The sequence below is a fragment of the Tiliqua scincoides genome, chromosome 2 (genome assembly GCF_035046505.1).
Source record: "Tiliqua scincoides isolate rTilSci1 chromosome 2, rTilSci1.hap2, whole genome shotgun sequence".
Lineage (NCBI taxonomy): Eukaryota > Metazoa > Chordata > Lepidosauria > Squamata > Scincidae > Tiliqua > Tiliqua scincoides.
In genome coordinates, this window is record NC_089822.1 from 171,244,160 (window position 1) to 171,388,338 (window position 144,179).

The window sequence follows — 144,179 nt, forward strand, 5'->3', positions numbered from 1 at the left end:
TCTTAAAAATATTTAAAACAAATGTTTCAGTAATCTTTTCACTGGCTTCCTTTTCACATTCTTTACTTGTATCTATAATTGCAAAATCTCAATTTCCCTTTGACTGCCAGGGTAATTTATGTTCATGTTGTAATAGGAACAAAATGATCTGTCTTGGAGGCAAGTCAATTTTTTCTAATAAGATTGTAAAAAGAAAATAAGATATCACATTTTATCAACTCCATGGGTTCTGATGGTTGATTGCTAAACAAAACACAAAAAATAAATTTACAAATAAATGGAACAAAAATCAATAATGATTATAAACTGCATGAGAAAAGTGACTTCTTTTAATGTTCAAGGACAAATTCTCTCGTAAATCTACAGTGCATGAAATAATTTAATCTGATGATGAAAAATTGGCAAGAGTTACCTGGATTCTTTAGTGTACCCCACATATTCAAAAAATATTTGATTACTGAGAGCCCAATCCTGAGCTTGGCGCTCCATCTTTCTGCCAGAGCACACTGTCGCAAACGTGCCACAAGGCATGTCTGTGAGGCTTACTGCCGGGTCAGCACCTGTGCTAGCCCAGCACCGGCCAGCACTGGGCTAGTGCTGGGTGGGCGCCCATCCTCCGCTGCTTGGCAGTCTCACAGACCACTGAGCCACGTGGGGCGTGGGGAGGGTGGAGAGAGGGTGGGCCGGAGGCGTGATGGGGAGGCAGGGGGTGAAGAGAGGGTGGGCGGGAGGCGTGCCAGGGGGTGGGAGGCAGGTCCTGTGGAACTCCACTTCACCGGATCCAAGGCGTTCGTGTGGGGCTCGGCGCCCTACACAAATGCCTTTACTTTACCACCGAGTAAAGTGAGTAGCCCCATTGTGGGGCTGCTTCCCTTACTAAGGAGAAGGGGATGAAAGTTCCCTTCTTCCGAGGCACCGCCCACGGCAGGATGCAGTGGGGGTGGTTCTCGGCACCGCTGCAGCCGTCTGCCCTGGGCAGCTCAAGATTGGGCTGTTACTCAGTGGTAACACTATTCGCTTGAAGTTGGCTTATATGATTATTTTAAAGTAATAAGTTGCAGTCATCATTATCTAGTGGTGATGCATATGAAAGCAGGTCATGACAACGGTGCAGTTTCAGTTTGGTGACCCCCAATGTTCAGCATGAGGGCCGCATCGTATATCTGACATAGTGCTGAGGGTTGGAAAATTAATAAATTAAAATAATAAATTCATTAGAGATGGAAATGAGAGGAATGGATTTTGAAAAAGGATTTGGGAGAGCAGAAGGCAAAATTGATTTGTACAAGAGGAGGAGGGAATTGAATTTGAGAAGGAAAATTAATTTTATGAGAATTAATTTTTGAAAGGGATATGGTAGAGATCAATATTTTGGGGAAGAAATTTGACAGGGAAATTGTTTGGAGGGGTTGGGGAAAGAATTCATGTATTGGAGGGATAAAGAGTTTGGGAACAATTGAGTAATAAGTAAAGTTGGGAGAAATCTGAGAAATTAATTTGTGAAGAGAAAACGTGCTTTCAGTATGTATTGAATAGAAAGGACTGATTGGCCAGCAGACTGATCAGGGTATTGAATGTATCTGGAACTCATTCTTTCAGGTTTCAAGAGGGTGTGTTATAAACTTCGGAGTGGAGAATCAGGTAGAAGTTATTCTTATGCTTGCCCCCCATCCATCTCTCTCTCTCTCTTTCTGCCTTTTAGGGTAATCTTAAAGGAAGCCTCTTCAGCAGAAGCATCTCTCTGCACAAGGCTCTGTGTTCCTGGCCCATCAGCAGGTAGCTATGAACCAGAACAGTCAAGCTTCCCTACCACATGCCCTGGGTGGGCATCAAATCCTCCCACAAGCCTGATTTGGCCCCCAGGCCAGGGTTTAGAGAACTATGTGCTATGCCAAACTAATGCTGGCACATTTTAGTATGAACTAGAGTCTTGACGTAGATCCTTTGGTAGCATTAGGGAGAACTTGGTACCTGATGAGTGAAATTGACCTTACCAAAAATAACCACAGATAAGGGACATATGGTCAGGGGAGACAGAAGAGACAGAACCTCACATTTCTCCAATTAAAATAGCCTCACATACAGGGAGAGACCAGAGCTTGCGACAATGACAATTTTCTCTGGGATTGCACAGGCACTGGGGTAGCCCCTTGAATGCTTTGTGTGATAAGATGATGTCACACCATACTTCTGGGTCTGTGTTCCTAGGCTTGGATCTCACCACACATCACTGCTACAGGTCAGTGGCTCTGGTGTCCGTGTGAAGTGTCACATAGAGATAGGGTTTCCTGTTATGAGGGAAAATTATGCATGTATGATGAAAAACTTCCTTTGCACATAAAAGCATGAAGCATTTCCTTTTGTGGAAGATAACTGGAAACCATAGATGGGGATTTGGGGTACATAGACCAGATGCTATGTTGCTGGAAGTAATAACCTGTACACACACAATACTTACTGGCTGCATCTAGTCTGGTCCAACAAGAAGCTGACGGAACATACCAAGATCCAGGTCTACAGAGCTTGCGTCCTGAGTACACTTCTGTACTGCAGCAAGTCATGGACTCTTCGCTCACAACAGGAGAGGAAACTGAACGCATTCCACATGCGCTGCCTCCAACACATCCTCGGCATCACCTGGCAGGACAAAGTTCCAAACAACACAGTCCTGGAACTTGCTGGAATCCCTAGAATGTATGCACTGCTGAAACAGAGACGCCTGCGTTGGCTCGGTCATGTCGTGAGAATGGATGATGGCCGGATCCCAAAGGATCTCCTCTATGGAGATCTCGTGCAAGGAAAGCGCCCTACAGGTAGACCACAGCTGCGATACAAGGACATCTGCAAGAGGGATCTGAAGGCCTTAGGAGTGGACCTCAACAGGTGGGAAACCCTGGCCTCTGAGCAGCCTGCTTGGAGGCAGGCTGTGCAACATGGCCTTTCCCAGTTTGAAGAGACACTTGGCCAACAGACTGAGGCAAAGAGGCAAAGAAGGAAGGCCCACAGCCAGGGAGACAGACCAGGGACAGACCGCACTTGCTCCCGGTGTGGAAGGGATTGTCACTCCCGAATCGGCCTTTTCAGCCACAGTAGACACTGTTCCAGAACCACCATCCAGAGCACAATACCATAGTCTTCCAAGACTGAAGGTTGCCAACTCAATGCAGGGGCTTCTGGGGGATGCTCCCATTAATAATAATAATAATAATAATAATAATAATAATAATAATAATAATAATAATAATAATAATAATAATAAAGGTATTTACATACCGCCTTTCTTGGTCATCAGATTTCTCCTCAGACTTTATTCAAGGCGGTTTACAAAGGCAGGCTGTTCTAAATCCCCGTAGGGATTTTTACAATTGAAGAAAGGTTCTATATTTCAAGAACCACAACATTTCAAATGGATCTTTCTGACCTGGTATCACATTCTGGCCTCCAGTTTCCTCCAATGCAAGCTGACAAGCAGCTCCTTCATCTCTCACATGGAGGGCAGCCAACACGCTTGGCTTCTTCGCTCACACCAAAGAGCAGGTGGAATAACTCGGCTCAGCTTGTCAGCTGCTTCAAGGTCTCACCATTCACAGTGCCAGTGGCCTCGAACTGGCGACCTGCAGATGTTATCTTCAGGCAAACAGAGGCTCAACCCTCTAGACCAGACCTCTTGCCCAGTAGTAGTAGGTGGGATGCCAGGTATAAAGGTGCCATACTTGTCTCAACTAACTTATGCCATGGCTGCCATCAGCAATTGGGGATTCAGGGAGTTGGTGCAGTCGCTAGGTTCTCTGATATGCACAGGTCAGTAGTCACCTGGCCAAGCTCTGATGATGACTGTATACATTGAGCTATACCACAACTTTAAAGTCAAACTTTAAAACTTTGTGATTTTAAAAACATCTTTGAACCCAAGTTTTCCCAGTCTGAGTCCAACACTATCTCTTTGGGTGCACTACAGTATACATGTATTATGGTGTCTACTTTTAGAATAACAATCTGAAGAACTAATTATATTTCATAGCATGATTTTCCCCTCCCCGGTAACTGTATCAAGGTATAAAATAGGAATGGCCTAGAGAAATATATAAAATTTGTATGCATCAGTGACCTTGTCAAATCAATTATTTTGCTCTCCATATTCAAAAATTGATGCAACCAATCCATTGCTGTAGAATTCCTAATTGCTCCCGGTGACAGAACAGAAAAATGTATCAATCACATATTGGCTTTATTGCAATTACATGAGGGAAGGGGAGGGGAACAGATAGAAAGATTGCATCTTTATTGACACATTTAACTAATCAGCAAAGATATAGTTAAGACACAAAACTATTTTACAGGTTCTAGCTTCCTGTGCTATACTTGGTCCAGGCGCGTGCAACTAAAAGTTACTGCCGAAATGCCACAATCCAGGACCAAATTAGGCAGCAATCCTGTGCACACTTACCTGAGAGTAAGTTGCACCAAACACAATGAGATTTACTTCTGAGTAACTATGTACATGCCATGCACTTAAACACACTACGCACTGCTCTGGATTGTGGCCACAAGAAATAGTATTACCATGCATTCCCCAATAAATACAGCCGACAACAGGTATGGGATTAAATGGGCCACTTTATTAACTTACAACAAGCGCAACAAGGCAAAATAGGAAACAATACCCAAACTAAGTGCGGGGTTCTAAATGGGGGAAACGGCCTAGCCGTCTACGTCCCCCAGTCTCATAGGGTGCCCACCCAACTCCAGGCGTAGCTCAATTGTTATTAAGCCCGCCTTTCACTGTCGCCCAAAGAGGGTAAGCCAGCCAAACTACTCTGCCTTCAGGTCACCCCTGCAAGGCCCCAAAGTTCAGACCAGGGGCTAGCCAGCCTGCCTCCCCAAGCCGGTCAAGCATCCAAAGAGCGGTTCTGGTTCACCCCTGCCCTTGCTGGCTTAGATTGGATGCCGGAGAAGGTCTTCTGTCTACCCACCCCGCACTTCTACTGCCACAAGGGGAGGTCAGCCTAGCACTTGGCCTTCCCTGCACCCAAAAAGAGGTTCAAGCCTTGTTGCAACTCTGAAAGAAAGCACCCGTAACCCATAGGAGAAAGGTGAACTCCATCGCCACAATAAAGAGCAGGCTCCTCAAAACTAATACTGGGATGATGGATAGCCGCTCCACCAAGCTCCATGACGACCCTGCCCAGGTAAGCGTTGACCCTTTTGTGTGCTACCTCTATTCTTTTAACACAACTCGCCCACCGCCAAACTCGCCTAGGCAGCATGTCAGACCACAGGATAGTGATCCCGGGAAACTGACGGACTAACGAGTTAAAATCCTTGCGGGCCTGGAGCCTCAAGGACATGGACGTCCTCTGACCCAGGTCATTTTCACCCAAGTGTACCACGATTACCTGCGACAGGGGGTTGACAGCAATGTACTCCAAAAAGGCCGGGAAAAATTGGCCCCAGCGCACATACCCCTCTTGGCCAACCAGTCAATGTGCGCAACATCACCCAGCGCCAGCTGAGAGCCAAAACTGGATGACATGGCATGCTTCCGAGCCCAAAAAACTATGGAGAGTCCGCAGATCAAGACCCTCGCTGGGCAGCTCCTTCGCGGACCTGTGGGAAAAAGAAGCACATCGTGAGATAAGCTCACTGGACAGGCCAAGAGAAAGGAGGAATCCTTCCTCCGCTCTAATGCTCACCCCCATGTCCAGTCACGGTCAGTGACCTGGTCCGCCTTACCTAATCTTACAGGACACCCCACCTACCCATTGCGCCAACACTGGCGCGGCACACGCCCACTAAGCACTGCCAACAGAGCCTACGCGGCTCTGACACATCTTGCCAACACTGGCGTGGCACATGCCCACTGAGCGCTGCCAACAGAGCCTACATGGCTCTGACACATCGTGCCAACCTGGCACTGCACACATTGTGCCCACTGGCGTTGCACACGGAGCCCTGGTGGCACCTTAACACGTAGTATTTAAAGGCACCAGAGCGCCATCTACCGATGCGCCTGATGCCCTGGGGGGAGAAACCAATGCTGGCCGCAATGGATGCTGCCCAATCCTAAACGAATGCAGCCCAAACAATTCAGGCCTCAGGCCTAATTGAGACAGCGCTCTTTTAAAAATGGCCCGAAACTGGTAAAGTGAAAAAGGGGGGGGGGAAATGATCCTTGTGGCGGAATAACGGGTCCACTCCTGCAGGAGCCATTAAGCAGCACTGTTCCCTGACAGATACTGGACAAAGACACCGGCTCGGAGCCTGTTTCAACTGAATCCACTGCCCACGCCCTAACTGGTCCGATATGGAGGGATAAACTCACAGACCGTGACACACAGTCCCCCCACTGAAGGACTCTGTCAGTGGGGACAAACCGTGACCTAACCAAAAGCAGCCGTGGGGGCATGGGATCTGGATCCAGCCTGGCCCCAAATAAACGACGCACAAAGGCCCTGCCGGGGGCAATGACCTTACATGCAAAGTTAAGATGCCCCACCAGACTTTGTAGTTCCCAAAATTTTTAACTTGCTGGACTCTAGGGCGCTAGTCAACATCCCTATCAGATTATCTAATTTGTCCCTTGGCAGGCGGTTGGTCTGTGTAACCGAGTCCAACTCGATACCTAAAAGGTGAGCTTGCCAAGGGGGGCCCTCTGTCTTCTCGTGTGCCAGGGGGACCCCCAGCTGCTCACACAGCGCTGTAAAGTCACCCAGGAGCCGAGCACAGGTGCCAGACCCAGATGGTCCCATAAAAAGTAGTGGGCAGTGGATCGTAACCCAGTTCCGAAACGCACAGTCCATTCCAAAAATGTACTGAACGCCTCAGAAACCGAACAGGAAATTGAACACCCCATTGGCAACACCCTATTGACTGGCAGAAATCCTGGGGGTGCACTGGAAGCAATCTAAAGGCAGACTGAATATCTGCCTTGGCCATCAAGGCCCCAGGGCCACACTTCTTGAGGCGGGCAACCGCCTCGTCTAAAGAAGTGTATCTGACTGAACACAGGTGGGCCTCCAGAAAGTACAGGTGGTGAATCAGTCTAAATTGGCCCTGTTTTTTTTTTGGTTTTTTGTTTTTTTTGTTTGTTTGTTTTTGGCACGACACCCAGGGGGGAAACCAAACTGAAAACCCTCAAACAACAATCTGGCTGCAGAACAATCCGTATAAAATTGCAGCCAGTAAACCAAGGAGGAATCTCAATTGGCGTTGGGCCCATTGCCAACACCAGTTGAGGGTCCACCACCAGGCTTTTTCCCACGGAAGGGGCGGAAACCTTGCCGTGGTCCACTGATCCGTGGACATTTTGCAACGGGATGCCCAGCCCCAGACATGGGGCAGCCATGGGAAAATGAACATCCTGGCCTGTTGCATTTGCCCATGGCATTAAATTGAAAGCATGCGCGAGGGGTTTGAACCCACTGCACACCCTCAGGTGCCGTAGGCTGCTCGGGTCTGGAACGAGCAATCAAATGCCCGCTATCCGCCCTATCCCCCAACGTTGCCCTAGCCGGCAGGACTAACTGCACCCAGAGTTCCCACTGGAGTATAGTCCAGTCCAAAGATGGGTCCTGCGCGGCTCTGATGCGAAATTGACGGTCATAAGCCATCCAAGCCGCACCAGCATGATCGTGCAGAGCGCAATGAATAATGCCCAGGTATTTGAATAGTTTCCCTGCCTTTTTGGGGTGCAACTGGACAGTGACCCCAGCATAGACAATGAACCCATTCAGCCAATTGGTCCAATTCTTATCTATCTTCCTCTGCCTGACGGTTTCCTCGTCACGCACAGGGTCTCCCACTTTGGGGGTAGGCTCAGGCTCGATGTGAAGGAGACTGAACATGTCCACAAAGTCACCCCACCATATCTTCTCCTTGACCGACATGGCGAGGTGAGAGCCCAGAGGGATGGCGATGATGCCATACGAAACCGTAGGCTTCTCCCTCTCCACCACCAATCCCAATGACTCATCCCCCCAGTGCCAGTGTCGGCCGTGGCAGGATAATGACCACACTGGGGGGGTGCCCTGCTGGCCCTGGGACCAGATTTGGGACAGAGATATGTCCAACCCAGGGCCCAGGGGTACTGTGGGTAATTGGGCCCCTGCCAAAAGGAAGGAGGCCCCCAAGGAGACCAGGGCTGATCTGGTGCAGCCCGGCTAGGTGCCCAAGGAATGCCTTCCTTGTCTTCCCACACAGACTCTGCATTGTGAGCAAAGCCCGCCCACGGCTCACCTTGCCCACCTTGCTCACCTTGCCCACTATAAGCCTGTGGCCGAGGCCTTTTAACAGGATGGACCACCTCCTCCTCTACTTCTAGGATGTTGCTGTCCTGCGCTTCGCCCTCCTCGACAGTAACGTGCTTATCCTCCAGAACATGAACCTGCCGGGGAGGGAGAGAGGCCCCTTTACTCATCCTACCTGATCTGCGAGGTACGGGGACTGCCCTGGAGCTGGAGCCCCCATCACCCTGCCCCGCCTTGCGAAGGGCCTTCTCTTGTTTTCACGCGTCATAGCGAGCCATTACAGCCTGCAACTCTGCCATTTGATCCTCCTCATCCGACGATGAGGGAGGGGAGGGGAGAGGCCAAGCTGGAACTGCCTTTTTGGCCACCTTGCCACCCGACTTCTGGGCTTTCTTCCTCATGCCCACCCCCCTGTGAAGAAATATTCCAGTAGGGGCCCACCACCCCCTGTGTTCTAATTTTTTACTGGATACGATACAAAAGGGAACAATCCGGAAAGAGGACGGTCGTGGCAGCACCGCCGCAGCAGCAGTTTCGTGCTCCTCACGAGGCGACTGGAGCCAGCTGACTGGAAGTCCCCCAACTCTGTAAGGCAAAAACCCTAGGGCAGTTGAAGCCCTCAAAATGGCCACTGGTCAATTTTTTTTTTTAAGTTTCAAAATGGCGGCCAGCCACGAGGCGCCCCCCAATGGCTGCCAAAATGAGGCCCGAACAACCTCCCCCCAGGCAGGGAGGCACCCGCAGCCCCTATTATCGGGGTGCTCTAGAGCCCTGCGTCCTGCGGCGCAGCAGGCAGAGCACGCAGCAGGCAGCTCTTTGAAGTTGCCACTCAGTCAGAGCGCGCAATGGGCCACCCTAACTGCTGCTCGCCTGCAGAGCGCACAGCGGGTCGTCGCCTGGGCGGCCCTTTGTTGTTGCCGCTCGGTCAGAGCGCGCAATGGCCCCCCCGATGACGGTCACTATGCAGAGCGCGCAGCGGGCCACCCCCCTCGATGGCACTCTGCAGAGCGCGCAGCGGGTCACCCCCGACACAGTCCGCAGAGCACACAGCGGGACGCCCTCCTCACTATCGCTCACAGGGCTGCTTGTCCCTGTGCCCCAGAGCGAAAATGCAGAGTGTGCAGCTCACTCCTGAGAGGCTGCCCTCTGCCACAGTGACGGGAGCCTGCAAGCACGGATCTCCGCGCCTCAAGCCCCGTCATGGGGCAGCCTCTCTCCACTCCTGGAAAAGCGACCTGCTTGGTCGCTTCCAGGAACGGAACTGAGCCGGGTCTAGCGCCTTCGCGCCAGATCAGGCTCAGTTGTCCCGCCCCCCAAGGCCAGCCAGCCAATCAGCTGGCAGCAAAGCCCTGCTGCCGGCTGATAGGGGGATCAGCCTGGCAATCATTGCTAGCATGCCCATACAGGCACACTAGCTGCCTTTATGACTAGGCCAAAAGAGCTAATAGATGTATTTTGAAGAATTATCAAGCTGGCTATTTTAATTTTACATAGTGATAGACATCAAAAGGTTAACACGAATCATCCTGGATCTGTCTTTCAGTGAATTCGTTCATCAATACTACTGTGAAGGCTTCGCACTGGGCAAGAAAAGGTTGGATTCTAAGTTGCCATTTGATGACCAGAGAATGGAAGATCTGTGCTGAATCCTTCAGTGAGTGCAACTGCTCTTCATGAGTGGAAGGAGTTCTGATCACAGAGTAGTAAGTCTCGTTGGCAACCTTCAGTCTCGAAAGACTATGGTATCGCGCTCTGAATGGTGGTTCTGGAACAGCATCTAGTGTGGCTGAAAAGGCCGATTCGGGAGTGACAATCCCTTCCACACTGGGAGCAAGTGCAGTCTGTCCCTGGTCTGTCTCCCTGGCTATGGGCCTTCCTTCTTTGCCTCTTTGCCTCAGACTGTTGGCCAAGTGTCTCTTCAAACTGGGAAAGGCCATGCTGCACAGCCTGCCTCCAAGCGGGCTGCTCAGAGGCCAGAGTTTCCCCACTTGTTGAGGTCCACTCCTAAGGCCTTCAGATCCCTCTTGCAGATGTCCTTGTATCGCAGCTGTGGTCTACCTGTAGGGCGCTTTCCTTGCACGAGTTCTCCATAGAGGAGATCCTTTGGGATCCGGCCATCATCCATTCTCACGACATGACCAAGCCAACGCAGGCATCTCTGTTTCAGAAGTTCATACATGATAGGGATTCCAGCAAGTTCCAGGACTGTATTGTTTGGAACTTTGTCCTGCCAGGTGATGCCAAGGATGCGTCGGAGGCAGCGCATGTGGAAAGCATTCAGTTTCCTCTCCTGTTGTGAGTGAAGAGTCCATGACTTGCTGCAGTACAGAAGTGTACTCAGGATGCAAGCTCTGTAGACCTGGATCTTGGTATGTTCCGTCAGCTTCTTCTTTCTGAAACCTTTATTGGCATATCAAACGATTAAGAATTGTACTTTACAATTGACATGACAATTTGCATAACACTCAACAATTTAAACAAGATACTAGAATTATTTAAATTCTAACAGCGTTACTTTAAGGATCTCGGATAAATAACCAGCAACAGCTGCAGTTAGGGAATCACAAACATCACTCATAAACTTGGAGAGAATAATATCAGAGGGTATAAGTTCAGAAGGGATCCAAGAATCAAGGTAATGATTCCGAATATCAAAGTGTGCTGGGCAAAGAAAGAGTATATGAAACAAAAAATCAGGAGTCTCATGACAAAAGAGACAGAGCCTTTTCTCCCGTGGAATGTTAAAAAAACGGCCAGAATGAACTGCCGACGGGAAAATATTGAGGCGAGCTAACATAAAGGCTCGTCTATGTAACGGATTGGTTAATGTATAAAAATAATTAGATGCATGATTAAAGGATGGGGCCAAACCAAGGGAAAGAGGGGAACAAACAGAATTGAGACTATTACTTAGATAATTGAATTCAAATGCTAACAGCTTGTCTTTTATCAATGAATATGCTCTTGGAAGACTCATATCTGCCAGGGATTCTAATGAGAGGTCGAGAGAAGCAAGTTTATTTTCTATCAACCGAAACCAAGAAGAAAAATAAGAATCTCTTAACAAATCATATAATAAGGAACTGGAATGAGAATTTAAAAACAGCTTAAGCCAATATTTAAAAGTAAGTAACCAGGCTGTAGTTGTTGGAAGATGGATACCTAATTCTAGGATAATTGTGGAAACTCGAATTAAATTTGGAATCCCTAGAATTCTACGAAAAAAAGATGCTGCGATCTGATCAATATCCTTATTAATTACTTTAATCCAAATTGGGGCACTATAAAACAAATGAGAAAGAATTTTGGACTGAAAGATCTGGATAGCAGCAGGAACATACTGGTTACCTTCATTATAAAAATTTTTTAAAATTGCTTTAAGTTGGGGAGAAAGAGATGAAGTGATAGCTTTCTTATGAAGAGACCAAGAAAGTTTATAATGAAATATAAGACCCAAATATTTATAAGACTGGACTTGCTTATGTTATAGGGCAGGGGTGTCCAAAGTTTTTGGCAGGAGGGCCACATCAGCTCTCTGACACTGTGTCGGGGGCCTGGGAAAAAAAAGAATTAATTTACATTTAAAATTTGAATAAATTTGCATAAGTTTACATAAATGAATATATTAAAGATGAACTTATATGAATGAATGAGGGTCTTGCAATAGCTTAATGCCTATAAAAGGCCTTGTACAAAGCAAGGCCGGCCTTTCTTTTGCTGCCTCTGCTTCATCACAGATGTGAAACAACAAGCACTGGAGGGAGCCCTCATCCCACAGCTCACACGAGAGGTCAAACAGTCGCCCTCACGCCCAAGTTGCGTTGGGCCAGTGTGGGCTTCAACAAATCTCTGGCGGGCCAGAGGCTCATTGGAGACTGGGGGCTCCCTGAGGGCCACATTGAGAGGCCTCGAGGGCCGCAAGTGGCCCCCGGGCCGGGGTTTGGGCACCCCTGTTATAGGGGACTAAGAGCGGGAAAACACCATAATTTGAGTTTTGTTTGAATTGATTGTTAGGTCATTTAGTGTACAGTACTCCTGAAATTTAGCCAAGATGCAGCGAAGTCCAGATTTAGTTAGAGATAATAGTACTGCATCATCTGCATACAAGAGAGTAAAGACAGGGACCCCGTTTAGAACCGGAGTAGAATGAGTAGAAGAAGAAAGAAAAGAAGGTAAATCAGATAGAAATAAATTGAATAATAAGGGACCAAGGATACAACCCTGGCAGACACCATTGTGAATAGGAAATCTGTCAGTGAGAATATTAGAATTTGGGATCCGAACCTGACAAAAATTTTGAGAGTGTAATTGACATAGCAGGAATAATAAACGTAAGTCTATTCCCCATTTAAGTAGTTTGGACCATAAAAGGTCTCTATTCACAGAATCAAAAGCACCTTGGAGATCAACAAATGCAGCAAAAAGGTTAGCTTTATTATAAATAAAATACTTCTCTGCTAAATAAGTCAACGTAAAAATATGATCAAGGGTAGAAGCTCCTGCCCGAAAACCAATCTGTTCCTTTCCGGGGAGGTTTTTAGAAATTGCCCAGGAAGAGAGTTTTGTTAAAAGATACTTTGAATACAATTTTCCAATGTTAGATAATAAACTTATTGGGTGATAATTTGAAGGTGATGAAGGGTCACCTTTTTTGTAGACTGGAATGAGAGTAGATGTCAACCAGGCATCAGGAAAACGACCTGTGGAATTAACCAAGGTAAAAAAGGATGCAAGTGGTTCTGCCCACCAATTGGGATTATTAGACAAAGTCTCATTCAAAATGTTATCGGGCCCAGGAGCTTTACCAGGTTTTAAAGAAAGAATTAACTCATGTATTTCATTAGGGGAAACTGGAGGCCATTCCAAGAGATCCTGTAGAGTACTGCTGGGAAGTTGAATTGGGGACAAAAATGAGAATTTTTTTGAAAAAAAAGTCAACACAGGTAACTGCAGAGATAGATGGAAGCAAATTTGAAATTGAACAGGTTGATCTGGAAACTAAAGTCCAAAAGGCCTTTTGATTATGGGAAATAATTGCAGAATGTAATTGGTCCCACTTACGCAGAGCATACTGATGTCTTTTCTCATCAAATAATTCATAGCATGTTCTGCGTAAATAAAAATAGTCTCTTAAAAAAGATGGGATTGGATGAGAACGAATGAAAAAAAAAAAAGAGAGCGTATTTGTTTCTTTAATTGCCAACAATCAGCATCAAACCAAGAATTAAGGTTAAAAGGAACCCTGGATGGTTGTGAGGAACTAGAGAAGCTAAGAAAATTAACTAGAGAATCAATTAAAGAATCGTAATCTCTTATAGCTGAGGATGGGGAAGAAAAAGAAAGAAGGTTACGAATGAGAACAATAGTCTCCGGATACTAGTCCACTGGGAAAAAGCTTGTTGTGAAGTAAAGGACCATTTATAAGATCGACTGGAGTTAGAAGGAAATGAAGAAGAGTGGGGCACATCATGGGGAAAAGAAAATGTTAATAAAAGTGGAAGGTGATCTCCCTCAGAACGATGGCCCACTGAGAAATCAGAGAGGAAAGGTAAGAGATCAGGGGAAACAAGGGCATAATCAATAACACTCGGGCCTCTCACTGAAAAATGAGTAAACTCTCCTGGGGAATCATTACCTCTAGAGCCATTTAATATAACTACATTAGCAGAGGCACATAAATCGACAAAGGAAGCAGCATAACTATTAAAGAATAAATCTTTGGAAACCCTTGGAAGATGAAGCCAAGGAGGGATTTGGTCATCCATAAACCAGTTCATATGTTGGACTAGCGCAGAATTACTGGGGCCAATTCTAGTATTAAGGTCCCCTATTATTATCAGCAAAGCAGAAGGAAAAGCTTTTAAATTTTCTTCTATAAGTTTTTCAAGAGATTCCCATAGATTGGAGGGAGTAATAGCAGCAGGGGGGATATACACATTAAACAGCAAAATCTTAAAAAAATTTATCTGTAAAAGAAAAATTTGACAATACAAAAATTGAATTGGTATATGAGAAAAGGAAAAAGGTGATGATAACTTTACAAGACAACAAAGTCCAACACGTGGACATCCCAAATTATTATTTTTGAAAGTGGGTAAATGGTAGGGAGTATAACCAGGAATGGACGGGGAAGACAAAGACCATGTCTCCTGAAATAAAATTACATCAAAAGTTTTCAGAAAATTGATGAAATCTTTATCTGAAGCTTTTCTGGACCACCCCGAAATGTTCCATGAAATTATAGTAATAGTCATAACGTTATGCAAGGAAGGAGAACAACAATCAGTTAGTCAACGGGGAGAGGGGAAAGCAGAATGACTTTTAGGGAAAGCTTGAGGATCGTGTGAAACCTCTAGCTGAGTTATAATTGAGTTAGGAGGGGTGATCTGAGTATCTAAAGGAGGGCCAGATGTAAATTTATTAATCTCATTGTTTTTTAACGTACTGGAACCAATAAAATCAAAATTTAAAGGCGGGGGATATTGAGAGGAAGCATCAATTAAACCAAGAGAGTCAGATAAAGAACTTTTCTTAATAATACAAGTAGGAAAAAGGGATGTATGTGAAAGGGGCATCGGATTCGGGTTAGAGGGAACAACTGGAAGAGATAGAACATCATTTGGAATCAAAGCATCAGTAGAGATTTCTAAATTCGACATAATAGGCATTGGAGAAGGCTGACTAAAACAAGGATCATCCAGTCCTACAGAAGAATTAGGCAACAGGTTTGTTTTGGAAAATGCAATTTCTGGTTTATCAGCCTCCAAAGGGCAAGGAAAGGGAAATAATTTGGAAGCAGACAAAGAGCAATCCAAAAGGGGTATAGTAGAGGAACCATTCTTTGCCGAACAGGGAGACTGTGCTGACGCAGGAACATCCATTTTTCCTCCTTGGAGAGAAATTTTAGATGGAGCCAGTTTGGTTATGGAGGAATCACGAAAATAACAATGGACAAATATACCTACTTCCTGGAGAAATCTGGAGGTGGCAAATAAGAGTCTCGGAATATATGAGGAACGAAATTCCAGGAGGAGACGAAGAGGGCGATGAACAGAAGGTAGATGGACTGAATTCCGTAAATCCACCTTAGAAACAGGAACATTCAGCAAGGAGGCTAGATGTCTTCTGGCCAAATGGATTGTAGACCAGGCTGGGTGTCTCCTGGGTGCCAGTTGATCAAATGATAGCACAGCTGCAGAAGCTTGATAAACCAGTTGGCTTGAACGTTCCAGCGAAGTTGCAGAGACAAACTTAGAGTGAGATGTTGAGGCTAAAGTAGAATGTCTCATCTCCAATGCAGACTGAGAAAAATTTTTAACAAAAAAGTTTGATAGCTTAAAAATCATTTGGTGTTGCTCCTTTAAAAGGCTCAATATATGGGAGATCTGAGAAAATATAGAAGATACCGTCTGGGCCGTCAATTGAGAATATTCCTTAAGCGTCGTAGATAATTCACAAGGATTTCTATTAATCATTTGTGCACTCCCCTCCAACTGAGAAGACTGCTGAGTTTCCAGCAGAGGTTGTTCTTTCGAAAGGGGAGACACAGGCTGGAAAAACTCTTCCAGAGACGGCTGACTCATAGAGAGTTCTTTGGAATTAGAGTTGTAGGAGGGCATAAACTTCTCTAATTTAGTTTGTTTCAAAGAAGGTAATGATGGCTCAAGGTCAAGACTAGACGGAGACAAAGCTCTTTTACGCCTCATTTGGAAAGACTGATTAGCCATAGTTTTACAAACAATTGAGCTCTGCACAAGGAAATGGCGGCCAAATAACAACAGGCTGACGATAAACTCAAGGGCAAGGCATATCAAACTCAAGCACTTGAAGTCTGTAAAAGCAAAAACATGTTGGGAAGAAGTTCCTTAGTTCACGAGCAAGCAAAAATAAGACAAAAAACTCTCCAAATTGGCAGGGAAAATTAAAACAAAGTACAGTTACCGGAGCTCTGAATTCCAACGTCCTGTGGCTTGAACTCTCCCACATGACCCCCCTGCTAAGGAGTCTGCAAAGCAACAATGAGCAGTGTGGAACAAGTAAGTCAGTACTCCCACAAAAAAACAGCTGGGATCACACGGTCACTGATGCCAAGCATGCTGTGGGCATGGGGGCAGGTGGTCTCGTCTAGAGGATAGAGCCTCCGTTAGCCCGACCTGTCAGCTTCTTGTTGGACCAGACTCTCTTTGTGAGTCTGGAAAACATGGTAGCTGCTTTACCGATGCGTTTGTTTAGCTCGGTATCAAGAGAAAGAGTGTTGGAGATCGTTGAGCCAAGGTACACACAGTCATGGGCAACCTCCAGTTCATGTGCTGAGATTGTAATGCAGGGAGGTGAGTCCACCTCCTGAACCATGACCTGTTTTCTTCAGGCTGATCATCAGTCCAAAATCTTGGCAGGCCTTGCTAAAACGATCCATGAGCTGCTGGAGATCTTTGGCAGAGTGGGTAGTGACAGCTGCATCGTTGGCAAAGTGGAAGTCACGGAGACATTTTAGCTGCTCAACATATTTCTAAACAATAGAAAATTAGGAACACAAATCTAAAATGTTTGTAAGAAGTTCAGCTTTGCAAACATGAAAATATATTCATTGCAATGCCATGCCAATGAATGTAGCTGAATTGCAACTCAATCCTATGCAAGTCTACTCAGAAGTAAGTCTCATTGTGTTCAATGAGGCTTAAGGCACAATCCTATCTTGCTCTGGAACAGACAAGCCAAGAGCCTTGTGCTGTATCCAGCGCAGAATAGGTACCCAAAGTGGCCCAGCCAGAGGTAAGGAGAAACTCTTCTCCTTATCTCCGGGTAAGCCACTGCAGCCCCTATGGGTCTCCTCAGACTTGTGCCTGAGGTGGCACAAGTTTGAGGAGAACAGAGTGGCTTGAAGCTGCCCCATGCTGCTCGGGGAAAGGGGTTGGGATCCAGCATAACTGCCAGGTCCCAGCCCCACCTCCCGCTCCCTGCTTGCCTGCCCCCAGGGTCGCCCACAACCCGCCTACCCTCTGCCCCAGAATGCCTTCCTCCTGCCTCCTCTCTGCCCATCCCAGAGTCTTGCACTGGCTGAGCTCGGCTGATGCAAGCCTTGGTGCCTCCATCGGCGCAAAGGCTTAAGTTAGCCCCCGGCCTAGCCAACTTACAAGGAGGTGCACTCTCCTGGGCCAGCGCAAGGGAGCTGAGATGAGAGAAGGCTTGATCCAGTCAAACTAAAGTTCTCTTGATTTTAAGTGGTAGATTTACCACAAATGGTTGATGAAGTCACTGAAATTGATGAAGCCTAAAAATGACTAGAATATGTTCAGTATGTTTTGGTATTTGGCCCAGTGTGTGTGTGAGAGAGAGACCGACCATATTGGACAGGGAGGGGGACCTTGTATCTATCTTGTTCCCCCTGTCCTGTTTAGCATCTATCTGAAACTGCTGGGAGAGGTTGTTCAGAGATTTGGAGTTGATGTTAGTCTGCATTAATAGGCTGAATCAGGTTCCCAAACTGTAACTTAATCCAGGCAAAGCACGAGATCAGTAAGACTAACCTGGCAACAAGCACTCAAACTGTTTTGGATGGGATATTCCCAGAATCAAGTTTATAACTTGCAATTCCTCCTTTACTTAGCCTTGTTCCAGGATGTTCAAGTAGCAACTCTAGCCAGGATTTCTTCTTGCCTAGCTGGATCACATCTGGCCATGGTTACATGAGCTTTATTTACATCAAGTTTGGATTATTATCACGTGCTTTACTTGTAACAGGCCTTTGAAAAGTGTTTGTCTGGCATGAAACGTCACAACAAGGCTGCAGAGCCATTCACCTGGGGCTGGTTCATTTTGGGACCCAATTCAAAGGAATGATTATTATCTTTAGAGTTCTAGAACCAGGGAACTTGAAGCACCACCACCAACCATATGAATCATCCTGTTGCCTGTGCTACCCTCAACTACTGAGGCACATTTGGCAGGAATATGGGGCATAGTTTCTTCTTGCCATGCCCCAATTTTGGAATGCCCTTTCCAATTAGCCTTTTCCCTGTTGGCATTAGGCCTCTTTCCATTGGCATTCAAGAGCAAAGCCTTAGCTCACTATGCCATGCCACGCTAGGCTTGCTGGCTGTTCATCAACTGCTTGTCCTTGTCCTGGACAGTAACAAGAATTTCTTAAAATTTCTATTTGTGACACTCTGGTGCAACCTTGTAGATCTGGTCAACTATTTGTTTCTCAAGGGCCAGGATGGTGTAGTCGTCCTGGACCTAGACCTGGAAGATCCAAGTTCAAGTCCCCGTTCAGCCATGAGGCTTCCAGAGTGCCCTTGGGCCAGTCACTATCTCTCAGCCTTGCCTTCCTCACAGGGCTGTTGTGAGGACAAAAGGAGGGAAGGAACCATGTACGCCACCCTGAGTTCCTTGGAGGAAGGGGTTGGAAAAATGTGAAAAATAAATAAAATTACTCATTTAACCTCCACTTCCTTCAATTTCTCAGTCTCATTTTCAAATGAAACCAGGGCAGTGCAATATAACCCAACACATGGTAAGCAAATAAAGACTGGGGCAGCAATGCTGGAAAGTGTTCCTTAACAAAGAACAGGCAGAAAGTTTAAGAGGAAATCTGACTGACACTGTTGCGGAGACAAGGCTGTCATTACATCCTTGCTATCCATCTGGCACCAGGTAGAAGCCTAGCAAGGCAGCATTTTGTACCAGCTGCATTCTCTAATTGTGTGTGCTGGGAGCGCAGCAGAATGGGTGTTATTATAGCCAGCGTGGAAGAAAACAAAGCCACAAACATCTGGACTTCTGCATCGACAAGACAAACAGTCAAAGGCATATTGGCATTTTTTTTTCCTCCTAAAGAGACAGGTGGTACATTTCCCCACCGTAAACATGTGTTATTCAAGTGTAAAAGCGGAAACTGAAGTGGACTCCATTGTGTGCAGCCGTGTGTGATAAGGTCTCAGTGCAAACCTCTGCCTTGACTACAGGTTGCAAAAGCAGGAGATGGTTATTCAGCCAGAGTCACTGCATAGGCTTTGACGTGGAAGAGGACGGAAGGAACACCTGTGACACTGGTATGCTTTGCGGCATTATCTCTGTAGTACAGGCCTGCACAGCTTGTGCCCCACCATTCAGAATGGCGTGCACAAGCAGTGTATCGCAACCCATCTGGAACATGATAAACTGACTGTTTTGGCTGCTGGTTTGGCACTGTGAAACAGGCTGTCAAGCCCCTGGCAGGACACAATACAAGACTGGTGAGAAGCAAGTACCTTGCCTTTGTCAGCTGACAAAACAACAACATCAGCCCAGTGTGTTTGGTTTTGTTGGGCAAGAAAAGAAAGGGGCATGCTCATTTTTTCCCCTCCTTCACCCAATTTTTTTTAATTAGAAGCCTTCTGAATAGACAGTTTTTGTGTCAGAAGCTGCCAAATACTGGCATCCACATCTGGCTCTGACACTCAGACCTCACTAGGACTCTGCCTTGATACCAGAATCCTTTGTTTCAAGAGTTGGCACTCCTGGTTGACTTGGTGTGCAACCAGTTGCTCAAGCCAGTTCTACAATTCATTTAAAGGAGACCACAGCAATGGAGTTGAGTAAATCACTGGATATTTCTGCAGTTCTCTGTTGATCAGCATGGGATGCCCTTTATACTGGTGTGAGGTGTTGTATCTTTACCCAAGACAAAAAGATGCTTCCATGCCTGCACAGGCATATGGACGGCTTCTTTGTGTTTCCACTTATGGGTGTCAGACAGATCACCACAAAAGCTAGACATGACTCCATTTGAAGATGTATCAATGAAGTGACCAGAGTGCCAGGGGTTGCAGAAGTAGGGTGGGAATCTTTGCCATATGCTGTAAGCCTCTGTGACCTTTGCAACTCCATTAAATGGAAGAAACCAGCAGACAAAAAACCTTCTTGATCAGTGTAAGTCCATGGTGGGACCCTACCTTCCCCCTGAGTGCTGTTGGTGGCAGGCCTGTGGTGCAGCTGCCTTACCCCACCTTGGGAGAGACCATTGGCTGTCTTGACAGAAGTGGCTTATTCGAGTCAAGGTTTTGACATTCATCAGGCCCCTGTTACTTCATAAAGTCCTTGTGCTAACACAAATGCCAACGATGCTGGATGCACCTCTGGTATGTCTGGCACTGTTGTGGGGTTGCTTTTCATGGTGGGCTGTTGGACTGGGCAGTTGTTGCTCCACAGGTAGGACCTGGGCCAACCCCAGCACCTGGTCTCTCAGGGTCTTGCTTGCCCCTTCTGTAGTGATTCACTTGGAGGGTGTCCTCTTCCCTTGGGCAGCTCAGGGACTGGTGATCTTGCTCCCCATCTAATATGCTGCTCCAGGCTTGGCAAGTCTCAGTCCCAGGGTCTTTCCACCTTGTCCTTAGTTGCCCTCTCCCCCTTGCCAGGGGCTGGGTGGCCTCCTTGGACTGAAGAGTGATTCCCACCCCTCCAAGGCTAAGGCAAGGGGTCCACTGTTACAATCCCCAGCCACCAGGAGTCTGAGCCTCAAGAAGAGTGACCTCTCCCTCTGGCTGCTGGGCTCCTTATGAACCCAGCAGCCAGCCCAATCAGCCCCACCCCTTCCAGCTATGTGATGGCCTCAGATCTCCTGAGATCTCAGGCCCTACTCCCAGGGAGACCCCCTGCCTGAGGACTGGATCAGGTCAGTACTCATTCAGTTCCCTTGCTCCTGCGGAGGCCGCATTAATTGACAATACAATCAAGAGGGCCCAGGAACTATTAAGAAACTTCTGGCAGCCCCTCCTCCACCCCTGTCCTCCCAGACTTTTCTATTGCATATGCTAAAATGCCAAACCAATTATCTTGATTGCCCTGCCCTGTGCCTTGATTGATTCTTTTATTAAATACCCACTCTTAGGGTCTGTGTCTTTGCTTGCCAGTGGCGTACTGTGTGGGGGATGAAGGTGAGGTAGTGATGCACTGCTGGAGTTCTTTGAAAAGTACAGCCATTGTTACTGAAGTATGTGCTCTGAGTGTGTGGGTTGTAAATGCTTGTGTGTTCACAGCCACCACAATGGTGATAGCAACACTTTTCAAAGAACTCGCTGCCTCACTTTCTGCCCCCACACCACAAGCCACTGGTGCTTGACTGTTGGATTAAAGTGTGCCCTCCTATACTCTATCTATCAGGATTCATCTTCCCCAGTCTTTGGGACCTCTGCAAGGACCCATGGCTTCCTTAGCCAAAGCGTGCATCTCTCTTGCATCTTCCATGAGCTGGCATTCATCTTCTGCTGTCCCCAAGTTGAATTGCTCTGGGCTGATTTGGAGCTGAAATCACTAAGGCTGCAATCCTATCCTAATTTTCCTGGGAGTAAGTACCATTGAACTCAATAGGACTTACTTCTGAGTAGACCTGCATAGGATTGTGCCCTTAGCTACCAGAGCCAGGCATTGAATCTTGCATTTGACCAGTTTATTGGACCCTGGAACTCCTTGCAGGAAGACCACTATATATTCACGTGTATCCTTTCCTATCACTTGAATTTCTTCCCTGAGTGCCCACTTGGACTGAAGTTCAGGCAACCCTTTAGATCTCCTCTTGGTTGCTGAGCATTCCTGGGAATTTGGCCTTTGTGCCTAGAGTTCACTGACTCTCCATCTGGAGTCTGCTGCCTGGTTTGACTTGAAACCTCTTCAAAAGATCAGGACAGATTCATCCCATCTTGATCTGCATGCAGATCATTTGCTGATGTAACCTGCCTTCCTTCCCCTCTGCCTTTCTTCCTGAACCCTGTGGGCTTTAGATGCACCCACTGTTCTCTTGTTCTATCCTTGAACGAAACCAGGGCAGGATCCCAGAGATCCTCTACCAAAGTCTTCAATTTGATCAACTGATCCAGCAAGGATCCTGAGGTTCATCAACATACAATATACTGGTACTTCAAGCCCCTCTTGAACGCTCATGATAGTTGTCATGAAAACTGGTTGGTAGGAAACAAACTCCCCAATCGTGTCTGAAACATAGCATCTCTTGCTCTAGTGAGCCAACTACATTCATCCCCATTGTATTGTACCACACAGCTACTGTGACAAAATCTCTCAACTGTGGTCCTGGCCACCCAGTGGTCTTGTATCTGCCCCTCCACAATTTTTCCCCTTATCCCCCTTGCTCCCTTTGAACGTTACCACTCATGCTCCTGGGAGATTCTGCACCATACATTCATGGGAGACTCCTCTCCAAGAGTCTCCTTGCCAATCCCCTGAAGACACAATTCCTCATTCTCTCTGGTATTCCCCAAGAGGTACCAGTTCCCTGGTCAGCTACAGTTATTGGCAGCTGCACTGTCTTACATGCTCCCCCCCATTCCCTGTTTATTTATTGTAACTAATCTGGTCAATAAATGGATCATTATTGTTTTGTACCAGTTTGGGCTCATGTTTCCTTCTTTTCACTCAGCCCTTTCCCAGCAATATCAATCTGCAGGGTTCATGCACCATGACCAATGGTCAAAGGACCCTAGTCATGTGTTGTGGGTGCACTTGTATAAGCTTGTAATGTACATGAGTTCCCAGAGTGTTGGTGGTAACTTGGTATTCCAATTCTATCTTGATGCCCTGTTTTCTGTTTCCTCTTTGTACCACATTAGTTTTTTCACTCATCCACTGGACAGAAGTAAGTCAGACAAAACACATCTATACAAATGGCAAATAGCCAGTTTAAATCAAACCTCAAACCATGTGACTGAGCAGTCAGGAACTAGGCCTTATGTGCTCTCATCTTACCATCTCACCCTTCTGCCCTTATATATGGTGATTCAATGTCTCCTATATGTGGACTTGAGGCAAAGCATGGAGGGAAGCCAAGGTTTCTGTTACTGGGTTGTTGTTTTTTATCCTTTCCAAGTCCTTGCTTTTCCTGTATATAAAAGGGGAAGAAAATACAGGAACAACCTCTTTCAGGATGCTTGTAAATAACCCTATGGGCACAGTTCAATAGAAATTTCTAAGCAAATCCCAAGGAAATTGTTTTTGGAGTTTTCTCACCATTTCCATTGTTTGTAAACGACTTTGCAGTAAAGTGCGGCTCGTTAAAATGCATAAAGTATTCCTGAAGAAGAGGAAATTGTCCTTCTCCAAAAAGAAGCTCTGAAAGTGACTGTAGTCTAAATAGGACACATTTGAAGTAGAAATACTAGACAGGCTTGGCTGTTTTGATGATTCCTTCCCTTGAAACTGAATTATTTATTATTTCTTAATGAAACAAAAAATAAACTATTTCCCCCCCACAAGGTCTCCCTGGTGATATGCATGAAATACCTGATGCAGAGGGACATCCATGAATATTAGCATATTCTCAGTGTTGTGATGTGATTTCTGTGAACCACCACTGGGAAGAAAAGTCTGACACACTTTTCCAACTGAAGTGTAAACCTCACCACTAGCTTTACTTGCATGTTTCCACACATTCTTTTTCTCTCCTCCCCCACATCTCCTTTAAAGATGCAATGACAATGTATCTTGTCTGTATTTCAGATTAGTTATTATCTGCATTGATTGAGCATGACAAGTAATCACAAATCCACAACAAACAAATATCTTATTCTACATGAAATTTGACTTGATTTGAAAGGCACCTTCCCACTCATGGGGAACTCCTGCTGACAAAAGGGATTGTTTTTGCGTAGTGAAATAGTGTTGCACGAGGGAAGTGACCCCTCGGTCCATGCAGTTATGGTCCACTCACTGGTATCGCTAGGGGGGTGCGGGCCGTACGAGGTGATGTGCCGGGGGGGATGACGCACCCTGGGGGAGGACACACCAACTTCATGGCTTTCAGAGCTACCCCATCGTGCCATACACCATTGGATGCGGAATGTCCAGCGGAGTGCAATGCAAAAAAGGAAATTGAAATAGCTCCTTTCCTTCAAAAGTTATGGCCCAAAAACCGGAAAGAAAAAATGCATGGAGCCCTATGGAAAGTGAAAGTGAGCTGTAGGTAGGCATAATTGCCATAGTCCATTGGAAAGGGCAGGCTGAGAGGATTCCAATGACACCACAATGGTCCTGATCCAATGAATGCAGCCCCCAGAAACACGAGAAGGAGGTCCCTGCTTCCCTCCCAGCTGCATTTATTGAGCCCGAAATGAAGCCACGTGGCCGCGTTTACTCGCGGATAGGTGAACTTGCCTTAGTCCAGGCAAGAACTGAGAGGACTCAAGGCAGGATGAGAGGACTCCAAGGATGTCAGAATGGTCCTGATCCAATGAATGCAGCCCCAAAAACACAAAGGGAGAAGGAGGTCTCTCCCTCCCATCCCTATGGAAAGTGAAGCAGCCTCACGGTCACGTTTACTTGCGAGTAGGCAGACAAGCCTTGGCTGGTGGTCAGGCCAGGCAAAGGGGAATGTGAGGACACCAGAATGGTCCCGATCTGATGGAACTGAAGCTCAACATATGTTCCAGAAGGCAGCCTCTTCCCCCCCCCACCCCCACTAAAAAGGACAAAAAAAGAGGCTTGAATGGTAAGGGGAAAGTTTTCTATTTTGCACTTGCAAAGTCAAGTGGGACTTTATCTTGATATGCCTGAAATAGAAGAACTTGAAACTGGGCACTGGGGAGGGCTGGAAATCTCACTGATTCTTTTTTTTTTTTTTGGGGGGGGGGTGTTATTGCAGGCAGACTACAGAGTAAGCCCCATTGACAACTATGGGACTTACTTCAGAGTAGACATGCATAGGATTGGGCTCAGAGGCTACAATCCTACCCACACTTTCCTGAGAGTAAGCCCCATTGACCACAATGGGACTTACTTCAGAGCAGATTCACTTGGTAGAACAGGACTGGCTCCCCCTTATTTAATTATTTCTTTTATTTTAATTTAAATATTTATAATTATTTATTTTAATTTGCTTGATGATGTCACTTCTGGCCATGACATCACTTCCAATGAGTCCTGTACAGATTGTCATTCTAAAAAGTGGGTCCCAGTGCTAAAAGTTTAAGAACTGCTGCAATAAGGTGTTAGTAAGTTGACACAGGTGTGTGTGTGTGAGAGAGAGACTCTAAGTTTTCAAAATCACTAAAATCAGAGTTTGGAGGAATAAGACCACCATGTTATATATCAATCAATGTATAATTTCATGCAGAATACAGTGAAGCAAACCACATTGAAATATCTGTGTTCTAACAAAAGGTACAGCCAAAAAACCAGTGGGGGCATGGCGATGGCACATCACCACGCCCACCACCTGGGGCGTTGCCCCGCCCACTGCATGGGGTGACGTGCAGGCCTCCCGCACCGGGTGACGCGAATCCTAGTGACACCACTGGGTCCACTAGAGTTTATACACAACAGTCTGTATCATTCATCATCTTTCTTGCAGTCTAACACGACTCTTGATACATTAGGACTCTGAGAGAAGTTTTCCACTCAAACCTGAGCGCAAATTCACAGAACAGTACTAATAGTTCATTCCTAATGAAGGCCTGCACTGGTGGAATACTGCTGGCACATACTGTTGCAAAAGTGCCATAAAGCGCTTTGCAACAGCGCATGGCCCAAGTGCATCAGCAGGAAGAAAGGAGCCATCCCACTGGCACCAGTGCTCACTTGGAGTCCTGCTGGAGCTGGTAAATTCAGCATAGGGGCTGGGGGATGGTGAGAAATTGAACAGGGCAGGGGGAGGGCAGACTAGGGTGGCAATGAGAGCAGGGGCTGGGATAACTGGGCCCATGGGGCAGGATTGGCAACACCGGTGCATGCGGTATCCAAACTCCCTTTCAGGGCCTGATCTGCCTGCATGGATCAATGTGGCTATCGCTGTAATGCTGCTGTGGCAAGTCCGAGTTGACCCACTGCGGCTGCTGGGAGGGCAAGGGGACAAATTTCCCCTTACCCTGAGGAGACCTCCAGCAGTCAAAAAATTCTCCGCAGGATGCAGTGCAGCCCTCACCAGCACCACTGCATTGCTGCAAGGGGATTGACATTGGATTGGGCTGTAAGTCATTTTATACTTCGGCTTCCTACTTTTTGGATCCGAGGGCCTCAGTCTTTTTGGCAGAAACATTCTTGTTAATCTCTGGCAAATATGAAATGCTAATACGTGCTGTGACTTGTTATTCAAAAATCAGCAATCAGTATTCATTGTCATCCATTGTTCTCCCTGCTTCAAAAGTAACTCTAATTTCTGATGGAATAGATTCTTCTGTGTCTTTAACATCTGGGACATTGACTAGGGGCTCACTCAGTGGCTGTCCTACCTCTGCCTCATAATTATTTCTGCCCAATCTTTGTTGACCTCTGTACAAATCATACTGGTAATGCCATTGCCTAGCTCCTGTAAAATATTCTTCTAGTCTTTTTTCGAAATTAAACATCAAGAAGCATTATGGTACAGCAGCTAGAGTGCTGAGTTTGGATATGACAAGGCTAAGCGCACAGCCTTCTTTAGCTATAGATCTACTCGACTTTGAGCAAGACCCGATCTCCCAGTCTTCAGTGTCTTTCAGGTTTGGGTGGGGGCTAAAACACTGTTACAAGCTAGTGCAATTTCAGAAAAGGCCTTTAATATGTTGTCTGTTTACTTATCTTTGCATGACACACTTGAGGTGATTAACAGCCCAGTCCTAAACTGCCCAGTGCCCAGAGGAGCAGCGGTGCCAAAATGCCTATTGCTGCACCCTAAGTGCACTGGGCAGCCACCAGCATCTCCTTGGGAGAAAGGGACAATTGTCTCCTTCCCCTGAGTAAGGGCACATACCCCACAAAAGGGCAACTCAAGTCTGTGGCAGCTATTTTGCTGGCCCAGAGTTGAGGGTCCCTGTGTTGGGCCTGAAGGCCCAATAAGATATGGGTTCAGGAAATGGCAAAGCAGAGCTCCACTGATCCCGCCCCTTCCTGCCACGGTTCCTCCACTCTCTCTGCCCTCCCCCTTTCCCATGCCCCGGAACACTTCCCCCACCCTGTCTGACCTCTCTGCCATCCGGAGCTCTTCCCTTGCTCCTGGTGGTGTGCGGTGGGTTTCCAGCTGGCACCAATGCTGACCTGGTGCTGAATGTCACAGGTGTGCCTTACCTCATGTTTGAAACACTCAGTGCCAATGTACGGCCAGCACTAAGAGTTCAGGATTGGGCTCTAATAGAGTTAGATTGGAACACTTAATGGACAAGGGCCTTTGTATTGGCAGGCTGCAGGAGACCTACATATTTTGAAGAGTTTGCGGTCTACACAGTTCTTCCCAATGGTCAGTCTGTTCTGTCATGATTGGGTTAATCTTTCTAATATTGCTGAGTCATGCTTAGTTAGCTTTCACACTTATTAGTAATGATGTCTCCCTTGCCATTATCAAATCTGGAGATGTTCTGGGCATCAAGCCAAGGTTACGCACCTGAATTCCAGGTGATTGCATTCCAGGGATTGCATCAAACTCTTTTATTCCCTGAACTTGTGTAAAAGGGGTTTGGAAATGTGGTTAGTTATGCATCTGGCACTGATGTGGACAGCTACAGATGTGCCACACACAAACTTACCCACAAGAGGTATGCGTTGAGAGAAGGAGGTGCCACTTCTGTTTGGAGGGACAGAAGAACACTGCATTTCACTCTGTTTGGGAGATTGTTGCTTGTGCAAAGCTAATAAATCCTGGTTTCTCTATTTCTTTCACTTGTCTGTTTCACTAGTCTGTCTGATATCTGAAAAGAATCTTGCCCTTCTGGCAGTACAGCCTCTCTGGAATCTGAATCAATACAAATGTTTATTACTTGGCTAAATTCTACATCATTCATATGAAAGAAAAAGAACACCTTTTGGTCATAGAGTTTCTAGATATTAATCACCATGTAAAGATGAATGCTGTCTTTCAAACAGGTCCTTTACACATGCAAAGGCTTCAACTTCACATGCGCTAGAACTTCTCACTTCCTTTCTCACGGACACCAGCAGATTCTTATGCTGCATAAGAAGAATGCCTGCAAATTCTCATGCATTTTGTGAGCAGCTTACAGCTATTATTTAAGGCCAAAGGCAGAAGGAGAGGACTTAGAAGCCCCATTCTACACATAAAGTTTTATACTTGGTCCTTTGGCTTGGAACCACAGTTCAAGATTACTAAGTATTCATATGTGCCTGCTCATGTTTGTACAGTGATACATACAAGCAGGTGGGAGAAAACAGCATGTGCACTCAGAACTTCATTCTCTTTTTGTCGTGCTGCAGTTTGCTTTACCAAGAGACAAGCTGCTGTTTGGTTACCAAAATGGCTTGCCTCTTTGGCTGCAGAAGCTACTAAAAAACAAGAAGCAAAGTTCTAGCTGTGCCTCCAGTTCTTGCTCCTGCACCTCAATGCCCTTTTCTTGGATCTCAACCATACACCATTATTACTATGTATAAGCATACTGTACATTTAAACATATCTGTGATATGTGACTTCCATTTTTTAAAATGGTTTACTCTTGAACTACATAAGAAGAGCCATGCATTTTTTTTTATCTTGTTTTCCTACAGCAAAGAAAATAAAGTATGAAAGGAGGAGGAATAGGGGGAGGGACAGAAACATGTACTTAAATGAAAGAATATTGGAATTCAGATGATGTTCAACAGTATACAATAAAATATATGCTGAAGAGGCAAAGTGAATGAAAATGAGATTCATAGAGAGTAATAATAAAACACCATTTGGGGAAAAACATGAAGAGGCATAAAATAGAACTGTGTCTGCCGATCTTTTTCTTTGTGAATGTACAAAGGCTTTTGCATAAAGACATAGCCACTGATTATAATTAGTTGAAGACTTTTTTCCCCCAATCTTTTAAATGCAAATTAATGGATTCTATGACAAAAAAGTCCTTGACACCTCTTGAAGGAAGACTCATGTTAAATGAATTATTTGCTATGAGGAGCAGCCAAAAGCTATCAAGGAAAGAGAGAACCTCATCTCAGATAAAGTGGACCATCACTGTTCAAAGAGAAACATAATTTCCAAGTAGATTCTTTAACATAAGGTGGTTTTTGCTGAACAAGATTAAGGCTACAATCCTATGCACATTTTCTCAGGAGTGAGCCACAATGAGACTTACTTCTGAGGAGACATACATAGGACTGTGCTGTAAGTCTCTGTGAATACATACCCTTCCACCAAACTAGGAAGTCATAATTTAAACAAATTTGGATATAACCCTGTACACACTTACCTGGGAGTAAGTCCTGCTATATTCAATGAATAGGCCTGCATAAGATTGCACTGTAGGTCTTCCAATGTGTTTTCTAATGTGTTTTAAGGTTATACAGCATTTTATTTTTAAGCAGTCACCCAGGAACTGAAGCTCAAAATGTAGACTTTTTGAATGAAAAATCAACTTTGGATAAGAAAAGATGTACACAGGCAAACACCAAAATTCATTCCTGGCTGCAAAAAAAGTCACCAGGATAAAAATCCAAAGATAAACTTCATAAATACCGGAGGTCCCCTTTATAAGTCAGGATATGCAGAGGAATTTTTCCCCATATGAAATAATGTAAATAGGGGTTAAAAGGGATTGTATTTATGCCCATGCCCTACATCAGGGAATTTTCTTTCACAAGAAACAATGGAATAAGGGAGGGAGGGACTGCAAAGAGTGGCATGCAATCCTGAACATGTAATAAACCAGTACACCTTCTGCATCCATTCATTACAACCCAGAACATCTACACCCATTTTGAATACATAATTTTTTCAATGGCCCTCACACAGAATTTTACACCAGTATAAGGATTTTTCCAAATACTTTCGTATAAAATAAATTACCCTATACAATATTACTACTATTAATTCTAAATCACAGTTTGCTGAAAGGCATCCTGCACATGCCCAGGGCACTTCCCATACATCAATGTTCTTATTTGAGCTCCACCCCAAATAAAATAAAAAAAAAACCTCTTCCCTAATACTTACTGTAAAGTTAATTAAGCCTTGTCTCCAAAGTAACGGAACCCAGCAGAGTTTTTCAACTATTTTCAACTACTGTGCTTCAAACACCTGCAGTACACCTGTGGACCTTTTGTGACACACCAATGTCCTGTGGCACGCTGGTTGAAAACTGCTACAGTTGATCTTAATAGGCACAGGGGAGGCCTGCAGAGGAGGTCACTGGCTCCCCGGGCTCTCTGGAGAGCCATAGTGACCCCCCCCCAGGTATGTCTTTTAAAAAATCCTTTAGCCCCTGGCGGTGGCACTATCATGATGATTGTTTTGCCACTGTCACCAAACCCCTTAAAGGGGCAGCAACACAGGGTTCGCTGGTTGGGCTGTCACAACTACTCAATTTGGGAACTTCTGCCTTAAGGTAATGTAATTCAGAGTGGGCAAGCTCTTGCTATCAGTGGACCAAATCCACTGCAAATATCTTAGGCCAAAAGGGAGATGGAGTGTGATTTACTGCTATGTTAATATACTGTTTCCAACACACTTCTCAGTGTTACCAATGAAATATTAAACATAGAGTCTCAGGACTCATCTCTAATGAATTGATCGCCTCTCTCCACCTTGAAAGTTTTCTTGTTACCACAACCCTTTGTCTTTGTCCTTTTCACCAGTTTTGCCCTTCTTGCTGAAATCACATTGATATCCATCTCTTCAAATTTCAATAACATCCTGTGTAGCTCTGCATCAACTACATCAACTGTACAAACAGATTAGATCAGACACCTGTGCATTTCTTTTCTGGTCTACTGTCATTTTTTATTCTCCTTTACCTACAAAAATAGATGAAGTTTGGCTTGCTTGCATTATTCTGCTTCATCTTTGGCCCAATCCTGTCCCTGCAGAACTGCTTATCCAGCAAATAGATCCTTCTTTCTTCCACCCTTTTATCCTTCATCCAAAGAAAATCCCGTCATGTTTTGAATAGTTTCCTGTTTGTGTCTACAGCCTACAGAGGAGCAACTGCCTAGTAGGCTGTAGATGGCCTGAGTCCCAGTCATAGATAAAGTGCAGAGGATGGCGGACAGGTAGGAGACAATGGTGACAGACAAACAGTAATAGGACTATTGCTAATCCTCTTATGGTTATACTCTTATGGTGGTCTGAAAGGATCTCATCCTGGTCCTTCCTGATGGAGATAGTAGAGCACCTTCGGCCTTAGAGTTTGCTGTAGGGCATGAAGGGCTTGTTTTATCCCTGGCCTTAATGTGCACCTATCATCAAGTAGCTCTTCAGGGAGTGCCTCACCTCCAGGGATGCTCAAGGCACTTCTGTGCATTTGTGTGTGCCTACTGGAAAGAGATTCTGCTCTTCTAGTCCTAGTGGCCAGACTGAAATAAACAAAGCATATCAGTGCTTTACCAGTATGAATTCCCACTGAGTATGTGTCAACCTACTTGTGATGTTAAATGTATCATAGATTGGAGGTTCCAGTCTAATCATGAGTAGCAGTCACATAATGTGACTTTGGTATCCTCGGGGCATTTGGGCTGGCCTTGGGTTGGGACTCCTTGTTTCAGCAGTCTTGTCCAAGCCTGGCTTGATCCCTGGAGGGTTATGTCCCTGGGTGCTCCAAGGGCCGGTTCCCGGTACCCAGGGACAGGGCCTAAGGGACCCCTTCCAGGCTGGGGACAGGTAGAGGAAGGGTTAGGTATCCACCTCATGTGGTCCCTCTCCCTGCTTTGTATCGCAAGGACAGGAAAAGCTATCCCCACGACTACAAGCTTCATTATGAACCAGGTGGCCCTGCTCCTTCTGGTTTCAGAGGCTGACCTCAGATCTTGTGGGATCTCAAGCCAGTACCCTAAATGACTGGGTTCCTTATCGGGTGGCTGCCTTCAGGTGCTCACCATGCCAAGCACCTTGGGGGCAGAGCCTCTTGTAAGGCCCCATGAGGCCTCCGACACATCCGTTGCCCAGCTGACAGGCATGGCAGGAGGCCACGCCCCAGTCAGCATGCACTTTGCTGACTGTTTACCATGCCTAGAGGATGCGTCCCTCAGCTGTTGGCTGTGGTCGGCAGCCCAGCCTCCCAGCAGGTGGGCGAGTATCTGCCCCATGGAGGCTCAGGGTTGCTTCACCTCCCCTGGAGGATCTGGGGAAGCCCCCATGCCCATGCCTCCCAGCCCCAAGATAGGGGCATTTAATCTTTTACCGTTGCAACTTTTTCCTGCTGAAAATTCCCCAGAAGCAGCTATTGAACTCTAAAAATACCATTGCAGCAAATGGTTTTTCAGGGTGAAATAGCATCTTCTGGGTAGGAGAGAAGGAAGGCAGTTTCCAGCTGCTAATAATTATAATGAATAAACTGGAACCTGCAGTGACATGATGATGAGTTATTTGCAGTCATATGTAGCTTTGCCCCAATACACTAGAGAAATACACAATTGCTTTGATATTATTGGACCACATGACCCACCCTACATAATGACCCAAGTGCTTCCTGGAAAAGAATAGACAGCTTGTAGTTGCGGACCTACCAGGTCTGAAGGGGCAAATGCCCCAGGTGGGAGCCTCGAGGACCCTACAGAAGCCTCTCCAAGGCTCCTGACAGGCTTGGAAACTGTGCTTCCAGTTTTCCAGAAGCACAGTTTATAGCATCGGGGAATCTCAGAGAGGCTTCCCTGATGTGGGCTCAGGTCGCGTGAGGTTCTGTGAGCCTCAGATGAGTAGGGGAGGTGGATTTTCATGCAGGGGGATGGTGACAGCCTGCGGGGGGGGGACACCAACGCGGAGCTTTGCCCTGGGCACGGGGCTGGGGAGGTCTGCCACTGACAGCTTGTCCAGAAGTAGTTGAGCAAAACAATGGATATTTACTCCAAGGTAATGGCTGAAGCATTACATTGGGGATGGAAACATGCAAGCACATCTTCAAGTGGAAATGCAGGCACATGCAAGCACATCTTCAGGTAGCACAAATGGAAGCCATGTCTGAATATGTGTTGTATCATATTGTACATGTGCATCAGGATTCAATCATACATCCAGCTTATTTGTAGCATTCCAGTTTGGTAAGGGAGTCCATGCACCAGTACTGTAGCTGGCAAAAAAAGTAAGTACTGAAGGTGCCACAATGTTCTGTCTAAGTGACCCCTCCAATTCTGATGGTCGGAACCATTCTGGGCAGTAACAGCAAAGAGCAAGTGCTTGCCAAACCTAACAGTATCTCCTGCATGTTGCCATTGCTGCACGGCATGGCTCTGACAGCAAGTGGGAGGGGCACATTGTCATGCCTGCGGTACTTACCATTTTGCACCTCCCCAGCTATGCTACTGCCATGCACAGAAAATTGCTTCTGCATAGCTCATTTGTAAGCTGAGGTCCCTGAAGCGATCTCTTGCCCCCATACATACTGGGTAGAAAAGAGAATGATAGCGATGATGCGGGGGGAAAAAAATCCTACAGCATCCAGTCTAACATTTGCTTTCCATTCCACACCTAACACTGGGGATTCAAAAATCAACCCAAAAACCCCACCTTCCTCAGTGTTGTAGCACCACAAAATTGGCTGTAATGCAGGCCTTTTATGTGCAATTTGACTATCGCTCAATAGGTAAGTAGACATGTTTGATTTAGTTGTGCCATTTTTAAATGGTGTTATCTGACAAATTGAGTACAGAATGTATAATTAGATCATGCTACTGCATTTATGATAATGAATGCTGCATTTGCAATACTTGAAGCTTCACGGTAGGCAGGTATTTAATTTTTTATGGCTTTTTCTGACATGTTACATTTTTTATCCTGCACATAAATTTGTATAGGATGACTATTTGTACACAAGGTTCACACTTGGATTTTTAACTTGAGGGTTTGGGAGCATGTTTTATGTAAGCACATTCCCATCTGAAAAATCCCTTGCATTTCTAATTAACCTTCTTTTATTAAAAAAAAAAAATAAAAGAACAAGAGTTAAGCAAGACTACAGCTATGTAATGTTATTTTTCTTGTAAACTGAATGGTTTTGTAGGTTCTGAGGTAAAAAAATAAAATCATTTTTTAAAAATACGTATTTAGGCTGAGTGCATCAGGAAGGAGTGAAAACAAAAGTACGCCAGTTAAGCACAAAGGTTTGGGGCTGATTCACAAGTTACTTCCTGAGGAGGGAAGGTATATAATCAAGCCCTACTCTTCCAGAATATGGCCCAGACTCTCTGCCCTTGTTCTCACCCCCAGAAGATTTATTATTTACATTGGCAGGCTGCTCATATACTCAATTTGTTCTCTAAAGAATTCATAGAACCTTCAGTTTCTCCAGATGTCTCCCTTTCAATGTGTGGTCAACATCCTGCCTGCACTCTTACACCTTCGGTGCCTGCAACTGCAGATCACACCTTTTATCTGTCTCTTGTCAGTTGACTCCACCACATTCCACACTCCGTCAGCAACTACCAATCTCCCATCCAAAGCCAAGCCTGATTCTGCTTAGCATCTTCAGGTAAGGCAACAGTTCAACCTCCAGACCACAGTTCCTGCTGTGGTGGTAGCGTCAGTGTTCCCTTCCCCTTGCCTTGTCTGCGTGCTTCCAGAAACCATCACTGCCTCATTGACATCAAGTTGCCTTCTCCATGAATATCTTACTTGCACTGACAATGGCTGCTCTTGAACGAATGTCTTGATGACACTCTTATCAGAAGACAACAAGAGAAACACCAGTGTTGGAAGAACAAGAAGAGGCCACCATTCACTGAATTCAGAGTAACCAGTGCCAGAAAAAAATAAAACATCTGAGAAGGCTCCTTGGTAGAGTGAGTGAATAGTGGTAGTACTTTCCAGGAAGTTCTTTCTGGGAACACAAGAATGGAAAGGAAAAGCACTTGGATCTATTTTCCAGACAACAACACCTACCTACTCCTGCTTTTATCTTTCAAAGTCAGATGGGGGCTTGATTACAAGTGATTCCCCATTAAGACAGGAACACATGAATTGGCTTTCACATATAGGGTACAATCCTAACCAAGTTTTCAGCCCCAATGTAAAGGCAGTACAAATGTCCCCTTACCTTGAGAAGGCCTTCATGACTGCAGGATGCAGCATATGCACCATTGACACAGTTGCAGAAAAGTTATTTAGGATTTGGGCTGTAAGTTGTCACAGGGATACTTGAAATATTAACACCAGTTTGATACTTGTGGTTATTGATGCAACAGCTCTTAAAGACGGCATTTAGCTTGTTGCCTTGAAGAGAAATAGCTGAAGGGTTCCCTATGTTCGATTCTGAGCTGAAGATACTCAAAATCCTGTTTGGTAAAGAGGAATCCCTCAACTGAGAAACTTGTTGGGACTGCATAAGGAGTGCAGTTTAAAAGACTTTAAAGTCATAAAGTCCAAATTAATGTCTTATGGCTTGATCCAACCCAGGGGAAGTGCCAGTTTTGTATGCACTATGTGGGTAATGGCCATCACAAAAGTGCCATAAGGCACTTTGCAGTAACTGGAAGGGGGGAGGCTTCAGTTTGGGGACCAGTGCTGGTCAGAGAAGCCCTGGGAGCTGTCAGCCACTGAGCAGTGCAGAGGCATTCTGGGGCAGAGGGAGGATGGGGAAAAACTGAATGTGGGAAGATGTGGGTGCAGGGGAGGGTGGGAGAGCAGGGAGGAAAGCAGCTCAGATTCTATCCCCCTTCCTGGGCCTGAAAGCCCTACACAGGTCTACTCAGTTATGCAATTCAGGGCAAAATCCTACTCAACTTTCCAGCCCTGGTACAGCTGTGCCAATGGGGCATGTGCTACATCTTGTGGTGGGAGGGCAGTGACAGAGGTTCCCTCAAGGAAAGGGAACGTTTGTTCCCATGCCTTGGAGCTACACTAAAGTTGCACCAGCACAGAAAAGTTGGATAGGATTGGGCCCTTAGCTGGCACAGATCCAAGTTGAACTATAGGGGCTATTGGAGACTGACACAAGGTAAGGGAACCCAGTTGCAGCAAAGCAGAGAAGGGAATTACAGGGATGAAAGCTATAGCTGTGGCTAGATGGCTGCAACTTTCTGAACAATGTGGGCTTTGGTTCTACAAGATCAGCCTGGACCAAAGAGACAGGAAATCTGACAGACTCAGTCAGAAAGAACAAAGGAAGGAAGGACACTTTCAAGAGAAAGAACTGGAGAGGAATAGCTGTAGCTCTGATAAATAGCATTTGATGGTGAAGAAGCCCCAGGTGATGTCCATACTCAGAGAACACAATCAGTGATTGCAGCCGTCAGTGAATGGGGATGTGTGCACCTTTGTGCATACACATGTGTTTATACCTGGCAGAAATGCCATTGTAGGAAACTCCTGTGTGAATGAGCTCATGCTCAGGAAAAGTTGTGACTCAGCAAGTTTAATTTGTTCCTCTTTGGGTAGCCCAACTCTACCCTTGGACGATGGTCTCCTGTGGCACATGGCTCAGTAATACTCATATGGTGGTAATCTTTCAAACACAAAAGCTTAATGGCTGTGGACCTAACCAGGCCAACCCAAAAGTCCACACATAATTAGAAAATCTCACGATCCCTACGTAACGATGGTCATCAATTATTTGGGTGGTTAGTTCAATCCACATAATTTACTAGCAATTAGGCTTTTTCTCCTGATTTTCTGGCTTATTAAGCCCCCGTATCTGTCTGCAGGATGCCCGAAGGAGTAAACTTCCATCACTTAGCAGAGATGTGTGAAGCCGTCTCTGTTACCAGCCCCTTCCCTGCTTCATTTCTTTTCCAGCAGTGATTCAGAAATCATCAACAGGCAGGCAGGACTAAGCTGTGTCCATGCGGATCTGTTTGTTCAACACTCACACTAACTGCAGGGATGAGGGCATAATGCTCCTGCAGGAAGTCAGCTGGTGGCCCCCAGCCCCAGCCCCTGCACTGGGACTTGTAGTGGCTGCAGAGCTTCAAATTCAGGCTTGTGCTCTAAATCCTCTTTATTATAAATGAAAGCTGTTTAAAACAGTCGCTTATAAAAAACAATTATAGCATTATCTTCTTGGGGCTTTTACTGCAGCCACTGTAATCCCCGTGACTGGATGCAGAATTTACTGCCCTTATAATAGGTTGCATGAATATTTTATTTGACGTACTTTGGTCAAAGCTTGTAGCTCACAGTGTGGTGGAATTTACAGGATGTGCTTTTCCCAATGGGTTTATGTCTTTCGATGCTTCTGAGAAAAGTTGGTGTCTCTTACATGTACTTAAAAGTCAAGCAAATGTATTTCAGCCATTATTTTCACTACATAGTATATCACTAACACCAGATATTTTTACAGCCCAATCCTAACCTGCACTGGCACAGCCAGGCTGCATGGCCTGCACTACTATATCCAGCACAGGTTAGGAGGCAGCTGGAGGTCTCCTCAGGATGATACTCCATGTCAAGCCCCACCAGCCCTATGGGGCTTCTTGGATCTGATGCAAATTCGGGAAGTCCAGTGTAATGCTGGGACAGGAGGGAGATTAGGATACAGCGGTGGAGGCCTCCACTAAACCCACCCCCTCCCGGGCCTGACCCACCCCGTTCTGCCCTCCCCCTACCAGGAACATTCCCTCCCCACTTCCTCACCACTCTCCTCATACCCTTGCACCAGTTGGCGCTAGCCTATCTGTTCCGCCCGCACTGCTTCTGGATACAGTGCCAGCAGGCTGGCACAGGCCTTTGAGCCAGTGCTGCCAGCTCATGGGTAGTCACAAACATACTTTACGACATGTTTGTGACACTCTGAGCTGGCACAGGGAGGGCTGCACTGGCTCACAGTTTGGATTGCGCTGTTAGAGCCCAATCCTGAGCTCAGTGCTCTGGCTTTCTGCTGGAGCGTACTGTCACAAACATGTCGTAAGGCACATCTGTGAGGCTTACCGCTGGGCCAGCACCCATGCTGGGCCAGCACTGGCTGGCGCTGGGCTAGCGCTGGGCGGGCACCCATCCTCCGCTGCTCAGCAGTCTCATGGACCACCGAGCTGCAGCATGGTAAGTGGAGGGGGGAGGGGGGCAGGGAGGGGGTGGGGAGGAGGCATTCTGGGGAGGGGGGAGGCAGGCGGAGGGCAGAGAGAGGGCAGGAAGGAGGCATGATGGTGAGGCGGGAGGCAGAGAAAGGGCAGGTGGGAGGCGTGCCGGGGGGAGGGAGGGAGGCGGGTCCCATGAAGCTCCACTCCTCCAGGTCCAAGGCATTCATGTGGGGCTCGGCGCCCTACATGAATGCCTTTACCTTACCGCTGACCTTTTGGTCGGCAGTAAAGTGAGTAGCCCCATTGCGAGGCTGCTTCCCTTACCTGGGAAAAGGGGATGAAAGTCTCCTTCTCCCGAGGTCGTGCCCGCAGCAGGCTGAGGTGCGCAGAATGCTGCTGCAGTCACGCACCCCGGGCAGCTCAGGATTGGGCTGCCAGTCAATTAACATCTACTGCATCCTACAGTGTCATTTTTGAGGTTAACTTGTGTTTTTTAAATTTTTATATATTCTAAAAATGGACATCAAATTCCCAAGGATAAATGTGTGTCCTGTTGCTTGCACTGAAAGTACACTACAAGCTTGAAGACGTAACTCTAGAACCTGATTTTACTTCAGGTTTTTCCTGTGCAACCTATGCTTGGTTAAAAATGAACAATGACTTCCACTCCAGGCATGATGAAGCCTGATGTATGCAGTGCACTGGAGCAAGATATCCTGGCAAACCAACAGAGCTACAGAACACACAGTTATTTCTTGTGGGAAAAACTGTGAGTGGAAAAGGATCACAAGGAGATCATATTTCACAATCCGAATTATGAATACAATTACAGAAACGATACCACTGACTTAGATTATGTCACTGAAGAGAGTGTTTCTACCCATATTTATATCTGATGAGTTGGGATAGGATACGGTTGCCCAGATGCCAACTTGTGCAGTAGGGGGGGAAAACAACAACAACCATGAACTGACATTAGACCTGGTGTAGAGCCTGGAGCAATAAGTTGGGAACACAGTTAGCAAAGCTGCCTGAGAAGAAACTGAAAGAGCAACAGAATATCAGCTATTAATGTAAATCCCTTTCTTGCTGCTGAATTAATCATCTTATCCATACAATGCTTTTTTTTGTCCCACTTGGCTCACTGCCTCCCTGGCTTTCATCCCAAACCCAATGGCTAGTGGGACTGCTTTCGCATAACCACAGAGCTTCTCCATCACATAGGGTTGTTATGAGCAGACACCCCTCTCCTAAGAAAACTCTTCCCCCCCCTAAATAATAGCTTTCTGGTGTACACTGAGGCTGATCTAGGAGCAGCCTGTCGTGTTGCCCATTCTGGTCAGAGATCTAGGTCATGTCATGTACTACAAAGAGACTTTCTTTTTCAATTGTAAATTGGAGTCACACAACTGGCTGGTTTCACCAGAGGACAGTAGCCTTTACCAACACCTAGCTCACACCCTAGCTCATACACCTAGCTTTCCCCTGAGGGCTGGGGATAAGAATAGGTCCTCAGTTTGGCTGTACTTGTTGTAAGAGGTGACTGAACAGCCACCGGGTAGATGGGACTCGTCAGCCTGGGAAGGCAGCTCATCTGAGAGAAGGAAAACTCTGATCCCAAACCTCCACTGCTTTGTGGCTACATCCAGTTATGGAAAAGGCTTCAGGAGTCAACCTCGAGGCAAAATCCGGAGCCGGAGTCCCTGAGGCAGTTCATGGCTGAACACAGTCACGTTCTGGCAACTCCTGTGACGCCGCTGGAACCAACCGTATTGGCTTCTGCCTTTCCATTGGACCATTTCAGCGACGTGGAGAGGGGGGATTTGCTGCATGGGTAACAGTCTATCCTCCATATCTACTTTACCCAGGCTTTGCGCACTGGAGAGGACACTCTGTTCCAGAACACTATTCAGAGCACAATACCATAGTCTTCCGAGACTGAAGGATGCCAACAAGAAGCTCACACCCGGTCACTGGCCTAGTTGCTCACCTGATGTGCTTTTGTGGTGAGTGAAATCTGAATGCCTGTTAATTTCAAACTAGCTTTTCAGAGCTTGGGAGGCTAAGCTCTTCTATGCAGACTTACCTGGGAATTTAATGGGCCTTACGTATGAGTAGACATGCATAGGATTGCATAGGGGCTGTTATGGGATGGTGGTGGTGACTTGGCGGTGACGGCACTTCTAGGTTTGTGCCGATGACTAAGTAAAAAAAGGGTTTTTGGGACTTACCCATCTGTGGTGGCACAGAACCAAGATTTGCCACATCTCCAGCCATCTCCAGGTGAGTCCCCAACCTTTTTTCCCCCCCACTTAGCCAGCAGCAGCAATGGTGTAAACCTGGAAGTGCCATTGTTGCCAAGCATTTTCTTTTTAGAAAGGCACTATACAACATCCTCACTTACCAAGACTGCCCTGTCTATTATTTTCAGTTTGGCTCTTAAGTTTTAGTGGTTAATATTATCTCTGGGCTATTGGCTTATTTAATTTTTATTCTATTTTTGAGCATATTGCATTCACTTCACCCTTATGTGGCATCGGAGGTGAAAGTTTTAGAAAGGCGGGAAGGAACAGGGAGACATACCTCTAAGCTCTACACTCCTGTAGTGAGGTTAAGTCATCTATGGAATCACCCAAGACACCCAGCAGAGACAATTAGAGTGTATACACTTCAAAATACCCTCTAGCGAGCCACTGGAACTAGCTAATTAGAAACACATATACAGCCCACAGAGATGGCGATGGTGCACATCTTTTTCCTCCACAAGAAAAAAAGAAAGTTAAATCAGAAAATGCACGGATACTTACAGTGGCAGGAAAACTAACAGGAACTCATTTGTCAGGGTCAAGGGTACTGGAAAGATTTGGGCTGTTTCTCAGTTTAGAAGGCAACCCTGCTGACAGTCATCAGTAAATAAGTCTTATTGACTTCAGTGGGATTTCACATGCAGGAAACAATGAGCAGAACCATGGCCTTATCTATGCTGAATCAGCCTGATCGCCTGAGTGATCTGAGTCACAAAAATGCAGAGAGAGAGAGAGAGAGAGAGAGAGAGAGAGAGAGAGAGAGCCAAGCACAGTTGCAGTAGACATGTGGAGTTGCCGGCTTCTGTCTTCCGTCTTTTTACTTATTTTGCCACATCCTGCAGCTATTTGTGAGACCCCACCCTACATACTGTCAAACACAAACCTTTTCATCAGGATGAGCTCTGTGGAGAGAACAGGAGTCAGGGGTTCAGTACCAGTATACCACTAACCTTGTCGAGTTTCCTTCCATGAATAGGAGAGTTGTAAACCCCCCCCCCTTCAATTTGTGCTGGTGTGGAAGAGAGCACTCCACTGACTCATGGACCTCCACCTCCCACGGCCTGTTGAATGGCCTTGCTCAAACTAGCCATGAAATTCAGCACTGGCTCTGGGACGAAAGGGATCTCCAATCTCTGTGGCCTGTCCACCCCTTAACCATATCAGACTGCTGGATGTTAGCTTTCTCACTCTAGCTACCTTCACAGTCCAGTCTTCTGTAAACCATGGGGAAGGGAACTCAGTGACTGCTGCTTTATTATAGGGTTGCTCATGCATCAAACAGATTCTGCTTTCTAAACCAAGCTTAAGTTTTATTCCACTGAAGGCTTACAGAGGCTCCTTAGCTGGTGGTCTCTCCCCTTCTAGGTCAGAGGAAGTGGGTGTTCACTTTTAAATAGATCCTGGCTCCAGCTGAATCAGATCAGACTGCCTCTAGTGGCTTTTCCTCATAATGTTGCACCATCCCTAGCATTTGTCACACTTTAAAAGGCTTTTAAATCCCCCTCTATGCTTGTTACACTTTGCCCAATTTTAAACATTAACCAATCCTCATTATTTTCCTGTTCTCCAATTGCATTATCGCTTTTGGATGACTCCTGCATTCAAATTGTCTTCACCCTGACTTGATCATTTATGTCCCATGAATTTCCAGCAGGGGGGAAAAAATCCATCAGTGAGGAATCTGACTGTGCATAAATTAACGTTTCAACAAATGCAAAAACTCTGGCATCCAAATAGGAGAAATCAGTAATGGCAAAGAGATTCTGTATTGCATTAAAAAAAAATCCATTAAAATGACCAACCTCTTCATGCTGGAAAAGTGGCTGTATTTAAGCAAGTCATAAAGTAGGTTTTATTGTTGCCTAATGAAACTCACAGCCATCAAACTATTAGAAGCCTGTTATTCATCTCTACTATTAATAGGCATTTAGATTTTGGGCTTCTTGCCATTAAAAAGCTGCAATCTATCTAGCTTCCTTCAGTCTTTAAGCTTGAGCTCCTTCTGATTTAGCAAATGTAAATTAGGATTCCCTCTGGGGCAAATAGTGGCTGAATTTTAACTCTTGTCATAATCCCTCCCCCTCCCGGTTTGCCTGCAAAGCGCTGTGGTGGATGTGTCCGTATTCCTTCTTTCCTGTTGGTGACTACATGAAAGAAACACAGCAGCCTCCCAATTGTTGTGCCCTCCACAGCTAGAACAATTGCACATCTTACTGGCTTATAAATGAAATATGAAAATAATTCCTGCTCATTTGCATGCCCCCAAGGGGGTTGACTTCTTAGTAAGGCAATGGATTGAGTTTCCGGGATGCCTTTTTTGCTTAAGCCTGTAGTTCAAGATAAATCTTGGAATGTGTTTCTAGGAACACATTCGGCTTGTTTTGCACACAGAACAGAACAATTCACCCTTATTAAAAAAAAAAAAAAGGAAGAGCCACTTTCTCTCCCTTCCTCCCTCTTCATCTGGGAAGGAATGCTCCTTGGAAGGCTGAAGTTGTCAGCCATTGGATGTCACTGTTGCTCTGCACAACGCATGTGAAATTTCTGTAGTAAAAAGCGGTGCTTCTTAGAGCAGTTGGAATACTGATTCATCAGCTGTTATGCTGTTGTTTTTCATTCTGAATCCACCAGGAAAGAACAAATCCTGTTCACTCCTCTTATCAATCTAATGAAGCCCCCCACTGTGCTGTTGTTCAAAATAGTTTGAATTTGGATGGAGTATTCTCTGGACACTGGAAAGGAGATCAGAATATTCCTCAGCTTGGGGAAGGGAGTAACCCTCTTCAAAAGAGAAAGGGCATAAGGAGAAGCACTAGGTAGAAGGGTGGATTTTTGGCATTCCTTCCGTCATAGATGCATTACAATTCTTGTGCTGCTTCTCAAAAAAGAATATTAAAGAATACCTTCTTTTTAAAACTTCTTTTGCACTTCTCAATTTGCAAGCATGGATTTGATGCTACCTTCTTAAAAAAAACAAAACAGTGGCATGCTGCATTTCACTTGTATACCTGAAGATCTCACCCAGACTGGCTGGCTTCTTGAGTTGCTTCCACATCAGCCATCTTGTCTGCTCAGCTATCCTTCATTACTGAGAATCCCAAGTGAAATTGCTACCAAATCTTTTCCTTCCAAGGTTTTCCATTGAAAGACTTGATTAGTGGCATTTTTCTCTTCCTTGAAAACACAATTGCAGAACCAGACTGCAATATATTCAATCCACGAAAGCACAATTGTGACAGGAAATGCCAAATTCAAGGGTTGATTCCAGTAACGTCATGGCTGAAACAAGAAATGACTAAATAAGAGGCTGGTTTCAAACTGAAAGGAATATATATATATTTTTCCAGAAGGTTGCCATTTTCCTGATTCTCAGTAGAGTGGAGTAGAGAGTTAATTCCCAATATACGTAGAATTGATGCGACCTAACTAGACATACTTAGGATCTTGCAAGTGGGTATTGTGGGATTTTTTAAATGTGGAATATAATACTCTATTAAGTGCTGCATGGAATCACAGTTTTAATTTAATTTCCGGCTGGTTGCAAAAGTCCGTGGATGGAAAGGAGGCTGGTTAGCACAGCAGAGGGCCAAACAGCATGCTTACTCCATTGTGTTTTGAAGAGATATGCTTAATAACCATGGAAGTCATTCTGCTTTAAAGCTACTGGTGGTGGCAATCCAGATCAGGATCATAGCATGCAGAAATGAGGGACTACATCTTTTCCCTAGCACTGTTTTCCACCCCGCCATCCCAAGTTGCTGCTTGCTCCTTAAGTTGTTGTTTAACTCACACAAACTGAAAGTAAGTGTAGCACAGTGATTCCGAGACTGAATTGCGAATTAGGAAGTCCTCTGTTCAAATTTCATTTCTGCCATGAAGTCACTAGGGAGCTTAAGCAAGTCATTTCCTCCCAGCCACAGCTGCAATATGGGGCGAATACTTGATCACCTTGCCAGGTAAGGATTACAATAAGGCAGCACTATAAAAATGCTTGTTGTTAAACTTCAAGAAAACCAAACACTGAGGACCAAACTTTTGATTGAACATAATGTAGAATTTGGATCTCTGTAAAGCCAGAAGTGGCCCACTGGGATATGAATTTCTAGCCTTTGTACTGAAATAACAGATAAGATCAGCCTTCCACTTCCTCCCTCCCTCCCTCCCTCTCTTTCTAGAAACAAAGCCTTCTCTGGGAGATGAGCATGCCCTACTGATGAGTGGCAGGCTGGAGAGGACCATCTGTCAGTTTGCAATCAGCTCCTGCTCAACCACAAGGTGAGAGCTGCCTGGAAGAGTTCAGTGAACACAACTGGTTCCCCCTCACTCTGCTCTGGGGCATTTTCAGGCTTGGGGGAATGACAATCCCTGAGTCCAAGCAAAGCATTTGCTTTGGGGAAGACCAGAAACATAGCTAGAGGGGGTACAAAATAGTAAGTACTGTGGACACCACAATGCACTGTGTAAGCCACCCCTCCCACTCACCACTGGAGCCATTCCGGGCAGTGACAGAAACTTGCTGGCACTTACAAACCAAATGGCATCTCCTGTGAGTTGCTGTCGCTGCCTGGATTGGCTCTGACAGCGAATGGGAGGGGCCACTTACATGGCGCGTTGTGGAGCCTGCAGTACTTAACTGTTTTGTACCCCCTGTAGCCACACTACTGGAAGCAACATTTCTGAAGTCCTCCGGCCCTGTTTTCCAAGCAGCAGCAGAACTCTGTGTCCTTCCTAAGCAGTATGAACAGTTCTGCTTCTCAGCCTATGTGGACTAATTCTGATTAACAGTGTTACCAAAGGATAACTTATCATAGGATTCTTTTTCAAATGACATTTTTAACTAAGTGTGCCATTTTGCACATGATAACGGATGATTCTGCTATAGTAATTAGGGCCTCTGAAAGCAGCCGACGGGAATTCAGTCTAATATCTCCCAGTTGTTTCTAAAGCCCCAAGCACAATATGAGTTGCTTTGCTTTGTCATCTGCAACCTTGGGCCTAATGACAATTGATGAGCTATGGGTCCTCACTATTCTGATACTGTCATTCCAGATCTCACCTGAAATGTCTCAGAAATATCTTTTCAGGTTAAAAAAAGAGTTGTGTTTTTTTTTTTGTCCCAAGTTTTGACATGAGGAACAATACCTGACACAAGAAATTAGGCAAAGCCAGAACAATCTTGCAGTAACTCTTACATATGTTTCCTTTTTACAGATGTTCTTGATGCCGTGTGGGACCAGACCACATGGAAAGTATTCTCATGCTTCATCGGGAACTTGAAGGGGTTGGGTCGTTTAGTCTAACCCTCCCCTCCTCAATGCAGGCAATTGCAGCATCCTTGACAGATGGCCATCCAGACTGTGCTAGAAAAATCTCCTGTGAAAGAGACAGAGCCCATGATTGCATGAGGTAAATTGTGCCAGTACCAGACAGCTCTGACAATTAGGAAATTCTTCCTCATGACTAGCCTAAATCTACTTCCCGGTAGTTTTAACCCATCAGTTCTAATCCTGCCCTCAGGATCTAAAGAAAACAAGCCCTCCTTCTACATGAAGCCTTTCAAGTACTTGAGATGGCTATCCTATCTCCCCTCAGTCTTCTCCAAGCTAAACATACCAAGAACACAATTCAAAGCACTATTTGAACCAGTATAAGTCTCTTGTGCCAGCCCAGGACTGTCGCAAATGTGCCATAAGGCACATTTGCACCTCTTCAGGAGTCGGCTGGGCTGATGTAAGGATGCACGCCAGCCCACAGAGGCCAAATCCAACTTTTGCAGGGAAGGCACATTTGTGCTAGCCTGGAGAGGCCGGTGCAGGGGTTTGGGGAGGGCAGGGGGAGGGCAGAACAGAAGTTTTGGGGTGGATGACGGGCAGGCCAATGGGTGGACAAGGCCCAGGAGGGGTGTGGGACCAGACTCTGGCACTTAGAGGCCATATCCTAACCCGCCTCTTGAGCAGCCCAGTGTTACACCAGGCTGCTCAGATCTTTGCTTGCGATTTAGCTGGCACAGATCCACATAGCCCCATTGAGGTGTCTGGGGCGTTACTCTGGGTAAGGGGACATGTCCCCTTATTCTGAGTTGTGCCACAGCCACCTCCTAACCTGTACTGGATATGGCACAGGTCGGTTGGCCTGCCTATGTATGCCAGTACAGATTAGGGTTGAACTGCAAGCTATTTTAGTTGTTCCTCACAGGATTTGGTTTCCCAACTCCTCACCACAAGAACATAAGAACAAAAGAAGAACCCTGCTGGATCAGGCCAAAGGCCCATCTAGTCCAGCTTCCTGTATCTCGCAGTTGCCCCCCAAATGTCCCAAATCTAAGCTGCCAAATGCCCCAAATCTTAGCTGCCCTCCTCTGAACCCACTTCAGTTTCTCGATGTCCATCTTAAAATGCAGTACCTAAACTGGACGCAGTATTCCAAGTGAGGTCTGAAAATGACTTCTTCTTATGATCTGAACTCTCTGCCTCTGCTACTACAGTCCAATGATATGTTCTCTTTTGTGAGTAACTGCAACACGTGGCTAGCTTTTGTGCAGCTGTGGTTCACTGAAACCCCTAGGTCTTTTTTATACATGCTGCTACCAAGAGAAAGGCCACAGTGGTACACAGCATGGACAAAGTCGCAGGTTCAGTTCCTATTATCTCCAAGTAGGGCAGAGGAAGACTTATGTAGGAAACTCTGTAGAATCAATGCCAGACATCAGTATAAATATAACTGAGCTGTATAGACCAATGGTCTGACTTAGTACAAGGCAGCATCCTATGTTTTCTGACATTTAGACATTCTTACTCTTTTTTTCCCCCAAAGGATTTTTTTTCCCATTTCTACCCACCAACACATAATGTGTGTTGCTATTGAGGGCTCTCTTTTTTTGTCTCTACTGCTACTAGCATAATTGCCCTTAAAAGTGTCAAATAACCCGTTGCTGGGTCTAAGTATGTATGTATTTGTGAGCAACAGGGAATCTGCACATTATGGAATACATGCTGGGTGTGTAATGATCAGGAACATTTGGTTGGCTCAGTAAGAGTAGCAGAGGAGTACTCTGAAAGATTAATGTGTGGAAGCCATTTTACTTATGAATTATGGTTGCAACAGAATCAGAAATAGTGTCTTGGACAGATTTCCCCCCCCCCTCCAGTGGCAACATCTTGCATGTAACAAATATGACAATGCTACTACTGTTAAGAGAAGATTTTAAATGCTGATTTCCTTAAATGGCTGTAACTATTGTTTGTATTGTCCACCTGGGAATCTGTTGTCTGTAGCACAGCTACTTCAGCAGTTTACCTGCTGTGGACGACAACCAGCATGAAACCATACAATATTGTCTCCATATCAGATCAAGTGTAGCACACAAAGGCTGTTTGGCACCTTGGGGGCAGATGTTAATGTCTCCCTTCAAAGTGAATGATGAGGATGCAGAACATCTGGCCTGGATGCCTTTAAAAGGGGATTGGACAAGTTTCTGGAGGAAAAATCCATTATGGGTTACAAGCCATGATGCATGTGCAACCTCCTGATTTTAGAACTGGGCTATGTCAGATGCCAGATGCAAGGGAGGGCACCAGGATGCAGGTCTCTTGTTATCTGGTGTGCTCCCTGGGGCATTTGGTGGGCCACTGTGAAATACAGGAAGCTGGACTAGATGGGCCTATGGCCTGATCCAGTGGGGCTGTTCTTATGTTCTCCATTCCTGAACTTTATGTTACAGCTCACTGAATATTTCAGCCAACAGTTGAGGATCTGTGTGGCACAGATAATCCCACATTAGCACAGTTGCCAAGTTGGCTCTGTGATGGAGAACCTTCATTGAGTTTTGTCACTCCAGCTGTGCATACATTAAGAAACTTTCATTAGAGCAGGCTGATGAATCATCTTCCAGAAAAGTGACCAAAGAGCGGCATCATAACCATGTCTTGCTCTGCTGCCCCCCCAGTCAGTGGCATAGCTAACGCATCTATCTGCCACCTGGGGTCAAAGAACATTTGTAGCCCCCCAACAAAATCAAATTTAATAAATTAAATAAATAAAAAGTGTGCCCCTGGGTGAAGAGGGATGGTTATTCTCCCCCTGCTAAATATAAGAGGGGCACCACTTGAAAAAGTGCCTTTTTACCCAGTTTAGCAGGGGTAACTGTATTATGATACATGGAAATGAGAGCTGGTTCATATTAACTCCTTATTGGTTTCATGCTGTATCATGATAATATGTCAATAACATGTGAGTAACATAATAACATGTCACTGGCTCTCAGAATAATCAGTCTCATAGGTTAGTTTTTGAGTTAAGAAAATCCACTTTGTTATGTTTTCATTTTCTGGTTAATTTGCCATAACTTTTGATAGAATACAGATATTCTAGTGCAGTTTGTTTCATTGCATTCAGCATTAAATTAACTTTCCAATGATGTATAACATGATGGTATTATTCTTACATACCAAGATTTTCACAATTTTGGTCACTAGTGTCAAGTTCAGCTTGTTGCCCCCCTAAAGCTTGATGCCTGGTGCAACTGCTACCCCCTGCACCCTCTTAGCTATGCCACTGGCTGTATTTCAAAATCATTTTTTTTTAAAACCTATGTTTTTCATAGGAGAAGAAGATGAGTCAGAAATAGTCCATACAGTGGAATATCTATCAACCATGGTTTTAATTCAGATGAGAGTATAGGGAGGCTTATAGAGCCCAATCCTAACCCCCCTCTCTGCTGCTAAAACTAGTATTCCAATGGTGGGGAGCACTTTATGGCTGTTGTGAACAGTCTGCCAGCAGTATATGGAGCTGGCAGACTGTTCAAATTGCTGGCAGCAGTTTGAAAATGCTACCAGCCCAATGGCGGCAAGGCTAGAGCAACTTCATGCATGGTGATGGACTGCCAAAGGACCAAGCGATGGTGGTACATTGGCAGGGGAGGTAGGATGTGGCAGAGGAGGACAGGATAGGATGGGGCGAGGAGAGGGCGGATTGGGTCTGGGAAGGGGGCATGTTCTGCAGCAATGACAACCACTGAATCGAATCCCCTTCTTAGACCCCTCTGCACTGGGGACGTTTACTCCCCAATAAGGGAACAAATGTTCTCTTACCCAAGGGAGACCTCTGGGACTGCCCAGGATGCAGTATGAGGGTGTGCCCTCATTGGTGGCAATGGGAAGCATAGGATTAGGTGTCTAGTAAACCATTGTAGTACTGAATCAGCAAATCTATTTCAGAGCCTGAGTAATTAGAATCATATTCATCTTTTGTTTTATTTCTAAATTGTCTATGTCCATATATACAATACATTTTATTTCTCTGTTTAGATAGCCAATACATTATTTGGCTTAATCCATTTCTGCCCAATTTTACATATACACAACAGGGATCGAATGTGTACACCTGTAGGCTGGGCAGAAATGGGTTAAATAGGCTAAGCTGATGTGGTTCTGTATGCTCAATAATAACTCCACATGCCTGCATGCCCAAATATTGTTGTTGGCCTACAGAAAAATAAGCACTGATGAGTCTGGAAAGGCACAATACACCCTGAATGTGGGTCATAGGCCTGCAACTAGGAGATGCTTCTGAAGTCATTTCTCTAGAGGTCACCCCTGCTTTGAAGGAGAATTAGATGGCTAGAGAGCTGGTGGAAGAGAAATTGCTCTGTGGTAAATCCTGGAGGGTGAGTTTTTCATCCGAATCTGAAATACACGGTGCAAAACTGAATGACCAAACTGCCTCAGGGGAGCAGGTTTGTCATATCATCCTGTTCTAATAATCAAAAGGCAGAATTGTTTAAACTTTCCAGCAGTGCCTCTCCTGAAATGATGTCGGACAAGTGTAGAAAACTGATCACAAGAAAAATGGCATGGATTATTCTGCTGATGACAATAAATTGAAGCCAGATGCCCATGTACCACAATTCAGCATTGCCAAGGATAAGATCTGCTCACATCGCCTGCAGAGCCAGTTTGGGGGAGAACAGAAATAATAGCTTTTCATGTAAACTGTGTTGCTTCATCAACAATACATATTATAAAGCTGCTGTAGCTATGGGAAAATTCTGGCTGGAGGCCACATTTGCCTAAGTACATTTTGATGACCAGCTAACACAGCAATTTTCAACTTTCTCATCTCACGGCACACTGACAAGGCACAAAAATTGTCAAGGCACACCATCAGTTTTTTGACAATTGGCAAGGTCCACCATGCTACCTGTGGGGGGCTCATATTCCCCAACGGCCCTACTAATAACTGACCTACCCCTCTAACACCTGTGGACCATTGCAGCACATGAATGCGCCATAGCACATTGGTTGTAAACTGCTGTGGTGACAACACAAGTCTAGCCCAGGGCTGGCCTGAGACAGCATGCCATATGCTTCCCCTATTACCCAATGACTTGTCAGTCTCTGCTCCTCCCATTCATCAATGTTACAGTTCAACACTCTCTTCCCATCTACATCCTCTTCCTCTCTGTCTCCCTCTTCCTTTACACTCCATGGAGTGTAAGAAGAAGGGGAAGCAGTGGAAGCAAGTAGGCAGGCAGGGATGGGACTCCTCATCCCACCAACCTGCTGCCTGAAGTGACCACTTCAGTTGTGCTCATGAATGGGCCAGACTTGGTCAAACCCCATAACTGGAAATGTCTGAAAACGGTGTTATTTATTTTGCTTAGAATTAAGCCCACTGTGTTCAGTAAGATGGGCAGCCCAATCCTATCCCCAGTAGCTCCGCCTGTGCAGCGGTGCCAAAATGGCTATTGCTGCATCTAGCAGCACTGCCAGGGCTTCCGGAAGCCTCCTAGGGGGAAGAGGACAATAGTTCCCTTTCCCCGAGTATGGGCACAGGGGCTGCAATGGGTCTCCTCCCTGCTCCAGCTATTTTGCCAGTGCAAACTGGAGGAGCTCTGTGTTGGGCTTTAAAGCCCGACATGGAGCATAGGATCTGGTGGAGCAGGGCTCTGTCGATCCCTCCTGCCCCAGTTCCTACTGCACCCCACCCGCCCCCGCCCTGGAACACCTCCCCTGACCCCAAGGCCCTTACCACTGCCCAGAGCTCCTATCATGCTCTGGGTGGTGTCCATCTGGTGCTGAGCTTCATGCTGACTGGCACTGGGCCAGCACTGACTCCTCTCAGGATGGTGTAGACATGCCTTATGGCACATTTGCAACACCCAGTGCCAGCACTAGAGCTGGAACTTGTGCTGGAACAGGCAAACTAGGAGGCTTGTACTGTATCCAGTGCAGGATTGTGGCCAGTAGCGGCTTAGCCAGAGGCAAGGGGAAACTTTTTAGATTGTGAGCCCTTTTGGGGACAGGGAGCCATTTAGTTATTTGATTTTTCTCTGTAAACCGCTTTGTGAACATTTAGTTGAAGAGCGGTATATAAATAATAATAATAATAATAATAATAATAATAATAATAATAATAATAATAATAATAATAATAAAAAATTTTCCCCTTACCCCTGGGTAAAGTCTGCTGGCACCCATGGGTCTCCTCGGGCTTGTGGCACTTCCTGAGCTTGACACAAGTCCAAGGAGAATGGAGCAGCTTCAAGCTCCCCACCCACCCGCCCCCGGGGCTGCCCATTGCCCTCCCTCCCCCGCCCCAAAACACCTCCCCCTCTCCTCCCCCCGTGCCTAACATTCCTCCTTGCGTCGGCTCATCTGAGCCGACACAAGGAGCTGGGGGGAAGCTGGTACAGAGGCTTCCATCAGCCTCCGCAAGCTGCGCTTCTCAGAGCACTGGCCTGGCTTTCTCCCGAGGAGGCGCAAACGTGCTTTACAGCACGTTTGCGACTCTCCCAGGATGGCCCAAGGGACTGGCATAGGGCGCAGTTAGGATTGCACCCTAAGGCTGTAATCCTATCTTATTCACCAGAAACTCACCAAAAACAAACATCTCTACGCATAACTCCTGCTGCTACATTATTATTGTTATTGTTCTCTACTGACGCGTCAGTCGGTAGCATGATAGCATCCACAATTTCCCTTCTTCTGGAGCCAGTAGTCTTCCAATGTAGCAAAGTCTCTTCCTGTAGAACAGGGGTGTCCAAAGTTTTTGGCAGGAGGGCCACATCATCTCTCTGACACTGTGTCGTGGGCCAGAGAAAAAAAGAATTAATTTGCATTTCAAATTTGAATAAATTTACATAAGTTTACATAAATGAATATATTAAAGATGAACTTATATGAATGAATGAAGGTCTTGCAATAGCTCAAGGCCTATAAAAGCCTTTGCACAAAGCAAGGCTGGCCTTTCCTCTGCTGCCGCTGCTGCATCACAGATGTGAAACAGCAAGCAGTGGAGGGAGCTGTCATCCCACAGGTCATGTGAGAGGTCAAACAGTCACCCTCATGCTGAAAGCTGTTGCGGCGGGCCAGTGTGGACTCCAACAAGTCTCTGGAGGGCCAGAGGCTCATTGGAGAGTGGGGGCTCCCTGAGGGCTACATTGGGAGTCCTCAAGGGCTGCAAGTGGCCCCAGGGCCAGGGTTTGGGCATCCCTGCTCTAGAACAAGGAAACTATCAGTGCTGTCTAGTATTCTTCTTGTTGGCCGCAGCAGAAAACAATGTTTACTAATCATCAATTATCAGAAAACAGATACATAGGCATAACCTACCTTTGCAACAGAATGGCCACACAGAGTTCTTTTCAGAAGCCGGTTTTTTCAATCTAGTTTTGCCAGCTGCCACATCAGAATTGCACTACCAGCCAAGGCAAATGTGCCACCTGACAGACTACACCAGATGCAGCATTGTACTGAGACAAGCATGCAACTCGGTATGCTAACAGATCCACCTGTGGCAAGTTTTAGATAGAATATTTTTTAACCGTTTGGATTTTTTTAAAAAACACAAAAACTTGGTGTTTAACAGCTATATATTTGCAATGTTAAAAAAAGGCAGTACAAATGAATACATAAAAAATTTGCTGGGTGCCGCACCAGAATTGCAGTACCTGCCAGTGGAAACAGGAGGCCTGATTTATATCAAAGACATGATGCAGAACCTTTCTAAGAGTCTGAAACTTTTTTTCCCCGTTAAAAAGAATAAATTGCCCCATTCCTGTTGATAATAAAATGAAATTCATTCCTTTACCTCCCAATAAATCCTAAGAGCATTATGCAAATTGAAGAATGCACCCTTGTCACAACGCTGTCAGATTGGACCTCTCACTTTGGAGGACTATTTGTACGCACAGGAAAACATTGAGAAAGTGGTAATAAATTGCTATGGCGCGCACTTCTGGCAGCCGTTAATAAATCAATATGAAGGGGAGTTCTGAAGGGCAAAATGTTGCTGTCGGTGGGTGTCCGATTTAATTTTGCTCAAAATTAATATTTCGGATATGATAAGTGAGCTGGCAGGAACAGATTTCATGATTAATTCTACAGAATAGAAAATGCTTTGATGGCACCTTAATAGCAGTTCCAATCATCCCAAAGTCCCAGAAACGAACCCGTGCACCTCGCTTTCCACAGCATGCGACAATGACATTTTTGGTTCTTTCAAATCATAAATGAAGGCTGTTTAATTTGAAACATGGGATGCAATTTTCAGGGGTTCAGGGCCAGTGGAGGCACTTTGGGTGGACCCAAATGCTGCTGCAATCTACAGAGCTCAGATTCTTACAGCCCGGTATTATCCACATTGAGTCTGAGCGAGGTCCCCATTGTTTTCAGTGGGGGTTGTTGCCAAGTAACCTTGAGCTAAATTGCAGCCCCAGAATAGTTTCTGAGAATCTGCATAGATCTCACAGCATCGAGGGCTCTTTCCAGATTTGAGTCCAATGACTTGTGAACTACAGACAATAGCTGCAATTCTAATGAACACACTTGCTTGGAAAAACAACCCATTGAAATCAATGGGGCTTGCTTCCAGGTAAATATGCTCAAAATCCATAAAACATTGATTTGCATTTTGCCATTGATTTCTGCAGGGGTAGGAATGAATGCACCTTAAGAGAACAACATCTCTTATGGTGACCTTCAAAACAGTTATCCTGCTTGATTCATCATCTTTCTCTTAGGCAGACATTGCTCACCACAGCAACTGAAGAACTGATTTCACTAGCATTAGGGGACTGTGCCGGTTACACAATGTTGCGTGCATGCAAAATGCCTTATAGTCAATACATTGGTGTTTTGTTTTTGCTTAACAGGTTTCTCACCATTATTATCATTTAAGGCGCAACCCTAACCCACTTTCCAGTACCGACATAAGAGCAATGAAGCTCCGAGGCAAGAAAACAAACATTCCCTTATTTTGAGGAGGCTTCTGTGAGTGCCACCCAACTGCAGGATGCAGCACATGTCCCATTGGCACAGCTATGCCAGTGCTGGAAAGGTGTATTAGGGCCTTAGTGCATTAGGGCCTAGTGTATTAGGGCTGAAAGTCACCATGCCGAAGGTAAAGTTGCCTAACAGTCCAGTCGTATCCTGTGATACGCACCATCGCATGCAGCCACACCAATGATTTACTTACCCCTGTGTAGGCCTATGCGTCACTTCAGACCCATGCCTGCTATGGAGCTGGTGTAAGTCCAAAGAGAGCCAGGGGGCATTCAGGGGCAGTATTATAGGCATAGGATCTGCCATGCCACCATCTCCCTCCCCCAACATGCCCCCGGTTCCTTCTCCAAAATTCCCCTGGTCCATGCCCACAGCCCAACCCCACTGCTAACTTATTAGCGCTGATGGAGCATCCAGCCACATCTGGCATGTGCACAAAGCCACTGGCTGTTTCCATCAGCGAATCACACAATCTGCTGACACAGAAGGCCTATAGGATTGGGCTGCAGTTGGAGTCGCATTGAAATAGGTCCTACAACATACTTGTGCCTGATCTGTGCAATCTTTTACTCCCAGTGTTGAGGGTCAATGATTAATGGCGAGGGGATTCAAGGTGTAAAGTTTCACAATCATTCTGTGGCTCTTGGAATTCAGCCGTCATTTTGGTGATGGAGAAGAGGCTTGAAAAGTGTGGAGATGCTCATGAGGAGATTTTGAGAATTTATTTTCATCTAGGCTTTCATAAATTGGAATGTGGGCAGTCCAGCTTTGTCTGCCTTTGCTCACATAAACATTTAGCCAAATCAGATTTAGTTAAGTGAACCTGTGATATTATCAAATTTATTATGTAAACCTCATTGACTAGAATCATGCCATGAAACCGCTGAATGAGAAGCAGCATCAACAGCCCCTGAAGGTCCCAGCACTGGATGTACCCCTCCCACTGAATGCATATGGACACTGGTCAATCAGACTTACTTCAATGTGATGCCCCCTGAGTTAGCACAGGGACCACTGCTTGGGAGCAAGCCAGGGTGGCTGCCTACATACCAGTTGGCCAATAAACTGAATGGGCAAGTACAAGGAAGGAAAAGCTAGGGGAAAGCTATATGAGTGGCACCACTCATTAAAAAACAACACACATATATGGGAGGTCCCTTTGAGGGATGATGCTCCAGTGCACCTGGTGTGACCCTGAAGTTTAAAAACAATGCAACTCATCCGGAAAAAAAATAGCTTTGAACAAGCACAAACATTCATGAAACAGTGAAGGTTGGGAGCTTTTCATAAACTATTTTGCATTATTTGAAACAGTAATGTTTGCATCAAAAATTGAACATTATGAGCACTTGGCACAATATAGATTGGGCCTGTGTGGTGTATTTTATCCCAATAGAAATACTTTTTTATCCTAGCCTGTTACATTCATCACAAGCTCAGCATCAGTACATGGCCCTTTCGAGCAAACACTGAAGGCCCACAGTCCCAGGGAGAATTCTAGGTCCCTGCTTTCCTTCCTCTTTAAATTTTCCCCAGCAGTGAACACCAGAGGCTGCAGAACACAGGTCATTGTCTGGCCCCAACACAGCATCTCTCCAGAGCAACTCTATTTTGGGGGGGGGGGCCCACTGGAAGAATTAAAATGGAAACACTCTTCACTTTTGTCTCTGCCACACTTCCTTCGTCTCCACCTGATGCCTCCATGCACACTCCTGCCATCTTCCACAACAGCGATATTGTTGCGAAAGTGAAGAAGAATGCATGCTGCCGCCGCCACTTAAGTCCCTGCAATGTTCAACCCTGGCATATGCATGTGGGGGTACACCAAAGAAGCATGATGAAAGCCACTCATGGCATTTTGTTGGGCTGATGCCAAGGAAACATCAGGTCTACAGGCCTTTGGGAAAACAAGCAAGCCACATCCTGGGACCAGCCTGCTAGACTAGCTAAGACAGCACTGCCCTGAAAGTGAGTTTTTCAGGGAAAGGGAGATCTGGATATGAGAAAACTTTCAAACATGTGATTCACCTCCTCTGCAGCCTTTGAAGTAGTGTTGACCATGTGATTGATCTGAATGTATGGGTCATCTTTACATCAATATGAGCTGTTGTCACACTAATCACTCTGAAATAGCTGCACTAGCCTAAGCAATTTTTCAGGAGGGCCATCTGTGAAAAAGATTCTGTTAAGTTTTTTTTTTTTTTTTGTGGACTAGGAACCGAAATAAAGGGAGACAAGTTTGGTCCCTGATATAAATGATGACCAAGTCGGACAGAAAATAGGATCAAGCGGAAGAACAGTGTATCTTGCACTGATCTCAAAAGCTGCAGGTCTGCATAATGAAGGCAATTTAAATGACATGGTGAATGAAGAAGTATACAGAAGAAAAGACAATGAAAAGCAGTTAGCAAGAAGAATAATTCCTCCCCACCCCAGGATGTTATCTACTTGACTGTTCAGAATGAGTTTTCCTTTCTACATCTGGCAGATCGGTACATGTGTTCCTCAAACCTAAGAGCATTACCTATGGACCTTTAAGAGGTAACAGGAAAAATGAAAATGTGTCCTTAATATAAATATATTATAAACAAAATTATAAATCTATGTGTGCACTTGTGGAATACAAGTTAAAGTAGACACCCATCTTCAATGTAAATTACTCTCTTTTGCTTATGCATTTCTTTCCATTTAGAATATTCATAAGGAGGTCTGGAAATAAGACATCTTGCTGGCTATATTTCAGTGAAATCAAAGCTCATTCTCGTTAACTCCCTGGAAGCAGTAGAGATCTTTCTATGTGCCTGTTTATGCACAGGCTAGTAAATACAGTCTGCATTTGCAAGCTCAGATGTATTATCCTGCTATAGGATATCCCTGCCCCCCACCCAAACTCACAGATTGTTAAAGCAGGTGAAAGAGGCTGTTTGTTGAGCGCAGCCTTGGGCCCCACAGAGTGAATAGAACTGGGTCACAGTAGTTAACTCATTCCAATAGCAATAGGGATGATGTCAATACCAGGTACTGTTGATCTGCAAGTGGCATCACAACCTAATCCTATGCTTCCCTGTGCCCGCTGGAGCAACCGTGCCAAAATGGCTACCGCTGTATCAAGCAGGTGCCAGGAACCCTCCAGGAATCTCCTTAGGGGAAGGGGATTTTCGTCCCCATCCTCCAAGGAAAATTCCGGCCCCAGCAATGGGTCTCCTTGTGTCTGCCCTGGCAATTTTGCCGGCCCAACATGGAGTTCAGGATCCAGCGGAGCAGGGCTCTGCAGATCTCACCCCCTCTTGCCCCAGTTTCTCCCCCTGCCTTAACCTTGTTCCACCCTCCCTCCGTTCCCAAAGGCCACACCATTGTCTGGTGGTCTCCCTTATACCCGGCAGTGGCTCGTCCTCCTCCTGCCCATGCTGGACCTGGCGCCTGACTGGCACAGGCGCAGCATTGGTGCTCCCTACCCTCTCTAGGTGCCGTAAACGTGCTTTACGGTATGTTTACCACACCCAGTGCCAGTACTAGAGCTCCGCACCAGCGTTAGGCCAGTTTAGGATTGGGCCCTAAGGGCCTAAAGTGGGCCTATACGTTATGGAAGTCGATACTTGGCTAGCTCACCTGTGAGCGAGTTACATCCGTCTCGAAATACATTGATGCATTGAGAATCCATTGCACACAATAGATTTCATAATGTTTCTTCTGAAAGCTATCCTGCCAATGATTCTAAAGATCAAGTCAATTCTAAAGTTTCTGCATTAAATGCCGAGTTCATTGATTGCAGCCTTGACGATAAGAAGACGTTTTGAGTATAACTCTCCTCCAGTCACACAATATGTCCTCTTCTCAAAGGAAAATGTGGTACTGATAAAAAGGATTGGTGTTTCATGCAAAGCCTTTCTCATTTTCCATACAAAGTGGATATTCCCTTCCTGTGCCTTCGGGGCCCTTAGTTCAGATACTTAACTGTACACAATAAATACGATTTGTATGATCATGTGTGATGATCAGGGCAATAGTGCATTTCCTCCCTGTTTTCAAAATGGCCACTTGAGGGACAAGAAACAACTGGTCCCTGAAAATAAAGATAGTAGCAATTCAATAGTTCTGAATTACAGTCCTACAGGCAATTTCTCAGTGTTTCTTTTTTAAAAATCATAAATCTATTAAGGTAACAACAATACAAAACAAGCCGCTGTATTGTTCACATTCAGCATCTAACATTTGGCTGTCAGTTGTGGAAAATACATGTTGCGTTCTGAGTGGTCTCTTTTTTCTGGCTCTCTGAATGAATGGAAGGATGCTGAGGAGGAAATAAAAAATAAATTCTCTTACACAAATTGGCCATTCTAATGATAAACTAGTAATCATTTTCCCCATGTTGCCACAGAAACACTGAAAGATCTAGTGTTCCTACGGATGCAGTTCCCTGACTCATTCCTTGAAATTAATGCAATCTTTTTATTTGAGAGGGTGGATTTGGTGTGGGGGGGGCGGATCTTCGGAAGCAACACTTTGATGTCTTTCTGTTACCAAGGAAAAACCTTTAATTAGGTCACCTAAACTTCATTTTCTTTCAAACTGTTCACTTTTACGATTCCTTTTTCTTCTGTTCCCTTTGATGTTTCAAAATATATGCCAGTGATATTTAAGTTTATTTATTATGCACAGGCATTAAACTTCTGCTATTAACATTTATTCATGCCCTTGAAAATTGATTAGTTAATTAAGTGCAGAAGGCCTCTTATGGAAAGCTATTCATTCATGTTTCATTTAATAATCTACATGTACTATGTACAGTACATACATTTTTTTCCAGCAATAACAGCTCTTACTTCTGTGATATAGCTTTTACAACCTCCAATGGGGTGGCATTTTAATTGAACTTTCCTGGGTGCTATTACCAAACCCACTCTGAACCTTGACATAAATTTTATCTAATTCTGTAGCAATGACTTGCTTTGCTCCTAAAAAAAAAGGCAACTTGAACTGAGGACTAGGCCACCTTAGAACCTAGATTCTGGTGGTGGCGGTGACTTAAGTAATGCTCCTCTTATAATTTAGCAGGGGATATCAATTGCCAACCTTCATCCTAGCACAGGGGTGTCCAAAGTTTTTGGCTGGAGGGCCACATCATCTCTCTGACACTGTGCCAGGGGCCAGGGGAAAAAACCAATTAATTTACATTTAAAATTTGAATAAATTTGTATAAGTTTACATAAATGAATATATTAAAGATGAACTTATATGAATGAATGAAGGTCTTTCAATAGCTCAAGGCCTATAAAAGGCCTTGCACAAAGCAAGGCTGGCCTTTCCTTTGCTGCCACTTGGCTGCATCACAGACATGAAACAGCAAGCAGTGGAGGGAGCCCTCACCCCACAGCTCACGCGAGAGGTCAAACAGTCTCCCTCATGCTGAGAGCAGTTGAGTCGGGCCAGTGCAGGCTCCAGCAAATCTCCAGAGGGCCAGAGGCTCATTGGAGACTGGGGGCTCCCTGAGGGCCGCATTGAGAAGCTTTGAGGGCCGTATGTGGCCCCCGGGCTAGGGTTTGGGCACCCCTGTCCTAGCATGACATCTTTTCCAGTGGCTGCTGGCATATCTTTTGCAACTTTTTAAAGCTTGTGAACCCTTTAGGGATGGGGAAAAATTATTGATTTAGTTTGCTATGTAAACTGCTTTGTGAATTACTTTTTGTTGAGAGGTAGTATATAAATATTCTTCATAATAATCCTTATCATCAAGCATGGTTAATAGCTCAGTCTGCTGGCACATAGCATGCAGTGCAGATGCTAGAGCAAATGCTGCATGCTATGGGGGGGGAGGGGAGAGAACCAGACCACCATGAAAAGGTAGTAAACTCCAATAGTCTCATTGCACCTATGCCAGCTATTTTGGCATAAATCTGAGCTCAGGGGATACTTCAGCATATGGAAAGAGGGATAGGATCTTGGTGTGCCCTGCTGCCACTGAGATCATGCACCAGAACTGACCCCTGCTCAGCCTGCTTGCTGCATCTTACTGCCTCTGAACCCCCCACCCCACAACTGACCTGGTGGGGCATCTGGGAGCTGCTGTCACATGCTTGGCTTTTGGCCATTTTCACCACTGGTTCCATAGTGTATGTTAGTAGTCTGGCTTTCATGTCAGCATCCCAGGCTCTAAAGTGGCAGATCGCAAGATCTGCAACCATTAAGGCCCCCATGGGATCGGGCCATAAAAGTGCTATAGTTCCATTTGGTTTGGGTTCAATATGTGATCTAATAGATCTTTTTGAATATTTCTCTGATTCAGTGTAAAGAAAAATCCAGTTGAATCTCTGCACTGACCACTGATGAGGCCAAGTCATGTTGCCTCTTCCCAGTGATTAACTGCTGCCATCGAAGTATCAATGCACATCCTCAAAAGTGAGGAGCTTCCATCAAACCCATGGCTTCTCTGAGCTGGCAACACTTTAGCTGTGAAATTGTAGAAACATATAGCTCCTACTAAGTGGCAACTACATTTTCAGGTGCTATTGATCTGCACATGTGAACTAAGGACAAAGCCATTATGGGAGATTGACATGTTGTGGAGAGGTTTCCTGGCTTTTGGGGCTGACTAGCACTGAACACTATGGCAAACAGAGATAAGGAAAGGCAGAGATCACACAAAGTCTGATAATTGAGATGACTTATGAGATGAGAGGGAGAGAGAGATGGAGAGAAGCCTTTAGCAGAAATGGCTGCTGCTTGACACACCAGTCTGGAGCTGTTACACTGTGATCACTTCTGGGGCTTGGGAGAAGAGAAAGGAAAAGAGGGCATTTGTGTTAACCCATGTTTGTGGTCTTTCCAGAACATGAGCTGGAGCAAAATGTTCAAGCTTCTTCACCTGGTAATCCTTTCCTGCACTCCTCTGGAGACCTTTGACATTGCAGGAATAGAGGGTTGACAGAGAAACGTAATATCTGCGGAAATAAGCTGCCTGTTGCGATTAAAAAGTGGCCCACTCTCCATCAAGACTCATCCTACTTAACCACAAAGAAAGACTTTTAATTAGACTTTAGAATTCTATTATAAAAAACAAATACCACTACTTAACTGCTCATATATGACATGATGAAAATTACTGACATAATTAGATTTTTAATAGTGTTAATGAGTCTTGTATCTTATTAATAAGAATTAAGGCTAATGCTTGCTGTATGATGAAAGATTGCTACTGCCTGCTCTCCTACAGTTACATCTAATCACAATAATGCATATTTCCACAGCAGAAAAAAAAATTCTGTTTTAATTTGGTCTCTTGCATGGTGTCGTATATCGCTGCGGCATTTAATACTCTTTCATCTTCACAGATATTAAAGTTAAATATTTTCAGCCAGTTCCAGTCAGCAGGTAGTTGCTGGGGCAGAGCAAGTTGCTTTTTGAAATGTAGCCAGGTTCCTCTGAAATGTCTGTAAGGCAAAATACAGTGATGCTAACAATGAGATATTCTATACTTCTTACGACAGGCAATTATTCTTGCTGGGGATGCTCAAAGGAATACAGTATTAATGCAGGTAGAACTCATGCAGAATTAACTTGCATTCAGCTAGGCTAGGCTAACCTAAGCTATCTATGAAACTGTTTTCAGCTCTGTGGTTCTACATCTACATTCGCACATGCGTGTTGAACCCTACAGCTCAAAGGGGACATTTACTTGTGGAAATGAGCCATCACAGGTCCAGTACTATAGAGGAAGCTTTAATATTATCATCAAACACAATATCTCTGAGTGGAGTGAGATCACATTCTACTGCAAGACACCAAGGTTTGGTTCACACTTGCAAGCTAATCACTAGATCAGGGGGCTTTTCAGCCCCAGGGCCACATCATATATCTTAACGTGGTGTCGAGGGCCAGGTGTAGCCCACGGGCCAGGTTTTGGAGATGATGGCAACACAGGCCCTGCACTAGATGATGGCAACATTGTGCGTTGGCAAACTTCAGACCCGAAAGACTATGGTATCGCGCTCTGAATGGTGGTTCTGGAACAGCGTCTAGTGTGGCTGAAAAGGCTGATTCGGGAGTAACAATCCTTTCCACACCGGGAGCAAGTGCAGTCTGTCCCTGGTCTGTCTCCCTGGCCGTGGGCCTTCCTTCTTTGCCTCTTTGCCTCGGACTGTTGACCAAGTGTCTCTTCAAACTGGGAAAGGCCATGCTGCACAGCCTGCCTCCAAGCGGGCTGCTCAGAGGCCAGGGTTTCCCACTTATTGAGGTCCATTCCTAAGGCCTTCAGATCCCTCTTGCAGATGTCCTTGTATCGCAGCTGTGGTCTACCTGTAGGGCGCTTTCCTTGCACGAGTTCTCCATAGAGGAGATCCTTTGGGATCCCGCCATCATCCATTCTCACGACATGACCGAGCCAATGCAGGCGTCTCTGTTTCAGCAGTGCATACATGCTAGGGATTCCAGCATGTTCCAGGACTGTGTTGTTTGGAACTTTGTCCTGCCAGGTGATGCCGAGAATGCGTCGGAGGCAGCGCATGTGGAAAGCATTCAGTTTCCTCTCCTGTTGTGAGAGAAGAGTCCATGACTTGCTGCAGTACAGAAGTGTACTCAGGACGCAAGCTCTATAGACCTGGATCTTGGTATGTTGCGTCAGCTTCTTGTTGGACCAGACTCTCTTTGTGAGTCTGGAAAACGTGGTAGCTGCTTTACCAATGCGTTTGTTTAGCTCGTTATCGAGAGAAAGAGTGTCGGAGATCGTTGAGCCAAGGTACACAAAGTCATGGACAACCTCCAGTTCATGCGCAGAGATTGTAATGCAGGGAGGTGAGTTCACATCCTGAACCATGACCTTTGTTTTCTTAAGGCTGATCGTCAGTCCAAAATCTTGGCAGGCCTTGCTAAAACGATCCATGAGCTGCTGGAGATCTTTGGCAGAATGGGTAGTGACAGCTGCATCGTCGGCAAAGAGGAAGTCATGCAGACATTTCAGCTGGACTTTGGACTTTGCTCTCATTCTGGAGAGGTTGAAGAGCTTACCGTCTGATCTGGTCCAGAGATAGATGCCTTCTGTTGCAGTTCCAAAGGCCTGCTTCAGCAGGACAGTGAAGAAAATCCCAAACAAGGTTGGTGCAAGAACACAGCCCTGCTTCACGCCGCTTCGGATGTCAAAGGGGTCTGATGTGGAGCCATCGAAGACAACAGTGCCCTTCATGTCCTTGTGGAAGGATCTGATGATGCTGAGGAGCCTGGGTGGACATCCGATCTTGGGGAGGATCTTGAAGAGGCCGTCCCTGCTGACCAGGTCGAAAGCCTTTGTGAGATCTATGAAGGCTATAAAGAGTGGCTGTTGTTGTTCCCTGCATATCTCCTGCAGTTGTCTAACCATCAGTGGTGGACCTGTTGGCTCGGAATCTGCACTGTGATTCTGGATAAACGCTCTCTGCAAGTACCTGGAGCCTCTTTAGTGCAACTCGGGCAAACAACTTTCCTACAACACTAAGGATCTGATCCGGATGGCATCTGATCCTAAGGAGAGAGATGCCACGGTAGTTGTTGCAGTCACCCCTGTTGCCTTTGTTCTTGTACAGCGTGATGATGTTTGTATCCCTCATGTCTTGATCCCTCAACATCTTGGCATGTCTTGGCAACATCAGGTTATGACTTTCATGTGTGAATGGGTCATCACAGATCTAACCACAAACAGAACTTTGATATTACATCATCTCTAACAATCAATGTACTATGCATGCATTTGATTGACTTGCACATGTAAGCAATTATTCCTATATCATGTTTGAAGCATGTACAGCACAATCTGTACTGTACATTAGTGGGGCCCAGTCTCTTGTTTCTCTTGTAAAATGAATGCACTCAGTCATTCCCACAAAAACAGGTACATGCATAAAGACATACATTTGTGTGTCCAATGCAATGTGTGAACAGGCCTCCAATGTACAGTAATTGCATACAGAGAAATCAAGTGATGTACATGAATGTGTGAATTCAACCCAAATGGTTGGTTGGCAACCTTCAGTCTCGAAAGACTATGGTATAAGCCTACAGCACCCAGTATTCCCAAGCGGTCTCCCATCCAAGTACTAACCAGGCCCGACCCTGCTTAGCTTCCAAGATCAAGATCAGGCATGTGCAGGGTAACAGCTGCAAGTGTTGAGTGATCAAATTATGCTTTATCAAATTATTATCAAATGTTCATGTGCATGTGTAAACTGCCCTAAGAACAAAACGTTCATGGTTGAAAATATTTCCAAAGCAGAGATAAGAGGTAGTGATCATCATTGTTCTAAGACACTTGGAACGTTCAGCTTCATGTTATATTTTTCCTCCTGTGCAATTTTATCACCTGCACAAGGTCATGTATGAATCAGACTCTTGCATTCACTGACAGATTCATATTCTGATTGCCTTGAGGTGTTGTTCTCATGCGTTGTTCCCATGTGCTGCCTTGTTGTTGGCAAGTGAAAGAACAATTAGTATTCTTATTCTTAGCTCCTGTGCGCTGCCCTGTTTTTGGCAGGTGATAGAACAATAACAATGACAATATATACAAAACACTTTACTAGATGTGGCAAATATAATTCCTCTCTGGTTAGTCTGAATAGCAAACCAAGGGCATTTGGGGAAAATTATATAATTATAGTGGACTTTATCCAAAATCTGGGATAGTAAATTCTTTCCCTGGCATCAGTGGATCATTGGATACAACTTTATGGGCACAATCATTCAAGAACTACACAGCAAATTTATTGTCCTCCAGTTGGAATGTGTGCTAGGCACACTATTATATTTTTTTTCTTGTCTTCTGACAGCAAAACAGAGAAACAACCCAAATGACCATTGGGCACATTTTGTGCAGCCAATCTTTGCATACCACAATTCGGTGATGCTCGAATGATTTCATTGTAGAAGGTAAGAAGCAGACACCGCTTCACAGATAGCCAGAAATTGGTTTCTCTGCAGTCAGGGTTTTTCTCTCCCCTTTCCAACCTAGCATATCTAGTTTTAGCACCTGTCATCAGTTCTAGTATATTTTCTTTGTGGAGAAACACTGCATGCTGGCCCGAGGCTGCCTTTTATTCTGGCATTCAATAATAATGGACAGTGTGTAAAGATCTGTAATCAAAAGGTAAACGCTCCAGTATTGTGTACAAATAACTCCTGAGATATTTATCCGGAGAAACAGCAAGGTTAACATTACTGTGTAGGAGACACTGGGGAAAACCTACCTGATAAGTGAGAGAGTGCCTTTGTCTTTGTCTATAAATTGTTTGCCAAGCATGTTCAAGTTCGCAAGCTCTAAACATGAAATCTTGGCAGTAGTGAGGCCAGAAAAGAAATACATGGGCCTTAGCAGCTATAATGAATGGATCCACATGATCAGGTTTGGAATGCTGGGTGAGAGCATCTTGGTCCAGCCCACAATCTAGACTATGAGTGCTTCCACTGCTTTAACCACGCCATAGTGTCTGTGGGCTCTTTCCCATAGAGTTAGGTCATGTTCCTGAAAGAAGCAGGAACACAAGACGGGAAGAAGTAAAGCCTGTCAGTCATGAGCTACAGGATCGGAAGTCTCCATCAGTTTGATAGAAGGAAATGTGGCTTGGAGATTGGGATGGAGGGGGCTGTCTGATGTCAACATTTGCTTTACAGTTGCTTTCAAACCAAGCCAACCACCTTGAATCAAGCTGAGGGCAAAAGGCAAAGCTGGAATGTAAAAGGGGATCACTTTTGATGGACATTTTCAGCAGCATCCTGGGCAGAATCTCTTAAAGTGACACTGATACATTCCAGATTGGATTTGTTGGTCCCCAGTGATGTCTGATTTACTGATAATGTGCTATGGATGATTGTCACCCCCAGTGGTGTAGCCAGAGGGGGGTGGCGCAGTAAGTACGGCAGGCACCGCAACACATTGTGACAGCACCCCCTTCCCCTCGCTAACATAGCCATTCAAGGCAGCGATGGCAATGCACAGGTACTAACTAACCAACTGAAAGAGGAATGGCTCCGATGGCAAGGAGGAAGGACCACTTACATGGCGCATTGCAGTGCCTGCCATACTTACTGCGCTGCCTCCCTCTGGCTATGTTTCTGCTCACCCCAGTCATTATAGTCATCCCCAATGAGCTCATCTCAGCCCTAAAAGCCAAATAACTACAAGAAGATTTTCAGGGGGGGGGGTGGAATTTTCTTTGAAAACTTGATTTTCAAAGTCTCTATTTGGAAATTGGGAAACCTACTCATTTTACCTTATCATTGTCTTTTCTTTTGTGTACTTTCTAGTACACTTTCTAGTGGCAGGTGTGATAAGTCAGTTAAAAAATAAGTGGTTCTCAGTGCCTTGGGAAAGAGCAGTGGCTGCCTTCTCCTCTTATTAAGGAGCCCCTTTGCACTGCAACTTTAAAGGCTCTTCACAGCAAATGGGTCCTTCCACTGCTGCTTCTCTGTTTCAAACCCTACCTCCCTGACCTGCTTTCCCCTGAAACATTCCAAACAGAGTGGATTTGGAACCCAGTGTGAGGGAAACTGCTGGGATAATGGGAGAAAGAAGCAGAGGGCAAGAAAAGGGTGAAGCACACCCTCTCTCCTAGCTCTTTCAGCTTGCCCTTTCCTTGAGCAGCCTTTTCCTGGGAAAAGAGGCCATGGGTCTGTCATTACACGCATTTGTATGCAATATTTAGATAAGCTCTAAGAAAAGCAGCAACGAAGCAGTGCTCATTATCCTCCCCTACCAATAAAAAAGCCAATAATTATTCCAGAGTATAATGTTTAATTTGCATATCTCCTACTAAGATGTTTAAGGGTAAAATAACGTACTTGGATTTTTTTTTTCCTCCTGTGTGAAGCTCTGCCATTAATACCCATCTTAAGTATAACCTTACTGCATGAATATATTAAGAAAGTATCCATATTTGTAGGTGTATCTATTTCTAAGGTCATAAACCAGCTCCTTAGGGGACATTTGGGCTCCTGGAAGTTCACTGATTTTTTGTTCTACTACTTGAATGCTCACTCTCAAAAACCGCTTTCGGACCATCTTTCCTCACAGAAAATTATGAGTGTATTAGACATTTCTCACAGACCATGTTCAGGGATGGCTTTGGTACTTGGCTGATTATTTTTGTTACTTGGAAGTCACAACTGATGTTGATTTAGTTTCCTGACAAATGAACATGTGATGAAACATTACATGCATGCATCACATGTGACCAAGTGACACAGAATTCATGCAATTCCTTGTATGTAAATTACTTAATGTGGAAAACTTTATATGGTGTGCATGTGCGTGAGAGAGAGCGAGAGATTCTTAAAATTAGTGGGAACTTTACTTTCTCCCCAATACTTTCCTTGCTATCACCCCTACTTTTTTTTTATAAGTACAGAACATGTTCAATTTAGAACTACTGTTCACCCTTGTGAGAGGAAAGGGAGGCTGAATGTATTCCATTTATTCATAGAATTATATCTCACCCACCTTCTCCTCACAGATAGACCCAAAGTGGCTAACATTAAAACTCTTTAAAAACCAATTAAAAAAAACAAGACAACCCCCCCCCCCCAAATAAAATCAGGCAACATCAGCAGGAACAAAACCAAGAAGAGAGAACTTAAACCAATCAAATGCTTCCCAGAATAAAAAGAAAATCACATCCTTATGGAACACTGACAGAGTGGGAGCAGATCGAACATCACGTGGCAGGAAGTTCTAAGGCTGGGCACTATAACAGAAAAAGGTCCACTCATGCATTACAACAAAAGGAACCTCCAGTGGTGATAGAACACACAACAGGGTTCCATTGATGAAGAATCCTATGGAAAGATGTAGTCCTTCATATGCTTAGGTCCTCACATGTAGATAATGACCAGCAGTTGGAATTGTGCCTGGAGATGAACTGACAGCCAACGAGATACAACAAGCATGTGACATGTTGTGACTGTTGGTATCCATCAACAACATTGGCAGACACACTCAGTGACTTGAAGATTCTGTACAGTCTTGTTGGGAAGCACCACTTACAACACATTGCAGTAATCAAATTTCAATGTTATCAATGCATAGCTAACCATGGATGGCCAGATCCGACTAATTCAGTATTGGACCTAGCTGGCACACCAGCTGAAGCTAGGCAAAAGCACTCCTGGCCACAGTCAGCATCTGACAGCTGAGGACCAATGCCAGATTCAATAATACCTCTAAATTACCAAGCTGATTGTTCAAGGAGAGTGTCACTGCAGCCAGGTTAATGCTCCATCAGTAGGTCAATACATCTTCTTACAACTTGCACCTCTGTATCAGTTTGTTTGCCCCTATTCAACCCATTACTGACTCCAGATAACAGTTGAGAACCTCCCCAGCCTTTCCAAGATGACAAGAGAGACAGAGTTAAGTGCTATCTACATCCTGGTAGCAACCAGAATGGAATCCTAAGATTCTTCTTGTTTTTCCCTCCTTCCTTTCCCCTTTGGCAAACCTGCATGCTGCTAACAGAGCTGCAGTCCCTTCAAAGCTAACAGGATCTGCTCTTTTTGTTTTGCTTTCTCTAAGAAAACCACTGAGAAGAAAACCTTTTAATTCATGTGGCAAGGCAACCTGTTGGTGACAGCAGAGTTACACATAAGCAAAATGGTCTTGAACACACACACAGCTTTCAGCTCCAAACATTCTCACAGAGGGATGGACACAGCTTAATGCATTTTCATTAAATTGCTTAATTACTTTGATATGAAAAGCACCTGGATTCTTCTATTTATAAAGTAATGGTCTGACCTACTAAGATGAGAAAAGCAAAAGAAGGGCAAAGAGGAAATTACTGGTGCTTGGGAGGGATCTGGATTTCTTTGAGATGAGTTGAAAAATCCCACATTGGAAGCTGATAGAGAGGTGGTTAAAAGGAAAGGAAAAAAATACACACTTTTAAAAACCCTTTGCTAATTATTCCTGTGAGGTTGAACCAATCAGAAGCACTCAGGTACTGTCGCTTACCTGCTACAAGGATATTGAAGTTGTGTTTCAACAATTAATAGGCCACTGAGGTGTTTAATGCAAGTAAGCTGGTGCAGTGGGAGGGTAGGAAGTGGGTGTAATGGGGCAGGAAAGGGGAGGTATGGGGCAAGAATTGGACTGGAAGGAGGGATGCCAGTGGCAGGCAAGGGGTAGTTAGCAGCAATGGTGCCTCTAATATGCTATGTCCCTGCCTTTGCATGCCCCCCTTGGTGCAGGTCCAAGAAGACTCGTATAGCAGCAGGACTTACTTGGGTGTAAGAGAACAAAAGTGCCCTTACCCTAAGGAGGCCTCCTGATAGATGCAGAGTGTGTACCTCCATAGAATAGCTGCAATAGTGCTGGTGGCAGGGCATAGGATAAGACTGTGACACATGAAAGGAATTGTGGTTCTAGGTGAGACCATACGAAATGTGACCTCAAACTAAATGGGTGCCTTCGTTTTCTAAATAATGTTTCTACTGTCAAATCTAGTTAAGACTTCTACCTTTATTCTGGGTTTACAAACATTGTTATGGGGCATTTTTAGTTAGCTATTTTATTACATATCCTGAAAGATTGTGGTAGGATATTTGATCTGAGCAGGTATGATCAACCTGTCAGTTGAACATTTAGAAGCAACGCATGATTTATTTAACTCATTCAGGGCGCAATCCGAACCAGCACATAGGCCGGCATAAGTCCCCTGGGAGGTTTGCATATGTGCCGTAAAGCATGTTTGTGCCTCTGTAGGAGGAAGCCGCATCGGTGCATCCAGATGCGCTGAAGCGCAGAGGCCAGCAGAAGCCTCCATGGTGGCTTCCACACCAACACATGCGGCAACGGTAGATGTGGGGGGCAGGGAGGAGGCGGGAAGGGGCGTTTCTGGGTGGGGGAGGGCGGGCGATGGGCAGCCCCAGGGGCGGGTGCGCAGGAGGCAGGACTGGGACCCAGCAGTTATGCCAGATCCCAACCCCGTCTACCTGGAGAACGGAGTGACTTCAAGCCACTCCGCTGTCCTCGGACTTGCGCCACCTCCAGAGGTGGCAGGTTTGGTTTGTGCCCTCAGAGCGCAGGTTTGGTTTGTGCCCTCAGTTGTCATTGCTTTGAGCCACTTCATTTAGTGCAACTGATTCTGGCTACATCCCTCTTTTTATGTTCGTGGATTTAAAAAGCAGAAGAGTCCATACTACATTTTACACAGGCTCATGGCCCGATCCTTACCCCTATAGGCAAGTAACATGCAGCAGCACAGTTTGCTGGCTCTGCTATATGCTATGGGTCTTCTGTGACCTTGATGTGACAGAGAGGTCTTTATTTACCTACTCTGCTATGCCATGGTCCTTAATGGATCTACTCCAGCTCTTTGTTGGGTGCAGGTCCAAGTGAACCCAAAAGGGCATGTTGAGGCTGGACAGGGAGAACAGGATATCAGTGGCTCTGTTGCCACCAATACTGCCCCCTTCCCCACCCAACATATCTCCCAGAGACCCTGATCCCTGCCTTGATCCTTCCCCTCCCTGCCCGCAGCCCACCCCCTGTTCTAACTTGCTTCCTCCCCTAGCAATGGCTAGGCACTCCAGTAGAGAGCATTTGAGAAAATTGTACTTGCAGAATGTCAAATGAGCAAATGCAAAAACCCTAATGAAGTTGGTGCCTTCCATGTGGGACAATCCATGTTGCCCATCATCATCTGGTGTCATCTACTATTTCTTAAATTATGCTGCTCAGACGAACATCATGTTTTACAGAGTGCACATATTTATAAGAGCATTTTAATAAGCCATGGAATTTGCTCCTTGTTGTCTTGTTTGTTAAGATATGACAAGAGATCACCATACAAATTTGCTGGAGATGTGCTGTTCAGCTTGCTAATAATCAAGATTCTTCATTTTAAAGTATCTTCTCCCTTCCCCCATATTGTGGTCAAGTGCCCAGATTTCTGCCAGATTATTGCATTAAAAGGGACACATTTTGTGCAGTGAACATGGTTTCCCAAAAGGAAAATTAATAGCAATCCCCCTAAGCTATTTTCCAGACTTAGCAAGCAGCTATTTCTCTGCCAGTCAGGTTGTTTTATTTCATATGTGTTGAAACATCTGAGTCCCCCATTTCCTTCAAGAAATTTTTGCCCTCAGTTTTAATACTGCCATGTGTTTGCCACACATACAATTCATCTTAGTTTTGCTATTCTGATAAATTGAATTCAACCCAATGTATACTTTGTAATAAACAAAGACTTTTCTGTTTCTTTGATACTATTGCTAGGTAAAGCTGAGTCCCTATAACAGTCTGGTTATGATTCCACCAGTATACAATTGAACTGCCACTTTCTTTATTACATTTAATTGGCAAAAACCTGATAGGTAAAGTATGAAAATACTGCTGAATAATTTGCAGATTTTACTGAGAAATATAATGATTCATGGGTGGACTTTCTAATACAAAGTACAGGCATAACTTGGCAAAATTTAAGCTTTTAGGGCTAGCACTGTGTTTTTAGGGTTGGGACTTTGAATGACACCACACAAAGTGGATATCAAAGCAAATTTCAGGGCTCCTCCCAAGAAAAATGACAGAGAATTTTCTTGGGAAGCCAAATGAGTTTATAAAGCAACAGGAATTTCTCAGAAAGGTTTCTACCCATTAAAGGGAACCAAAATATCCTTAACTTTGGCTGGATCATACAATGATAACCAATTTTCTACTTCGTTGGCAACCTTCAGTCTCAAAAGACTATGGTATCGTGCTCTGAAAGGTGGTTCTGGAATAACGTCTAGTTCTCTACTTAGCGTCTAATTTTCTACTTAGAAATCAGCGTCTAGTTTTCTACTTAGGTCTCTTTATTTTATACTCCTATTTAAGAATGTGTTTTATGTGTTCCAAATATTGAAATGTTTCATGAAACTACTATTGAGATCCTTCTGAGTGTTTCATTTCATTTTGATATTTATCACTACCATTTTTTTTTACAATAATGATACCTAGTAACTTTCATTTGATAAAATAGTTTGGAAGTAAGAGTGGTGCAGAATATTCTTAAAATGAAGATGACGTAAAGCACAATCCTATACATGTTTACTAGGACGTAAGTGCCACTATGGATATTGGATTGCAGCCAATATATGCCACCTTAGACTGACAGCAGAAGAGAGGACATAACGTCTTCTCATACATACATCCATGAAGGCTTGAGGCAGAAATGCTAGGGCCCAGTTCTATTCAACTTTCCAGCACTGATGCATCAGTGCCAACAGATTGTGTGTGGCATTCTGCAGTGGGTGGGGGGTCCTCAAGGAGGTCTCCTCAAGGTAAGGGAACATGTGTTCCCTGATCTTGAACTGCATTGTGACTGCATCAGGCTGGAATGTTGAGCCCTAAGTGATATACAAGGCTATCCTATGTAATCGTTGCAGTGAATATTTTCGCGTCTTCAGAACAATATCAGTTATGTCAATGGAAGGAAAAATGCTAGAAACCCCATCTTCCTCCCCTCCAAACTTGTGAGGAGGTTTTATTCCTTCTCAGGTTTTGTGACACTGACTGAAAAACAGACAGGAAACCAAAACGCTTTATTTTCTCTTTTGTCTAAACATGCCTGCACTTCAACCCACGCAGACTCTGTTTGTGCCGATAGTCGTCTTATTTTTCAAAATCAAATTTCACTTTCCCCTTCCACTCATTTGACTTTTTTCTTATATACTTTCTGTACTTGGAAATCACTCCCTTTGTTTGTTTCTGCACGTGTTCTTTCATCCTTTCCCTCCCTTGACTCACCTTTATCTATTCCCTCAGAAATGCTTATAATTAGCCATGTCGGACTTGAAATGCTGGTGACGTCTCCCTAATTTCTCTTTGCTCAAAACACTTGGAAGATGAAAATGAAATCCCACCGATCGCAGAGGGAATCAGGTTCTCATGAATGTTGGCATTTTTCCTTTTCTTTCATTTGAGTATATTTTACTTTCTCCTAATTAACTCTCCTTACATTTCCTCACATTTTGTTCATATATCTGAAACGGAACATTTATAATATGAATGAGGACAGGATAGAAGTTTGACATTTATCTTACATTTTCTCATTTGTTATTTATATCTGCATTCTCTGACATTGCTATTTCTCTCTCTCTCTCTCTCTCTCTCTCTCTCTCTCTCAGGGTTTCTTAAGGCTTAAATGGTGCTTCATGCATCTCTAGGAAGAATAATGCCTAACCTCTCTAATTTTTTGATAATAGATATTTTGCCTTCGCCTTCTCCCTCCATTTTTCAAGCTCTCTTCTCTTTGTCTGGAATTATGTATGCCCTTATGCTTTGCTAAGCTTTGTCATGTTTTTGTGCCATGGTTGTCTTTGTAACTCCCATATTTTTAGTTTTGTTCCTGATCTCTGCAATCATCCTTCCACATGGCATTCCACATTTTGTCTCATGCTGCTTTTGCTTCACAAGAACTTGAAAAGCAAACAAACAAATTAAAAAAAGGAAACAAAAGGATTTTGCTCCTTTCTTGAAGTAATGGCACTTGCATCAATAGCCTGCGTGATAGAGGATGCTGCCATGCTCAACTACCATCTTGGGTCAGCTGCTGAAGAGAAGCATGCAGGAGCATACTATCTGTTTTGACGGGGTGGAACCATACCTGTACACCTGTATGTAAGTGCATCTGCTCCTTTGGGGACAGGTCAGTTTGTCTGATGAAGACGGTTCCTCAGATACTCTGATCTGGAGCTATATGGGCTTTAAAGGTCAAAAGCCGCAGCTTGACTTGTGCCCAAAAACAGATCAGCAGGCACTGTCCCCATATTGCAGATATGTTGTAGAACTCAGGTTGAGTGAGTAATTGATACTTGGGGCATTGGTAATGATTGATGCAAAACTTAAGGCAGATATTTCCTGGCTCACAACTCTACTATTCACAATGGTATGCGAGAAGGCCTTGGTTCATTCAGTTTGCTACCAAGACTTAAACTACACCAAATGCTCAATTACACCATTTCGTCCCTTCTGCCAATGGCTTCTTTAAATGCACATCAGCTTCAGACGCATCAACTGAGGGCAGGAAGAGCAGTGGGAGGTGGGGAAGACTGCTCAACTGTTTCCCTTCATGCTATTTGCCTGTTCAAAACCTCTCCCTTCAGCTGCTTTCCTATAGGTGAGTGAATAGATACTGGGATATCATAGCTTTTCCCGTGCAAGTGGGAAAACCATTTGATTGGGGAACTTTTGAGTAGAAAAATAGCAGAGAATCAAATGGGGAGGCAGCCACCCTCTACCACCCCATAACTTTCCTTCCCTCAATGTACCCTATGACCATTAGGGCAAGATTTAGATCAGTGGTTCACAAGAGGTCATGACAAATTTTTGGTGGTTTGCAATACTGACAGGGCAGATTACACTGTGTGTATCGAAGGTAAGACATGCTGCTACTTTGGCAGGGGGAAAGCACAGCTGCCCAATCACCATTACAGCCATACCACTTGGCATTTATATACCAGGCAACAGCCTCTAGAGCATCTAAAATTTTGAGAACTGCTGAATGAGATGATTGGGGAAGAATTAGATGATTGCCACTAGGTAAGAAGTGTAGTTTGAGCCTCTAATTACAATAATAACCATTTTTTGCAGCTAACTTTGGACTGCTAAATAATTATTAGCAACTCACCTAGTTCCCCATCACTGATTTAGTATGGGCTCAGGAATATGCTGCCTGCTTATTTGGGTGCACTAGTTATGGGTACTTACATACAACACATATGATTAACTGGTTTTTTGTTTTTTTTTATCCCAAGTGTGTTTAATATAATCTCTTTGCTTAATATTGGAACAACTGCAGATATTACTAATCCCTTTTGAAACCCTGAAGTCATATTGCTCCATTTCTTTCACTCAGTGTTTAGAGCATTATTAAATGAACAGGATTTCCATGCAGCCAAAGGGAAAACTGGGTTACAATCTCTGCGCATGAACTGGAGGTTGTCCATGACTTTGTGTACCTTGGCTCAACGATCTCCGACACTCTTTCTCTCGATACCGAGCTAAACAAACGCATCGGTGAAGCAGCTACCACGTTTTCCAGACTCACAAAGAGAGTCTGGTCCAACAAGAAGCTGACGGAACATACCAAGATCCAGGTCTACAGAGCTTGCGTCCTGAGTACACTTCTGTACTGCAGCAAGTCATGGACTCTTCACTCACAACAGGAGAGGAAACTGAATGCTTTCCACATGCGCTGCCTCCGACGTATTCTTGGCATCACCTGGCAGGACAAAGTTCCTAACAACACAGTCCTGGAACGTGCTGGAATCCCTAGCATGTATGCACTACTGAAACAGAGATGCCTGCTTTGGCTCGGTCATGTCGTGAGAATGGATGATGGCCGGATCCCAAAGGATCTCCTCTATGGAGAACTCGTGCAAGGAAAGCACCCTACAGGTAGACCACAGCTGCGATACAAGGACATCTGCAAGAGGGATCTGAAGGCCTTAGGAGTGGACCTCAACAAGTGGGAAACCCTGGCCTCTGAGCGGCCCGCTTGGAGGCAGGCTGTGCAACATGGCCTTTCCCAGTTTGAAGAGACACTTGGCCAACAGTCTGAGGCTAAGAGGCAAAGAAGGAAGGCCCATAGCCAGGGAGACAGGCCAGGGACAGACTGCACTTGCTCCCAGTGTGGAAGGGATTGTCACTCCCGAATCGGCCTTTTCAGCCACACTAGACGCTGTTTCAGAACCACCTTTCAGAGCACGATACCATAGTCTTTCGAGACTGAAGGTTGCCAACTAACTACAGAGAGCACCATCACAACTGGGTGGGATTCAGGGGCTTCATGTTTGGCATTCTTTGAGACAGTGCCCAGTATTTAAATTTTACCTTCAACAGTCAAAATAAGGTCCCTGGGCTCATATCACTTATGGTGCCCAAAGCAGTTGAAGAAATCCACTCAGAAGTCAGGGGAACAGAGATGTCAGGATGTTGTAAGACTTAGGGATCTCACATAATCCAGACCTGTTATGAAATCAGGTGGTATTATGGGATTGGAAGTAATGTGAGGGTGGAGTCAAGGCCTAATTAGGGCCTCCATAAGATTCAGGTTGACAGCAATAGACTGCAAATGAAGAATGCTCTAAACCCAACATTAAAGGTCAGTCATGAAGGATTCCATCTGGAATTGAAGGGTTCATGGAGTGTTTGTAGAACAATCATTGTAAAAACTCATTTGAAATAAAGATGAGTTTAGTATAGTCTGCCTGTGTGAACTGCCTTGAGTCTGTACGACTCACAATGTGTTGTGAGAGTCAGTGAGAATGGCAGTATACAAATGCTATTGTTATTAAACAGCAGCCCACCTATGAGGGGTGTGAATGCAGTCCAAGGGACTGGGTGGAGGAAAACGGTTCCACTGTACAATTTCTTTTTCACCATATTCCAGGCCTACTGACCATAAAGACTGTGTTTCTGTTCCCCTGAAAAACAAAATCAAAATCCAGTTCTATTCTAATCCCATCTATTTAAATAGCCAAGTTGCTGGCAATTTGTTGAGAACTCTTGTTCCCAGATGTGTACTGTCTTATAGTAAAGTTTATTTCAGTTGTTTTCTACAACAAACTATCATTCTGCTACATGCTCCCTCAACATTGTGGAATTCTCTGTTTTCTGTGTGTTTGTAGAGTTCTGTGTGTGTGAGAGAGAAGCTGTTGAATTTCATCATATGAATCATTTTCCAGTGTATGCCAGTTTAATAACCCAAAACAAGGTCATGAATGATGTGATTGTTTCATCTTATCAAATCCACAAATTTCTCCTCTCCAAACCAGTCTGCAGAAACCAAGTCTTTACAAGGATAAAATTTGCAAGCTTAACAGGCCATACCCCTGTATAGAACATTCTACTGGCAGCAAAATTCTGTTGATGGCTTAAGCAAGACTTCTGCTTTATTTCATATCTCTGCTTTACATATTTATGGGGGGGAAAAAGGTGTTTTTTTTTAGAGCTGCAGGAAGATTCAGGTCCCACAACCTTGAAATCTTTGATTTTCATATACATGTTTCTTCTGACTTAAGAATGGGAACGATTTAATTCAAATGAGCGCAGCACATCTTGCAGCTAGGTAGAGCGTGAATGTGCAAGATAGGGCAAAATCAAATGTAGCCTTGTAATGCCATTATCAGTGCCTTTAATGCACTTTTTTGTTCTGCAAGCTTAGTTCTTATGGTATGTAGACCATGTATGACTTTTTAAAGAGATGTTAAATGCCATGTTATTATGATTCAGAACTCTGAAGTGCCTATCTGTTATGAATGTCGGGGAGACAGACATTAAAGAGGAGATATATATGTAAAGCAAAGCGTTTCTTAGTTGGCATTACACTCTGACTTCCAGAGCATTAAAATGTGGACATGAGAGAATAGGATAAGTCGTGAAGTTTGGCCCTTCATGTCTTCATCATTGGAAATAGCAATGACACTAGGCAATCAGCGGGTTGAGATTGAGGGTGAGCTGTACACCCTCACAAATGGAGAAGAGAAGATGTTTTTGTCCTCCTGGAGGAAAGAACTCGATGTAATCCTCCAATTGACAGTGGTGTGAATAGTTTACCAAGAGGTAAGCAGCAAGTGATGACCCATATGGAACTGGCATGCGATTGCAAAGCAACACTTGGGGCTATACAAGATGTGCACTTAAAATAATGGCATGGCCTAATGGGTGGAAAGTTTTCTTTATGAACTCACTTTCTTTTCTCACAAAGTTTCTTTGTGAACTTTTAGTTGAAAAGCGGTATATAAATACTGTTGATAAATACTGTTGATTTATCAGTAGCATGTGTGGGAGGTAGTGAAACCTGATGAAACTGTTGGAGGTTTCCCCCCAGAACCAGGGGACATCCACTAAAATTGAGTGTTGGGAGAGTTAGGACAAGAGAAAATATTTCTTTACTCAGCGTGTGGTTGGTCTGTGGAACTCCTTGCCACAGGATGTGGTGACGGCATCTGGCCTGGACACCTTTAAAAGGGGATTGGACAAGTTTCTGGAGGAAAAATCCATTACGGGGTACAAGCCATGATGTGTATGCGCAACCTCCTGATTTTAGAAATGGGCTATGTCAGAATGCCAGTGCAAGGGAGGGCACCAGGATGAGGTCTCTTGTTATCTGGTGTGCTCCCTGGGGCATTTGGTGGGCCGCTGTGAGATACAGGAAGCTGGACTAGATGGGCCTATGGCCTGATCCAGTGGGGCTGTTCTTATGTTCTTAGGTGGGAAAGGAGGCTCCAAAACTTTGCCCCACTGTGGCACTGGACTTTGATCCCAATCATCGCTTCCGCCATGCACATTTTTACGTGAATGTACTTTTTTACCAATGCACTGCAACTCACTGGGCAGCGGTGCTGTGGTGGCAACATAGTGCCTGCTACATAGTGTAGGGGAGTTTCAGCCACCAAAGTTCTCTTCAGGATAAGGGAACATTGGTTCCCTTACCCTGGGGTAAGCCCCTGCTGGCTCAGCAGATCCACTTGGACTGAAGCCAGTGATATTGTTGGCACAAGTCTGTGTGGAGCCGGGTCAGGGGATTGAAGAGGGGAAGGGGATTAGATTTTGGTTTGTGTACTACTGTCCTGGTAACTGCCCTGGTTCCAATCCACCCTCCTCCCTACCCTCATCACTGCATCATTCTGCCCACCGCACACCCCTTGAATGAACTTACCAGTGCTGGTGGGCATTTGTTGTCTGCTGGAGCATGGAGCCAGCCACTCACTGCTTGTGTTGGCAGTCAGACTGCACGCTCTTCCATGTCACCTTTTACATTAGCAAGAACTTCCGTTACGCCACCAGAATGCTTGTTCCATCAGCATAAGATTCTAATAGGATTGGACCACAATTATAAAAACAGAACACACCATCAATTGAAAGCTAATGAAAAAATTTTTTTGCATTAAAACCATGACTGGGGCAAGATACTATAGCTCCCTACAGCAACCATGTTTTTGCCAGGTTCTGCTGCCCCTTCTATACTCTGTTAATAGACAACTTGTCTTCCATTGGGCCACACTGTGCATTGAAGTGCAAATCTAAGGATGCCTACAGAAGGGTTTCCTTATCCTTCCAATCCTTAATATAGCAACTATATGCTAAATATCCTTCAATTAGGAGCATTATTAAAACATATTGTGGGACACTGTTAACTGATCCTTTGTAGTTTATGGCACATGTAAAAAAAATGGAAACAATTTGTTCACCCTCTGATTAGAACAATGGTAGGGACGTTGGGATCCATTATCACCTTGTTGCATGTGGGCTAATTCAGGCCAATTTTTATGGGGCATGGACTCCAATTAATTCCTAGGAACAGAACAGCTTCATTTCTGAGATTGTAGCAGAAATTAGCTACAATCCTGTCCACACTTTCCTGAGAGTAAGCTCTACTGAATATAATAGGACTTACTTCTGAGTAGACATGCATAGGATTGGGCTCATAGTCAGCTATAAATTCAGCTATAGTCACTTTCCCTGTTGTGCAAGGAGCTATTTAACTCAAGGCATGGGCACCTGGTTGTGAATGGGTAGGCTCCAGCAGACCAAGGTCCAACTAGAACAGGGGTATCAAACTCGTTTCATACCAAGGGCCGAACAGCATTCATGGTGCTTGCTGAGGGCCAGAAGTGATGTCATTACGCAGAAAGTGATGTCATTATTCAAGATATGGGAGAGCCAATTTTCATGTGGGCTGTCCCTATAGCAGTAACACCTCAGCACTGCTCAGTCGCTGAGACCCTGAGGGCCAGATAAAAAGCTTCCACGGGCCGCATCCAGCCCCCAGGCCTTATGTTTGACACCCCTGAACTAGAAGGAGGAACAGGAACAAGACTAACAAAAGCCAGGATGGTGTAGTGGTTGTGGTGTTGGACCTGGAAGATCCATGTAGTGTAGTGGTTGTGGTGTTGGACCTGGAAGATCCATGTTCAAATCCCCACTCAGCCAGCAAACTTCCTGGGTGACCTGACAGTCACTGTCTCTCAGCCTCACTTACAATCACAGGGTTGTTGTGAGAACAAAATGAAGAAGAACTATGTAAACCACCCTGAGCCCTTGGAGGAAGGACAGTGTAAAAAGGTGAAAACTAAATGGAACTGCATTCTAATGCAAAAAATTGCCAGAGATTGTTGTATGGCACTGGGCAAGATAGAGCCCTGTGGAAACCTGTAAGTCAGAGGCTCCTGGCAAGAACAACAGTATCCCAATACCACATTCTGGAACCTATGCTCCAGAAATGACCAGCATCACTGCAAGAAAGAATCACCAAGGCCTGGCCTTTCAAGGCAAACCAAAAGGATACCATGGTTGATGGTGGCATCCAATACTTCTAAACTAATCAGCCTATCAGCATTCAGGTGAGCAAGTCTGTCTCTGTCCCAGAATTTAGCCAGAAACAAGATAGAAAGAGGTCTCAGCAAGAAGCACCATCCAGGAATCTTGGGAGTTGAGTCATTGCATTAAAGGCTGGGAAAGAGAAACTTCCCTCACAGTGCACTTGCAGCAGCGGAAGATGGTGCTGTCTGCGGCTCTATAGTAGCTAATTCTTTTGCAATGTTCTTCCAGTCTGCTGCTGCTGAGCACCCCTTGCAAGGACATCAGTGCAACTTTGGTATTAGAGTATTCAAGGATAGCTTTGGGTAGTGTTATTTTTTTACATGAAATTTCACAATGCTGCCTCGGCAGGCTCCGAAGAACCATATCTTGTGTTACCAGAGTTGCAGGCAGCAGTATACAGAAGGGATTATTAGCAACTGGAATGGAAGTCCTTTGCATTTTCTGCTTACTGAATTAATCCTATTTAATGCGTGCTGTCAGACAACATTATTATAATTTGTTTGCATAAACTGAGGGCTTTATTTCATGTTAGTGTAACCTTGCAGAGGATGGAATGTTAGCAAGGAACTCTGTCCTTCAGTGCCTCTAATCAGATGAAACATGGAACTGCTTGATGGTCCTGTTCTGGTTGCTAGTTTCAGAACCTGATGGAAATCCTGTAGTAATAACACTGAAATTTGGGGAGGGGGATCTATCTCCAGTAGTATGTGCAAGTGTACCTGAAGTCAAAATGGAACAAAACAATACGGTATTAAAATGACTAGAGTGTAAGAGTGGATATATGACAACTTTCACATTCATGCTGTTACTGTATTGCATCAATTTTTATTTCTGGAAGTTTAGTCCTGAAATTGGGCAAACACACACATAAATTATGCATCTTCACATACACTGGTGTATCTCTGCTTATGCTGGAGGAATGACAGCCCCATCAATGTACTGGTCTGCCTGTCAACAGACAGGACGTGGACACCACCACAACTTTGGAAAAATGCCAGGCTGTTGTATCTCTGATGTAGTGCAACTCCACCAGTGGAGAGGCCAAACTGGGGAGGAAATTGAGACATAATGAGTGAGGGACATGGATGAGACAAGGACTGAAGGAAATAATCAGGGGAATACCGGACCTTACCCTTTTGCTTACCCGGAACTTACCCGGACCTTACCCTTTTGTGTACATGACAGGACTAGCAAGCACACTCACCCCCCCCTCCCCGGAGCTGAGCGCTCTCTCCCTGAAGCTTGCCAGCCTGCCTTGCTCCCATCTTGAACCCTGAAAATGTGACTCCGAGTCGTCATTGCTTCAAAGGAGTGAATGCATGCCACATCTTAACCCTTCTTCAGAAGATGGACATGCCTCAGATACTGGGGAAAAAAACTATGCTGGCAGAGCTGTTTGGATAGGTGCAGTAGCAGACCTGTGTCCCATGCCAGACAGGTCCAGATGCTAGAAGAGCCTCCCATCCAGGTGTGCCTGTTTGTGATGATGCAAGATGCTTAATGCCCCAGGGGTGCTCTTTGTTTGTCTCCTGCTGTAGCTGGATGGTTAGAGAGCAGCTTTGTGGTTTCAAGACCTGGCCGCTTCTTCTTTTCCCTTGCCTTAGGAGTTTCTGACCAGTCATGCTAAAGATTAATTCCTTGCTGTTTAGGGCATGTCCCTAGGCTGGCTCAGTTCCATCTTACCTGGGTCCCAGCATGTGTCTTTGTAAAATGAACTATCAGTAGCCTGTTTTACTTGAGACTCCACTTGTCACTCATGCATCTCTGTCCCTTCCCTGGCAACACGGCTCCTTCCAATTGGTGAATGCTCGGGAAGACCTGTATTCTTGTTCTGCCCTCTTCAAGATGTCCTTGTGTAATGTTACCTGTAAGTATGTTTGTTTGTGCTGTCCTTGGGGTATCTCCCCATGGTTGGTGGAGGTGCCTGTCACTGAAGATAGTGAGTAGTGACCCAGCATGCCCTGCCCCTGCTCCCATTCTCTGTTCAGTTCTCCCTGGTCTTGCTTCTCTGGCCATTGGCATTGAGGCTGGGTGGATGCAGTCTGGTCACTCTGCAGTCAAGTGCTGGACTACTTGCCCAGCCACGAGGCAAGGTTAAAAAAAACTTGCACCTGATTGGTGTGCTCCACTTGGACGGTGGACCTTTGGCAGCGATTTTACTGCAGAAGCGCTGACTTTGGCAATTGGAGCTACACTGTCTTCATACTCCAGGCCAAACATCCTTTGAATAGTCTGAGAATAGCTGGTCACCCTTTTGAGGGCAGGAAATAATTTTTTGCATCTCTCCTGATTGGCCATTGGAGAGAGGTTTTGTTGCTTACCCCAGACTGTGGCATTGTGGTGTGGTGCTTGCTGAGCCAGGTTGACCACTTCTAGCATGTATAAAATAGGCCTAGGGGTAAGAGTAGGGATGCAGTGTGCGCACTAAGTAAGTGTCAGAGGGGTTTGCATGGTGTACATGCAAATATATTTGGGTTTCCCAAATACTTAGCTGGATTCTCCACATGCACGTACACTGATTTTTAAAGATGAATGAAAGATGAATTAAAAATGGACTCCCAACTTCACAGGTATAGCAGTGGTTCTCAAACTGTGAGCTGTGGCTCTACAGGGAGCCATGGAAACCCGCCAGGACAGCTGCAGAATCCTTGCAAAAAATCCACTGCCCTATGCACTGTATAGGATTGTAGCCCTAACGGGGAGCTGCGGCCAAAGGTCCAGTAGGTCAAGGGAGCTACCAGTCAAAAAAGTTTGGGAAGCACTGGGTTATAGGTTCCTTACAGGAATCATGGGTGTCATACCTGTATCTCCCACAGCAATTGTAATGTTTGGCATTGCTCTGTATCAGTGTTCAGACTGGAACTTGAAAAAATGACTACCGATTGAGTTGTGACAGCTTGTGATAACAATTCCAAAATAATCTGAATCCCATTACGATGTTCAGCAAGCAAGGCCTGAGCCCTAATGATGGGAAAGGACTTGGTGCTGACTGAGTGCTTTGTTGATGAGAATGGAGCATGCATAATGTCAAAGTAAGCGTTTGAAGCATTGCACACTAAAGCATATGCCAGTGGTGTCTTTAAATTTTCTGGAAAGAAATGCAAATCGAATCATTCCTGTGGGAAAGTGAAAAACTAACTGAAGGTTTAAAAATTAAGACAGCCATAACTACTGAGTGTAATGATGCAAAAAGCTAACCAGGAAAGGGGCATCGACTGTCGTTTTTCAAGACCTGTGCAGGAAGGCAGATTCTGTAAACCAGCTCAGTGCCTCCTCCTTACTGCTTGAATCTTGAGTGGCAATAATTTCTATATGGCCTTCAGTTGTGAGAAATATACAGGTTATCAGGTTTACAAATTTGCTTCTCCTAAGTAACTTGTCACAAAAGATTAATGAAGTTCTCCTCCCTCTACAGTGTGATTGGGTGCTTGGTTTATCAGTGTTTGGAAAGCCAAGGGAACAATGCACTCCACTGAGATTTTAGATTTCCTTTTTATGTTTCATTTCCCTGCCTTTTCAATTTCACTTTCTAACTGTCTGAGTTAATTCTCATTACTTCTCTTTGTCTCTTCTGGTTAAAGTCTCAATTTTATATCTGTCTTCCATCTGAAAGCCTCCAGCATGCTACTTAACAACAAGGTTAGGAGAATAGCTTTAATGTATCACCACTTGGCGCAGGGGGGAAAAAAGACACACTGGAAGCTGATTCAGAGAAATTTCGCCAGGATTAAGATTGCATGCTATGGCCTCTATTCAGAGGCAGTCAACTAGCATCTCCTACACCAGTAATTTTCTTATGCATCAGGGGGCATGGACTTATTCAGGAAAGTTCTCCTGTCTGTGCACAAAAATGCTGGGAGAAATAGTCACCCTAGCATGAGCTGTTCGACTCTGTGCCTATGGTGTCTATATTGGCATGTTCTCAGATAAATGGCACCTGTTTTTTAATCAGAAATGCTTGCCACACCAAATCAGGGTGCACCTTTACTCATCCTTCATCACATCTTAGTTTGCAACCATGCTAGATCTTGCCAGCACTGTCAAAGCATTTATTTCTCCACAATTAGTTTTAAGTGGAATTTAACATATATGTCGGTGTGATTTGCCAAATGGACAGGTGTGGAATCATGTTCCCTTTAAACAGATCATAGTAGGTGAAAGTGCAAGAAACCAGACAACCTTCCAGATGGTCACAAGCATGAACTGATTGAGCTGTTTGAACCAGCGCGCACATTGTTCTCATACCTAGGAAACAAAGATGCCATTGTGAGTTTAGTTAATTCCATCGCATTATTGAAAGGAACTGCCATGTGAATTAAGTCTGAAGACTCTAGTTCTACAATCAGGGATGCCTGTAACACTCTGTATTTGTGCTTCTTTTCATGTGAGTGGGTATACCTGGTTTCAACAGCCCTAGTTGTTTTGTCCCTCCTCTGTCTCCTTCCTGCATGATGACAAAGAGTCCTCTCAAATCAACGCGCTGCCTGATTTTTCATTTTTATTTTTGTTTCTCAGTATTGAATCTTGTTTTTGCAAACTATATCATTCTTCATGAGGGGTGCTTCTTATTAAAAAATAATCGTGGATGCAGAAGAAAACGTAGCACTCTTTTCCTTGGAACCAACATAGTGCTGATTAGAAAAATCACTGAGTTTACAAAAAAACTTTACCAGAGTTATAATTGCTGCTACCCAGTCCCTCTCTTTATCAGTTTTATTTCTACATAACGACTTGACCACCTGCTTCTGCAGGCAACTTGATGACCCAGAAATTTTTCTAATCCTGCTTTTAAACCTACTTCTATTGATTTGCAGGGAAGTCAGGGACATAGGGATGGAAGAGATCAAGAACTGGCACAGGAGATGAGCTGTTAGTTTTTAATAATAGCCAGGACATAGGGGGAAGTGAGCAGAAGCCTTTCAAACAATAATAATCTTATAAAGAAGCAAGGTGATAATATGTGCAGATGTTGCAAAGTACCTTTGTTTGAGAGTGCAGAGGGCTCATTTCCTGTACTTCAATCCCTAGGATTTAATAAGGGAGCAATTTATCAGTGTTTATTGCTGATACGCAATGTGCTCCTTTTGCAAGAGTGTGCACTATCCAGATCTCTGCACATGATGAGGAGTATCAGGGCTGGGATTATTCCCCTCCTCTATGTCACATGTACTCAGCTAATTGCAAGAGCTTCAGAATCCGTTCTTTGGGATTATTATCAGCAGATAGGAACTGTCCATCTGGGGAGTTGATTTTGGCCAAGGCTATTGAGTGAGCTTCATAGATGATCAAGAATTTCAACATCAATTTTCCCACATCCAAACTCTGTGACAGTGCACAAGACCCTTGTGCTCTAATTAAATGTTGGTGACTTTTGGCCTAATCCAATAGGCCAATTATGCAATGGTTCCTAGTAATCTGCTGCTGTAAGTGAACCTGCAATGGTGCAAACACTGTATCACTATTGCATGCAATGGAGCTGCCAGTGAAACAGCCAGTGACTCCATGAACATGCCAGAACCTCCTGGACACTTCACTGGCATAGGTAAACTGGCAGAGAAGGCAGTTCATAGGAGGATTGGGGCAGGGGTTGGGCCAGACTGCATGGGTATAGAGAGGTGGGTTAGAAGGTCGATCTCTGCAGCAGCTGCAATGCTAAGATCCTATGCTCCCTTTGAACTACTAGGATTTACACCAGCAAAAGAGCTGGCATAGATCCAAGTAGGCCAGTTGGGGACCAGGTAGGGACAGAGGAGGTAAGTATAGAGTTTCTTTACTGAACTCTCCACCGCTGCCTGGTCCCTTGCTGACCCATCAGCACCTCTGCATGCTCTGGGCTGGCCCTGGATAAGATTGGGCCATTGAACTAGGAACCTTACCTATGACAACTTGTCACAGGTTCCACTGCCCTAATTCAGTTACAGGAATATTCGGAGTGGTAGCAACACTTTGGTTTGTCCTCATTCTACAGATGCTCCACTACCTCTTTGAACTGAAGGGAGTAGGTGAGAGTTACATTGGGAAGCATGGACATTGAGTGTGAAGTGGTGTTCAGGGAGGTAGAGAGAAAAATACCAAAGGCCAAACAAAAGCTGCGTTTATGTGTACATGATCATCCTACTTAATGAGCAAATTGTTAATAAGGCATCAAATAATCACAAAACTCTTCACATACAATGTGCAGCCTTCCTGAAACTCTCATTTGAAATCAAGGGCCAAATTTGATTTGTCAGTATAGCTGACCTATAGTCTGCCCTGTTCACATATAAAATGGGAGGGTGGGCGGAAAGGGTCTGTTCATTACCTTAAAGTAGTGCATGAGAGAAATAAACTCTCCCCACTCCCCTGCCTTACTACACTTTGCTTTAAACGGTGCTCTCCTAATCTATCTCTTGATACTAGAAAGGAACCAAGTTGGAGCAAAACTTATTTTAACCAATGGAGTGCAGCAAGATTGGGTGGAAGGGTTTCACTTTCTCCCCCCTGGCCCTTTAATGTAAAGAACAGACACATCGATAAATCATGTAGCTGCCCCATCATGTCTAGTTTGACCTTTACACTGTATATGCTTTTGTCATCTAAAAATTAAGATCACTTCATACGTTGTTGTTTCTGAGGTGTGCAGCTATGAAGTTTTAAACATACAGCTAAAAATGTTGTAGGTGATTGTGACAAGTACTTGTTTACCAACAAACATCTCATATCAGAATGCTTGCCAGGAAGCAATTATTATTTTGTGGGTTGGTGTTGACTGGGTTATACGTGGTGGAAAGTCCTGGTTTGCCTCTGCAGAAGATGTGAAATGATTCTCCGAGCTCTTCTGAGCCAGAAGCTTTAGTCTCTGGACTATAGTAATGCCACCTGTAATACTGGGGATATGATCCTGGAAAACAGAGTGCTGGGTGAAACAGCACTATAGGAGGTAATGATAACACTGTTCTAATGTAAATGTATTCACTGGCCTGCACTCACAGGAGTCTGCTGGGTAATTGACCACCACTGCTATGACTCCTCCAATATGGTTGTGGTTCAAGATGATGGGAAGAGTAAACTCCAAGTAAATGAACCAGCTTGTGACTCATCCTTGGGAACTACAGGCTTCTTGCTGAAGAAGGCACCTAGGGTAGCAAACCATTACCACTGTTTTGTCTTGTAAAACATTTCCTGGTAGCAACTGATTGGGTCTGTGCTAGCCAAAATGTTACCCAAATACACAGTACGGTGCTGGCAAGTGCAAAAATCACTGCTGTAGGAGGTATCCCTGTATATTTGTTTCGCTACCCAGGGCAGGAGGGAGAAAATATGTGTTAAGCTATGTATATGGCACTTAAACAAATTATCATTTCCAATTTTGAAAGAATTTTGAAAGAATTTTGTCCCTGCAGCTCCAGTCATCAGCAGGACCTGTCACACTCATCAGTGCTTATGAACTGACTCTGTCGTCTCCAGCAGAAGCCAAAGACAAATTCTACGATGACCTGGCCACCACTATCAAGAAGATCCCTGTAAAAGAGCTATTGTTCATCCTCAGCGATTTCAATGCTAGAGTTGGTGCTGATCACAGTTCGTGGCCCACTTGCTTAGGTCAGTTCGGCACTGGGAAGATGAACGAAAATGGCCAACGCCTGTTAGAGTTTTGCTGTCATCACGGTCTCTGTGTCAGCAACACATTCTTCAACACGAAGCCCCAACATAGAGTCTCTTGGAGACACCCAAGATCAAAGCACTGGCACCAGCTCGACCTGATTCTCTCCAGACGCTCCAGCCTTCCCAGCATCAAGATCACATGCAGTTATCATGGTGCTGCCTGTGACACTGACCACTCCCTGGTGTGCAGCAGAGTGAAACTGCAAGCAAAGCAACTGTACCACACGAAAAAGGAAGGAAGACCTCGCATTGATACCAGCAAGATCCGGGATCAGAGAAAAGTGGAGGAATTTGCACAAGCACTTGAGGAATCTCTTCCAGGCCCGGCCGATGCAAACGCATCCAACAGATGGGAACATTTCAAGAATACCGTTTACAACACCACCTTGTCCATATTTGGCAAGAGGACCAACAAGACGGCAGACTGGTTTGAAGCCCACTCTGAGGAGTTGACACCAGTCATTGAGGAAAAGAGGAGAGCTCAAGCAGCATACAAGGCCTGTCCCAGTGAGTGCAACCTGCAGGTCCTCCGAGCTGCTCGCAGCAAAGTCCAGCAGGCTGCCAGGAGGTGTGCTAACGACTACTGGCTCCAGCTCTGTTCCGAGATACAGATAGCAGCTGACACGGGCAACATCAAGGGGATGTATGATGGTATCAAGCAGGCCCTAGGTCCAACACAGAAGAAAATTGCCCCTCTGAGGTCTGCAGCAGGCGAGGTCATCCAGGATCAGGCGCAGCAGATGGAACGCTGGGTGCAGCACTGCTCTGAGCTATATTCCAGAGATAATGTAGTCACCAAAGAAGCGCTGAACAACATTGAGTGTTTGCCTGTGTTGGAGGAGCTTGACAGTGAACCAACCCTAGAAGAACTTCACGTGGCCCTGGACTCCCTTGCCTTTGGCAAGGCACCAGGAAAAGACAGCATACCTGCTGAAGTCCTAAAGTGCTGCAAAGAGATCATCGTCACTGAGCTGCATGAAATCCTCTGTCTCTGCTGGAGAGAAGGTGGGGTACCTCAAGACATGAGGGATGCAAACATCATCATGCTGTACAAGAACAAAGGGGGTGACAGGGGTGACTGCAACAACTACCGTGGCATCTCCCTCCTTAGCGTTGTAGGAAAGTTGTTTGCCCAAGTTGCACTAAAGAGGCTCCAGGTACTTGCAGAGAGTGTCTATCCAGAATCGCAGTGTGGATTCCGAGCCAACAGGTCCACCACTGATATGGTATTCTCCCTTAGACAACTGCAGGAAAAATGCAGGGAACAACAACAGCCACTCTTTATAGCCTTCATAGATCTCACGAAGGCTTTCGACCTAGTCAGCAGGGACGGCCTCTTCAAGATTCTCCCCAAGATCGGATGTCCACCCAGGCTCCTCAGCATCATCAGATCCTTCCACAAGGACATGAAGGGCACTGTTGTCTTCGATGGCTCCACATCAGACCCCTTTGACATCCGAAGTGGTGTGAAGCAGGGCTGTGTTCTTGCACCAACCTTGTTTGGGATTTTCTTCGCTGTCCTACTGAAGCAGGCCTTTGGAACTGCAACAGAGGGCATCTATCTCCGGACCAGATCTGACGGAAAGCTCTTCAGCCTCTCCAGACTGAGAGCAAAGTCCAAAGTCCAGCTGAAATGTCTGCGTGACTTCCTCTTTGCCGACGATGCAGCTGCCACTGCCCACTCTGCCAAAGATCTCCAGCAGCTCATGGATCATTTTAGCAAGGCCTGCCAAGATTTTGGACTGACGATCAGCTTAAAGAAAACACAGGTCATGGTTCAGGATGTGGACTCACCTCCCTGCATTACAATCTCTGCGCATGAACTGGAGGTTGTCCATGACTTTGTGTACCTTGGCTCAACGATCTCCGACACTCTTTCTCTCGATACCGAGCTAAACAAACACGTCGGTAAAGCAGCTACCACGTTTTCCAGACTCACAAAGAGAGTCTGGTCCAACAAGAAGCTGACGGAACATACCAAGATCCAGGTCTACAGAGCTTGTGTCCTGAGTACACTTCTGTACTGCAGCAAGTCATGGACTCTTCGCTCACAACAGGAGAGGAAACTGAACACTTTCCACATGCACTGCCTCCGACGCATTCTCGGCATTACCTGGCAGGACAAAGTTCCAATCAACACAGTCCTGGAACGTGCTGGAATCCCTAGAATGTATGTACTGCTGAAACAGAGACACCTGCATTGGCTTAGTCATGTTGTGAGAATGAATGATGGCCGGATCCCAAAGGATCTCCTCTGTGGAGAACTCGTGCAAGGAAAGTGCCCTACAGGTAGACCACAGCTGCGATACAAGGACATCTGCAAGAGGGATCTGAAGGCCTTAGGAGTGTACCTCAACAAGTGGGAAACCCTGGCCTCTGAGCAGCCCGCTTGGAGGCAGGCTGTGCAGCATGGCCTTTCCCAGTTTGAAGAGACACTTGGCCAACAGTCTGAGGTTAAGAGGCAAAGAAGGAAGGCCCATAGCCAGGGAGACAGACCAGGGACAGACTGCACTTGCTCCCAGTGTGGAAGGGATTGTCACTCCCGGATTGGCCTTTTCAGCCACACTAGACGCTGTGCCAGAACCACCTTTCAGAGCGCAATACCAGAGTCTTTCGAGACTGAAGGTTGCCAATATATAATACATTTCCAATTTGGCTGTTCATGTGGCCACAGGAGAGCTGGGGTATTTCAGCTTCACTGTTTTAAAACTACACTACATTAATTACTCATTTCTGTTGGCCTCCTCACCAACACTCTCATTTTTTTTTCTTTTCCATTTTCCATTATTGTTTATTAGATGAGTGAACTTGTTCGGAAATAGTCCTATCCCGTGCTCATGCTGATGATCCTTGATATTTCAAAGCATCTCTTATGAGCTGCTTTCAGCTGAAGGGGTCAGTTGCTGGCATAAATATTAGCACTCAATTAATGTATTTTATCAACACAGAAAGACTTTGCATTTGAATATAGATTTCAATTTAATGCATAGTTTAAAAAGCATATTTGAAGACAATCCTTAAATTAAGAAGGTTCCTCCAAATGACTGGTCTCTTTTTATGTCGCAGAGAATCAAAATCCATCTAATGTTTCATCTTTAATAAGCCATAATGTTAGTTTGCGTGCTGAACACAAACAGCCTATTATTTGTTTTTAATGCCATAGAAGCCAGTGCTTCGCTACTTAGTGCCCTTAAGGCTCTCAACACAAATACTTTCCTGATGGCCATATACACATAATTAGAGTGTGACAGTGTGGTAGAGGAAAACATCAATTGGCAATGTTTCCAGCATGCTCACTCAGGGGAGGGGAATTAAGTATGCCTTTTAAAAATGTTTCTTTTATCATCTGTTCTTCTTATGGTTTAGATCAGTGGTTTTCACACATTTAATGCCGGGACCTACTTTTTAGAATGAGAATCTGTAAGGACCCACCAGAAGTGATGTCATGACTGGAAGTGATGTCATCAAGCAGGAAATTTTTTTACGATCTAGGCTGCAATCCTATCCACACTTACGCAAGAGTAAGTTCCATTGACTATCATTGTTAAAAGCATATATAGCAAGTTAAAAGCACAGAGCTGTAACATTACCCCAAATAAAGTCACATACGCAGTAGCATCAAGTCAAATATATTAAAAAATAAAATATTGAAATGAATGGGGACCCACCTGAAGTTGGTTCACAACCCACCTAGTGGGTCCCGACCCACAGTTTGAGAAACACTGGTTTAGACAGTGCCACAAATCATGCTGTCCATTTTTGCATGTTATTTTCTGTTTTCTGTAGATTGGGTTTTATCCTCGTAATTATGCTTGTAATGGAAACACTGAGATTATTTTCTCCCCTTATTTCACTGCTGGTCCAACTAAGAAGTCAGCTGATGCAGCTCCCACTACGGATGGTGATGGGAGGAATGGCAGATATCACTTTCATTTTCACCTTTCATTTCAGACATGAGTGATATTGATCCACTTCTTGCTCACTAGAGTGAGAAGTGGATGATCCAACTCCTTAACTATGCTCCTCATGCAGTTTTCTCAAATCCGGAAGTGTGGGAGTTCTGATTTTATTTGCAACGTCTGCACAAACAGAGGAGCTCTTTCATTTGTCCAGTCCCTTGAGATACAACAGGAAGTCTGCACTTTGAGAAGACCACACAATGGAACATGGCAAGGGCCTTTTTTCCCCCCTTGCACTCTCTCCCAAGAGTGATGTGGCAGAGGGGTTGGGTCGCATGCCAGCTCAGACTTGCCTTGGATGGACCTTAAACACATTTTCCTCTTATCTGATCAATAAGGAAACCAAAGAGAATCATCTGAAGTATTATAAAAGATGGGGATTAATAAAGGGATTTGCTTGGTTGCAAACTATCCCACAGCTAGTGAGCTGTGAAGTGACACTGCGGCAGAGGTGGCGCTGCTGAAAGGACGGCACGCACAATAATTGTGCTTTCTCATATCTTGAAAATATGATCAAGATTTGCACATTTAATCTTAAACAAAACAGAGGCTGCATTCTTATGCACACTTTCCCCGAAGTAAAACTCATTGAGCATAATGGAACTTACTTCTGAGTAGACATGCCTAGGATTGTACTATGGTACATGCATATGATATTCCTAATTAGTCACTGGGCCAGCTCTTTCATATTTATGCAGAAGCATTTCAATGTTCTCAGAGCCATGTTTCACATGTCATTTGAAATGTTGCAACAGTATATAAAACTAGAACATGCAGTTGAATGGTAACCTTTATGTCAGGCATCTCCAAACTTTTGGGCCAGAGGGCCGCATCAAATATCTGACGTGGTGTGGAGGGCCGGAAAAAAAATTTAAATATAAAATTTAAATAAATAAATTGGAGATGGAACTTGGATGAGTGAATAAATGAATGAATGGGCTCATTCATTCAACCTCTCTGGCCCTCAGAACACCCTCCAGACACAATCAGAGCACAGTTATGGTCATGCTCAGTTGAGTGGGCCAGAGGCTTTCAGGGGATAAGAGGTTGGCCGCAGGCCGGAAAGAGGCTTGCTGTGGGCCGCAACTAACCCCAGGGCCAGGGGTTTGGAGACCCCTGCTTTAGGTGTTCTTACCTCCATATAAAGGTAAGAAAATATAGTCACCTCACAAAGGTTTTTTATATCTCACATATAGTCACCTCACAAAGGTTTTATTAGTCACATGACTAATGTGGCAACTCTCACCAGGCCCAGTCTGTCCTAGCCTTCTGTGGGTCCTTGCATGGGCATAGGCCTCAGGTCCCATCTGGGACAAGAGTACTGATGTAGACCAGTGTATGGCCAGATGAATGAATTTAAGACATTGCCTTATTCAAGTCCACCTACCCAATGTAGTCTGCTCTGACTGACAAGATTCTTCAAGGTCTTAAACTGAGAAAGACGATTTTCAACTTTGCAACCCAAGTTCCTTCTTAACTTGAGACTTCCTCAGGCTTGAACCTTAGCCTTCCTGCATGCAAAACATGTGCTCCACCACAAAGCTCTGACCTCTATCCATCAAAAGAAGTCAGAAGGTCAAATTGGTTGCCCATAGTGGAGGTTTCTCATCCCTCATCCCTGCCTTGCATCCAAGCAATGCTAGAATAATGATATGGCTTGTAATTAATGCATTAGCATCACAGTCATTGCACTCCATTCCTAGCACTAATGAGCTGACACAATAATCTGAGGACCAGGCAGTTGAAAAAGTTACACAGGGCTTGCAAAAACGATCTGTATGAATGACTGACAAATGGACACTAATGAATTATTTAACAAAGGCACATGAATACATAATGAACAATTAGTGGTGCTTAGGTAGATGACAGAGGTTACCGAGCCATCCCTTTCTGAGTCCTGAATTCATATGTGCATTGGTACCTGGAGACCAGCAGAGCCGAATATCAGTAAGGAAGGTACAAACAACCTTCCATTGACCATCATGTCCTGGTACATTGCAATGAGCCTGCATGATGGGCAACAAACTCAGGGGTGATGGACAGAATGATATAGGACAATATATAAAATCCTATAGGAGCTAGGATTCTTGCATAACAGGGGTGTCAAACTCTGTTTGGTTTCATACAGTGAGCTGAAAAACTTTTATGGTGTCTGCCGAGGGCTGGAAGTGACATCATTAAGCAGGAAGTGACATCATTAAGTAGATAACCAGAAATGAGCACTTTGTTCTCACATAGGAAGTTTTTAGCTGCAAATGACAGAAGAGAAAATGTGCAAATCTTGGTCATATTTTCAAGATATGAGAAAGCACAATTATTGCGCATGCCATCCTTTCAGCAGTGCCACCTCTGCTGCAGTGTCATTTTACAGCTCACTAGCTGTGGGATAGTTGCAAAGTCATGTCTTAGCAGTAACAGCACCACTATAATGGTGGCCACATGATAATTGGGTTTCACCAGCAGCATCTCTGTCTCTCACCCCTCTTGGTCTTCCCCTGAAACCATAGCATCCCTTGACTTCTGAAGCCTCCTTCCATCTCTCCCTCCTGGAATCTTGGCAGAAAGTTGCTACTGCTGAAAGATGGTTCTGGGAGAGTCCAGTTATCAGGACTGGATGAAGAGCTTCTGGGATCCACAACCACCCTGTGGTCCTTATGTTTGACACCCCTATCCTATAACACCCACAGAGATCCTTCTTACCATGCATGACAAGTTATATACTGCACATACAAAGGGGATGGATTGTGCTCCCTAATAAAAAGGAATGCTGCCATTCTCAAGTGTCCCAATTTACTGCCAAATACTGATTTTTGTTTTTGTTTTTTGCAGTATCACAAAAGACAGATCTAAAAATATGACACATTTAAGGGCCTTCTTTTTCCATGAGGGATGTGAGGTTACACAAATCTATTAAAGACTAAGGACAGAATTAAAGACTAAGGTATGTGAAGCAGAATGCCTGCTTCATTTCAATCTTTTTTTAAAAAATGTAAATATCCTGACCTTTCATGTGACACATGCAAATGTCAATACCTTTACTCCTTCATTTTCAGCAGGGACAATATTTTTATATAGATACCAGATGTGGTGGTTTGGAAAAAGGTAGAAAAGGGCTCAAGGCAATGATACCGTAAATGTTACTGAGCTCATTTTCCTTGCAAGGGCATGGATTTAATTTTTCTCATTTAGATGATTGCATGATTCAGCAAAACCTGTACTTAAAAACATTTAGTCCTTTGCAGGTGATGTGATCCGAGACAAAGAGAGGAAAGAAAGTGGGAATTGAAAAAGATGTGTGCCTAGATAGGTATAATAGGAAATGGAATAAACGGGGAAATTCCCCATATAAGAGGTCTCATTGACTTAAGAACATGAAAACATAAGAAGAGCCTTGCTGGATTAGGCCAAGGGCCCATCTAGTCCAGCTCCTTGTCTTGGGAGTACACAAGACAACTATCCTGTTGCCATTCCCTTGCATCAGAGGCAAGCTTCCTCTAAATCTTGGAGGTTGCATATAGGCACCAAGGTTTGTCCCAGTGATGAACATTTCCTCAATAAATCTATCTAATCCCTCACAGATGAACAAACTGTTTCTCTCTCTTTTTTTTCCTGGGGGAAAAAAAAAAAAATATCAAAAAAGGGCTTGTCTGTTGGGGGGAGGGGAAACTGGAGGATTGACTGATGTCCTTTAGTTTCACTTTCTTTAATCCTCATTTGGAAACAAAACCCTAACCTTTTGTAACTGATAGATTTGTTAGTGTCTACAAATGAACCACAAGAATATATAATTGTATTTGAAAGTAGAAGACTCATATTCACAATACACATTCACACCACCACATGTCCTGTTAAGACAAACATGCAAAATACATGTGTGTGGTTATATCTTGTGGTATATGTTTCTACACCATATATACACTCACAGTGCAGTCTATGCATATTCTGAAATAAGTTCTACTGATGCCTTTGGAAAGAGTTCCCTAAGATCTAAACTCAATAAGGTCTAAAAACCAATTTTTGCAACAACAACAACAACAACAAAAACAACAATTTAAAAAAGAAGTACTCCAGGCTTAGAAAATTACACCTAAAAAGTGACATTTAAACTCCATATGCTTTTAGCTGATTTGTATTCACAGTTCTGACAATATGGGATGTGTTGTATATTACAGTCCAATCCTGCCTAACTTCCCCTGTGCCAATGCAGCCACAGCAACAGGGCTCACGCTGCATCCCAAGGGGGGAGTTGGAGGTCTCCCTCAGGAAAGAAGCATTTGTTCCCTTTTTCAGGGTTAAGCTTCTGCTGCCTCCATGGGTCTACTTGGATCTGCATCCACTACTTTGCTGGCACAGGTCTGAGTGGTCCCAGCAAGGCGATCCAAGGTTAGGAACACAGATAGGATATCAGCAGTGTCGCTGTCACCAATACCATCCCCTGCCCTGCTTTGATCTGCCTCCTTCCCACCCCACCTCTTCCCCATTCTGCCAACCCCCACCTCCACCCTCACCACTCTTGGGCTTACCTATCTGGGTCAGCAGCAGTCTTCCCACCCTGCTGCTGTTTGTGACAGCGCTCCTAAAATGGCCCCTGGCGGCACATGCAGCATGTCACTGAAATCCATTTTACAACAGCGGAACTGTGTCCCACTGTTGTAAACCCCTTGTGGGGGGGGGCGTAGCCTATCAGCAACCCCTACACTGCCAGTCAGTCAACAGAGGCTCCACTGCACATCACCCAAAAGTAATTTGTACCCAAAGGGGATAAATGCACCCTATCACCCCAATATAGGCATGGAATGAACAATGGCATGGTGGGCTGTATCCGCTTCCTGCCATATCACCACCTCCCATCACCCAGGGGACCCTCCCTGGGATCTCTAGTCCTATGCTGGAGCAGGCCAGATCAGAGAACAGTTCAGAAATCCACTCAGTCAGGAGACATATATCCTTGCAGGCTTGATGGTTCAAGGACAAGACAAGGAAACCCCTACATGCAGCTGCATCAGCGCTAAGGGAGTTCGGCAGGATGGGGCTGCCCGAGTTGGTTTTTAAGCATCAGCGGAAGTTTAATTTGCCTGCAATTTTGCCGTAACATAATATTCTCCCAGTGCTTACACTTCATGATTTGCAAAGTTGTGCTACCCACTGTGCTGTTTGCAGCAGTTGCCATTCCACAGCATAAGCATTTATTTTCTGACATAGCAGGTCGTAAGATAGTGCTACTTATCCTAATGGACTTAAAGCAAATCGTATACGTAATACAATGTAACATCCATCAAAGCCCATGAAAGGCTGTCCTGTGCATCAGTGGACACAACTTTTTTTTTTTTTTTAATGCTGTCCCGTATTTTAGGCTTGATCTGGTCCGGAGATAGATGCCTTCTGTTGCAGTTCCAAAGGCCTGCTTCAGTAGGACAGCGAAGAAAATCCCAAACAAGGTTGATGCAAGAACACAGTCCTGCTTCACGCCGCTTCGGATGTCAAAGGGGTCTGATGTGGAGCCATCGAAGACAACAGTGCCCTTCATGTCCTTGTGGAAGGATCTGATGATGCTGAGGAGCCTGGGTGGACATCCGATCTTGGGGAGAATCTTGAAGAGGCCATCCCTGCTGACCAGGTCGAACCAGATCAGATGGACCAGATCTCCGGACCAGATCAGATGGAAAGCTCTTCAACCTCTCCAGAATGAGAGCAAAGTCCAAAGTCCAGCTGAAATGTCTTCGTGACTTCCTCTTTGCCGACGATGCAGCTGTCACTACCCACTCTGCCAAAGATCTCCAGCAGCTCATGGATCGTTTTAGCAAGGCCTGCCAAGATTTTGGACTGACGATCAGCCTAAAGAAAACACAGGTCATGGTTCAGGATGTGGACTCACCTCCCTGCATTACAATCTCTGCGCATGAACTGGAGGTTGTCCATGACTTTGTGTGCCTTGGCTCAACGATCTCCGACACTCTTTCTCTCGATACTGAGCTAAATAAACGCATCGGTAAAGCAGCTACCATGTTTTCCAGACTCACAAAGAGAGTCTGGTCCAACAAGAAGCTGACGGAACATACCAAGATCCAGGTCTACAGAGCTTGCGTCCTGAGTACACTTCTGTACTGCAGCGAGTCATGGACTCTCCGCTCACAACAGGAGAGGAAACTGAACGCTTTCCACATGCGCTGCCTCCGACGCATTCTCGGCATCACCTGGCAGGACAAAGTTCCAAACAACACAGTCCTGGAACGTGCTGGAATCCCTAGCATGTATGCACTGCTGAAACAGAGACACCTGCGTTGGCTCGGTCATGTCGTGAGAATGGATGATGGCCGGATTCCAAAGGATCTCCACTATGGAGAACTCGTGCAAGGAAAGTGCCCTACAGGTAGACCACAGCTGCAATACAAGGACATCTGCAAGAGGGATCTGAAGGCCTTAGGGATGGACCTCAACAAGTGGGAAACCCTGGCCTCTGAGCGGTCCGCTTGGAGGCAGGCTGTGCAGCATGGCCTTTCCCAGTTTGAAGAGACACTTGGCCAACAGTCTGAGGCAAAGAGGCAAAGAAGGAAGGCCCATAGCCAGGGAGACAGACCAGGGACAGACTGCACTTGCTCCCAGTGTGGAAGGAATTGTCACTTCCGGATTGGCCTTTTCAGCCACACTAGACGCTGTTCCAGAACCACCTTTCAGAGCGCGATACCATAGTCTTTCGAGACTGAAGGTTGCCAATACAATACAATTTTAGGCTTAACAAATGGATAGCATATTTTAGAAAGTGGCAAGTATCAAGTATCCACTATTAATGCAGATGCTACAGCACAAGTCAACGATGGAGAGATTCTTTCATTTAGGCCACATGAAGTTCTAGTATTCCCTATGAGGGCAACTGTCCTATTATATACTTAATACATAATATGCATACCTTATACATGAGAATTTTTTTACAGAAGCAGTTGGGAAGACTTCCATCTCCATGGATTTATTTTACGACTGATTGGCTGAATGGGTAACAGAGAGCCGATTTGAACTGGCCCCTCTTTATGCAGTTAGGAGTGGGATCATACGTGTTCCACTTCTCCTCCTGGTGTGGCTTTCCTCATTATGTGGGGGACGGTTTCTTCAAACTGCCTCTCACACAATTACAACAAGGGAAAGGCCCTGAAAAGAAGAGTAGGGCATGCACGATCTTGATCCTCAGAGTATACAGATGGGCAAATATTGTCTGAACCAGTCCAGTGGCATTTCAGTTGCAGAAGGCATTGCATTCAAAATTTGTATTCTATCATTTTCCAGGTTCAGAAGTTTCCGAGGTTTGGCATCTAGCAGTGTCAGTTTAAAATGGACACCTCTGTAGAGCTTGATAATTAATTCAAGATGGCACCCAGTATTCATTGTGTTGGACTTGTACTGAGCTTCATCATTTGTGGCTGCTTCAAGCCATATTCAAGAACAAATGTTTTCCTGAGATTCCACCATTTTTGTTGCACAGGAATACCTCCTTCCAGGCCAAAGCCTGTTTAATATTGCACTGTTAATGACTCTGAGTGGTACATGAGATTGCCCCCTAAGTAAAAAGGCAGTGGGTTGACATTGATTGATATTCAGCTCTGAAAGCAGGAATTGTTTACTTTGGGAAATGGGATGCACCACTAAGAGCACCACTCTCTGTGACATTCTCCTTCACCTTTCCTATTACAGTGGGGTATCCATGGAATTTCTTGGAGGAATGTGCTCGAAAAGACCATGTGGGCAAACATATTATTTTTCAGCCTCTTCACGAAGATATCTTAAGTATGCCTTTTTGTAGCTGCTTTCCCATATATAAGAGGTCAGGAGGGAAAAAAGAAAACAATCTTCATTTTGAAAATCAATTCTGTATAACTTCACAATAATGCCTCACATTTCTACACATCCTTTTATGTTACCTATTCATTTGTATCCGGTTTTTAATCTCTCCTTTGGAAGTCTTTTGCTGTATTTTTGAGTGTCACACCTGAACCTGTAGGGTTGTTTGTAGTTATAAATGTTTTAATATTAAAGTGATGACTAAACTATGACAGATTTAAATTCTGTATAAAAAAAACAAAGCTTCTTTTATGGAGAGAAGCTTTCTTTTCCTAGCTCTGCCTTCCAGAATATGCTATAAATGCCCCCTTTTTCTTCTCCTATCAAAGATCTTAACTTCAAACTGTTGCTGGTGGTTCTGGTGATTGCATTCACTTTTCCAGCCTTCATTTTAATTTGCAAGGACAACAAAGCAGCAGAGAAGAGCTTGCTTTGGAGGAAAAACTCTCCCCACCTGCCAGAATAGCAGTGAACCAGCACTATCATCTTGCTTTGTTGACAACTCGTTTAGCAAGGCCTACTTAACAAAACTGTGGACAGGTAAGATAAAATATTTGGCTTCCTATGGGCCGTCCTTTGAAATGTTCTCTAATTTGTCTCAGGTGCTTATGGGACTGCCTTTTCATATTGGCACCCTTTGAATTTATGAGGACACCATGATGTGCAATAAATAGTCTGGCATTTGTTTGCCATTGGGTGTCTGTGACGCTCCAATTTTTGTTTAGAACAAAAAACACATAAGAAGAGCAATCAAATACATCAGTTATCATTCCAGACTTAAAAGTAAACACACATGTAAGTTGTCAAAAATGATATGGTGAGCGGACGATGCTGCTTTCATCCCCATCCAGGCACAACTTCTAACCAGACCTTCCTGTGGGCAAGAAGTATCCTTGATATTGAACAAGCTTAATGAGCTTTCCACTGGTACAAATAAGTTTTCCTCTGGTCCTGTCTAGGTTTGCCTTCAAGGGCCCAAGTTAGACAACAGGAGCCTGAATCAGGGCCCAGTGAAATCTGGTACTGGCCTTCAGGGCCTCTGAGAGGAATTTTGGCAGGGGGTACAAAGTTTCTTTTGGGCCCCTTCCCAAAGGGGGAAGGGTCAATGAGGGGTGAGGGCAGTGATGGGGGTCGATGAGTATAATAAATATAAATAAATAAAAGATGATAACAAAGCACATTTGATTTGAACATATTGTTTACGCTATAATGCAGATGAGAAAAAACGATACAGACAAGGAGACAGAATTCACATTGAAACATCATTTTAGATTAATATGCAGATATGTTCATCAGAAGACATAACTATTATTAAGAAACTTACAGTGCAATCCTATTCATGTCTACTCGTAAGTAAGCCTCATTGTGTTCAATAAAACTTACTCCCAGGAATGTGTGTATAGAATTGTAGCTTTAGTGTTTACTTTGCAAAAAGAGCTTTCCTGGCCTTTTTCTGTGAAACGTTTTGAATCACAACATGGAAATTAATTGTTCTGGCAACGCTTGATTCAATACTTAGCCTGGCCAAATTCACAAGACGTCCCTGAGACATTGTAGATCTTAAATAATTCTTAATTAGCTGTAGTTTACTAAATGACTGCTCTGCAGAAGCTACTGTTGCTGGAATTGTTAACAATATTCTTAAACTAATACAAACATTTGGAAACAGATCACCTAGTCTGTACTCCAGGGGTGCTCAAACTTTCAACTTTAGGGATGCTGGACCTTTAACAAGTGTATAGAAGAGAGAATTTCAGCAGGTGCAGCTTGTCATCTGTGGGATGACAAGTTGCACCTGCTGCAATTCTCTCTTCTATACACTTGTTAAAGGTCCAGCATCCCTAAAGTTGAAAGTTTGAGCATCCCTGCTGTACTCTGTTCACAAGTTCAACAGATCTAATGGTTTTAATTGTGCAGTTCCAAAATTTGCTTTATGCACTGATGGTAAATGTTCCATTCATAACATACTTTTCTATTTCCTTTTGAGGTGGAAACTCAGTTGTGATATATCCAGTGTTAAGGCCTACTTTAGGATCACTCCTCTCTCCTTCCAAATTCACTTTCACGTGCATCTGTATGTCTACTTCTTTCCGTTTTTCATTTTCATTTTTTGCATCTGCCTCTTTATCCAAACTCTGTGCAGAAGCACCCAAATCAATTTGGGGATAAGGCTGTCAACATCTTTTTGTTCCAATTCTACAGGTGAGCTCAATGGAGAACTCTGTGCATGTGAAGCTGCACCTCACCCAAGGGGGAAAGGGGATGAATATTCGACTCTGTGCCAGCTATTTAGCGGTGCAGAGTAAGGGAGGCCCAGCGTGGAGCTCTGGATCCGGCACCAGGAGCTGCCTGGCAGCCATAGGATATAGTGGCAGCCATTTTGGCACCACTGCTCCTCCAGACACCAAACAGCTCAGGATTGGCTGTCAGAATCCCCTTCACCCTATGTCTGCCACCGCATCCCTCTACTCAACACATCAATCCAATCTCCCATCCATTAAACTAAAAGGGACCATGTGAGGAAGGTGGGAGGTGAGGGGGTAGAGAAGCAGATCGTTGCTGCCCACAAAGTTTTTGGGGGGCATGAGTATCGGCAATCCATTTCGCTCACCTCACTCCTTCCTTGTGCAGTTTCTTTAACTGAAAGGGGCCACAAGGGAAAGCAACCACTTACTTTGGCCCTTCCTTATGGTTCCTTTAAATAAAACAGGAAGTACAGGTCACGCTGGGAATTCCACTTGCACTTGCAATGGCAGCATCAGGCAGTGGATGTCTCTGGACTATCCTTTCACCAGCATTCCAATGTACAAACTCCTTCGACATTGTGAGAGGAGAAAAGGGGAGACTTTTGTCATTAGCTGTCATTTGGCCAATGTCAATCAGCTGCCCTAAAATTGCACATGCTGTTATTTTTATTTAGACTTGCAGAAATAATCCCACTGGCTGGCCCTTTTCATAATTGCTAGGAACCCGTAATTCTGTGTCACGGTCTCTGCTTCTAAGGAAATACATTTTGCTCTACCTTCATCTAATCCCTACTGTTGAGGAATAATATAATTTATGCAAATGTTTAACCCTGTTATATTATGTCAGGGCACCAACTATAGGCTGGTGTTTACTTTTCTAATTAAGTAAACATGACTGATGCAGCGAATTAAGATAATAAAGCACTTTTTACAAGATAATTAATCTTTTCTTTCTGATCCAGCCTTCCACATCCCAAGCTTGAAAATGTTATTTACCTCAGAGGCAAGCCCAACATCAGGATGTAATTGGAAACGTTTGCCATGACCGTTGGCTAGGATGAGAGATCAGGTAATTTGCATCTCATCTATTTAGAAATTAAAAATGAAGGACTGACCACTTGACACTGCAGAAGTTCTTGAAATAAAGCCTGCTGAGATCTATTTGCGGTAACTGCTAAACGATTCTGCTCGCCAATTTGAATGCATGATGAAATTCTTATTAGGACACAGTGCTGCAATTATGGCCAGCATAAGGCAAGTATGAGAGACGGACTGCAATTCATCTTGGTATTAACTCTTTACCGGTCTTACCTTCAAAGAAGAAACTCAACACATGCAGCATTTAAATCGATGTTTATATTGGGAATCTTCTGTTCTGCCCCTTTATTTATGTTGACTGACTGAACAAGGCGTGAGAAGGAAGGAGGCAGAAGCTCTTGAGACAACCACCGGCAATTTATGGTGAACTACTTAGAATTCTGAGCCAGACTGAGCATGATCCAATCCAGCAGGGCAGTTCTTAAGCATGTTCTGGATTCCTTAAGTCATTTCTACCCAACTTTGCATATACGCAACAGGGACCAAATGTGTATACCTATGGGCTGGACAAAAATGGATTAACATAGATGAGTTATGCCATATCTGTTGTATACTCTTACTTTGTAAATTTAAGACATGTTGGTAGACCAGAGGAATTCTAGTAGTGCTGTGATGATCTCCCACCTCAATTTCACTATCCCAATCACAGGCAGAAATATTGGAATGCCAATTTGAAGACTTTGGGGGACGGAGATTGAAAATGGAGGTGACTTGCTGGCAACAGCAGCAGGGCCCCTTCCAGCAGCCACAGACATGTAGTTGCGATTTTCCTCCCTAACCTGTTGTCTGATAATCGAATACTTCTTTATTTTTAGGCATGCAGGGAGCATGTATGTTCACCTGCGTACATGGTGCTGGGTCCCTGACAAAATTGCATGCCCTAGGCCTGTAACATTATACTAGTTCCAGGGCTGGTGTCCAGGGGTTTCAGATCCTTAGGGCAAAAGAAAGACTGCACTTTTAATGAATGCAGCAATCACCCCTCCCCCCAACACACACACAATTAAGCTGACTTGGGTGGAGCAGCCAGTCACCCTTGCCTCCTCCAAAATTCCATGAGCAACCACACCTTGCTGGAACAATGAGGTTGACCCTGTGACAAGTCATTTCCTTTCCGGCTTGGGAAAAAGCCTTATGCCCCAATCCTATTGGTGACATATGATACTGGACAAGTATTCTGGTGGCATAAGGTGCTTTCCACCTGTTGCCAAAGGTGACACACTGGAGAGCGCAGCCTGCCCGGATGCAATGTCTTGAAAATGTGAAGTGTGCATTTATGTTCAGTAGCCTACATATCCTTTATCTTTTAAAATTTAGGTTAATCATACTTAGGACGCAATCCTAACCCCTGACATAAGCACTGACATAAGGGCAATGCAGCTCTGAGGTAAGGGAACAAACATTCCCTTACTTTGAGGAGACCTCCGTGAGTGACACTCAACTGCAGGATGCAGCACATGTCCCATTGGTACCACTATGCCAGTGCTGGAAAGCAGTGACATAAGGGGTTAGGATTACGCCCTTAAATATATATAATGTACAGTATATACGTATTACGCTCTTCATTCTGTATATTTTTTTGGTTTGTTTTTTTGCAAGTAAAATTAGAATAAAGTGTGGGGGAAAAAGCTGGAGGTGCTAGTTTTTGTTCCTCAAAACTAAGCAATAGTGACCTCAAAATTATAGCAGAAAGATACACCAAACGAAAGCCAATTCACCACTAAAGACGTTTCTGGTGAAATTATTCAATTCCTATAATTGAATTGTCATTCTATATGAAACAATTCTCTCTCTCTCTCTCTCTCTCTCTCTCTCTCTCTGTGCATGTGTGTGCCTGCTTCATTCCTTCCCTATCTTCTTCCTCTCTTTTCAGATAAAGTTCTTCCTTTAGAAAGCTCACATCTCTGTCTCGCACTTACTCACTGACTACACTGAGACCTGATTAGTTTTGACAGTGCGTTTTTATTCATTTAATAAATATATGGGCTGTCCATCAGTACAGAACTTCCAGGGTGATGTGCTATAAAAGCGATTAAAACAATACAGTGAAATGCAGTATGACATCAATACAAACCACCAAAGCAATAGCCATAAAACCAGTAAAAACTAGTAAATCCATAAATAGCCGGCAGAAGCCATAAAACACAGCTGACCAGCTATAAAACATGATGGAATGCCTGGGCAAAGAAATAAGTCTTTGCCTGGTACTGAAAAAAGCATCAGGTGCCAACTGAGAATGGAGAGAAAGCTAAGTTCTGGGCAGGGTATCACGCACAGGTGCTACTTGCTTAACAATTCCAAGACCCAGAGGAGGGTCTCTTATAATGAACCAACCAACTAGGGCAGGTTGATGTGATAGAAGTAATCCATCAGATAGCCAGACCCCAAGTCAGTTAGGGCTTTATAGGTAATGGCTAGAATTTTCAACTGTGCCCAGCAATGGACTGGTAGCTAGTTTAACTTAGCCCTGGCAAAATCAATTTTCTACAACTGGTTTCTGTTAGTAGTCTGGTAGTTGTATTTTTTTTTTAACTAACTGAGGTTTCTGAGAATTGTTCAAAGGCATAGCAACGTACAACATGCTGCAATAGCCCAGTCTAAATGCTGCCAGAATATAGCACAGAGAGCTGCAGTCAGGTTCTCTCTGCTCAAGTGCTTCACAGCAGGTGCACCAGCTTAGCTTGTAAAAAGCACTGCAGGTTGTGACTGCCACGATACTATATCTGTCAGCACTCTCAGGCTACAAACTTGATCTTCTTAGCAGAACTTGTTCTTGGTGGAGAGCATTCCCATTCAGAGCATGCAGAATGCCACTTTCCTGGTTAGGGAAACCGCCTGCCAACAGAACCTACTGATAGCACTGTGTGCCTTCAGACCATTCCCTTGTCAGAGATTCACATAACATCTGTTCTGCTTCCTCCTGCTCTTCTTTGAAGTGTGCTTTGCTTTGTTTGTGACACATTATGGCAGAAGTTCCCAAACTAGGGCATCACAATGCCCCAGCCAGGGAAACCCTGTCACTGCCCCCATAAGGGGCTGGGTGACGGGACCTCCACAATGGTGCTGCCTCTATGCAAAAAAGGGCTTTTTACCTACCAGGGGTCACTAAGGTCCTCAGGAGGCTGCAAGGGGCCTGCTGCACTCCCTGCGAACCCCCCTTGCCTCGGAACTGCTCCAAAATGTGATCACGACCCACTTCTGGTTTTCGTCTGCCACCCCTCCCCTGCAAAGACTTACAGTGGACCATGCTTTACAGGAGAGTTTGGGAACCGCTGCATTCCATGGGCTGATCAGCAGGCCTAGGGAATGTATGGTCCAAACTGTGCAGTAAGGTTTGGATCAGATGGTACAGTCACTTTCAGTGATCCTACAAGCCTTCTTGTATAATCCAAAGCTCATTTTAAAATAAGAGCCTTGATCCACATCAAATATTAGATTAATTGTAACATGAAACTAAATTAACCTAGACAAAAATATTCAAGTCTTTCTTTTTAATTCTGATGTTTCATTTTTGATGCTGGAAACAATGTTTTAATAATATTTTAATTATTTTTCTTCTACTTAGGAATTAGATACAGTTTCAGCTGGATTAGATATTCATTGGTTAAAGCAACTCCATAACTTTTTCCATGAGGATTTGAAATGTCTTTCTTGCTTTACTGAGGATTAGGAAGAATTAGGTCAAGTTGTCTCGCAATTCAGGAGTGGGGAGACAAAGTTCCATTCACCACATTTTGTATTAATTACTGATTCATAGTACAACGCATCAAGAAGAAGCAACCTAGAGAGAGAGAGAGAGAGAGAGAGAGAGAGAGAGAGAGAGAGAGAGAGCTATATATTCATTTGGTTTAAATTCTTCTCCCCTCCTGCCAATTTATCTTTTCACATTATTGAACATGCAGACCAATTCCATGCATGTCTACTTAGAAGTAAGTCCCAGTGTATTCATTGCTTACTACCAGAAAAATATGTATAGGATTGGAGCTTTGCTCCCTGATCATTATGGCCTAGGTATTCTTTGTCTCTAATACGTGGGTGCTTTTTTTTTTTTTTTTTTTTCAGTGTGGTACAACTTGTCTCAGTGCTGAGGGATAGTCATGGAGAGTATTCCACACCTACAGTTCTGAAATACCCAACAATTATTTATTTCATCTTATATGTTGCCGGAATAGGTACACTATAATGAGCAAAATATGTATATATGCTAGTTCCACTTGAAGATTTTTCTTTCCTCTTTCTTTACAGTGTGCTGATTGAGTATTCAGTGCTTAAACTATGTGCAATATATTGAAAAAGACATAAGACAAACCTCGAATAAGCCTTGCCTAAAGGAAAATGGTCATTTCTGCCTACCTACTGCTAGGTAATCAACTTGGAATTTTTCATTTTTGAAACTAAATTCACAGAAAGCCCTGTCATGTTCCAGGGACATCATGCAGAGGTTAGTTCCTGCAAAGTAAATCTGAAGGAATTAATTCCTCAGCTCTTTCATATATACTGCCTCAGTTTGTAGAGTCCACTCTCAGAAGAAGAGGAAAGCAGTGATTAAAAAAAACAAAACCCTTAGGAAATTTGACCATCTTTGGTAATTGGATGGGAAATGATACAGTTCTTTCAGATTATATTATTTGCAAGTTCCATGACGGCAATGCTGGTTTTTTCAAGCACATCCTTTTCAGTATTAACCATCGGTCATCATTAATTCCTTGTAGAAGTGGAGAAGAACACTCATAATGAGAAACTTGGAACACCTCACATTTTTCCCCTCATTCATTTTTGTAATTGTCATGTTTAATTGATAACTAGTAAGTGAATCATCAAACATACTTGAAGGTTAGTGACTGGAGGACAAGACAGGAGTTGGAGCTCCTGATTGAATTTTACATGCAGTCTATATTTAGTCAGTAGGACTAGGTCAGTAGGACCAGTCAGTAGGAAAAAATATATATCTGTATGTGGGGAAAAATCAAGTAAAACCAGTTACTTAGGTAGGGCAGGGGGATGTGTTGCCCCCGCACAGCTTGAGTTGAGTTGTTGGCAACCTTCAGTCTCGAAAGACTATGGTATCGCGCTCTGAAAGGTGGTTCTGGAACAGCGTCTAGTGTGGCTGAAAAGGCCAATCCGGGAGTGACAATCCCTTCCACACTGGGAGCAAGTGCAGTCTGTCCCTGGTCTGTCTCCCTGGCTATGGGACTCTGACTCAAGCCATGAACGTCACTGACCCTGCTAAAACTGACACTGACATGCTAAAACATATTTTGACTACTCAAGCCATGAACGTCACTGACCCTAACTCGACTTGGGGCCTGCACAGCACAGTGGCGATTTTCTGCCATCTCCGCTGGGCGGAGGGGATGACAGTGCTTACATTGCTATGTGTAATTACTGTGAAACTGTCCCTCTGGCATGCCTTTGGCTGTGTACAACTCTAAATGAAGCTGGGCTAGGGCCACGCGTTTCCAGGCCTGGGGCCACGCGTGAATCAGGGAACGAATGACTGCGCAGGTGTTGGGTGTCAGGCTGTTGGAACAAGAAGCATCCATTTGCTTGGGAATTTTAACATTCAGCTGTAATAAAGTCAATGGTCCCTCTGACTAAAGGAGTGCTAGCTACCTGGTGACTCCGGTTCATCTTCTTGGAACCAGCTGAATCAGTCTGGATAGTCCTAGCTACTCCAGGTCAACTTTATATTTCCTCTCCACTGCTATCTGGCAGCTCACTATTTACAGAAACACCGTAGATCAGTGTTTCCCAAACAGTGTTACTTGAGGTAATTTCCAGTGGCGCATGCAGGGCCCCTAGACCCCACCACCTGAGATGAGACCAGTAATGCAATGTGGCAAGTAACTGAAGGAGGCTTGGCTCAGTAGGCAGAGCTTCAGTGTGTGTTTTTCACAACCTAAAAAAAGCCTTCCCCATCCATCCTGAGCCTGTTACCAGTGTTTGTTGCATAGAGTTTGTCCTTTCAGTCCAGAAGTAAATGGCGATGACATCATCAACAGTTACTTCTGGTACTACTTCCAATAGGTGGACCATGTAAAGTGGCAAGGTGGGCGGCAAGCATTGAGACACGCTGCTGTAGATTGAGGGGTGCCGAAAACCATGAGGATCACACAAAATTACACAGAACCAAAAATATAGAGACAGAAATAGAAACACACACAAAATATAGTGATTTCATGACAAAGGGGGAAAAAAACTCAAAAGAATTAAAAACAGAAAAAGTACTCATTCTCCTACTAGCTTTGCATTTCTGGTACAGTGGAGGGTTTGTTCTAAAATGTAGGAATGGTCCAACTTGGGACAATATACAGTAGAGAGAAAACTCAGGGAAATGTGGGAGTCATTCTAAAACTCTAAAACCCAGAGCAGGATTTTAGTTCTCTCAGTGACTTTGGATCGGTCATATTTTGTGCCAGTCACTTTATTTCAACATAACCTGGTGAGAAGAGAATGGGTGTGGGAAGAATCATGTACACCACCCTGGAGAATGTGCAGGATGTAGACTGATGTAATAATAAATATTCACTTGTTGATTATGAACAGAGAATCCTAAAATTCAATAGAAATAGGTTTTTATAGACAGAGTTTCCTATTTCAAGGGGATCCTAGAGAAACTGGAATTAGCTTCTAAGATGCTGGTTCAATCCATGTCAAGGGAATGGACTAATTTGACCTCAGGCAAGACTCCCATGGATGGACGCATTGTACTTCCTTGGAAGATACATTTCACTGAATATGCTAAAAAGATTTCCCAACTGTAGTTCCTTGTATGATTATTAAAGTCTAGACTTGTGGTATTTTTATTATTATTTCAGAGGTACAGGAGGGTCATCAAGATAAGGAAAGGGTAAATATTTTGGAGGCAAGTGAAGGTCATTTGTAACTGATTAGCATTCCAAACATCTGAAGATGGTATTATTTAGAATGTCAGATTTGACCCTTATGCCTACAGCTGTTGATTCCTTACAATTTTATATAAAAACTCAGGTTTCATCAGCAGACGTGAACAATTGCTAGGCCAGGGATATAACTGCTCCTATAGAACCCTTCCCAAACCCAATTTTTGTACAAAGAGGAAGGATATGTATGAGTTCTTCCATTGTTTATTATGTTGATTGATGGAGTCAGAAACTAAAGGGCACTTACTAGTTTTCTGGGCCTTATATTTGCATTTAAAGTAATTTTGAGTGATGTGTCCATCCATGTCTTTTCCCTGCTTTTTAGCTGGTCCCTGCTCCCTTCCTGGGCCGGAACCACCTCTCCCCATCCTCCCCCCATGCCAAAACCCTCTCTCCCAGCTTCTCAGATGCTCTCACGCCACCCTCCCGGAACCCCTTAATCATCTGGTGCAAACCTTACCTCTGCCAGAGGCTGTTTGGTGGGATGTGGTGCCCTCAGGATAATGCCGGCCTTCCCACTGGCTATGCTTGCTCACTAGATGTCGAAAAATGCTTTATGGCACTTATATGACAACCAGTGCCAGTGCTGGGCAGGAAGTCTGGTCTAGAGGGTAGAGCCTCCGTTAGCCCGAAGATAACATCTGAAGGTCGCCCGTTTGAGGTCACCGGCAGCTCCATGAATGGCGAGACCTTGAAGCAGCTGACAAGCCAAGCTGAGTTATTCCATCTGCTCTTTGGTATGAGCAAAGAAGCATCTTGGCAGCCCTTCATGTGAGAGATGAAGTAGCTGCTTGTCAGCCTGCATGGGAGGCAACTGGAGGTCATAAGTGATACCAGACCAAGAAAGATCTATCTGAAATGTTGTGTGGTTCTTGAAAGAGAGAACCTTTCTGTGATTGTAAAAATCCCCTCGAGGGATTTAGAAACAGCCTGCCTATGTAAACAGCCTTAAATAAAGTCAGAGGAGTAATCCGATGACCAGAAAGGTGGTATATAAATACCCTGTTGTTGTTGTTATTATGCTGTCCAACAACAGGATCAGGCTTTTAGCCTTTTAAGGATTGTATCTAGGAGCTCAACAGACCTTCTGATCACCACTTTGTTTCTAAACTCCTTATGGAGGTATGAACAATTCATTGTTTGATTCCATTTGGTTCACTATAGTAAAAACTGAGACCTCTACATATGAATAAAAATATGGCTAATGGGAGCTCTGTGCATAAGAATTGCCACTTTATGCAGAACAAAGATAATTGTTGCAGAGTTAAAATGTATCAGTTATTCAGAGTCCTTTCTCCTTTCCCTTTTCCCTACTAATGATCAACAGGGAGACAGTGCTGGCTGAATTTTCCCCAGTAAAGTGTTTCTTTTCTTTTACTTATCTTGTGGGATTTGAATGCTAATGATGAACATATTGCCAACTTCAGTTAATATTTCCCTTTAAAAGTATTAATCCTGTGCTTATTCTCCCTGATTTGACATATACCTCAAGCAGGGGTGTCAAAATCATTTCATATAGTGGGCTGAGTAACTGAGGGTTATTCTGTGGAAGGCAAAACTCTGTGCAGCTGGGGGCTTGGCTTATATAATGAATGTTGCAAACTGGATCCCTGAAAGATAATCCATGCAGAAGCACAGAAGAGAGAACTTCAGTGTATCTACCATTTGTCCATCCCTCTCATAGTTTCCCACTACTAAAGTATGTGTGTAGTAACTATCTGACCTGCTGAAATAAGTTTCATATTAAGTATAGGGAAACCGCTTGACAATTTCACAAGGAAAAAATAAATCAAATATTTAACATTTGCAGAAGGTATTGACTTGGAAAAAGAATGTATAATTGAAAAACTCTGTTTGCTGATGGAAACTGCAAACACCATGAAACTGGTGGATCATAGCAGTATAATGGGGAAAAATGGGCCTAAAAAAGGGTGGGATCATGTGAGCAGCCATGCCTCATTGTAGGGTTTGCACATTGCTTTATCTTTCCACATTCGGTCTTGCCATGCTTGTCATTCTTAACTGAATGAACTGCCTTGTGTAAAAGCCTCTTGAAATCCCAAGCAAAAGCAAAGTCGTGGAGAATCATAAACATTTTGAGTCTCCTACTGTCATAAATTTCTTGAAAGGCTTGGTCAGGGTGAAATAATACTGCTGCATTATTCCTCATATATGAGAAGTAGCTAAGCGGTGCTACATGACATTTATGGCTATAGTATTTGGAGCTTTTCTTCCATATGATGGTCTACTCAAGCCAAAGGAAAGAAATGGGGGGGGGGGGAACATAACCTTAAATCAAGACAGCAAAAAACAAAAAGAAAAAAAAGAAATCTATCCTGGATGAGAATCCCAAGCCCGTCAGACAAGATCCTTTGGATGTCCATAGTAAATGCTCTTAAAACTGTTATTACAACTTACCAGTTAGAATGCAATTAGTCAATTAATTGGCCAATCCTTGAAGCAGATACATATTCTTGTTCTGACTCACAAATAATCTTTCTGACCTTGGCAAGAGCAGAACATATCACTAGTGTATATGTCCCTGAACACAAGGCAAGCCAGCTTCTTATCATTGCTTTATGTCCTGTTGTGCTTTAAATGCTTTGGGAGCAAATTTATATTTTGTATATGTTACAGAGCTAGGGGACACCTTGGGAATAGTGGCTGTTTGTAACTCCCTGAATGGTTCATAACTTAAGATGCTCTCCCCATTGAATGTGCCTTTGCTACATCCTGCTACATCTTGAATCTGATGCATGCTGAGGTCCTTGTGCACTCTGGCACTCGTGAGTGCCTGCCCATTTGCTTCTCCATTTATCAGGATCAACCAGCTACAGAATGCTACTAACTTCAATCAGACAATCATGAGTTTCTTTGGTGGCAGCACACTGAGGCACTCTTAGGGCTGTGCCGACGTCATGAATGGCTAGTCCCGGAACTAGAGCCTGGAGTATATGTTCAGCATTCAGGAAATGAGGCTGACTTGAACAGGAATATCTATATGAAACTGTTGGGAGAGCTCATCAGGGGTTGGGGGGGCTAGGTGTCACCAATATGCAAATGACATGCTGTTCATATTGACATTCAATCTCATTTAGTGTAAGGGATATTACTACTACAGCTGGAATATATATGAATATTATGAATAACACTTCTATCATATAAGACTTCTATCATCATTACAGGAATGCTGATGTTTACATAACAGTAATAATAAAGGCTTCCTCAAATCAGTAGCCACCATCACCTACGGGATTAACGACTAGCATAATTCGTAGGGATGGATCCAACTAGGGTAATAAATTGAACCCTGGCAGTTTCATTAATATCTGAAGCAAACAGTTAATGATTTGTACATTGAATTGACTATGGGCTCAATCCTAACCCTTTATGTCAGTGCTTTCCAGTGCTGACATCAGGGCAATGCAGCTCTGAGGTAAGGGAACAAACATTCACTTACTTTGAGGAGGCCTCTGTGAGTGATACCCAACGGCAGGATGCAGCACACGTCTCATTTGCACCGCTATGCCAGTGCTGGAAAGTACTGACATAAGGGGTTAGGATTGCACTCTATGTGGTTTAACCTGGTTTAGGATCAGTTTTGTGAATGAGGGTATAGGTGAAGTCAAGATCTGAGCTTGTCTAATCCATTACATACATTCCATATCTGGGATGAAACAAAGATTAACAAATGGTATCTACAGGCTACTTTGCCTTTTAAAAACAGTGGAAGGTTGGCCCACTCTGACACAGCCTAAGAGAAGATTACATTTAACTCCTATAATGTAATATGTCGTACCCCAACCTCTCTGTGACAATTTAAAGGGCAAAGCAATCAGCAACATGGAAAACTGACTAGCAGCTGCCTTTTACATATGTAGGGATTTGATCATGGGAGGCTTTCAAAGAGGCTCTCTGAAATCATGGTAGGCACAGAGTGAAATGAAGTGCTGTCAGGGCCCTCCTAAGAAAGCCATTTGCCAAATCATGTTGGTTTCCAGTTCCTGATGTAAAGATATCCTAGGGAAAGCATTAGATGTGCCCGGAGGCACATCTTGTTACCTAATGATGTATTGAATTCTAGATTTAATTATAGATTTTGCAACACCCAGATCAAAAGAAATCAGGGATGAAATGGAAAACCACCCTGATTAATTGACTCAGTCATACTTAATAAGTAACTGGAAGAATTGTTTTGTTTTTCAGATATAGTACTATCAGTATTGTATACTGATAACATTAGCCTGGTACAATAGGAAACCACAATGCATGAGATGGTACCAACTTCTTGAAATCACTACAAGAAAAACTGTCAGTTTGGCGTGATCTGATAACAGCATCAACTTATTTAGAGAAGATATGATTGCTTAATATGCCTTCACATAGACTTTGCTCATTTGCATTTTAGTTATGCAACATCCCCTATTACAGCTGTTACATTCTGTATTTTTAATGTTTTCTTGGATCTCATGCCATCACACACACATACACTCACACACTTTTCATTAACACTCAGCAAACTTTTTACCCAGCTGAAAAGGTGCAAGTTGTTAAAAAATCATAGTACAGATTGTATTTTCTCAGCCTTAAGCTCAGAGATGAACATGATGGAAAATCAATAACCTGCTTGGAGTGTAGTTTCGTCATTTATTGATTTACATGTCATTTGTCTCCATAGAAAATGCAATTACTGCTTAAATACAATACAGCATTTTGCTAATAGGATACAAATGTCACCACTGAGTATAAAGGTCAGGGAAGCATGTAAATGGCTGTCAACCCAAATGCATGCTTAATGCTCCTTTTAGTTTATTAATAGCCAGGGAGTAGATCCTGCTTCCATCTAAGTTAATGGAAGTTTCACTACATTACTCAGGGCCCAAGGCTGGACTTTGGTTCTTGTATTCTGGTCTGACACTCTTGTACCGCATTGACCTAAGAGAGCAAACATGTACGGAAAACTCCTGGCTTCTTTGGTTCCTTAACCAGCACTTCACTTCAAAAGTGAAGCTGACCCTGTTTGTCTTTGCTTGGAGAGGATTTCGTCTCCAAGCAAAGACAAACAGGGTCAGCTTCACTTTTACTTTTATAGGCAAAACTATCATGTTTAAAGACCAGAACATTTTGTTTGCTGGAAGAATAGGCAGGGGCCACGTCAGAACAGACACCTTATTTTCCTAGTACAGTATCTTTCCTTTGGCATTTTGAGCTATTTGCTTTGCTTAAACTATGGCATGGCGCATCTTGTTTGCTGGTGTCCACTTAAACACATTGTGTGAGTTTATATATGTAAATGATTCTGTTTTCTGTTGAAAGTTGGATTCTATTACTTTTATAGATTACCCGAAATCTATATCATTTCGTTACTTGGAATGCCAGTATTGATTGTGGAAGGTTGTCAATACACTCAAGTTAAATTGCCACAACTTGAAAATTATCTTCCATGTGCAAAAAAGGGATACACCAATAGTGATGGTTATACATTAGTACTGAACAGGAATAAAGGGGGGCTGGCACCAGGGGAAAAAGCAGGGAATATAAAGATGAAGTCCCAGACTAGTTCTGGGAAAGGATATTGTAGTGTAGCCTCACTTTTCAAAATGTGCACAGTCTCACCTAGCTCCATGCCGGCTCACAAGTAGTTGCAAGCCTGCTTTACAGTACATTTGTGACACTCTGTGATGTGTCACAATGATAGCACATCACAGATGTGTGCAGTGATGGTGCAGTGATAGCTACACTGGCTCAGGCTGACCTTAGGATTGTGCTGTTGAAGAGATATAGAGGAATTGTCTTGGGATGAGAAAGGATCCAGTAACTGACTCAATTCCTCTCCATCCTGGAGGCCTGAGGTTGTATTATCACATCCCTGCCCTTGCATCTTAGTCTGACCTGCACAGTCACTTAAAGGTAAGCTCAAAGTGCTCAGCTAAATTTAAAGTGACAAGCCATGTGGATGGGCAGGTGTCAAATACTGACTCAGGGCACAGTCCTGACCCAGGGTTGGGCTGGTGAAAGTCCCTTGCACCAGCCCAGGAGGGTCACAAATGTTCCATAAAGCATGTTTGCGCTCCTTGTGGGTTGGCTGGGACTGAATCCAGCTTCCGCACCGACTCTGCTGGGAATCCTTTTGTCGGCCAAGCTCAGCCGACACAAGGCTCCGTGGTGGGCAGGGAGGAGGTAGGGAGGAAGTGTTCCATGGCTGGGGGGGAAGAGGGCAGGTGAAGGGCAGTCCCGGGGGTGGGTGAGCGAATGGAGACCGGGAGTTGGGGCTGGGACCCAGCTGTTCTGCCAGATCCCAACTCCTATTCCCAAGCAGTGCAGAGCGGCTTCAAGTCGCTCTGGTCTTCTTGGACTTATGCCACCACAGGAGACCCATTGGGGCTGCAGTGGCTTACCTGGGGATAAGGGGAAGAATTTCCCCTTACCTCCAGCTGAGCCACTTTGGGGCCTTATCTTGTGCTGGATACAGTGCAGGCCTCCTTGCTTGCCTGTTCCAGTGCAAGATAGGATTGCACTGTAACTGGCATAGAGGAAGGAAATTCTGGTCTTAAATGTCCAGGGAGCTTTGTCAATTCCCTAGCAAAAAGAAGTCCTTTTGCATCTGACTGGTCATCTTCCTCCTTTGCCCAGCATCAGGGTGCAAAACCATCCTCTCTCTCTCCTGCCAACTGGGAAAGAATGCAACTGGGATTGTTAATTTAGCCCAAAAAATTATGAACTACTTTCTCTTTAGTGCCATAATTACAGTGTGATAGAGATCATACTGCATTAGGACATTCTGTGTTAGCTGTTCTATTTGGGCTGAACTATATTAGACAACGACATCTCTCCAGTTTCTGCCCATTTAATGTAAATAATTGCTGCACTATGAGGACTTCAATGGGGATTGCCAGTTTTATAATTAATTCTTTTTGTTTCATCCTTCTTACTAATTGAAAAGTCTTTCAACACAGAATGCGTTGAGACTGGGTGAAGAGACGGAATTGCAAATGAACTTAATTAACTGCAAACTGTCAAAATCAATCAGAGCTTGACAGTACCTTTGTAACATACAGAGTTCATAATTTACTTGGGATTGGTAGTACTCGGCATTCTGTAACTGCACAATGATCATGCTATCAGGCAGCAAACAATGGTGGGAAAGCTGGGCTGAAAGACCATTGCACAGATGCTATTCAGGGGCAAAAGGATTCATCATTTCTCTTAAGCACACCAGGGGATGGTTTAAGGGATTTCTCAAAATCTGCTGCTATTAGCACTATAGAAAATGAAATCAATTTGAAATGAGCATCGGTGCAATCTGGTATTTAAACTGACTGTGTTCTTGTTCCATCAGCCATGATGTTCATGCACATGGAAACCATAAGCTCATAAGAAGATCAAGTATTATTAAATCCCATTCAAAATGGCTTATGGAATTTGTATGAAGCTCCAACAAGTTTGCTTTCAAAAGGGATTCACTCAATATCACCATATGAATGCTGCCTGCCGCCATCCATTTTGGAAGCGAGGGCATTCTTCTCTTGTCTCATTGTCATATGAGGCAAGGGTGGGCTAATGCTGGTGCCCCATTGGGTGTTTCTATAGGGAGTGTGGCTTGTTTACTGTTTGGTCTTCATGCTCGCTCCTTCCCTCAGGGTGCCTCAAGGTTTAAAAGAGCCCCTACCCAAAGATAATAGTTTTTCAGTTTACAATAATATAATTATAGCATGTTAGAGTTGGTGGTAATCACTAACCACTAGAGTGGTCCAGAGATGCCCAAACTTCAGCCCAGGGCCACTTGCAACCCTCAGGGACTCCTAATCCAGCCCACAGGAAGCCCCCAGTCTCTATTGAGCCTCTGGCTCTCTGGAGACTTGCTGGAGCCTGTGCTGGCCCAACGCAACTGCTCTCAGCGTGAGGGAGACTGTTTGACCTCTCGCGTAAGCTGTGGGATGAGGGCTCCCTCCACTGCTTGCTATTTCACGTGTGTAATGCAGCAGCAGCGAAGGAAAGGCCAGCCATGCTTTGTGCAAGGCCTTGAGCAATTGCAAGACCTTCATCTGTTCATAAATGCAGCAGCAGCAGCAGCAGCAATGGAAAGGTCGGCCATGCTTTGTGTAAGGCCTTTTATAGGCCTTGAGCAATTGGAAGACCTTCATCCGTCTCTAATATATTCATTTATGTAAATTTATTCAAATTTTAAATGCAAATTAATTATTTCTTTTCCTGACACAGTGTCAGAGAGATGATGTGGCCCTCCTGCCAAAAAGTTTGAACACCCTTGATCTAGTTCAAGTTCTTCCCCCTCAGTGCTAGTGACTACAGAATGGCCGTCCAGCCTCTGCTTGAAAACTTCCAACAATGGAGAGCGCACTGTTCATGAGGCAAGCTGTTCAATGCCAGACAGCTCTTACTATTAAGGAATTCTTTTTTAAAGCAGAGATTCAACAGGAACCTACTGGTGATGCTCGAAGACAGCAATCTCCAAACCACGGGACTGTTGAGCCCTGTGGAACAGCTACATTCACACTGAGGATGGGTTTTCATTGCACTAGATCTGGCTCTCAGGCTGTAGTTTGGCTATCGCTGCTCTAGGAGGATTTCCTGCTACAGACAGAAGGTTGGACTAGCTGGCCTTGTGGGTCACTTCCAATTCTATGATTCTCTGGCCTAAATATACTTCCCTGTAGTTTCAACCCATTGTTTTTAGTCCTGCTCTCAGGAAAGAGAGAAAGTCTCCAGTTCTTCTTTGTCACAGCTTTCAGATACTCCCTGAAAGTATCATATCATTACCCCCCCTAGTCTTCTCCAGGATAAACATATCAATTTTAGCCATTCCTCATAGGATTTGGTTTCAAGATCCCTCACCATTTTAGTTACCCTCATCTGAACCTGTGAGTTCTGACTAGTGAAGTATAGAGTAGAACAATTACTTGTCCATGATCTGGACTCTGTGACTGTGCTAATGCAGCCCAGCAATGCATTAGCTTTTTTTTTTTTTTTTTTTTTTTTGGCAGCTGCCTTGTGCTATAAAAGATTCCTATAATATCACTCTTATCCCTCTGCCCTTTTTTTCTTACTCAGGCACTTTCTACTGAACTTCTATGCTCAGATTCCTGGATTTCTTTGCAGGCATAAACACTCTTTACATATGATGCAGTTCCCCCTCCCTTTCCTTTGGGGTTGTTCCCTTTGACCAACTATGGCTGCCTAACCTCACTTTCCTGTGTTCCATTAAACACAGTAGGACTTACTTCCGAGTAGACCTGGTTAGGATTGTGCCCTCAGTATAGGATTGCACTGTGAAAGTGTCTCAAGACCAAGCAGGGTAAAGAATTCTTAAGAGTGGACCAGATGTTTGGTAAAAACAGGATCACAAAGGATCACAAAGGAGAAAGTGACATGTTTTGCTTTTTCAGTAACAAAGAAGGATTCCCCTTAGGCAGTAAAGGGAAATGGGTATTAAAAATCAAATCAGCTCAATGCCATGACAATGAATGCATCGTATTATTATTTTCTTATAACATCATCATAGTATGATGATACGAACTTCATCGCATTGAAGTTTCTTTGGGAGGAGGACATATAGGTATACCTCAGTAGTAATACCTCAACAGAAAAAATGTGACCAAATGGATAAGGGAAATAACTGTGCTGTTGTTCCTGAGTTGACCCCCCCCCCCAAAAAAAAAAAAAAAAAAGAGTTTTGAAGAAAAAAGGAGTGATATGAGCAGAACCTGAATGTGCTTAGGAAATTTAACAAAAGAGAGAGAAACTGGCAGTTCACAACAAATAAAGCACATTTGAAACCATTGAAAGATGCAACAGGATCAATGTTTCCTACATTTTATCTTAAGAATTAAAAAAATATATACAGTTTAGAAAAATACAGTTACAAGTAACAGACAGGAAAATTGCACAGATGGTAAACAGTGATTTTGTATGCACTTCCCACTGACACTACCAATGAAATATGTGACAGTGCTCCTTTAGAAAGGGAGTCTATAGGAACAGAGCAACTTCAACTGGAAAAAATTGAATCTGACAAATCATACTTGATCAAATCCATTTTGGTCTGGATAATCAAATCTTTACTGCTGTGAAGAAGAATAATGGAAGAGCTAATGTTTTGTCTGCATGTGGAAACTCTGCTTTATGATGTCTGCATAGCATACATCCATGTGCATCTATCATTCAGCATAAATAGCCTGTATTTGCAAAATGCAAGGTTTTCATATGATGACTTCACCTATTACCATGCGTGCTTTCCAGAAAACACATAACATGTGCACATGGCAAAATAGATTACGTGTGCTGGGACTGTTTGCAGCAAGAAATGGTACTGCTCAAGGATGTAACAATACACTATCAATACTAAGGTATTAGTACACTAAGGGCCCAGTCCAATCCAACTTTCCAGCACCGATGCAGCCAAGCAGTAAGGGAACAAACACTTCCTTACACTGAGAAGGCCTCCGTTATGCCATCCCCGCAGCAGTGCCCCATGGAATGAGGCGTGCCCCATGGGAATGAGGGTTTTGGCCCCAGTAAGAGCTTTAGGGCCATCACAAATGAACATCTAGAAGCTCAAGCAGCTGCACACTTCTGGACCACCACTGGAGATGCTGTAGAGGTCCCATGTGTGGTGGCGGTGTGAGGAAGACCTGCTGAGGTTGAAGAAGACCTGCTGAGACATTGGTGGGGTAGGCATAACAGGACAGGGGGTGCAGTAATGGGACAGAATGGGGGAAGCCAGGGGTGTGTCAGAGGTGGGAGTGGTGGCACCCAGCATGGGAAACTTCCTCTGGATGCTAACCCCTCCAGACCAAGCGGATGTGACCAATTTAATTTAAATTTCACTTTTTAAAAATTTTGATGCCAAATCTAAATGCATCTGAGTGGCAACATGTTTGACACTTTCCACCTATCTCTGTACTTAATTATGTTGGCCTGTGTAAAAAAAAAAAACAACAATTCCAGTAAATCCCATCAGAGCTGCCCCAATGTTTTGTTAGCAGTAATAATCAATGAATCATTTGAAGGATTCCTTTCCTAAGTATCACTGTCCTTTTTAGAGACAGCATTTCAGTCAGGTGAAATGGGGAAAAAAGAAGGTTACAAGTCACTCACACAGTCTCTTCCAAGGCTGACTCTTGTTCCTTGGAAAATGCCATGGACAGCAGCACCTTGATTGCACAGTACATTTGACCCTGTGAGCAGAAGTCACATACTGGGATGAAGGAAACAATGGAGTGACTTGGAGTAAACAATGCCAAAGGCCACACAAAAGAGGAGTATGCAACCTTAGCTCTCTTCACCACGGTTAAATCTAATCAAGGAGTCCATGTTAATTAAGCCATGGCCTCCAGCGCTCACTGCCATATGCTTGTTGGGATACAAAATGAACAGACACTGGTGTAGCTGGCGGATGTGCCACCCCAGGACACACCGGCCGCTCCACTTCCTCCTTCCACCAACCTGGAAGTAATTGTGGTGATGTGATGACATCACTGCAATTATTCCCAGACTGTTGTGGAGATAGCAGGCAAGTCCTCCTGCCTGCCTCCTCTCCAGCAGTCCTACCCAGTGCAGCCACTGGGACTGAGGCCAGCTGACTTTGCTTGCAGCAACTGCGCCAAGAATCTCTGGGGGGCAGCAGGAAGGAAGACCTGCTCACTACTTCCCAGCTGTCCTTCCTGGCTTGGCTGCTGGGAGATCCGCTGGCTTTGCTCCCAGTGACCACACAGAGAATCACTGGGCTGGGGGGGGGGAGAGGCACGAGGACCTGCCTGCCACCATCCCAACGATTTTTGACACAGTAGCTGGGAACGAAACCAGCTGGCCTCACTCCCAGTGATTGTGCTGTGGGAATGACTGCTGTGGAGATGGTGTGCAGAAGGACCTGCCACCCTCCCAGGGGAGACTCAAAGTGGTACCTTATGGCTAAATGTGGCTACGCCAAACATAAGCTCCCATTTAGGGTTGGGAATAAGCAATAAAAGGCCAGCAAGACACAAAAGAAGGTTCCTTGATTAGCTGACCCCACAAAAGGTCTGCCAGGGTTCTATGGGAAGAAAATGCATAGAAAGTTGAAACACAGGACCCCACATGTCTGAAATCTTCTGCACGCTGCCTGTCTGTCATTTGCTGACCCCTTGGTGCTACATGAAGCACCACCGTTCCAGATGCTACCCAAGAATCACTTGCCAAGCCGCTTTTCAGGACTAGTCACTGACCACTCCCTTCTCTTTCCAGGAGTTTCCTTTCTTCCCCACTTCCTTTCCTTAAGTGCGACTGAGAAAACTATTGCTGCAGTGCCTGCTGTTCAAACACACCTTCTAGGCAAAAAGTGACTGCACCAGCATGTGATCTTGAATGATCTCTTAACCCATATTTGAGATAGAGAATGGAGAATACCAGGAATACTTGAGATGATGATGATATTTTTACAGTCAGGTAGGCGTTATTGACTGGTTTGCTTTACCCAGACATCGAGTCCTTCCCAAGGACCTGGGATTCCTTGTTTTATCCTATAAATACCATCACAAAATGTAAGCTGTTCCCTGTAACGCTGCTTTTTTTCAGTTCTGTGGCCCCAGTGCTGTTCAGGTGCTCTTCAGGGTGTTTTGGAATAGCACCGAGGGTGCCATTCACCACTGAATTCACCACTTTGGTCTTCTTCTGCCAAAGCTTTCAATTTCTACTTGTAAATCTTTCTATTTTGTTGTTTTTTCCAGTTCTTTTTCTTCCACTCTGCTATCCCCTGCTATTGCTATATTGATGATTTTAACTTGTTTTTCTTTCTTCTCAACTAGTTATGTCTGGTGTACTGTATGATCAATGATGATGATGATCCCACCTTTCTCTCCTGGAGAAACAATAACTGATACCATTTAAATCTTATATTGAAGATACCTCTGCCTTATTAGACAGCATGGGCAAAATAAAATGAGGGAACAAAATTCCACATTGACTTTCTTCTTTGATCATGCCCTAACGTCACACAGTTCACCTGAACTATTTCTGCATGGCCACATTTTGTTCCCATTTATGTCAATACCAATTTTCTAATTTGCTTCAGGATTATAACCTAGGATCAGCAACTCTATCCAGCAGCTGAATGCTACATTCAGCACATTACCATCACCTTAGGTTAGAAGTCTGTGACTTTTCCGGCTGTATGAAAACGACACATGTACGTGCAAACCGCAGCAGTTCATCTAGAGGCATTTGACAGGAACAAGGGGTGATACGTTCTTATAGTTATTAATACGACCTGCCTACCAGCTTTAGAGGATTTTAAGGTTGAAAAGGTGGCTTCACTCCAGCACAGCAACGGAAAGCATGCCTGGTTATGAATGAAAAATGGGATCAATATTTAAGGGTGATATGAAACTGCTTAATATAGGACTGCTTTCTTTGTTAAAAGTAATAAACCAATCACAATCTCTCTCTCTCTCTCTCTCTCTCTCTCTCTCTCTCTCTCTCTCTCTCTCTCTCTCACACACACACACACACACACACACACACACACTTTAATTCAAGAAAAACAGAAGTACTTGAATAAGACATAACAATTGACGATTGGAAATGACAGTTTTAAGATGTATTGCCCCAATACTACAAACTGCTCAAATTTTGATTTACACAAATTATTTATACACTTGACTTATCCAGTCTCCTTACAGCCCCCTATTCAGATCATCCATGTCACAATCAATTAAGATAATGGCACTTTTGCTGACTTCCAGAAGGTTGCTACAATATTTGCAAGCTTGCTGTGTGTCCCATGGACATAAATAATATAAGAGCAATTGATGAGAGGCCCCTGTATTAATGATTAATTTCATGGTTAATAACTCATTAAATAGGCTACAAATTACTCTTTAATTTTCAATAAACTTTAAATAAATAATATGGTGTCACTTGACTTCACAGAGGCAAAGGAATACACAAGACAGGCAAGGCTTGTGCATCAGCTGTCCTTGTTTAGACTCCAAGGACTTATGATCGGGGTACTAAAGGGTAAGCATAACAGAGAATCTTAAAAATGCTCTTTGCCTTCACTACAATTTCAGCTAAAGGACATTCATTAAATGATACCCAAGAGTATGACAAAAGAGACAGTAGTTTATTGTAAAGGTTATATCAGCTGAGCAGGTTTACAGTTGTACAAGAATTAAGCAGCAAGCATAGAGGAGAAGATTGGATACAGACAGTAGGAAGTAGCAGCAATATTTTGGAGCTGAATTTTTTGGTTTTTCATGTCCTGCAGTGCAATGAGCGGAGGTAATGCATGTATCTGAATGCAAGCATATGCCTTGTCTAATTCAAAGCTGCCAAGTTGCTCCAGCATTGATTATGCTGAGTTGTCCTATATTTCATCAAGGAGTAAACAAATACTTGAGTTATAGTGATACTCATGAGGAACCTGGATTATGGTTAAGGACTTCATTTCCTACTTTAGAGGAAATGATCCTTTTTTCTACCAAATCAAGCAACAAATTAGGCCATGTGAGGACTATTCTGCCAAAGAATACCCCTGAGAAAATTTGCAGCCTGAATAGGGCAAGGCCTTGATACCTGGGCCTAAATGTAAGCCCAAAAGCATGTCTGTATATATCTGTCTGTATCCCTCTGTGACTCCATGTGACTCCAATCAAAGTGTATGAAAAATGCTGAGTCATAATGACAAAGCAGCTGTAATACAAGTCAATGCAAAGGTATGCCTAGTGCACCATGGGAGATGTTGTTATCAGTAATGAGATGATGAGGTAATGTGAGGTAATGCTATGAGGTAATCTCCACTGTGATTGGCGCACAGCAATATATAAGCAAGGCAGGTAGAGCCCACCTGTGAGGGTCATTGTATGGAGTTGGAGAGAGCAGGAGTCTATGTCAGAGAGTTGGAGATTATGGCTCTGAATACATACGCTGTTTTGCTGCAAAGGAATTGCTTATCTGTAAATATTTTGTAAATACAGACTGGTGGTGGACATCTGCCTTGTCTGTGTTGCCTTCTTTCTGGACACCTTCGCCGTCCTTGGAGCTAGCATTCTGCTGAGCTCTGCTGACAACTGGCACTAGACTAAATTCCTCAACAGGTCAAGTTTACTACTGGAGGCCAATGCATTTACTACTGGAAAAGAGCTTTGCCAAATCATACTCCCAATATAATAAAGGTTAATTTCCAAAATTAAACAGCCACCGGGTAGATGGGATTCGTTAGCCTGGGAAGGCAGCTCATCTGAGAGAAGGAAAACTCTGATCCCAAACCTCCACTGCCTTGTGGCTACATCCAGTTATGGAAAAGGCTTCAGGAGTCAACCTCGAGGCAAAATCCGGAGCCGGAGTCCCTGAGGCAGTTCATGGCTGAACACAATCACGTTCTGGCAACTCCTGCGATGCCGCTGGAACCAACCGTATTGGCTTCTGCCTTTCCATTGGACCATTTCAGCGATGTGGAGAGGGGGGATATGCTGCATGGGAAACAGTCTATCCTCCATATCTACTTTACCCAGGCTTCGCGCACTGGAGAGGACACTCTGTTCCAGAACCACCATTCAGAGCGCGATACCATAGTCTTCCGAGACTGAAGGATGCCAACAACAACAATTTCCGAAATTTCAAAAATGAATTTGAGGATGAGTTTTGAATGATATTCAATGGATTCTCACCCTTGATATTTTCCTTGCATATCACTTTTAGATCCAAAGTTTAGACAGCATTGCTGATTTTCCAAAACCTGGTTTTAGTATAATCTTTGACCAACTAATTGCTCTATCCCTATTGTTCATATTATGGACGAACTAATACAATGAATGCTTCTCTTTGACCGCTGACTCTGTCCAGTTGAATAGCTACATGTTTCAGGTCCCAATCCTGTTGCGGACTTGCGCTACTGGAACTAGTGTTCCAAAAGCGCAAGGCACTTTACGGCGGTGCCAAAGCCAGGCCATTGTTGCATGCTGCCAAGCCGCTGCTGCAAATGGCAAGAGGTGTGGCAGGCAAAGCAGCAGTTTCAGGAGTCTCCACAGGCACCTGTAAGTTATCAGCAGGGGTGGAGAAGGGAGAGTTTGGGGGTGTTCTAGGGCAGGGAGGGGAGAAAGAAGGGGTGGGGAGCAGGCTGGAGGGGGAGGATCTTGCAGGCAGCATGTATTCCAGGTCCTACCTCCCATTTTTCAGTCCACTCTGCTCCCTTTCTGTCCTTGGATATATGTCAGCTATATAGCTATATAGCTGACGTGAGTCTGAGGAGATCCATAGACCACCAGGAGTACTATTCAGAGATAAGTGAAAATAGTTTTACTTACCTCTAGCAGGTTTCCTGACCACTACCGCCCCACCACTGGATGCAGCATTCATTCCACAGGCATGGTTGCATCAGCGCCAATGGTGGGGGATAGTACTGGGCAATCAATGAGTCAAATCTAAAACGATAGTTATTTGCTTTGCCTTGATGTATTTTTCGGTGTTTATCAATGTCATTTAGAAAATGCCTTGACTCCACCTAGTCTATTTGTGGGGCAGACAAACATTTGAGGAACTGCAATATTCAGGAAGTGCTAACAATAACTGCTAACAGGAAGTTGCAGGCAATAATAGAATACAGCCCCCAACATGTGGACTTATTTGAACATGTTATACAACGAGCTCTCTGATTCAATTCTTGAATAAGAATTGATGAGTGACATCTCACAAACAGCAGCCACACTTGTAGCAACTACACATAATATAAAGTTCAGAGTTGGATTTCTAAAATCAAATTATTTCTGCCCGCATTATGCAGCCCTCCCGATCTTGATTTTTCTGTCTGTTTCTCTCAGTGTGTCTTAACCTCATCCCAGTCACACTGAAAAAATCCTTTGTGTTCAGGCCTGTCAATCATGAGATAGGTATCATTGAGAACCATTAACTCAACAGGTTTCCAATCAGAACCAGTATCTAACAAAAATTTCTTAATCTGACATTCTCTGACTGCCAAAGGGGGGCCATTATGACCTATTACTTTTGAAAGAAACTTTTGCTGGGCACAGTGGGAGAGGGAATATGTTTAAATACTCCCCTGAGGTGCCACAAAGTGGATCTAGAACTCCTGGCTGGTTCCTTTGCTCTTGCCCTTTTGCTTAACTCTTTGGCAGGAAGACTTTTTTGAGATTTAAATTGGGATATTTGGTTCGTTTGTTTATTATGTGATAAAAGGCCTTTCCTTTCTACTCTTTTTTTTTTTGTGTTTTATTTTCTTATCTCTATGGGCCACACTTGACCTAATGGCAGTGTGACATCCTTGTGTTTAAAGGATACTGCCGTTATCTCATCTATTTTGGCCTTTCAGTTCTAAGTTTGAAGGCAGAAGCTGTGTCATTTGATGTTGAGCAGCATTTCTCAACCCATGGTACTTGAGGTTGTGGCTGGTGGTACGCGTGGACCCCCAGACTCCTGCCACCTGACAGTGAGACCAGCAGTGCAACGCAACAAGCAGAGTAGGAAGCTTGACTCAGTGGGCAAAGCAGTAGTGTGCAGTTTTTTTTTTGAGGCTTGGCTCGTAAAAGTCCTCCTGTCCACCCAGAGCCACTTAGTGGTGTTTGCCGTGTTTTGTCTTGTATCCCAGTTCAGAAGTAACTGGCAATGACATCATCACCAGTTACTTCCAGTGGTAATTCCAACAGGTAGACCATGTGAAGTGGTACAGTGAGGGACAAACATTAAGAAACACTGATATAGAGGGATTAGTTACTGAAGACACTCCAGAAATAGTAATATTGGCACATCCAAGACCACCACTACTCTAAAATCTTATATCCTGCTAAATTCCTGCCCCATGACTTTTGTCCCTCCAGCATCTCAAATCCCTGAAGGTATCCTGCATCCAGTATCCACCTGAAGGTACCCTCAAAAGTCTCCTCAGATGACTCCACTTGTTCTGCCTTGCTGCCTCTTATACTTGGGACTGCCTCCTGGAAAACATGTGTGATGCTTCCTCTCTTACTTCTTTCAAATCCTTCCTTAAAAACCAACTTTTCTATGAAGACTTTAGCACAACACCTTAGCCTTTTAGGCTGCAATCCTAACCACACTTTCCTGAGATAAGCCCCATTGAACAAAATAGGACTTACTTCTGAGTAGACCTGTTAGGATTGTGCCCTTATTCCTTTAATAACTAAACATAAGGATTTGGAACTGAAACAATCACATATTCTTTCCCTGCTTATCATAACTCCATTTCTGTTCCCTTCTTTTGTTGCTTCCCTCATATTTATGTGGATTATGAACCTTTGAGACTCTCACTCTGTGTAAAGTAAAACATGCATTCTTATTGTTATTCATAGTAGTAGCAGTAGTAGTATATATACAATCATCATCATCCCCACCAAGGGTATTACCTTCTTGTGGTGAGGCTTGAGTGCTCCAGTGAGGTAAAAGGCTATGTTGGCAGTAGCTTTGCAACTGGTAGGTTCACCCATGCCAGACAGGTTCTTGATGAACCTTGCTGCAGACAATTCCAGTGCCCCAATTTCCCCAATTTTCCCACTTGGTGCATAAAATGGGGTGAGCCTAACACTGAAAAAAGTGCAGGAAAAAGTTTTCATCTCTCTGGTTTCCACAGGAAAATTCCAGAAGCAATTTTGGAAGTAGTTTTGGCGGGTTAACTTATGAACCAATGGCGTGTTTGTGAGCTCAGGTTGGAGATGAGGTACTACTCTTGGGTAGAGTTCAAACTGGTGAGAACTCAAAACAGCCAGTCCAAACATCTAGTGGGCTGTGACACCACTGATGATGATGATGACGACGATAATAAATGCATGTTTGCAATTGCATCCATTCAGGAATTGGGAGAAAGTAACAAACTGAGGGCACAATCCTGAACTCCATTAGTGCTGGCACTGGATGTCGCAATGTGCCGTAAGACATGTCTGCAACAACCAGAGAGGAGTGGCTGCTGGTGCTGGGCCAGCACTTTTGTGGTGGGGGGAAAGCCTGACGCATAGCTCCTCCAGTCTGCACCAGAAAAATAGCCAGTGCAGACTGGAGGAGACCCATTGTGGGACTTGCACCCTTACCCAGGGGAAGGGGACATTTGGAGGAGACTCTGGCAACTGCCGTGACTCTCATAGGATGCTGCAGTAGCCACATTTTGGCGCCGTTGCTCCTTTGGGTGCTGGACAGCTTAGGTTTGAGCTGTGAGTCCACAGTTGGAGGGTAAATGTTGTCCTCATTGGAACAGAACAAGACAAAAAAAGGATGACATGACATGAAATGAAATGACAAGAAGTGTTGACTGTATTGATGCAGAAAGACTTCATGGATGCACACATTTCTCTCATCACCAACATACAACTCATGTGCAGGATGCAAGGTGTTCTGCCCCCATGAATAATGTAAGGCCCCTCTTTCAACCCACACGTGTCTTATCCTCTAAGGGCCCAATCCAGAGTCCTCAGTGCCAGCCCACTGCTGGCGCTGAGTGTCGCAAACGTGCCGTAAGTCACACCTGTGAAACTCACCACTGGCTCAGCCCCAAGCTCAACACCAGTCCACACTGTGTCAGCGTTGGGTAGAGGCCAGTCACACTCCGCCTGGAGCTCATCCCTTGCTCCAGGCGATGGAGAATTGAGTGGGGCAAGGGAAGGTGTTCTGGGGTGGGGGGAGTGCAGAGGAAGGCAGGGTGGGGGAAGGAGCAGGGTGGGAGGGGGCGGGACTGGCAGAGCTCTGTTCTTCAGGATCCAGAACATGGCATGGGGCCTTCTGGCCTGACTTGGGCCCACTCTACACTGCACTGGCTAATTAGCCCCATTGCAGGGCCTGCTCCCTTCCCCTGGAGAACCACCGCCAGCGCTGCTGCTCCTCTGGGCACTGGACAGCTCAGCATTGGGCTGTCAGTCTGCTACACTATTAAGCACGACATTCTTTGCTTAATATATCTTTTCTTAAAGTCATCTCTGTTTCTGAGAGAAGAAATACAGGTTATTGAGAGAAGGCAGTTGAAGCTTACTTCATGTTAGTGCAATTTTCTAATGTACTGTTTCTAAGGCTAGCAGCAGCTATTATGAGTTAGCAGGCCCCTTAACATAAACTGTTTTGTAGCAATCTGAAATATTGTCAAATATTTTGCATGGCTTCACAGATCTCAACTGTTTGGTAAGGAAATGTGACCTGCAATAATAAACATGCTAAACTAATAATGTATTTAATTTATTAGTAATAAAACATAATCATCAGATAAATAGTTGCATGCTGATTTCAGTAGGCAAAGCTTCTTATGCTACAAAAAGTTCTGGACACATTTTTCCCTTCAAACTTTTCCTACAAATATTTTATGATATAACCAAAAAAAAAAAAAAAAAAAGGTTGAAATGTATTTTGAAAAAGTGACCCAAGTCAAGCTGGCATGGAATTTGATTCAAAGCTTCACAACTGCAATACACACTGGTCTCCCCTCCCTTGCTTTCTACCACTTTAATCATCGAAAATCTCCAACACTGGGTGCATCTAATTGTTTCTATCGGTGTCTGGGTTCCTCCTTTGCCTCTAATTGTGGTTTCTCCCCATAGCCATGGAAGTCAAGCAGGGATCAAAGGATAAAATGGCACATGTGCTTATGAACAAAACAATTTTCTATCCGAAAATTCAATCAAGGTTCTTTTAATCAGGACATAAATCTTTCAGACACACATCACAAAACTTACAGCAAAACTCACTACTATTTTTACCCAGCTTTTCTGCAATCGCAGACATAGGTGAGGGAAACGGAGTTATCTCAGGACAAGAGAGAGAGAGAGAGAGAGTGCGCATGTAAAAAGTGGTTTTAAAGATGATGAACTATACTTTTTGCTTATTTAGGTCTGGGATTTTAGCCCTTTGGGGAGGGAACGAGATGAAATTGGTCTCTGGCAATCAATAAAATGAAATCTTCTTTTAGTGGATATACTATAAACACTGAATCAGCCCTCCTTCACCTACCTGCAAAAATACCTTGTGATTTGCTGTTGTTTAATGGTGGAAGAAGAGGGCACAATAATAAATAAGGCCATTTTTAAAGACAGGGTTATCAATCCTTGTGCTTAGATGAGGGATGATACCTCAGAATGATCATGATTTAATTTTGATTTATTGTGGCAGAAAACTCCAGTCAAATTCTGTAACTGACTGACAAAATCTAAAACTGGGCTCGTTCACATGGTCAGTGTCAGACGACTATGTGCTCTACCCTCAACCGGTGATGTGTCAGCCTCTGCTTCCCCTACTCCCTGGATTGGAAAATGAAGAGAGGAATGGAGCAAAAGAGGAAAAGTGGAGGACAAGAGAGTGATGGGTGAGAGATGCAGTGGAAGTGAGTGGACAGATGCAAGTGGGCACTCCTTATTATTTGCTGCCTGCACCTCCTGGATGAGCTAATAGATCACAGGACACATTGTGCATGCAAATAGAAGGCTCACAAACACTTGGGCATTCAGGTGAAACAGCTGAGCCAGTTCTGTCCAACATGATTAAGGATGAACAGCCTCCTCACATGCAATTTAGGGTACAAACTAGAGAGGAAGATGGGCTGGCACAAGTACCTGGCATCAACCCAGGAATGTCACAAACACGCCATTTGTGCCTCCTTGTGAGCTTGGCATGTTAGCACGAGGACATGCCAGATTCAGCAGTGTGGTGAGTGCACCTAGCTGTAATGTGTAGTCATTCATGTTTCATGCTGGTATGCAGAAAGATTCTTATGAATTAGTCCTTATTTCTAAGATATTATGTACAAAGCTGGCACTGTATGTGTTTCAAAGCTTGCCAAATACATACTGGTTCTCCTCCTCACCTTTCTTTTTTGGGAGCTAATCTATCATGAAATTAATTAAATCTGTATGTAAATCTTCAATATGTACCAACCATTTTAATAACACCTGGTGTCAATCTGGGTTTATCTGCTGTGTGGATGCAGGTGAATTGTTCATTGCTCTCAATTATGGTTGTCTTGGGAGCTGGAGCAGACCTTGTTTATCTATGAAGTTACACCTGCCCAATCTCATGGAGACAAAGGACTGCTGGGGTTGTGAAGAGATAGCTGATTCACAACCCAATCTTACTTACCAGTAGTGCTGGCAGAATACATGTTCACAAGTGTTGGCTTCCACAAAAACGCTGTAAATTTCTTAGGCCTCAGTGAAGCATGGAGTACAACATACTTGTGATTTATTGACCTACATTCAGCCTATCAGTCTCATGTGATGTCTCACCAGAGACTTAATAAACTTGTAATTTTTGCTACCAGTCTATGGTTTAAACTACACATTATACCAAACTCCATTGGATTGTCCTTGGTGTCTTTTTGTTTCATTTTTGGAAAAAGCAAAAACTGTTCAGGCAGGCTATGAATCAGGGCAGAAGAAGGGCAGTTGGAAACGTCGACAAATTGAGTTCAAATGTGTGCTCCCTGAGTGCTTAAGCCATTTCTGCCCAATGTTGCATATACTCAACAGAAACCAAATGTGTACATTTCTGGGGGTCGGGAAAAATGGGTTAAATGCCCTTGGGGGGGGGGGAATCCAGTAGGTTTTAAAGACCTTAGAGAGGGTGACTTCAAGCTAGAAAATAATCCACAATCATTATGGTGCACACAATATACTGCCAACAAGTACAGAGGTGTGGTTCACATGGTAAACCCTCCATATAATTAAGGAAATGGGCACTACTTCCACGGCCATGAAGGAAAGGGCAAGATACACAGGTGTCATGACTGCACACAACTTTTGTGGGGTTGTTCCCCACAAATATGTATCATTCAGACTGAAAACCTGGAACTTTCACATTGAGCAAGAAGTATATGTATGGCAGCTGCCCACTGATGGTTGGTTGGCAATCTTCAGTCTCGAAAGACTATGGTATAAGCCTACAGCACCCAGTATTCCCAGGCGGTCCCCCATCCAAGTACTAACCAGGTCTGACTCTGCTTAGCTTCTGAGACCAGACAAGATCAGGTATGTGCAGGGTAACAGTTGGATACCCCAATTCCCTGAATTTCTATCAAGACTCTAGATGGGATTACTCATGCTTCATGATCAGGCTACATAGGGAGTAGTGGTAATCATAGTACTGATTGTGTTGGTCAGACAGAGGCAGGAATAATGAACTACATGAAAAAAAAATTGTCTGGAAGGGTCTTAAAATAGAGTAATAAAACATATCCCCTAGCGGCTGACTTGCAGGGCTCCCTGGACCATTTCAAATTAGCTCAAGAAATTATTTTTTAATGGTTCTCTCTATCTTGGGTGAAGCAGCGGAGGGAAAGAATGATAAAATATCCTTTTTCTCTGAGTAGCACTTGTAATAACAGTAATAATAAACCCCTGCAGCCGGAAATAAAGCTCTAAAGAAACATGCTATGTTTCAGAATTAATTAGTGCAGGACTCCCTTGCAACTTCCAGGTTATACAAAATCTTCTTAACCAATATTTTTGCAATACCAGTTGTTTTGGAAAAGCCTACTAAGTTCCTGTCTTTTTTTTTTCGCCCCTCCAGCCTATTAATTCAAATCTGAGGAGCAAGAAGTGTTGCAAAATTGAATTAGCTTTGGGTCAATTCAAATATAAAACAGTTCCACGCATCAAAAACCTACTAGTATGACAATCTAGCCTTCTCTCTGCAATGGACTATTTTCCCCATGGGGCACTGTGTGTGTGTGTGGGGGGGGGGGGATGGGAGTATTGCATAATGTTAGGAGTTTACTAACATGTGAGTTAAATGTACGGTGTGAGTTAAATATAATCCTGTATTTTTATGCATGCACGACAACAGTGCCTGCATTACTAATAGCGGAACATGCATTTTGCTGGTATCGAATGCTGAAAAGTGGTTGGAGCACCATTTCTCTGCCTTCACCTTCTCAGCTCCTTCTCCTTCTTAGCCTTCTCTTCCTGTTCCCCTCCCTCTTCTTCTGCCTCGTAAACATGATCCTCGCAGGCTTCCTCAAATGCCAGCTGATGTAGGGGAATCCCTTTTTCCTCTAGCTGAGGGATCAGGTAGGAGCCAGCCTCTGCCCCGTGTCACTACCCACAGCCTCCTGCCCTCTGAGGCTCCATCATTGCTCCATAGTTTTGGCCACAGCCAGCCCAGCCAGAGTCCTCATGAGACTCTGCTGTGAGGCCTATAGCTGCATATTCTATCAAGGCACCTGCTGCTGCCTCACCTCATTGCTTCCACTGCTGCCTCCTTCCCCATACCAAGGCAAACTAGTGGGTGTCTTTTGATGGGGGGGCAGCAGCAGTGGAAGCAATGAGGTTGGGCACTTGCACACATCCTGTGAGCGAGCAATCTATTCTCTAGCAAATCCTTGATTCCTTTCAGATCAAGTCAGGGGATTCTCAGGTTTGCTTAGGGTCAGTCTATAGATATATTGCTAGAAATTTCCAATAATGCTTTAGCCTCAAATTTGTATGGATGGTGCACAGCAGAGCACCATGATTAACAAACAAAGCCCACAAATTATGCTGTGGTAAAAGTAATCTGAGGTCATCTTAAACACAAACTTTGCAGGCATACTGGGCATAATTAGACCACCACTTACAGCCATTTGATAAATTGACCACCCCAAAGATGCAAACTTCACCAGTTTATGAACAAGCTTAATTGCAAGTATCCAAATTTTCTTTTGGAGGAAGGCAGCCCCTAAGGAATTTAATCGCCACTGAAAAGTGCTCCAATAGTATGTGGCATTTGTCCTGGTTTGATTACTTTTATCTCTTTCAAATGTCCTCACCTGTCTTATTGAAATGCAACATTTTTGGTGGTTTGGCATTACTTCTGAATGGCCACTTTTTAAACAAGCCTGAATGTCATCCAGAATCTGTTGCCACTCTTCAGTTGTATTGTTGCAGGGGGAGGGGGAAATTGCTGAACCATCATTGTGAACAGAAAACATTTGCCTGTGAAAGTCTGTCAGATAAAACAGTGTCAGATCTGCGAAGGTGTAAATGGAGTCTCTAGGGGAAGAGACTTCTGCTTGCATAATGCTAAAGCTGTATTTAATGTACAAGTTACAAATGAATCAAGTAAAACATTTTGATGCACATAACACACCATTGGCCTCTATAGTTCAGTGTTTTGTTTTGTTTTAAAGGATATGTTTGTGTTAACATCCAATGAAATTCCACTTATATCTAGGGCATAGCTAGGCTAAAGGTGCCTTTGAAAACTGGACTCTGATGAAATGGAAATGATCAACACTATAAAATTGTCCTGTTCTCTCTTTTTAATCATAGCATCTAGAACTTTGTTTGCTGTAATAGACTGACATTGGCCAATCCTATGAGATGATTTCCTTCTTGTACTGTACTGCTCATGTAATAAATTAATTTGTACATACAAAACAGTAATTCAGTATAAATGGGTACAGGGCCCACCCATTAAAAATCAACCACATTACAATACATGCACAAATCCTGCTGTAAGAAGGCTAACAAGCCCTCCCCTCTCGGGAAAATTGAGTGATTGCCTTGCCCTAGGTAGCTTCCCTGCCTCTGCATCTGGATGGAAATCAACCCAATGATAATATGATAAGCACATCATTAACACAATTCAGAATGAGCAATTTTCATATTAATAGCTTTCCCCATGTATTCATGAAAACAATAAAATGCTGTAATGGGGACATCACTTAAATTGCATCACAGTTGCTCACATGCAAGGAGACTGTGAAAGTGGAACCAAGTATATGTGTTAAGAATAATACTGTTGCATTAATGAAGACTTTTATATGGGCTGCAATGTGATCGAACAAACCCTCTTCTAAGTCCCCCATTGACTCCAGTGCCTTCTGAATAGTTGTCTTGAATATGAAAAGGAGCCTTTGAAAAATCAAGGATATGTTAATTATGAATGTTGACTCTTTTCTTTGAGTTGTCATGGCCAAGATAGTCTTAACAGGAAAGTGACCCTGGTGTTTCTGAGGTGTACATGTGCATTCTGCTGGAAGAGGGAAAGCACATGAACAGAGCCACCCAGTAATAGTAGAAAGAGGTTGGCTTTCACCAGTAGGGGGAGCTGTGACCTATCTTGGTTAATGCCTTATGGCGTTCTCTCTCTTACTTTCACTAGCTCTAGATTCAATAGATTTAGTTATCTGCCTGTATAACAATGTCTGCAGTTCTTTCCTAGTTGCAGTAAAGTTCTTAGCAAAACTCAGCTTTGTCATGTGTGGGGCTGCCTGAGAGTGGTGGGCTAGAGCAGTGTTTCTCAACCAGTGGTACAGGTACCACCAGTGGTATGCTTTTTTGTGCTCAAAAAGCCCTCCCACCCACACACCCATAGCTCTTACTGGTGTTTGTCATGTTGCAGATGGCCTCCCAACCCAGAAGTAACTGGTAATTATGTCATCACCAGTTACTTCTGGTGGTACTTTGAAAAGGTGAACCACATGAAGTGGTACAGCAGAGGACAACCATTGAGAAACACTGAGTTAGAATTTTGTAAGAGCAGGGGCTGGGACATCACCAGTGGCTCCAGTAAGTGAGCAGTATTTGGCATGCTATCTCTGACACCAGGAGATCTTGGGCCACCCCTGAGCTCACCCATATCTGTATTAAAATTTTGGAAGAGAAGAATACGCTGGCTCTTCTCATAGGCACAGCTGATTGGTCCACCAGCCCCAAATAAGAGAATCAAAAACAAAACAATACAGAATTAATAAGATAATAGGCAGCAGGATAAGAAGCCTTGCAGAGTCCCAAGGCAAGTGTCAAAAACTTTATGCATTACCTATTTGCCTATTTAACAGCATCCTTCCTCTTAGATGTTCCAGAAAAGTATAATGAAAAAGATAAAGGCTTAGAATAAATGGAGAAGGGGTCTGTAAATCCTCACATCATCAAGCAGGCCAAATCAGCCAACACCACCCCAGACTTACCCCAGACCAATCTGTCCATGAAGCACAGCCAACCACAGCAGCAGTTAGTGACAGAAGTCTGTTATGATTTTATATTTTATATCTTGATGCTTTTGACAAAGGCCTGGTTCAACTCATACATTACCATAATATCCTTAATACCTTAATATACATACAATACCTTAATATGCTATGCGAGTCCTCAAAACAAGACATGATGAGATTGTGACAAAGAAGTGCCCCTGACCGGTTTTTGAAGATTGCAAGCACCGTAACAACATGGTGAAAGGTTTTTGCAGAGTGGTACATTCCTCCAGCTGCCTTTTGGAAGTCACCCCCTTCCGCACTGAAAGAGAAAGAAGAGGAACAAGGCTAGATTCAGATGATCAAAAAAGTGGGCAGCACGTCCTATATTAAATAATGATGATGTATGTTTTTCTAAGATAACTTTGCCATATCCCCATCAGTGTGTCCCACAGTATGGCTTGCTCAGATGAGATGGGTAATACGTTTTCTACGACTATTATGGGACTTAAGAAGTTAATTACTTGAGATAGTTGGATTATTATTTTATTTTGTATCAGAATTCATCGGAGACTCCACACAATTTGCAATGTAGCACCATACTTAGAGTCCACTTCAGATACAGCCAATTATATAAGTCCATCAACAGCTATTTGATTATGGGAACAATGGAGACAGAAGGCAAGTGTTCTGTGCTGAATGTAGATTAGAAAGAGGTCACTCTGACATACATAATTAGTCTTAGAATTGCCAGTTAATAGGTAGTGTGCTTTTTATGCATCCACACATTGAAGCGAAGGCTAGAGGAGATCTGATCCAGCCGGGGTCTAGGTTTGCCAACAACACCACGTCTGGCTGCACTGCTTCCAAAATGATGTGAAGTATATTTATGGCACAACTAAATCACTGAGAAAACAACATTTGCATAATACTTCTGGTCAGGCTGCATGCATCCCCCTTTGGAAACATTTGCACTGTTAAATAATTATGCAAATTCCAAGTAGATGGCTTGCTGGCTGGCTGGCTGGCTGCAAAGGACGTTTCTTCAGGTGCCTTGTGAGAATTAAGCAGATGCTTAAGCAAGGACACAGAAAAGAACTGATTTGAAAAAGCTAAACAGGGATGGGCAAATCCCACACAGCTTGACTCGAGTCAAGTCACAAGTTTCTGCCCCCATAATGCAACTCAACTCGAAAAAGAGTCCTAATAGGGGCACTTTCCAAGTCACCAAGTTGCCTTTTTGCAACTTGAAAAGACACGACTCATGAATCTTTTTGCTACACGTGACAGGCGCAGAAAAAAATGGAGCTGCTGCTGGTGTGTGTGTGTGTGTGTGTGTCGTTCTCTTTAAACACTTGCCTGCTGTCTCCACCCAACTGTAGACAAGGCAGGAGGTGGTGGGATGGACTCCAAGGGAGCGGTGACAGACGTGGCAAGAGGGAGGAGGGTCATGTGCAGCAGTTGTGAGGTTTATCTGGATGACCCAATCCTTTGCAGCTGTGCTCAGAAGTTGTCCCACTGCAGCCAGTCACTCAATGGGGCTTACTTCCTCCAAGTAACAACAGAGATCACCACAGCCATGTGTTTGGCAAGTGTGATTGCTACAAACTCCACCCACCCGCTTCCCCACCTCCTTTTACCCTGGGCTTCTCCAGCCAATCCTAAGGCAAGAACCCCCTTGGGTTCCTCCTCCTGCCCTCTCTCATCTAAGAAACAAACCAGATCACCCATCCTCCATCCATTGATCATTGGTTCCTTCCTATCAGAGATAGGCAAAAGAACCTGCTCCCACCTCCCCCCCCCCACTCCGATACAAAAGCAAACATTAACCCTTCCCTGCTTCCTGGCTGGAACTTCCCTGCTGCTCGCCCAGTCTGAATGATGGCCCCATGAGGTTTTTCACGCTGCAAAAACAATAAGCAAGCTCACCCAGACAGACTTGAATCTGCATGCATAGGGACAAGTGCCGAGTCAAGGGGCCTTTGTCTCCAGTATATTGCTGAGTCTTCCATGGATGTGACTCGAGTGTAAACAGTTCAGCAAAAAACACTGATTTTCTCAACTTGCACTCAAGTCACCTGACTCAGGTTCCCATCCCTGAAGCTAAACACTTAATAACCACGAGCAAAGCACTACAAACTCAAAGTAGCAAATGTGTGGGTAACCCGAAGGTCAGCTGAACTGTCCAAAACTGAACAGAGGATTGTGGCATTTTCCACGTTCCTGGGTGCACTCGAACATGTACCAGCAAAGTTTCTGTCACGGCTGCCTCAGTGGGGGAGGGGTTAGATAGGATTGGGCTACCCATCTATCTCAAAACTTTTTGAAGATCCAGATCAGCTTCAGGCCTCCAGTGAGTGATTCCCTTTAACTGATCCGTCAAGAACTCCAAGAACCTGAGAAATCACTGCTGCCATTAATTCCCACTTAGAGGCCATAGGCATGGTGAAGAGTGATGGTTCAGTGGGAGAGACAAGCCCTTCCACTATGAGTAAATGAAGTGATTTCACAGCCTGCCAAGGAACTCACTTCTTGCCTGTAACCCTGTTTTAGGCTACACAAAACTGCAGCATTGCCATGGACTTTTGTCACCATGAAAAGCTTCTCTGCTCCTCTCCCCTGGCCCTCCCTCTCCCTTCTCAGTGCCACAAAACTCCTTATTTCACTTCAGTAACCTTTCCCTGCACCCCCTTCCCCACTCCCTTTCCCTCTCTTTGCTTGTGCCATCACAAATCTTGTTTCCTTTGAATGGAATTCTTCCTCCTTTTTTTACCCAGGAACTCTATGTACATTACACAGCTTTAAATTTCTGATTAAAAAAACATCAGAAAAATCCTCTTTACTACTGTATAATTACCCCTCAATAAAAATTTGTTTGTTGTTGCACCTCTACCCTTCCTTCCCTCTTTCTTATATACTCAAGCATTGAGTTGTGCCATTGACCACTGACTCGGAGCCCAATCCTGAGCTCAGCACACTGACTCATCGCCAGCGCGCACTGTCGCAAGCATGCCATAAGGCATGTTTGCAGGCCCTATCACTGGGTGAGCGCTGGTAGTAACCCAGCGCTGGCCAGCACTGGACTATCATTGGGTGGCCGGTTGATCTCCACCACTCAGCAGTCACATGGACCGCTGGACAGCAGAAAGGTAGGTGGAGGCATGTGGGGAGGTGGGAAGGAGGCGTTCCGGGGAGGGGGGAGGCGGGCATAGGGTGGGAAAAGGGTGGGAAGGAAGAGTGCCGGGGAGGGACTGGGGAGGGAGGGATGTGGGACTGGTGGAGCAACACTCCACTGAATCCAAAGTCTCTGAGTTGGACTCACCGCCAGACATGGAGGTTTTTGATTCACTGCCGACCTTTTGGTTGGCGGTGAATAGAGTAGCCCCATTGTGGGGCTACTCCATTTACCCGGGGGAAGGGGACGAAAGTCCCCTTCTCCCGAGGAGCATCTGTCAGCTGCCCAAAGCGCGCAGGATGCAGCAGCAGCCATTTGCTGTGCCGTCTAGATAGATAGATAGATAGATAGATAGATAGATAGATAGATAGATAGATAGATAGATAGATAGATAGATAGATAGATAGATAGATAGATGTATTTTTTTCCAAAAAGGATTTCAAAGTCTTTGAGTTGTGTGCATTGAAAGTTGTAATCATCATATAAGCCGTTATTTGAAAATTGCATTTCAAATTGCACCTCTTTTAACAGGAAGTCTTACAATAACAAAGTTTTGATATTGTCTATCAGTGGCTTTTATTTTCCCAAATGAAATGTCTTCTTGACAGTCGGAATTCTAGGCCGTCGGTCTTTTGTTTCAGACTTTATGTCAGTTGAATAAAGCGCCACTGCAGAATGCTTTCCTGCTAGTCCAGAAATGCCAAGGGGTGGAACCTAATAATTGTATTTTATAATTATCTTTTTAAGGAGAAAATAAATGTTGAAATAATACAGCATGTTTATTTCCAAAGCAGAAACACTGATCCTGTGACAACCCCTTATTACAATGTCTTCCCTTCCATTATTGTGCCAGATGATTGATAGGCCACAAGCTGAAACATTTTGTCCTGTGGGAACTATTGGAGTTGAGTGAATTTCACACCCTATTAGCTCTGATTTGCTGAATTCTTCCTCATCCTTCGCTGTGTTCATCATTAGCTTCCAGTTCAAAATTGTGGTGTCATATTTGCTTGCATACACTTTATGGACTCTGCTCTTTCCTGCAAGGCTTTTCTTTGACAAATACGCTTTGGGGTTCCTATTGATCAAGAAAATTGCACTGGGTTTAGCAGTACTATCTCGTGGAAATCTAGCTCTGAAGTAATTGGGACAAACTGCACTGGGTTTAGCATTAGAGAGTTCTATCTCGTGGAAATCTAGCTCTGAAGTAATTGGGACAACTGGTTATAATAACATAGATGAAAGGGAAAATCATCTACCACTGAAGACATTTGGATTCACAGCCCTCGTTTGTCACAACTAGGACATTAGGGGCCAGCAGGGATGGCTGGCAAGTAACCATGTGACTTACCCCATTACAGTTTCCTTTAAACAGCACTGGAGCAACCATACTAGAAGCTCCAACACCTTCATTGTAGTGATCAGAAGCTCTTGCACAGAATCTTGCAGAAGATCAGGCCAGAAGCTCTTGCAAAGAATCTCTAAGAGAATGCCTTCTAAGAAATGCAAACCAAAATGAACAGTGCAAGCTAAACGATGCAACAGAGATAACACAGCTGCTCAGAAAATATGGGCCATGATCTAGGAGTTCTCACGTGTGGGGAATTCCCCGAAGCCTCTTTGAAAACACTCTGTTTGGAACGCTCTTCTCATATCATTACCCTTTATAGAAGTGAATTGGAGTCATCCCCAAGAGGTGCATTTTTTAGAGCCAAAAATAGCTGCACTGTTTGCTCAACAATTGTTTCTTTTCCCTAACCATGACAGCTAATGCTATAGGCATATGGTTTGTCAGACTGGCCTCCACACATAGCACTTTTTTTGTACGTGGCCTTCCTGCTATTGCTATATAAATGTATGTTCCTCTTTTGTGCTGTTCCTCCACATCTGTTCTATAATCATAAGGGATTCTGAGAAAATACATATATTTAAACTTATTTCTCTTCAAATATCTGAAATTCTGTTAGTGACCTCAGGCTAGGAAGCAGGAACTGATAGTTCAAGAGGTTTCTATATAGCTTTTTTGTAGATGTCATTGAGATGCAAAATTTTAACTTGATCTTTTCTTTGTCCAATTTGAAATTCATGAGAACAGAAATAAAACAGCTGTTGCTAGAAGCATGAAGCTTTCCTTTAAAAATATATTTTTAATAATTAACATTAATGTTGAATATTAAGGTTCATGCAAGGGCTGCCATTTTTTTTTTTTTTTCTAGATATAAGAATGACAGTTGGGTGCATCAGCTACACTCCAGTTCTTTGCTAAATTTGTCAAGGGTTTCTACTGAGATTAATATGAAAATTCACACAAGGAGCCTGGGCAGGTTAGGTGTTTTCTCCGGGGTAGGTGCCTGCAAGGGGTAGGGGTGGGGGGTTGTCCTAGACAGGACCCACTTCAGATATTAATCAATGGTTTTTTTTTTTCTTCTGATAAACAAACATGGCCTAATTTCATACCACATCAACTTGCCCCATATAGGTTTGAGATGGTGTGGGCAGGTCCTTCCACATAGAAACCCAAATCAAAATATTACAGCCCAATCCTATATGCCATATACACCAGTATATCCCTACATTTGCCAGTATAATGACAGCCCTTCTGTCATAGAAGTCCGGTGCATGTGCCATGGATGCCAGCTAAATGCTGCAAATATGCTGCACAGATGTAGTTAAGATGTAACTTGGATGCTGGTGCAACTCCATGGGTTGAGACACCAAAATGGGGAGGTGTCTCTCCAAAGGTGGAAGAGATGTTGAAGGGATGCAGGAGTGGTGAGGAGTCAACATATGACATATCTTGACCCCCCCCCCCTTTTCTGGCAATAGGCATGTCCCAGAGGGAAACTACATCAATAACGGGACTGGCAGAGGAAGGACGAACTCTATAAGGAACAAAGGGGAGAGGGGAAAACAGGAGAAAATTGCATCTCCTGCTCTGCTCAGTTGCCCACAATGAAGCATAAGATACAGACCACATTTGGCAGCCAAGCACAACACACAAACCCCAGCATGGACAACCCAGTCCTGAGATGCCCGGCACGCAGAGCTGCACCAAAAATGGCTGCTGCTGCATCCAGTGTGCCCCTGACAGCTGCCACCGCTTCCTCAAGAGAAGGGTACTTTGTCCCCAAGTAAACCAAGTAGCTCTGCAATGTGGGTACTTGATTCTTTGATGACCCAAGGGTTGGGGTAGAATTTAGAGCCTCCGTGTTGGGCGGATGTCCCGACATGGAGGCTCAGGATCCTGTGGTGCAAAGCTCCACCAGTCCTGCCTTCCTCCTGCCCTGCTCCCTCCCCCCAGTATGCCTCCTCCCCACCCTCTCCCTGTCCTCCCTCCACCTTTCCCTGTCCTGGAACACCTCCTTCCTGCCTCTCCCCACACCCCCACCTACCTCACTGCTGCCTGGCGGTTCACGCGACCACTGGGTGGTGGAGCTCTGGTGCCCCACTGGTGCTAGCCC